Source organism: Puntigrus tetrazona, chromosome 12, assembly GCF_018831695.1.
Source record: "Puntigrus tetrazona isolate hp1 chromosome 12, ASM1883169v1, whole genome shotgun sequence".
Classification (NCBI taxonomy): domain Eukaryota; kingdom Metazoa; phylum Chordata; class Actinopteri; order Cypriniformes; family Cyprinidae; genus Puntigrus; species Puntigrus tetrazona.
Window position 1 is genome coordinate 10,968,483 of NC_056710.1, and position 133,351 is coordinate 11,101,833.

General features: G+C 37.6%; 9 protein-coding genes, 1 long non-coding RNA gene and 1 other non-coding gene across 21 annotated transcripts; 5 read left to right on the plus strand and 6 right to left on the minus strand.

Annotated features, from left to right (window-relative positions):
* Positions 1-16,559: 16,559 nt before the first annotated feature.
* socs5a (suppressor of cytokine signaling 5a) lies at positions 16,560-28,099 on the minus strand. 3 transcript variants are annotated; one of them, XM_043253850.1, is made up of 2 exons: positions 27,991-28,099; positions 16,560-19,237 (listed from the first exon to the last, which is right to left on the minus strand). In XM_043253850.1, the coding sequence occupies exon 2, from the start codon at positions 19,216-19,218 to the stop codon at positions 17,632-17,634; it is 1,587 nt and encodes a 528-aa protein (XP_043109785.1). In that variant the 5' UTR covers positions 19,219-19,237; positions 27,991-28,099; the 3' UTR covers positions 16,560-17,631. The 3 variants fall into 3 exon arrangements, with proteins under 3 accessions (XP_043109785.1, XP_043109783.1, XP_043109782.1); XM_043253848.1 differs by lacking the exon at positions 27,991-28,099 and adding an exon at positions 27,270-27,425; XM_043253847.1 differs by lacking the exon at positions 27,991-28,099 and adding an exon at positions 27,048-27,424.
* A 4,272-nt stretch (positions 28,100-32,371) lies between these two features.
* gch2 (GTP cyclohydrolase 2) lies at positions 32,372-36,460 on the plus strand. The gene is made up of 6 exons (XM_043253253.1): positions 32,372-33,336; positions 34,142-34,251; positions 34,490-34,545; positions 35,060-35,091; positions 35,393-35,477; positions 35,722-36,460. Exons 1-6 carry the CDS (start codon positions 33,030-33,032, stop codon positions 35,849-35,851), a joined length of 720 nt encoding a protein of 239 aa, XP_043109188.1. The 5' UTR covers positions 32,372-33,029; the 3' UTR covers positions 35,852-36,460.
* Positions 36,461-36,523: 63 nt separating this feature from the next.
* cript (cysteine-rich PDZ-binding protein) lies at positions 36,524-38,472 on the minus strand. The gene is made up of 5 exons (XM_043253701.1): positions 38,353-38,472; positions 38,006-38,071; positions 37,851-37,905; positions 37,658-37,761; positions 36,524-37,568 (listed from the first exon to the last, which is right to left on the minus strand). Exons 1-5 carry the CDS (start codon positions 38,366-38,368, stop codon positions 37,504-37,506), a joined length of 306 nt encoding a protein of 101 aa, XP_043109636.1. The 5' UTR covers positions 38,369-38,472; the 3' UTR covers positions 36,524-37,503.
* Positions 38,473-38,481: 9 nt separating this feature from the next.
* pigf (phosphatidylinositol glycan anchor biosynthesis, class F) lies at positions 38,482-45,177 on the plus strand. 3 transcript variants are annotated; one of them, XM_043253697.1, is made up of 6 exons: positions 38,482-38,533; positions 39,122-39,371; positions 39,460-39,551; positions 39,635-39,751; positions 41,174-41,282; positions 44,553-45,177. In XM_043253697.1, the coding sequence occupies exons 2-6, from the start codon at positions 39,144-39,146 to the stop codon at positions 44,664-44,666; spliced, it is 660 nt and encodes a 219-aa protein (XP_043109632.1). In that variant the 5' UTR covers positions 38,482-38,533; positions 39,122-39,143; the 3' UTR covers positions 44,667-45,177. The 3 variants fall into 3 exon arrangements, with proteins under 3 accessions (XP_043109632.1, XP_043109633.1, XP_043109631.1); XM_043253698.1 differs by lacking the exon at positions 38,482-38,533 and adding an exon at positions 38,638-38,866 and having other exon boundaries at positions 43,202-45,177; XM_043253696.1 differs by lacking the exon at positions 38,482-38,533 and adding an exon at positions 38,645-38,866.
* On the minus strand, positions 43,990-58,948 carry rhoq (ras homolog family member Q). Its single transcript, XM_043253699.1, has 5 exons — positions 58,434-58,948; positions 57,796-57,854; positions 48,259-48,423; positions 45,687-45,782; positions 43,990-45,517 (listed from the first exon to the last, which is right to left on the minus strand). The coding sequence occupies exons 1-5, from the start codon at positions 58,573-58,575 to the stop codon at positions 45,362-45,364; spliced, it is 618 nt and encodes a 205-aa protein (XP_043109634.1). The 5' UTR covers positions 58,576-58,948; the 3' UTR covers positions 43,990-45,361.
* A 16,845-nt stretch (positions 58,949-75,793) lies between these two features.
* Positions 75,794-77,407, minus strand: LOC122355648 (cytochrome c oxidase subunit 7A-related protein, mitochondrial). The gene is made up of 3 exons (XM_043254163.1): positions 77,252-77,407; positions 76,385-76,519; positions 75,794-75,990 (listed from the first exon to the last, which is right to left on the minus strand). Exons 1-3 carry the CDS (start codon positions 77,321-77,323, stop codon positions 75,850-75,852), a joined length of 348 nt encoding a protein of 115 aa, XP_043110098.1. The 5' UTR covers positions 77,324-77,407; the 3' UTR covers positions 75,794-75,849.
* A 3,789-nt stretch (positions 77,408-81,196) lies between these two features.
* On the minus strand, positions 81,197-86,324 carry kcng3 (potassium voltage-gated channel, subfamily G, member 3). Of its 2 annotated transcripts, XM_043254162.1 has the most exons (3): positions 85,047-86,324; positions 82,674-82,683; positions 81,197-82,029 (listed from the first exon to the last, which is right to left on the minus strand). In XM_043254162.1, exons 1-3 carry the CDS (start codon positions 85,690-85,692, stop codon positions 81,384-81,386), a joined length of 1,302 nt encoding a protein of 433 aa, XP_043110097.1. In that variant the 5' UTR covers positions 85,693-86,324; the 3' UTR covers positions 81,197-81,383. The 2 variants fall into 2 exon arrangements, with proteins under 2 accessions (XP_043110097.1, XP_043110096.1); XM_043254161.1 differs by lacking the exon at positions 82,674-82,683 and having other exon boundaries at positions 85,070-86,323.
* Positions 86,325-87,211: 887 nt separating this feature from the next.
* On the plus strand, positions 87,212-113,794 carry mta3 (metastasis associated 1 family, member 3). 6 transcript variants are annotated; one of them, XM_043253866.1, is made up of 20 exons: positions 87,213-87,475; positions 89,083-89,150; positions 91,507-91,600; positions 93,209-93,335; positions 95,122-95,185; positions 95,271-95,388; positions 97,552-97,654; positions 98,549-98,648; positions 98,748-98,936; positions 100,787-100,861; positions 100,987-101,045; positions 101,210-101,331; positions 102,222-102,379; positions 102,766-102,988; positions 106,692-106,784; positions 106,859-107,041; positions 107,689-107,720; positions 108,592-108,716; positions 110,150-110,169; positions 112,679-112,816. In XM_043253866.1, the coding sequence occupies exons 1-19, from the start codon at positions 87,448-87,450 to the stop codon at positions 110,154-110,156; spliced, it is 1,968 nt and encodes a 655-aa protein (XP_043109801.1). In that variant the 5' UTR covers positions 87,213-87,447; the 3' UTR covers positions 110,157-110,169; positions 112,679-112,816. The 6 variants fall into 6 exon arrangements, with proteins under 6 accessions (XP_043109798.1, XP_043109799.1, XP_043109801.1 ...); XM_043253868.1 differs by having other exon boundaries at positions 108,595-108,716; XM_043253867.1 differs by having other exon boundaries at positions 112,683-112,808.
* hcar1-4 (hydroxycarboxylic acid receptor 1-4) lies at positions 113,723-115,554 on the minus strand. Its single transcript, XM_043253869.1, has 2 exons — positions 115,259-115,554; positions 113,723-115,083 (listed from the first exon to the last, which is right to left on the minus strand). The coding sequence occupies exon 2, from the start codon at positions 115,068-115,070 to the stop codon at positions 114,132-114,134; it is 939 nt and encodes a 312-aa protein (XP_043109804.1). The 5' UTR covers positions 115,071-115,083; positions 115,259-115,554; the 3' UTR covers positions 113,723-114,131.
* Positions 114,916-120,676, plus strand: LOC122355479. The gene is made up of 2 exons (XR_006252223.1): positions 114,916-115,026; positions 120,292-120,676. It is a non-coding gene; the product is annotated as an uncharacterized LOC122355479 (long non-coding RNA).
* Positions 115,795-115,888, plus strand: trnai-uau. Its single transcript has 2 exons — positions 115,795-115,832; positions 115,853-115,888. It is a non-coding gene; the product is annotated as a tRNA-Ile (tRNA).
* Positions 120,677-133,351: the final 12,675 nt, after the last annotated feature.

Below are 133,351 nucleotides of genomic sequence, written 5' to 3' on the forward strand. Positions count from 1 at the left end.
CCATATCCGTCGTAAAACAAACCTTGGTCATCATATGTCCTCTGAAGCAGATCAATGGGTTTTTGTAACAAAATTTTTTGTTTTAAAATGATAATAAATAAGTGACTTATGTTATTTTCCGGCTTCTTGGCTGACTTCTGACTCGGCGTACGACGTAACTCAACACTCAGACAGTCAGTCAGTTATTTACATTATAATTTTCAAACTAGAACAAATGTTGTTGCAAAAAACCCATCGATCTGTTTCAGAGGACATGGGATAACCCCCCCGAAGGCGTATAGGTTAGTTTCACAAGGGATATATTCAATTTACGGAGCTTCAAAATAACGGCCACTATTCATGAGAATTACTAAGCTTGGAAGAGCCAGGATACATTTTTTAAAAAAAACTCAAACTGTGTTCGTCTGAAAGAAAGCCATATACACTTAGGATGGCTTATGAGTAGGTTATGGTGTAATTTTCATTTTGTTACGTTTTGGAACAGCAGAGTTTGTGTTATTATCGATTTACTGTTATTATGAATGTTATATATCATATGATCATCTTACTATGTTTTACAGGCTAAAATAATATAATATAATAATAAGTGCATACATTATTATTATTATTTACATATGTCAAATTTTTGAATGCTTTACAGGTTTATATAATATTTACATTACATCACAAATATTATTATTATTATAATTTATGATGCTTTAGGGGCTTAAATTAACATATAAATAACATATATAAATACTTAAAAAGTATTTTACATTTTTTTAGGAAAAAAATACACATATGTACAATACATAATATACATACAAATATACAAAAAATACATTTATTAAGAAGAATGAATGTAAGGGCTGCAACCAAGAGGTACAGAGAGTAAGCTGTTGTGCTGTTGATATGTAATGCTGTAAACAGAATATAAATAAGTACAATATGCACTTGGTCAGACTTTAAAGTGTTCCAGTAAACTGATGCAGCATCTATTAGTAGTATATTGGTGATGATTTTAAGAAGCAATCAAACCACTCCCATGGATGAGGGGAGGACAGCAGCCGGTCTTTTCCACTTGACAGTATGGACCTCACCTGCCCCAGTGACCCACTAACCAGGAATAGTCCAGAGTGACCGGCACAAGGGTGGCCATTTCCTCCCCTCATAACTACATCGCCATGAAGCATTCATAAATACACTAACAGACAGTTTTTTTTGCACGACCACATGTGCACGAGCTGCTATTCTTTCTCATGCTTTCACGTTGCTCAATATTTATCACGAAAACACCAGATGATGCATCTCAGTCATCTGTATTGCCATTATATTTTTCAAATACAAAATAACAGATGTAAAAGTTAGAACCTCGTGGAAATTCGGAGACAGGCGTACAGTCGCTGTCCAATCATGTGTCTCGTTATTTAAAGACAACCTAACAGCGGCACTCGTTTAGTGCAGTCAGCTAGACACAAGCAGTTGTGTCAGATGCAGAGAACATTGCTTAACCAACAGGAACAATGTCTCATATCCATGGCAAGATTTTCACCAGTTTTTACACACAGCTAGGGGCTTACATAACTGAGTTATTCAGCGCTTGGCAGTACTTCATTTTGGATGCAGTACTGTGCTGTTCTTATCACTGCTCCACCTTTACATGAAACAACACACTCGCGGGGCTCAGCAATAAGGAGGGCCTGGCAGAGCAGTTCGGTTTTCAGTGAGATCCGGTTGTGAATCCTGCTTGTCAGCTTAGCATTTATCTAAATTTACTGGGCAAGAGTTTCTTTTTCGAAGTTTGAAGAATGTGAGCGTCAATAAGAACACCTTGGAAACTGCAGTTATCGTAAACAACAAATTAACGTATGATTTCCGAAAAACAATGTGACACTGAAGATGAAGTAATGGTTTCTGAAATTTAGTTTAAGCTCATAGCAATAAATAAAACTAATCAAATATATTAAAATTAAATCTGTAATAATATTTCACAATTTTACCGCATTGTTTTCACCAAATAAATACAGGTTAGCGTAAGAATCTTCTTTAAAACAAATGAAAAACATGAAAAATACAAAGTTACAAAATGAAAAATGATAAATGCTAATCTAGAAAATATTCATTATGTTCATGAAATGAAATCATGAATGGTACAGTAAAATTTTAGAAACCTGAACAGAATAAAATTCAATTCTTTGAATTGGCGCATTCATTGCGTACTTGCAGTCATTTGAATTTCCAATGACCATCGCATGCTTTTGTCGTGCCATTTTAGTTTTCAGAATGGATTCATAATAAACAGTCTATGCAGCATTACATCATCAAACTGTGGACTTGGAGGAGGACTGTGAGGGCTCAGGCCAACGTTTGAGACTGGGCCAACAGTGTTCAGACAGTGTGCGCTTCTTCATATCCCTTATTGTCCATCTGCATCCCTGCTTTATGCAATACTTTTGTAAACCCCAATCTGTTTGAGCCGGCCCACTTGAGGATTGTGAGAGGAACAGAGAGTGAGGATGAATCTGCATGAAATGAGGCAGTAGAAGCTCATGAAGCAAACACAAAACAGCTGTGGCCCACAATCACATGCCGACGGCTGTTTACTTACTTCATAATCAACCCAAAATACCAGCGCGCGCGTACCAATGTTCTCCCGAAAGCGCACCAGCGCGACGGTTTAAAATAATAGTAACAAGGTAACAAAATAAAAGAATTCCTCGTGAGTCAGTGATAACATTCACACGAGCATAAATTGCCACATGCAAATTCGGTAACATCTTGTGTATTCTGTTTGTTGCGCTTTTGACCCAATTAGAGGCTCCTCTCGTTCTCCGAACCAATCGGATCCATGCATGAGTTAGGAATCCCCGTCGCCCTAGCAACTGTGAGGTCACTGAAACAGATGGGGGGGGGGGGTGTGCTTGGTCGTAAGGTTGTAAAATGCAGTTTCTCTCCCTTGACAGTACAGCTGCTGTGCAAGTGTTTGATGCATGCATGCATTCATTAGCGCACGCATACAGGAAGGAACAGAGGGAGACAGGAATCCATTGAGGCAGATGTGCTTTGAAAAGGAATATTTCCCTGCCATCATTCCAAAGCCAGTCCCTCGACACCGATGACCGAAATCAGGACAGATCTGATTGCTTATGATTAAACTTCTCCACCGTGAGTGATAACTGCAGCCTGAACACATCAGAAGAGAAAAGCAAAGCAAGGTGACGAAACTCCTCCATTCTCTCCTCCAGCCTGACCTATTATTATTCACTGAGAGAATTCGCTCTCATCCATGTTTTAAAGTCCCATCTCTCTCCCACAAAGAAAAGCACTCGCTCAAGCTGAAATGTTAATGACGACGCCAACAAATGAATCACAAAAACAGTCCTCGCACGTTTCTTGCGGTATGAAGTCGGGTGACCAAGCTGAATAAAGGAGGACTGGATTATAGAACGAGAGCAGATGAAAGGAAAGAGGAAGAAAGCCGAGCAGAAGTGGAGACCAGGGCAGCGGAGTTGAAAAGCGAGGGGAGTGGGGGCGTATAGAGCTGTCATTTCATCTTAGATTTTGCTCTCTCCTTGTCTCCACTCGTCTTGCTTGGTGAAATGTTAATCTGGCATGGAGTGGAAAACAGCACAGAAGATCAAAAATAGGTCAGAGGAAAAGAAAAGAGAGGGTGAAGAACGCTCTGTCCTGTGATTCCAAATGCACACCCAGAGAAAGAAAGAGGATGATCAAGCTTCAGAAGATGTTCAGAAGATATTTACTGAAGGCAGGCTGGCAGACACGAAAATTAACATTTCAGCTACTTTCTGTATAATAAAAAAAAAAAACATACCCAACTGGTATAAAATTGTGTGGTAGATTCTGATGGGTTTCAACTCGTAATGGGCCGCAGGTCTGTTCTGACAGGGTCAAGAAGAGCTAAATGCAAATAATAAATAGGTAGCTTAACGTATAGCAAGCTTTTCAACTTTTTAAATGTGAGGGGAAAACGCTTCACAGTGCAAATTTGCAAAAGACGCAAATTCATCTGTCAAACTAACCAAATTAGGCGAATGATTGCTGGACGTGGCCTTATCCTCAAAAACCATGAACAAAATAACACAAGGTGAAAGAAAACATTGCATGCTACATTAAATATGGTTATGCTTTTCTGTGCTGCTTTACTAATGTCAAACTGGGTACTGAAGCAAAACAGTTTTGCAATGTCTCTTTAAAAAAATGTGCTCTTTAGTAAAAATATAGCTTAAAAGAACACACGCAAAATATATATATATATATATATATATATATATATATATATATATATATATATATATATATATACACACACATGTTGGTATTTGTGGTTTATGAGGTTCTTATACTGTAAAAACTATAGGAATTATGTGGACATTGGCAGTGTCCTCATAAACCACCTTCAAATTGAAATACCTCTGTCATACTCATGTCAAATCTGTAAACAAATGTGTCCCCATAAACCACAAATACCAGCACACACACACACACACACACACACACACACACACACACACACACACACACACACACACACACACACAGGGAGACAACAATTCTCCTTATTCTGCTTTATCAGTATTTACAAACTGCTTTTCTTTTTTCTACTTGTTTTGTTCTAGCGTTCAGCCTGAGCATCTTAGGATGTGCTCATAATTTCTCCTCCTCTCACTCTCTGTCCCTGACTGCAGAGCCAGCAGGACAGCAGGGGGTTGGGAGGCAGTCCTTAGACTGCGTTGCTTACACATTGAGTGGAGGAGGGAAGCAAAAGAGGTTAAAGATAATAAGGAGTTACTTTGAACAACAAACCTGCTGAGAGAGGAAGTATGTTCACTCGTTACACGCATGCAGAAACATCTCGCACTACTTCCGTGAGGAGTTGCCTCCTTCACGGAGCTCTTTAGTGCCCTCTGCTGGGTGAGACGCAAACAGCTTCGACGCTCCAAGATCTGCACCTGACTGGAGACTGATGAACGACAGAATTCATGAAGCAGCACCAGCACCACTCAGCTAATGAAGGCAGAGGGTTTCATACATGCACTTGAACCCTAGGTGCATTCCATCTGCAGTCTGGTGAGGTAAATCACACCGAGCCTGATTTAAAGAGATAGCCCGCCCAAATATCACAATTTTGTCAACATTTAATCACCCTCTTGTCGTTCCAAAAGCGTATGACTTATTTTTGTCTGTTAAATATAACAGAAAGTATTTTTAAGAATGTTGAATTTTTATAAAAACACACTGTCTATATATTTTACAGCAGAAAAGAGGCAAAAGTATGTTTCTATTTTGTGCAGACTTAGTGGGAAGGCGTAGTAAGAATATAGTGGACGTCATAAGTGGATGTGAACGATGCTGAAAACTAAATGCTCAAACACATCTGTGCTGGCTGAGCGGGTCCCACTGAAATAAATGTAAAATGCTAATCAATACACAAAAACAGCTAGCTAAAAAATGCTTTTCTGGAATTCTAGCAAAAGCAAGGTGCAGAAATATTTTTGTGTGTGTAAAATTGATGCATTTTCCACATATTTCCATTGCCCATGCAGTATTTTCTGTGCACTCATTTTTTTTTTCCAATGTTCTCCATCCATCCATCAACATGCTATTTCATTAATATGAACACTAATACTAAGAAACATCAGATGTGCCCAAATGTTCTCTCCCCTGTGACATCATAATCACAAGTTGTACCATTTTATTATCTAAAAGCAATTTGCCATTCACCTATTTTTAATTTGTATTGCTCGCATGTACGTGTGCTGCAAAAGCCTGGCTCGTAATGCGGCGCTAATGTAATCCAACTCTTCTGCACTCACTGACCCCCATTATGAAACTAAAAATGTGTGAAGAGAAGCGTTTCCTTCAAAGGAGGCCAGTCTTCTCCCCTGTTTCTCTGCTCCTAAGCTTCTTGTCCATCCAGCTTTATCTCAATCTCCTTCCACAGCTTCTTTCTTCCCCGTCACCAGCTGCTCACGCAATCCCCGGCTCCGTAGGCCCACTCGGAGGGGTCATAATCTTCCATTTTCTTAATCACACCCATCCACCGCAACCTCCTGCAGGGAGAAAGATGGATATGTATTTTACTGTCACTCCGCTGTTCGCGCCGAAATGAGCAGCCGTGGCTTTCTCACCATTCCCGGAGGTAGAGAAAGCTGAGCCTTTTTCTAAGTTCAAGACAAAGTGACACGTCCAAGGCCACCTTTTCTCCCTCAACACTCGCTCACACACACACACACACACACACCTCTCTCTGGTTTTAGCTCTAATTATACTGAGAAGTAGGCTGCTGTTCTAGTTCAGAGCACCCAAGTGGGTGGCCTGATTCACCATCACTGGGCGTGGAGAGGACAGGAGGGGGTGAGAGAGAGAGAGAAAGGGAGAGCTCACGGCATAATGTGATGAGGGAGATGATAAGCATGGTCCTGCAGAGCAGCGGGGTTTGCTGGAAACCGTTCTGTCTGTTTGCTGCAGTGATCTTCTGAGATTTGTACAAATTTCTAAACTAAAAGGAACTTAAATTTTACCAGTGTAATATCACAAGTGCGGCCTCTTCTGAGAAGCAACCAGGACAGCCTGGTGTAGGCAGCTGGTGGGTGGATAAACCTCACTCCCCTGATTTCTAGCGACTGACGCTAGAGGCTTCTTGTTAGCACGTCCAGCTCCCGTGCCTGAAACGTCAGCTTGAATCCCGCTTGAAGCAAGTGAGGTGAGTAGAAGTGGATGGGGTTGTGTTGGTGCCGTGACCCAGATGGGAGTGAGGTTTAGAGGGTGAGTAGGCCAGCTGGTAAAATTAGTGTGGGCAAGCCTCACTCTCCTGATCTTAAATGGCACACTTGTGACTGATGAGAGCGACTGCAGTCCATGTCGGAAACACTGACGAATACAACACTAGCCAAGAAGGGGTTTCAATACCAAGTACTTTATGCACAAGCAACCACCCAGGACATCCTAACTACGTATTAACTCATCAACTAGGTCTGGAAAAGATCTAGAAAGTCATTCAGATCGGCGGCTGAAGGTCTGGAACACATCAACAGCAACCAATAAGAGTTTATTTTGTTTCAACGTCACATCTCAGGACGTGGAAATTTCGCCACAGTAACAATCTCCCGGAAATCCTGTATAATTTAGCCAATTCAATGTTGACTTTGAAATTCCTGAAGCTTTTCAAGATACGTGTGCCATATGTATCAGACATTCAGCCAACGCTCCACGGACATCTGTGGCTAAGACTAAATGTAGATATAGCATATAGCATATACAGACAGAATATAGCATATAGCATATACAGACAGAAGCATCTCAGTTCAAAAGTGGCTGCGAGTAAACTGCTCATCTCCTCCAATATATCCAGGTACAGCACAAAAAACACACATGAACGTTTGAAGCGTTTTGAAAACACGCACACAAAATTCTGCTCAATCAGCATTCCAACCGTGAAAAGACGTCAAAAGAACAGCTTGTAAATATTATACGGTAATGTTACATTTACATCAGAAAATCATTTTGGTGAGAAAGAAAAAATTCCATAGAGGAGCATTTCCCTAAATATATGCACCCTATAAGCAACATATAAAACTTTTACTGTTCTTCAATATTTAATTCATGTTTCATTCATAATTCATGTTTAAATAAATGCATGACTGCCAGCATTTAGATGTTTATATTTGGTGTAGAAATAGATTTTAAGTTAGTATTATAACTGCATTATTATAAAAACTGTAAGGTCCCGGTATTTGCTGCTACTGAAGTGGGATATGGGTAAGGTTTGGGACAGGTTTGGTGGTATGAGGAGGTTTAAGGGTGGGCTAAAATGTAATGGACTGGTCAACAGTGTAACTACAGATGTAATTACATGCAGATATTTTTTTTAAATATAAGTACATTTACAAATGTAAAAACATTTATGTACACAATAAGTGCATTGTACCAAATTATCAATGTAAGCAGTAGTAAAGACCACCTACAAAGTGGGAAAGAGAGTCATTTTAGTGTTTGTACACAAATCAGTTTATTTTAACCCCCAAATTAGAACGCAGTACCAGCAGACTTTCATGTGTATTTTGCAGCATTCATTTAAAACATTTTTCCTTGAGAAAATGTGCCTGTACCTGATATATCCTAAAAAAATGTACTGAACTGAATTTAATCAAACTGAATCACAAGAAAATTGTCAATACAGTCCTAACAAGTGTCCTAACCATCCTAGCAACCATCCAGATAACACTAGCAACCACCTAGAACACCCCAGCATAGCACTGGTAACTATCCAGGATAACTAAGCAATGCACTAGCAAGTAACTATAATATCCTAGGAGCCAACTAAAACATTTTTTAAAATGCCAGCCCAAATACATATGTACTATAAAATAGATAAAACTGAGATCGTTACTCAACGGACAGTCACTCCCATCAGATGGTGTCATGTCATGTACTGCCATGCACCCAGACAATATTTATGTCAGACCAACTGTAATCATCCAAATGAAAACATGGTGATCTGAAAAAAAGACCCAAATGAAAAGAGCCTAGTGTTAAAACAAATGAAGACGACTCAAGAAAGACAGACAGAAAGAAAGAGAGAAGACTTGCATAACCATGAGCAGCTTCTGGTGAAGCGCTGGTTGCTAAGCAACGGCATCCGAGCAGCAGCTGCATTGCGACATAGATGTTGAGAACACTTAGTCTGTAGATGACCACTCTCTCCCCATTTGCCATGCTTCCTACAAAGTCATGTCTTTGAACTGAACCCCTGTTACAGAGAAGGCCTGAAATGATATATTCCTACCACAATCATGAAAAACAACAGACTCTGATGCAGGCATACAGTGTGCAGATCGTGGACCAGTCTAGTGTGTGAGCCGTTATGCTGAGTCACACTGAGCCAATGATCGAAGAGTTGAACTCATCATGTATCATGTAGGAGAGAGAGGGAGAAGGAATGAAGAGAGGGTGGGAATGATATAATCAGCGCAGGAGAGAAAGAGTAAGAGATCTTAGTCATTTTATATTGTGTAAGCTTTTCATCCAAAGAAAATTCCAGCACACTCAAGTTCCAAATGGTTTGTTCCATATCAATCTGCCACACACATCAATAAACGAAATATAAGATAGAACATAGGTCAAAGAGTTGACTTTAGAAGTGAAGATGTGGCATCAGAGAAACCTGCAGCTCTTCACCTCGTAATTGCGACGGGGCAGTGGTCTTTTCCTATTAAACTGCAGCGACACCTGCTGGATGCAAAGGAAAGCACAGGAATAATTAAAACCTCAAGAACACAAATATGATAAGAGATAACTTTAAACGTGTCTTCGTGTCTTTTTAATCACGTATGAGTGGAATCTGACTCTTCAGAAAAGTCGCTAAACCCCTTAAAAGTATCATAAATGCAGTTCATATGACGTTATGCACTACAATCCTCTAATACAAGTATTTTTGTGCAAAGAACATGCCGAGATCGAACTATTGAAATATAAATTTCCTTCTAGTTAAATCAATGAGTTAAACCGGTCTGATTCAGAAATGAAGTGACAAAAACGGTTCATGAAAGGGGCCATGAACTAAGAAATATAAATTCCTTTGATCTTTTGGCATAAAAGAGGTAGCTGAGCGTCCTGAAAACATGCTAAATTTGAAACATTTTTCTCAAAACTTTTTAAGTAGTCTAAAAAAAGTTTATACAGAAGCCAAAAAAACTATTTATGATGTAAAAACACTATTTGGTGTAGTGTTGGTGTGCCAGGGTTGGGAAACGCTGCTTTAAAGAACGTCTTCTTTCTTACCTTTTTATAACCTTCTTTTGATATAAAGAACCATCTGAGAAACAGGAAGGTTCTTCAGAGCTGCGGCCCTCCAGCAACTGAGATCGAGACCAGTGTTCTATGGCATCATGAAGCACCCTTATTTTTAAGAGTGTACATTGGATCCGACAGTAATGTTGCACAAGTGTGAGTAATTGTTTTTATTACATAGCCACTAAAGCTTTGTCTGTTATTACAGATCGCTTGATACTGAGAATTTATGCGTTTTTAACCTTAAACACAGCAGCTACCATCTGTGAAAGATGTAAGCCGTCAAACACACACAACTGATAGCCGATCATAGCAGTGGGTGTTTTCTTCTAAGTCTGAGATCTGCCACGTCTATTAAAACAGAGCATTCCAATGAGGAGGAAGGGTCAAAAAAAAGGACAGAAATAACCTAACACTTCAAAATAGGTTTTTTTTGTGTAAAAGTTCATAATCGGACATGAGAGAACAGTTCAAAATAATAAAAATGGCGGTTCACGACCCCTTTAAAAAGATGTGGATGAAAAGAAGGATTTACTTGTTATTTCTTATGAAGTTGTCAAGTAAATAATAATGACTTTCATTGTGGTATGATATTGCATGCTTTTATATGATTTTAAATACAGTGAAAGAGTTGCAAAGGTTACTGTCACATACCTCTATGGTCCTTTTGTGTCCTTTGTGAAGCTTGAAATCGTCCATCTATACTCGCTGCATTACAAGTAGGACTACAGTCAGATTTTCTGATGGCACAAATTCTCTTTGGTGTACACACTTGGGGCCTCAATTATAAAGTTTGACATTGAAAAATGCTTATGGCATTACATCAGGGTCTGAGTAGACATACATACTTTTACATTTTGGAAACGTAAGCTGTTTTCTGTGTATACATTCTAGATCTTAACAAGACCTCCAAAAGAGACATGCTCCTGTCAGCGACTGTCTGTGCGAGTGTGAGTGTGTGTGTGTGTGTGTGTGTGTGTGTGAACAGTTGAACTACATCTCAGTGTTAGTAGGAGCTAATTCTTAGAACCCTTAAAGGAATAGTTCACCCAAAAATGAAAATTACACCATAGACTTCTCACCCCCAAGCCATCCTAGGTGTATATGACACAGTCAGGGTTAAAAAAGAAAATTATCCTGGCTCTTCCAAGCTTGGTAATGCTAGTGGATAGCGGCCATTATTTTAAAGCTCTGTGAATCGGATCTGAAGCAGAAAATAGCTGGTAGTCAGTTATTTACTCTATAATTTTAAAACTCCAAATATTTTGCTTAGAAAAACCCCTATTTCTAATTTACAGAGTTTATAATAGCCAAAATAATGGCCGCTATCCACCTGCAGTACCAAGCTTGGAAAAGCCAGGATACGTTTTTAAAAAGCCCTGTGTTTATCTGAAAAAAGAAAGCCATATCCAACTAGAATGGCTTGGAAGTGAGTAGTTAATTCCATTTTTGGGTGAACTATTTCTTTAATCAATAGCAAACCATAGACTTAGAAGTTGTTGTATTGAGTTTAATCCAGAAAAAAGTTGACAAAAAAACCTAAACTAAAAACATATTTAATTTCTAGAAGACAGCTTTGATGTGGATTGTTTTATGAATAGGTTTACTGCATGTTATTTGGAGGTCCACTGCCTATTACACGGGTGTCTTACAAACTCCAGTCAGACACGGTGTGCAGAGGAGAGAACGAAACCTGACCCTTACCCTCCCCATTTCTGTGAAAGAGACGGAGAGCCTTAATGATGAACTGACAACATATTATAGTATCACAGTCGAGGAGGAGGGAATCTCAACACTTGGTCCAGCAATAAGAGGTGAGTGACCTGGGACCTTTTCTACAAACTTGCCAACACAGAAAGGAATACAATTCATGAATATGATGGATTTTTCTTTTTCTAAATATCGAGAGTCACTAGCAGAAGAATGAAGAAGAATCTTTTAAAATTACAATCATTATGTGTCTTGGCCGAAAGTAACTAGATTAGTTATTTCTTTTCTTACCTTGTTTTTAAACTGGATGACCAGACCAGATTAACCAGATGTCACTTGAACAGATATTGCATTGTATCTTACACAAGACCATGAGAACCTTACTGTGAACTTCTAAACGTTGGCAAGGCCCAGATGTCTGGGTATATTTATAGCGCAGTACAGTGTCTTCAATGCAGACTCCAACCTCCCTACACATTTACCCACTGATCTGAAGCGTCCTGAACGGAGACATAAAAACACATAACATAGGTTACATACTGTTTAGTATGGCTAGTGCATCACTGAGAGAGTACATCATCTTTTTCCACCTACCTCTCATCTTTCATCTACTCTTCAATCAATAGAGCCTTTCATTTATTTCTTAAACATACGTGTTGTGGATAAACTGAACCCACTTACTAACATTACCTGATTTTAACAGAACTCAAAGCATTACAACCTGACAGCCTTCAGTCTTAAAATGTGCTGCAAGTTTTTGACTCTTTTAAAACTAAAAAAAAAAGATATTTAGGAAACATGTTATACTTAGCTTTGTTTCTCTGAAAAATAACGCTATCCACCTTTTTCTTGACGTAAAAATGGACGCGGCCATTTGTATCTTCCAGTCTCATCCGTATCTAGAAATTTTTAGCTGTATAAAACAGTTAGTTTTGATGCTTGATATTGAAAACAGGCGTATCCTATCATGTTATTTACATGTATTATCTTAATTATGAACACTCTGGTTTGTGGCGCACACAGTCTTATTCAACATATTCATTTTTTTTAAAAACACGATAGCACAAAGCTAAGTTAATACACAGCTTGGCAGGGGCTAACAAAAAAACGTTTTCAAACTGTCGCAACCCAAGATGTCACATATGCTAAAATAACGAAGGTGACCTCAAATATTTAAAATATATAAACATTTAAAATAATCTGATGGATTTTGTTTATTTATAAATCCTGGTAGAAGCAACCTGGAGTCGCCGTGTGCTAAATAGAAAGGAAACACGAGAAAGCAGATTTACACATACAACACTTTTATTTTTGAATATTAAGACAATGAAGCATAAGCCAAGAGCACCAAGAGTGACAGGTACTGGTGAAAGAGGGGTATGCGGAGCAGCAACCCTCTGCCCCCCAAAAAACAGCAAACTGTAACCCAAAGTCAAACGAAATAATACAACAGAGCAACTTAGTAACAGCCTGGGAGTAGGGACCATTAACTGTACTGTACATTAGAGAGAATGAAGGAAAGATAAGAGAAAGGACATCAAGTGCGAGTAATTACATCATACAGTACAAACCTCGGGCAGTGTATAAAAAAATAACTATTGAAACATAGAAGATGGTGAGAGACGGTGATAACCACGTCACTCCAGATAATCCATGGTGCATGTTTCAGCAAGTGTTTTGAGGGGCTAGTCCCAAGGCTCCAATCAGAAATGGGTGGCGCAAGTCATCCCAGTCCTAAACCTCACCTTCAACCCCTTTCTCCAAAACCAATGTGCATATAGATCTTTACAGTAACATAGTTACCATGATGATGCTTGTGATTTATTGAATCTGAAGCCGATTCAACAGAATATAATACAAGTCAGACAGCCAGTCAAGTCTTATTTCTGTCTAAACATTGTCGAATTTCCTTATAGTTTGTGTACGGAAACATATCGAAATCATGTATAGAAAACCTGTCCTGTTGATAATGTGCAAGGCTCTGCACACAAAATGATCTTCTCTCTAATATTAGAACGTAGTTGTTATTGTCTAAAGGAAAATCCAGCTACTCCAGTTTATTGATAGGTATACATCGTGTGAGGCCACATGCTACCAATCCAAGCCTTAGTATCATATCTAAGATCATGACCTTTCGATCTTGCTTTATGATCTGTGATACAGTCTCCATCCATGCTGACTGATCACTTGAGTCAATCATACACCTGATGGTCTATAAATATTGAACATTAATGTTTAACTCCATTGTTCTGGATGCTAAAATATGGGGGATTAAAAGCTTTGTGCATACTAATTTTCTGAGATATTTTCAACTTTCTTGTTGCAAACAACTACACTTGTATAAAAACAAATAAAACTAATGCATATGTTTTTGTTGCATTTTCTACAACGGGGGATTTTGTTTTAATTTGCTGCAACAGGCAAATTATTCAGATTAGGGACTTCGAAGAAATGGTAAGAAAATTTAAGAAAAGGCACTTCTGAAAGTTAATAAATCCATACAGTGAGCCAATTAGCACCTTTGGGGTCTTAAACAAGACCCTTTTTAACTTTGAAAATGTTTATCTTGGAACATTTGTGTAATCATTTTGTAAGGATGGTATCTAAAAGCTATCGCATTGACAATTTTTCACCAAACTTAAACCTTTGGTCACAATAATCTATAGTTTCTCTCTCATACCTTTATGACACATTGCACCATGTCCGTTTGTCTCATGTTGTGAACATAATGATCCTAACCTGAAGACAATTTCAAAGGAGACCGGCTTAGACAAATCACATCAGTTTTCACATGGGTCACCATTAGAGCTAAGCCCGAGAACATTATTGCATTTCTTTACAGTTACTAATATTAAAAATATTTCATTTTGAAATCTGTATCAATATATATATATATATATGTGTGTGTGTGTGTGTATATATATATAGGTAGATAGATATCTATTTCCATTACATCTTTAGTAAAACTAGGGAAAACTGGGGGAGAGAGAAGAGGCACGAGGACTCCATCTCTGCCCCCAATCTGACTGAGCAAATGTTCCACCCCTGATGAAAATTGGTACACACAGGTATAGGTAGGTACACGTCAAGTTTCATGAGTTAGTGCAGCGAGGAGTGTCTGGAGCGAAGCCAAGCATGACACTTTTACAGGTGAGCGGTAAGCAGGACAGCTGGCCCCTTCAGATGCCATGTCAACCTGAAACCTGCTTCACAACCTCCATCTAAGCCAAGGTTCTGTCTAAATTGCACTAATTTCACCCACACCTTACAGCAGAGAAAGGAGGTGAGGGAGAACAAACCACACAGTGGTGAGTCAGCGCCGCCCCCAAAGTTCCCTCCTCGGGTCTTTGAATGCTTCCTAAGATGACCCTGAATTCCTTTCTTGTGCAAGGAAAAATAAAATAATAATCAAGAGGAGAACGTGCAGGAAGACGACTTTAAATGCATCAGGATAGATTGTGGATTAGTGTTGCCTGGGAGGAACGGATAACACAAAACTTTTAATGTCAGCAGAAGTCTCTTGCAGTTGACAGGGAGGTCAGGGGCAGTGCAACACACTCACACAAGCACACAAAGCTGGTTATAGTCGCACGGTACCGCGCAGCTGTTTAGGTGTTGCGAGCCTGAGCTTAACATTTGGCAGTTCTACCTGATCTCATCAATTGAAAACAAGTCAAAAAGATGTGGGCATCGATAGTCATATCCCGATAGTCAGTACTCAAAATACATCACACATCAGCACCAGGCCCATGAAGAGGATGTCTCACAGCGCCATTGGCACTCAGTGCAGGAACAGACATTGGAAAGTCTTTTCCAATTGGACCACTGTTAGTAACATCCACTGAATGCACCATATGATGAACTAAAAGCTTTAGATGTATGAAGGCACAATGCTTAAAGGAATAGTTCACCAAAAAATGAAAATAGTGTCATTTACTCACCCTCAAGTAGTTCCAAACCATTGACTTCCATAGTAAGAAAACAAAATACTATGGTAACCCAAAACAGCCTGGTTACAAACCTTTTCCAAAATATATTCCTTTGTGTTCGGCAGAACAAAGAAATTCATACAGGTTTGGAACTACTTGAGGGTGAGTAAATGATGACACAATTTTCATTTTTGGGCAAACTATTCCTTTAAGTCATCCAGGACTTTTTTGAGACTAAACAGATGGGGCAAAAAGCATGAGAGTTAGAAATCTGTCTTATCCTTTTTCCAGCATTCATCAGAAACACCTGTGGCAGTTGAAATCCCTCATTTTAGTCAAATAAATTCAAGTGCGGATATGGCTGATTATAAAGTGATAAAGAAGCTGGTCTTGGCCTAAATCCTGAACTTTCTTCCTAGTTGCTTTCAAAAAAAGAATATGATAAATGTACTACAAATCATTAAAGAGATAGTTCAATGCAAAAAATAATAAAATTCTGTTTTTAATTAATCACTCTTATGTTGTTTTAAACCTCTAAAACCTTTGTTCATCTTCAGAACACAAATTATGATATTTTTGATTAAATCTGAGAGCTTTCCAACTCTGCATAGACAGCAAAACAAACACCATGTTCAAGACCTAGAAAGGCAATCTTTAAAATAATGCATGTGAGATCATCAACCTAAATTTTATGGAGCAACCACAAAGACCTACACAGAAGAGAAAAACAACTTGAGTAAAGCCGTGGTTTTTGTTTTCTTTGCGAATAAAAAGTATTCTCACAGTTTCGTAAGATTACAGTTGAAGCACTGATGTCACATGGACTATTTTAACAATGTCCAATGTCCATGAAAGTAGTAGTTTTGTTGCTGTCTGTGCAGGGCCAGAAAGCTCTTGGATTTCATTAAAAAAAGAAAATCATTCTGAAGATGAACAGAGGTCTTACAGTGTTGGAATGACATAAGGGTAAGTAATGGCAGAATTTTCATTTTTGTGTTAACTATCCTTTTAATCAATTATGAAATAATCCCAAAACCAAGCCAAACAAGCCAGCTTGACCCAAATCCAATGGCACTGATGGGGTCACCTCAAAATTTACTCTGTCCTCTTTAGAACATTGAGAATTGAGTGTTTATTCCTATATAGGAGGGTGTTTATGTCTAAAAGCAATGGTCCCAGTGTAGCAGGTTAATGTATTGCCTTTGCTTCACCCACTAACATAAGCACAGTTAAAGTTAAAGTGCTCTCAACCAGCGCCCAACCTCCAGGGCACTGATAGACCATTCAAATCAATACAAAAAAGACGATACAGAATTAGTCACCCCCCTGTGCAATTAGTGGTAGGAATTAATGATTACAAAACATTGACAGCAACAGAACGCAGAGTGTGAGTAACTATGTTTTTTGAAAACCGAGCACTCTCACATCACACCGTGCCACGTTGTGCACATCTTATCGCTTCCTGGAAGCAGAATGCCATAGAACCCTTCTCTCCACTGCAACGCATTCCCAAAAGCTGTCTGGACACATAGTTTAAAGTCAATCCATCTTTCATGATTTCTTCGTCTCGTTCTCTATGAGCAGGATGAAAGCCTTTCTATGTCCTGCTCTAGAATGCCTCCTCCTTTAACAACGGAATGAGCGCAGAATGTTACCATAGGAACCACTGACAGAGCACCATAAAAGCTAAGGATGATGAAAGAAGCTGGGAAAGCAATATTTGAACATCACCCTTCATTTCCCCTTCTCTCAAAATTTGTCCGCAATGTTACTTTGAACATTAACAATGCATATTTAACGTAAGGGATTTGAGAGCAGGTAAACGGTACAACAAAAATAAAGTGAAATGGCTATAAACCACAAAGTCAAGCAGTGAAAGAGTGGAGGGGTATGAAAATATCTGTATCTGCAGATTCCCCCATAGCCATGGAAACTGAGGGAGAAGGGAAAATGAGACCTCGGCTGCTGCTTTCTATTCCAGAAGCTGTAATGAAATGTGCACACTGGAGAGCCACTGTATATGTAATTTCTTTTGTTTGTTAAGAGTGATAAAAAAATGATAGGAGCTTATATAGTGTTCAGTTTCAGGTCCCTCCTTTCAACCCTGAACATCCCCCCACCCCAAAAAAAACTAATTCCTCCACCTCTGCAAAGTGCTGAATGGACTACTCCTGTTGGAGAGCTGAGAAGTATCTGCCCTGCCTCACTTGGCCTTGACTGGTTCTCTCTCAAGCCAGCGTACGCGGACCCTCTGCTTATAATGATACTCCCTGAGGTAGTCCTGCAGAGCAGGGGGCAGTGGCAGTGCCCCGATGCCATCGTAGGTGACCCCACCGCAAATGGCTGATCGAGCCAGGCTTTGCAGGCCAAATGGAAAAGTCCGGTGCAGAGGAACAGTGAGCAATGGCTCAAAGAACATGCAAGCGCTAGGGTCCTTGTAGTGTTCCAAGAGTGCCGTGACGGTGGCTGCATGGAACACGCAAGGGTCGTGTGCATCAAAACTGAAGTTGTGATTCCACTGCTCAATGCGAGCGTGCAACGAACGGCCATAGCGGCGGAAGCTAACAGAAAACAGGTAGTCTTCTTGAGCCGAGTCTCGCAGGAGAAAGGTTCCCTCAGGCCGACCATCCAGCAGTGCTTCAGCCTCATAACGGTCCATCACACCCCAGTAGCAGGGAAGTGCTGTGATCTGTAGCAGATCTGGAACCAAGCAGTGTATGTAGTCAATCTGAGTGTGTACTTTCCAAGGCCCCTGTTGCTTGCTGCTCAGGATGCCCTCCGCCGAAGCGTGCCGCTGCTTGGGCCTGCGAGCTTGCAAGCAAAGAGTGGTGGTATCGTCATCCTCAGAGTCACAGTTAGCTGCTGTTGCCCCCCGGCTATCTCCTGTGGCCTCACCCATTCCAGGGGCCAATTTAGGTCCCAGTTTATAAAGGGAAGCCAGAGGCGCTGTGATAGCCTCCACTGTGTGAATTTGGGCATCTGGAGGTGGGTCAACACCCTCCTCAATGCTGAGTCGTCTTCTCTCTCTCAAGCGCTCCTCTTCATCTTCCGGAGATGCACAGGTAGCACTGCAAGCATCTGTGGATGAATCTACTTGTGTCACTGTGACTGGTGCTGTGTGCTGTTTAATGAGGTGCCATTTTCGGGCAAGGTCTGATCCTGGAGCGAAGGGGCATGTCTCTAGCATCAGCTCTGTGATTTGTATCTTACGTTTGGGTGGTGGAAGGTGAGTGTTCCGAGAGGATGAACGCAGTGGCAGGCACAGGCCCACTGTATCATGAATCTGCTGCCGTAGGGAGCGTGCTCCCCCTGACTCCAGTTCCTCACGGCTGCTACCAGCCCCATGCCTGCGCCGAGACCGACCTGATCGTCGATCTGTGGTCTCCAGAGAGCTCTGAGCCTTAGTGGAACACGAGTGTCTCTTCTTTCCACTCCAAGGTGCATGACGTGAGTAAGAGTCTCTCCGAGCTCCCAAGGGAGCTCGAGCATCTTCAGTATCCTGCTCGACTGTGATCTCTAGTATCTGGGGTACATCCACTACACAGTTGTGGCCCTGTCGTGTCACACTCCCACTGGTCCTCCATGCCACTAGAGGGAGTGCTGCCACACTGCTAGAGGGACTAACAGCCTCCAGAGTGATGTCTGCCTGGGCCTTGTCCCCACTCTGGCAAACAGTGTCTGTTTGCGGTTGAAGCTGTGGTGGCCTTTCAATGCGAGAACCCCCATCTGTGTGGAGCAGAGATTGACATCCCTTCTTAAGGTTGCTCCACACCTTGCCAACTTTCTCCATGAGGTGGGGGCACCTGGATCTGAAACAAAAAGTCAGATTTTTATTAGTGCATGATAACAATTCCAAATGAGACGACAAACCATCTAGTTAGACGTACAAAAACAAACGACATACAGACATACGTCTTTCTTGGGTAAATCAATCAAGTTATTACTTCTAAATATAGGTTAAGGCCATTGCACAGAGTCTGAAATTTTTGCATGTTAAAAAAATAAATATGACCTCATGTTGTATCGATCATGTTTACACACTGCCTCAAACTTTTCTCCGTCATAAAACATTTGGTTAGATTTTTTTTGCCTTTTCACACCTGTATGCATTTTATATTAAGCACCAAAGGATGCAGAACACAAAAAAAAACTTTTAGACTCCATGTGCAATGTGCAAACCTTACATTTTCGAAAATGTTACTTTCACATTCAGAAGTCATCAGAAACAGATATTTTAGGCTTTGCTTTTTGTAGTAACTTAAGCTTTCCTATGAAAACTGATCAATCAATTTGTTAAACCAATTTACACACTTTCACACCTTGTCAACAAATACACACACACACACATACATACATATATATATATATATATATATATATATATATATATATATATATATATATATATATATATATATATATATATATATTTTACATACATATATGATAGTAAGACAGGATTAAACACTTAATTTTTTATTAAATCCAGAGATGGTTTTTGTAATCAAATCAATGATAATCGCTAGAAATTAAGTGTCGCTAACTAAGCAAGCCAGAGAAGGCAAGGACCCACAACCCCATCTGTGACAGAATGGAGACAGTTCTCTTCTGGTGTTTATATTTTTATGACTTATCCAAAGGGAGTGACAATTACCGAAGACATGATGCAATCATAAGTGGCCACAGGAGACTCATGTTAATTCCAGGTGTATACAGCAATCGTTCTCGGCTGATCGCTTAGGATTGGATCACCCAAGACGAATGTTAATACCAGGTGTAAACAGGGCCTAAGTGATTAAAGTGTTGCCAGGCAGACTCACTGAGACTCAAGGCCAGCGCTAAAAATGAACTCATGGAACTGCTCCCAGTTAACATGCTGCCGTGGGCTGAGTTACAATGCCGGTCTGGGCCTGTCTTTTTCTGACCCACCAGAGTAGAGCACTCAACAGCTAATGAAGAGATTTTGCATGCGCTCTGTAAATTCTATCTTCCTTAATAATTGTGTAAAATAACTTTCAATTTGGCTTTAACTTAAATAATCTATCACTGCCAGTTATTCACATGCATTTGGAAAAGCAACACCATGATAGACCAGACCAAAAAGTCAAAACAGGCCAATTGTGAGTCAGCAAAAAATAGAGTAGTGATCACCTCCAGGTGAAGCATGAGCTCAAGAACTGCATATGCTCAGGAAAAAAAAATAGCTTTTTTTATTGAGCACATGTACTCTGGCTAACCCATCCTTTCAGGATAAACTTTCCACCTATGAACACATAAAGCACGCTGTATAACCCAAGTGCACGTCTTTCTATGGAAAGCCAAGAGTTATAAAACCAATAACATAATACTAAAAGCAAAAAAATCCCCCACAAAATATCCATCAAAGCATGTCATTGCATTAATTTGCAATCAAAAACCAGGACTTTAAATTATTTAATGTAAAATATGTCACAACAAGAGAAGCCTGAACTAGAGAGAAAAACTGCCATAAATAATTAATGATAGTTCATCAAGTCTCCTGATAAAAAGAACAACAGAATGTAGGTCATGTGGGAGAAAGAGCTACAGTGCATTATTCACCTCCTCTCAGATAGTGGAGAGGAAAAGGATGGGTTTCATGTCTTTTAGGCTGCTGGGTGTCGTGCATATGTCCTACAAATTTCAGTTGGACAATCTTATGACTTGTGATACTGACAGAAAATCATCAACTAGTATCAGAATGGATTATATTGATTGGAGCGTGAGGTGCAGAAAATTCTGTAAAAGGGCCTATTTAAAATTACAGAATTTTCCAATGTGCAAAGGCATTTTTGCAGTGTTAACAATAACCGAGTCCATCTCAAGGATGAGTCCAAGACCGTATTTTCTACGATATGTCAAGACCAGCGGATTGCTGAGTGGGTCCAGTTCAAATACACCTGAAAATATAATATTGGACTTGGTTGTTAAAGACAACATGTTGCTTTGTTATCATGGTGGATTCATCCTTTGTGTTATTGGTCATCAGGTTAGTAACTTTTAAATGCAGTAAAATTAATGAATGTAGCTAAATGGCGTTGGATCTCAACTTTTAATTTTTAAGAAAAATTTTAATTTTCTTTCAACTGGAATCAAAAGCTAAATTTAAAAACAAACCCAGTCAAAAAAACCCCTTGTACTTTTTAACCCCTCACCTTCATTAATGTTTCTAAATATTGGACATAGTGACATTTTGGCAGAATCTCCTGCTCAATGTCAGTACGGCAAAGGAGTGCACATACAGCAAAATCCTATTAACTCATAATCTTCTTTCTGTCTTTTCTGCCCATCTTTCCTCTGGTTACCCTGTCTTTGTCCCTTTCACAGCCAGTCTGTGAGTATAAAGGATGACCATAAATCAAAGTTCAGATCTGGCAATGCAGCTATGGCGACAATGTGCATAGAGGCCAACAAGGCTGACCTTTCCCCCAAACTCAGAAACCTTGCTCCACTTCCAGAATGAACTTGCACTACATAACATTTGTAAAATTGTAGTGCAGGGTGGTCAAAAGGGTTCATGAAAAGGCTTCATTATTCTGTGAAACCGAGTATGAAATATGTAGTCAACGGTCACTTCTTTTTAGCTTAGATTCTCAATCAAAAAAAAAGTTGCATACATATTGAAATGACGATTGCGCAAAAGGTGTTGCGTGATCAGCGTTAGCACTACTGAAATGACAAAGACTGTGGTAAATTTATATTATATAACCTTGCCTTGGCAAATCTGATTTGGATGCACACCAGAATGAATGTACATTATCCTCCTAGTGCAGTCTGGTTTAAAGGCCAAGTCTATCGCCTAAAGTCAACCACTTCCCAAAACACACCAACAGTGAGATCTTCAACCAAATGGGCAAAAGACAGTAACTAAAGTACACTGCTCAATCGTGCAATGGTCATACTTGAGGGATTTTCATGTATAGAAATGGTAATTATGCCTTAAAAGGATGTGTATGTGTTCTATGCGACATTAATATTGGCAACAACCTATAACACATACATGACGTAATGAATCTGGCTGTTTTGTCCAATATTTCCATCCATAATGTTTTCTCTAACTGTGCATGTGACACAGGGGAGGCACATGTTTGGCTGTGGGGCTCCCTTGTGTGGCTAAGAGACAGAACCGCACCCCAAGAGCAAACAAACAAAACTATTTAAAAATGTTTAGCTTAAAAATGGTTTGAGACAGCATATTGGCAAAGCCAATGCCCCTTCCTCAACTAAGTGGAAATTATACCTAAACAGACAGTACAAATGACTTACATAGTTGATTCAATATAACTGTGTACTTGTGTATACACAATATATTATAATGTCGATGTTGTGATATCAAAACCGAGATAAAGAAGAAATGCCCAGGAGATAATAATACATTAAAAATGCTTATGTAAAAACAAAGGTTTTCACCGTTTATTGGAATAGAAATTTTCTAAATGTTTTAGAACTTGGCTTGTACACTTTTTACTTTTTACAGTCAAGCTGCATGAACATGAAGTCTCTCTCAGACCTGATGATCATGTTCCTCGGCACGATTTCCAAAGAGCATCTTGTGCTTCAGTGGAAGAACATCTATCTTTACAAAGGAGTCCACGTGATTTTATATAATGTAATGTCCTTACTGAAAATCTAACTTTTTAGAACTTTAGAACTTTTATAAAGTTTTATAAAATTTAGCACATTACTACCAGAAAATAAATGGCTACAAAAAAGATAGGAAAGAAATAAATAAAACAACCTATTCCACTCTCCATAACCAATTTTACTCATTCTATAGATACTGAACTAACGATCATATAGATTAGAATAAAAATATATCTTAAATTACATAAACAACATGAACAAAGTACATTTTCATTTAAGCATTTTACGAAAACGCGTATCAAATATAACACATATTTTACAACAAAAATCAAGTTATGTTGCATTAAAAGGCAAATTACTTTTACCCTAAATACTAATTACATTTTTTTCAGTTTGCCACTATACTAGGTTTTGCTTAATTTTTTGTACTAATTTAAAACAATAACACTTTATATGCTTTTTTTTGACATTTTATGTAAAAGAATAAGCATGTTGTTTGAATTTATACATAATAATTTAACATTAATTCAGCCAAACGTTGACATTTTATTCTCCAAAAACTTTTACTTTAAAGTGCTAATTCTTTGGTACTTCTGTACCGTGCACAAAATTCCACAACTTCAACCAGTAAGAGCATACGGATTAGTAGATCTGTTCTTGTGTTCCCCTTGTTCTATCATTGACGAGATGCAACAGAACTGTCTGTGGATGAACCCTGGCACCAGATCACAAAACACTAGCCCGTTAAATACTATGCTATTCTCTGCTCGGCTTGGGTTTCTGCTACCAAGAACGCTAACAAGCCTTGCCCAGAGCTCCAGCTTCCTGGTAGAGTGGGCCCAGCCCCCTCTGTCCCCCCAGGTCTCGCCCCCCTTCACCTGATACCGCAGCCAAATTCCACACCAGACATCTCTAGCACCCAAGCGCCAGAAGAGGAAGCAGTCCGGAGCAGTCCGCCCCGTTCTCACTCTGGACAGACAACTCACAAATCCACGCAGTCGTTTAAAACAAGCATTCACGCCAGAATTCAGCTTCTGTTCTGTGCGTGCCTGAGCTCTTTTGATAAAAGTCTGAGCACGACATGAGATTGAGAAAGAGCCCCTATCAACCACACGCACCTTCGGTAACTGCAAGAAACTACCGGATGCAAAACATGCCCTTCTCTGAAAACAAGAAACTATATTAAATGAAAAACATCTGTATTTATATGAAGTAAAATATGAGTACACTAAGTGGTACAGTAGAGTCGCACTGATGAGTTGATGATAACATCCATGCCCTGGATAGCAGATAGACAGGGTGGGTTGTACTTCCTTGCACAACAGATAAGGCAGACAGGGTCTCAGCAATGCTGTGTTTTACTTTAGCTGCTCTCTGAAAAAGAGCCATCTCTTTTCAACTCTACACTAGTTCTTTGAAATGCTAGAAATGAGCTTAGAGCCATAATTACTATGTGATCCCACAATTATGATCCATGTAATCATTTTTAAAATGTTTGTTTCGTTGTCACACTTAACAGTATAATTTACACTACTGTTTAAAGGATTGGAATTAAATGTTCCTTTTTTTATTCATATTTTTGATCACTTGAATCCACGTCTACCAAAAAAAACTAACAGTAGAGACATTAAGAAAAAAAAGTCACGGAATATTCATATTTCAAAAACATGCTGTTATTTCGAGCCAAAGCATCGCGTTGGAATGATTTCTGAAGACTAAAGTAATGGCTGCTAAAATTTAAATACCTTTGATTTTAGAATTACAGAATTGTAATAAATGTATGATTATATAATTAGGACAACAGAAGAATAGAGTTATTGTAAATTATATTATTTCACAAAACTGCTTTTTTAAATGTATACCTGTAATACATTCTTGGGGAGCATAAAATTTTACATAACCCAAACCTTTGAATACAATATGCTTAAATTATGTTTCTTTATTGGCATTTATGGTTACATGAAGAGGTTTCCATCCTTTGCAAAAAAAAATTGTTATTTTAAGAATCACTGCAAAACCATTTTTTAAAGAGTACATTGTAGACCCATGAAACATCCTAATTTCTTTAATAAATTAAATCTATAAAATAAATCAACCAGAAAACCTGTCCACAGAGTAGTTAAGACCATGTTTAATTTATTAAAATTAACTACATTAGTTCAGCATTTATTAATTATATGTTAATGTCAAGATTTACTTAACATTGAAAATTCACTATAGATTCATTATTTTTTTTTAAACAACTAACAATTAATAAATGCTGCTAAATAAAACAAAATAAATAAAAATAAAAACCAAACACTGCTCATTGTTGGTTCACGTTAGCTAATGAGGACTTGCAGTACTGATGTACTTAGTGTAGTGAAGCAGATTTCTAGGAAACGTCTGTTGCAATGTCTAAGCCCCGCTCAAGACAACTAAAATATCTGGACAGGCCTTAACCTCTGCACATGGAAATAAGCCAGCAGGAGTTCAGAGCTTCTCACTCTTTGCTAATTGTCTTGCTCGTCAAAAGAACGTATGTGTGCCACCCTGATCTAGCAGGTGATATTTCAAAAGCTAATATGTTTTCTGAACAAACCCACAATCTTCAGCACTGCTGCAGGTCTGCAGAAACGGAACATTTGCCCAGTCATCCTCAAACCACGCTTTTTAGGCAAGAGACTAAAGAGGGTTTACGGGCACACTGAAGTTACACCACTGTATATCTTATGCAACAATGGGACACAACCCCCCCTATTTAGGACATATAGATAGGCATTAAGCCTATATTGAGTAACATTTCCCATCTGATACCACTTGGATCAGTGCACTTTTTGCAAATTCAAACATACAAGGTTCTAGGCAAACTGCCTCTTAGAAGTTACAAAAAACATCCCTAATATTTAAAACGTGCAGTGAATTTCTATTTTATCTAACATTTGACATATTTCAGAACATAGGACTTTCTATTAACCGATTCAGAATGGGTTTTGTTTCTCCAGACACTCACAGCCGTCACATATCCGTCTCAAAAACAAATTTCAGATGCGACTATGTTATGATATCTTGTTATTATGTACAGCTTCTTTCACATTTCATGAATTCATTTTTTCAGAATTGCTTAAATTCAGAATGAAGAGTTAACAGATACAATAGAGTATCTATCCAACTTGGACTAATTTTTTGGTTTTATATGGCATCCATATATATATATATATATATATATATATATATATATATATATATATATATATATATATATATATATATATATGCATAAAATTAAAGCTGGCAAAATATTGCCATTAAAGAGTTCATTTGTGACAATAACTATTAAAAAAATTACGTTCTCATCTTAATATGAATATATATTTTTAATAAGCTATTCTGGTGTGCGATTTTTTATTTATGAAAATATGTAAAAATTTAAAGAAACGTAGAAAAAAAAAAGATGAAAAGGTTTATCTTCTTACAGAAATTAATACCACGGAGCCGAATTCAGGTTGGATTTACTCCATTGCAAAGCATTTCTATTGTTTGACATGTTATGTCATTTTATAAGCCGTCATGTGTATACTCCTAATAAACCTCAGATAAACACATTACCATGTGCCTACATTTATGTCAGATAAAAGAATGAATATAATGATTTATTTTCTGACAAAACGTAAAGTTTGGTGTTAAACAGACTAGTGTAGGCCTTAGCTTTAACAGTGCAGCAGGTATATCAGTCAATGCAGGCACAGAAATAGCGGTATTTCTGGGGCTCTTCATGCTTCTCACCACACATTACTTGCTGTTAGAACCACTGAACTGCATAAACCATATGTGTATCATCAATATAAGTCTGTGCCGAGCAACTCAAAGTACGTCGTTTTTAAGCGTATCTATGCATTTCTCTCGCTTTAGTTGAACCGGCTTCGGACAATCGGAAAGGGGGCCGACTGAAAAAAAAACTAGTTAAAAGACATCGAACATTCGCCATAACATGAAATAATCGATGCGCATTCACAACACACGGAGAGATAAACTCACCGATCCTTCTGTCGCGCTCTTTTATTGTTTTTTCGGGTGTCTTCTTTTGTTTGCGAAAAAAATGCTATCAAGAACAGTCGGGTGCGTTTTCCCGAGGCTACAGACGGTGGTGGATAAAACACACGGACGGGATACGATCGGGACCATAACTGCGATCATCGAAAAGCAAACTGCGCGTCAATGTGTCGATGAACTCGTAAACGTTTAACATTTTGTATTTACATGGCCTACGATCCCCTCATCCCGTTGGCATTTCTTTCCCTGACGGCCGATATGGTCGCCAAGTGCAGCAGAGAAGAGAATCAGGAGAGGTGGTGGCAAAGCTGCTGTTGACTGACATCGAGGGACTCCAATTGCGCGAAGTTCTGTGTTCCGGCGGATGCGGATGGGGAAAGGCTTTGGAAGAAAGCGTCACTTCCCCGCTCGAATTCCAGCTAGCGATGGGATGTTTGAATCGATTTCGAGAGTCGGCTCCTCTGAACAGTTGGTTTCTGAGAATCGGTTCAAAAATGGTTCAGACGTTCTTTTACGTAATTACGACTGTACGTGGTCCCCTACATCCCGGGTTTGTATATTACTGAAACTTTCCGAACAAAAAGGCCACATTTAGACACGTTTTCAGTTAAAAAAATATTTTAAATACTTGAAGTAGAAAACAATTATATTTTGTTTTCTTTATCGCAATATCATATCTCGGTTCAGTTTGTTCAGCCTTTAAAGCACTTTACTAATAATAATTTGCTTCGAAATTAGGCCTATATGTACTAAAACTATTTTACATTTCTTGGCTAGAAAGTTTTCCACGTGTTATATTTATTAAAAACAAAAACTCACTTCGTATGTTGATAAAACAACAAAAACATACAATGTTTTACAACGTTGTAAATATGTTTCTAATTCGTTTCGCATTAATTGTAGTATTTCCAAATAAAAAGTAACTTACTTTTCGCCTCATTAAATTCTCAATTCACTTAGGAAAAATCTTCTCTTTCTGATTATCTTCTCCTTTCGGTTCACTACCACAAAGCAGACATGTCCAAACACTTTTCCCCCCCGCACCTATTCAGATAAACGAATCGTTAAGGAACCGGTTCAGCTTAAGCGATCCGATTCAAAAGAACGCCTCGTTTACAAATCGGGCTTCACTCAAATCTAGCCCGACTGTAGTATTGGACGACAGCCTTCGGACTCGACTGGTTGCTCAAGTGACAAGATATAAACGCAAATTAAGACGTTAAGTAGCTGTGCAGAAAACACAAAAGACAACTCGCGAATGGGTCGTAACTTGCATAAATTTGATCTGTATGTAATGTAGGGTATATTATGTAACTAAACACGAGCAAGCAGTGACGCCGGGAAACTGCATGGAGATTTTTTTTCCCGACTGAAAGAAATAATAATATGAAAAAAAATAAAGCTTGTTATTTCTAAAAGGTTTTTTTAGCTTACACGTCGAGAAATTGCCGTCAAACACTTTTATATATATTTTAATTTATTGTATTTTGTGCAGTTGTGTTATGTAGTTTATCCGATGTTTCATAACGGATATGTGTGTGTAATGAAAAATAATAATAATAAAAACGCTCTAACATTATATTTAGCTAGGCGTGTATGCGTGAAAAAGCGAAATGGCTTACAAAAGAGTTTCTCTATAAATAGTTTATAAGAAAAGGAGTGGACTATCATGCGAGTGAGTCCTCTTTTATCCAGTGTCCCCTTCATGCAGCCTAGTCAGGTGACTAGTGAACGTCGTGTGACAAAGGCTGGCTGTTGTTTAAAATCCCCCTGTAAGCCACAGTGTCAACTACTGACCTTTACAATCAGTGAAGCTCATGTGTGCTTGGACTCTAATAACATATGTTTTTCATCCCCTTACAGTACTTTGATATCCATAGGGCTCCCTGTGGATTACTTAAGTCAACAAAGTTCACATGAGTAAGATTAGGCAAAAAATGTGTCCAACCTCACTAATTGCAGGAAGGGAAGTCTTCTGCAGCGTTTGTTTCTTGATTTTTGGATGGATCTGACAAAATATCCTTAAAACGTTTGCACTTAGCATTGCTGTTGAATGGAGGTATATTAAAATGCTATCAAATTTCCTGCATCAGTTTTAATGTTATAGGTCGTTTGCTATGATAAGTTGTTTCGGTTAACGCATATGGAATAATTAAAAGTGATATACTGCCCTCTGCTGATTAAAACAGTTTTAAACGTAAAAAAAATGCAGCTTTCAACCAAAACATAAATTTGATTGATTTATTTATGCAATTGCATTTGTTAAGTTGGCACATTTTTAGCGCGAGATTAATGATTGTTGATCTTTGTTGTTGTTTTTTTTGTGTGATTTGTACAGATACAACACATTTGTATGACTGTTGTTTTTGCAGGGAGGTTTCTTGAATCATTTTGGAGGCATTGCCGTAGTTGTTCTGGATGTAGTCCGTCTCAGTTCGTCCTGTTTCTTCATGTCATTCCGGACACTGGATGATGACCAGATCAGCTCCTTGTGCTAACAAAAATCTCACTGGATTATCATAACTATGGGCAAATTTAAAATGCGTCCAAATGTAAACCGATATTTCCTACAGACGCACTAAAGCAAAAGAGAAGTGACTGGTTTAAAACCATTTTAGCTGTGAAAATACTGGCGTGCTAATAATTTTGGCCACCACCGTTCCAGTGAGAGCAAAACTGAATTTTCAGCATCATTGCTCCCGACTTTAATGTCACATGATCCTTAAAAAGTCATTCCAGTATGCTGATTTGCTAATGTAAAATGTAACAGTCTAAAGGTCTTTAATGTCGCTTTTGATTAAGTTTATACGTCCTTGCCGAATAAAAGTAAATAAGTTCTAACTGGCTTCAATCTAATCTTAAACTTATACTATAGTGACCATTCATATATTTCTAGTCAATAGAAAAAAGCCCTTTAAATTCAGAAAGAAATAGACCATAACATAATTACATTTTGTATGAACGTTTTGCTAAATCTGACAAGGTCTCCTCAGTTTAATTCTTGACTTGCATCGCCACGTGCTGAATGCGGCTGCCGCTGTATATAATACATTTTCTTGTGAAGGGAAGCTTCTGTCTGAGAACACGTGGTTTCTCATATGGCCTGTATCTCAAGCGTGATCGACACAGCTTTCGTTCCTCACATCATCAGCAAATACAAAAATCCTGTGCTTGAAGAGCTTCTCCACACTGATTTGCACAGATATCTTTTCTTGTTTTAACATCTCTGTTGTGGCCTTACATGTGTCTGTAGATTGCAATTCATTTGTACATCACGGTCATGTTTCAAAGACCCATTCTTCTTAATAAAAATGAAATATGTGGCCATCCATGCGGTGCGTTCTTTTCAACCCTTACCTTTAAAATAGTTTTTAGGTGATCCTTGGCTTAATCTGTTCAGTGTTATTATCGTTAACTAAAATTAAACTCTTAAATACAGTTAAAATGTAAATAATACATCGTTTTGACCGTAATTTTACAAAGCTACAAGAATAAACTTTATTCAAAACAAAAATAACTTTATTCAACAATTTCTTCTCTCCCAGAACAATCTTCCGCCATTATTGATAAATGCACATTGCTTTTTGCAAATTGTTGAATAAAGTTGTTTATCTGTTCACAAAAAGTTTTCTTTTAGCTTTGTAAAGTTACAGTTGAACCACTGATGTCACATGGTCCATTTTAACAATGTCCTTACTATGCATCTGTGCCTTGTCCGTGGTAGTACTCTTGCTGTCTATAGAGGGTCAGAAAGCTATCGGATCTCATCAGAAACATCTTCACATGCGTTGTGAAAATTAACAACTGTCTCACGGGTTTGAAACGACACGAGGATGCGTAATTGATGCCAGAACTTTTATTTTATGGGTGAACGGAACCATGTTTGGTTCTTCCAGGTTTTTCAACGAGTTAGAAACCCTTCGTCCGTGTATGCACATGGGTCATGAACAGTGCAAAGCCTGAGGGGCAAGCATTTCGTTCGCCTGGTCTCCACGGTAACATGGCTTATTTGATCTGCTTGCATGGATGCTGTGATTCATGCCATGCTCCGATATCCTGATCTTGTCATACACTGGTGACGTCAGGCCTGTTAACGGCAGAACAGCATCACCCTTGTTTAATGTCAAAACAGGTCTACATTAAGCAGAGCACGCAGCAGGTCTTGTCACTTGTGATGGGAATTCTGGCTTTTTATTGAGACTGAGCCTTTGGATCAGCTCAGCTATATATTTTGCTTCCCTAATGGTTTTTAATGTCAAGCTAAAACGGTTCGACCTGTGATTGGTGTATGTGCTTAAATATATCACTCAAAGTGTTTCAGTATAACAGGATAACATCATTTTACATTATGTTTGGTGCAAAAACCTTAAATAATGTAAAACCGCTAAACATTATTCACATTATCGCTAAACATTTTATTTATTGCCTATTATCTATCAAAAAAAACAACCCAGTGCAAACGCTCACACACTCAAAGCTGCATCCAAAAATTCTAAAACAGATATAACTCATCTTTTAAATTCCATTGCGATGTTTTGCCAAGGAATAAATAATAATAATTGAGGTCAGTCAGCCAGCTTTCTATTTCACCTCTCAAAGGCCAGCCGTACCAGAACCTTCCTCATCGTCAAAAAACAAAAAAGCCAGGTGACGCAATATACTGATCCAATGGAGCCACTGAGTTATTTTTGTACATTGCATAAAAGAGTAATCTGCTTTTGGTTATGATCTTGGATTCTGTGTTCTTTTGTGCTTTCTGAGCAAATGCCTTAGAGTATACTGGAACATTGTAAGTAACAATTGCATAATTTCAAAACATTTAAATTTATCAATACATACAGTTTGTTCCTTGATAATACATTCAATCACTCATTCGTTACTATTTTGTGAGCTGGATACAGTCATTACAAATCCCACTGTGTCTATCTCAACATCAATTCATGATTAATCAAGCAAAAATCCCAAGAAAAGTTAAATTTTTGGGGAAAACGAGCTTTGTCACAGAAAACAGTCTTGGATATGCTGCTATGTGAAATGACCCTAATGTTAATATTTTCAGTCATATGATTGCGATAAATAAGAAAAAAAATAATAGGCCTACAACTTTAAAAAAGTCCCTCAATAAATCATTTTTTGACTTTGATCAGGTTTTGATAATATAATGTCAACTAAATATGCCTGCAAAGACAGTAACTAAATCATTAGGATATATAAGGAAAATATGACTTATTAATAATGCAAAATAAGCATTTAATGTTACATTAAAATGGAAACTTTTTTTGTCCCGTGGTTATATTTTGAATAAGAGGATATAAAAGACATAAGCTCAGCACATGCATAAATGAGAAGTCATATGCAGTGGTTATATGTATAGGCTACACCTTTCAAATAAACAGAATTCTTCGCTTTTTATTTCACAAAAACAACACTGATAACAACATTGAGTTTAGTTACTACGCTATTATTATTGTTATTATTATTATAAGGCTTTGATTTAAAATTTTAAAAGAATCTAAAGTGTCTTAATACAGCTTATGGGGGTCAAGCTTATGTGTGAGCACGTGAGGTCATATGCTCAGAAGTTTGACGCTCATTTATGCCTTTACATTAAGACTAGCAAATCACGAATCAGTTTTGCATGACTGTAACGCATTATTCAATTACACCGCATAAAAAGGGTGTGACATGTGTAAGACACAATAGAGCGCGTGCTCACACTAAATACCGACGTGTTCAATTGGACACAGTGATAGCGGAGGGCTCCTATAAATGCCACGCAGAGTTGGAGAGAAGTACACTGCAGCTGAACCTCAACTCCGAAGCACCACGGCGATCAATAGCCTACCTGGCAACCGGCTGCAGTCGTGAAATAATATAGACTAAATCCGTTTGGTTAACGACCGTACGTTTTAAATAAACGACAATAATATCTTATTCTCTTTTAATTAGCCATTTAAGGTACATTCGATGGAATACCAAAAGGCGGCAGAATTGAACGGTTTGTGCAATGGCAAAATTGTCACAGAGTATCTCTGCCGTAACGGCTTTAGCGAGCTGACGGTCGACTCGAAAAAAGTCGCTGTCCAGCACAAGAACGAGACGTCCCGGAAAGAGGCGGAGGACGAGTCGCGGTTACCTGCTCTGGAGGCGGCGTACACAACCATCCTGCGAGGTCTGGGAGAAAACACCGACCGGCAGGGGCTCCTCAAAACACCGCTCCGCGCAGCGAAGGCCATGCAGTTCCTGACCAAGGGCTACCACGAGACCATTTACGGTAAGTATTAGGCATTGAATAATTACATTATACATTTCCCCCCTCGTTTCTGATATTTCGTTTAGAAAATATGATTTTCAAAGTAAGTTTTAGTCGACAGAAATCATTTTCGCCTGAGGAGGTTACTATGGCAACAGCAGCTACGCACGTAAGCCGCTCGAGCACTTTAAGCTAAGATAGGCTGCTTTGTAATTTCTCTCCTCTTTTTATTTCTCTTACAAATATACCACAGAATATGAAATATACTACTTTTGTGCTCTGTTTAAGAAAGTCTTTTAAGATAGCGGACTGGGTCAGCAGATCAGCAGATTGCGCTCCCAGAGAGAACGAGAAATAAAAATCGTTGGATTTTTAATAGTTTTTAATATGTTGTTTAACAGTTCGTTTTATTAACCCCTTCAGACATGATTTTGCCCACTGAGCATTTTTGGTTCTCAATAGTTCTTCCCTAAACTGTGTTTTACATTTGGTTACATTTATTACAGTCACACGTACTAGTGTTTTTTTCATTGGGCTGTTTTGGGCAGTCATATAATACAAACGAAAAATTTACCCACGGTGTGTTTGACATTTCCACTTTGAAGATGTTATGTATAAAACACTTATACGTCATTCTGGAATTGCAACAGATGCTGAAAGCACCAGCTTCAGTAGCCTGTTCGGTATGAAGGACTACTTAAACTAATCACACTTTCTCCTGAACTGACCTGATTTATGAGTCTCTATAAACCCTTTCACTTTGTGTGAACCCCGTCGGCATTATCTGTTAAGTAATTAACTTTGGTGTATTTTTCTTATTCCACAGATGTCCTCAATGACGCCATCTTTGATGAAGACCACGAGGAGCTAGTTATTGTGAAAGATATTGACATGTTTTCACTTTGCGAACATCATCTAGTACCATTTTTTGGGAAGGTATGTCTAAGTATCTCCTGATAAAGTCAATAAAAGATGATTTTAGCCACTCATTGTATGCTATGCTTGATGTTGCTTTGCTAGGCAAGGCAGTTTCATAAGTTGTAAGGGAATCATCGATGCATACTTTTGTCTGGGCACGGGATGGGAGAGTGTTGCTTGCTGGGAGGTCAATGGGTTCTTTTTAATGAGCTGTAGTGCATAAAAAATAAATGTTTTTATGTGAATTGATCTGTAGGTTCACATAGGATATCTCCCAAGTAAAAAGGTTGTTGGCCTCAGTAAGCTTGCGAGGTGAGTATACAACTTGCAAACAAACATAGAGACAAAATTTAGCGTGCCAGTCTCAGATGGACGGTAAAGGGCCTTGTTCTCACATCAGAGTGGGTCTGAAAAAGAGAATGTATTAGTTACAAGTGGCTGAGTTCTTCTGTTATCACAGTCCATTCACTTGAGGCTTAGATCCAAAGCCTGGCACAGTATCCTGCCCCATCTGAAAAACGCCAGACTAGCTGACTTCTGGCGCTGAGGAAATCCCCCTCAACTCCCACCTCCACCACGGGGTGGTTGTGGGAACCATTAACATCGGAATCCTCACAAAATATCACGCGCAGCCTGGTGCTTTCTTTGCCTGAGTAAAATAAACCAGACTTTATTAAAACACTCAGTCCCATTGATATCTATTACTGAATATATCACAACATTGCTTTAAATGTTTAACACTCACACATATTTAAAAACATTTATTGTCACGTTTATTTATTCCTTTGTCTTAAACTTACGTTCGATGAATTTTTGCCACTTTTAGGATTGTTGAAATCTACAGTCGCAGACTCCAAGGTAACTATGACAACAGTCTTATTATTTAGATATCTAAAAAGGGAGATTTATTAAAATAGAATTTGTTTATATTGAATTTGAATATTTCATAATTTTACTACTTTTTATATTTCTGAACAAAAAATGCAGCCGTGCTTAGTTTGTTTTTTAACAAAAAAATACTCTTAACTCTTTGAACAACAGAATTGCTAATGTAATATAGTATATATATATATATATATATATATATATATATATATATATATATATATATATATATATATATATAAACAACAGTATTTTACTGTTAATTTTATCACAGTCCAAGAGCGCCTAACAAAGCAAATAGCAATGGCGATCTCTGAAGCCCTGCAGCCTGTCGGAGTGGCAGTTGTCATCGAGGCAGCGTGAGTATTTTTAAGATAAAACATAATAATTTCATTAGATTATATTTTTTTCATGAACCCATGCTTTTAACACAGTTCAGAGCGATTCGATTTTACCTAACTTTAAAGCTCAGAACACAGTGCAGTCATTTTAGCTGCTTCTTACTATGGCTGTCATGGTTGATGAATTAATTCTAAAACAAAATACATGAAGATCTGCATTTCAAATGTCGTTTGTGGTCTGACTGGATGTTTGTTGTTGTAGTCACATGTGCATGGTCATGCGCGGAGTGCAGAAGATGAACAGTCGTACTGTGACCAGCGCCATGCTGGGTGTGTTCAGAGAGGATCCAAAAGCTCGAGAGGAGTTCCTGGCCTTGACCAAAGGCGCATAGTGACCACGCTTCCTTCCCCGCTCCGACTGCATCAGTGTGTTTACAGCCAAACAGGTCAATGAATATTCTCTACATTTAAAACCCTCCATGGTGCTAAGAGAATCTCACTGAGCCAGAGCTGTAAGATCCTTCCACCAGCTACTGAGACTCAGGGGTCTTAGAGAAAATGTGAATAGTGAAAGATCAGTGTTACATGTACTACTGGTTTTGTGAATCTAACACTGAATGGCCAAAAATTCACACAGCTGCCTTAAATATATTTCTATTATTTTACTACTGTTATTAACAATTACTAAATTAACATATTGCCTTATATACTTGTCTAATCTTATGACTTTTTACAAAATGAAGATACTAGAACTAATTTGTATATAAATTTAAAAGAAATGCATTTTGCATCATATCTCTCTGACTGATAATATTTAAGCTGTCGTAAGTAAACACGATGATTAATTTATAGTTATACAAGTCAATGAAATGTTTCTGGTGGCATAATTTATAAATGTTTAGAAATAAACAACATTGCCATTAGGATATTGTCACTTTTTTTTTTTAACCAAATTGTATGAGAAATCAAAACAAATGTCAACTGTGCCAAATGAAACAATAAAGCACCATTATGAGATGTATTTGTTTTTGCTTTTTTTGTGCAAATAACTGATTTCTGCAAAATGTTGTCACAATTTTATTTGTCAATAAATATTTACAGATGTAAAAACAGTCTCACGTTGTAATAGGTGTCCCAGATCATTCTTAATTTAACTGATATTAGGGAAATTATGTTATACAGAATCTATGTATTGCTATGCTGTGAATTGTCAAAAAAAAAAATACGTAAGAGCATCCACAACAGTTAATTTCTACAAACCCTAATATCATACAATTATGTGGATCCAAAAGAAATTTAATTCTAAATTATGACTAAAAAGGAAACAACAAATATCTGGATCAGTGTTGACAAAAAGAACCAATGGGAGAACAATACAAAGTGGGAACAGACCATAAACATCACTGTACACTGAACGTAGCTGTCCTATATTGGTATGTCACTGTCTATTTGTTTCATATTTACACTTTATTTTATTTAATTTACACAGATGCAGGATAGTGAAAACAGTAGAGGATATATCGCTTTAAACAAGATAGATGTATTCATATTTCCGTCATTGAGGGAAGAGATAACATTAAAAAGTCAAAGTCTAGGTAAGGTCAAACGGCAAAAAAAGAAAAGAAAAAAAAAGCCAATAGATTATCACTAAGAAAAGTCGTTTAAACTAAATGGCATAATCACTGTCATCTTGTTTGGTAGCATTAAAACGAATAAATCATTTGCTTTAAAAGAAAAGGTTACAAATGAATAAGAACATGTTCAAAGAATGTTCCCCAGCAAATGTACTCAAAGGCATCTACATTGTCCAAACAGTACAAGCCAATATATTGCTCTAAGTTTGTTTAGTGAGAGAAAAAATACAACCGACATATTATATAAATACAGTCATGAACTAGTGCACTCCTTTTGCACCACAAAACGCTTCAATCAAAACTCTTTTGTGAACTCAAGTGATCATTCTCAACACTCGGAAGAGTCAACACATACATCCACAAACATCCCCTTCTTAGCTAAAGATGAATCTCCATCAAGCAATAACGAATCAAACCGAAGTCTGTTTGTAGTTCTTTGTGTCGAGAACCTTCTTCCCACACATAGCACAAATTCCTGTAAAACAGAAAAAGGTGATGTGAGAACATATAGACGTGTGACAGAAACAAAGAAGCACCTGAGCCTTCCCTTGCTACCCATCTCACCTTTTTTGTAAGCGCATCCCTGACAGTAATGCGAACCAGACTGATGTACAGAGCTTTTGCATATTCTGCATGTGGCAAAGCCAGATTTCCCATACGGATCAAACCTGGCAAAATAGTACACAAATCGTTATTACATTCTCATAACTTTATTACAAGACTGTGACTGTAAAGCATAAAATTCCATACAACGAACCTGGCTTTTTTTGACGTGAGCATTTTATTTTCATTGAGCTTTCGACCACCGCTTTCTGTAATATGACGGTTTGCGGGTTAATATTCAGTCATGACGAAACACAAACTTAACGGGGTAATTTCCATAAAGCGTTATTTAATCTTCAAAACGATTACCTGTTGTGTTTCTAGCCCCATCTTTCCAGGTGTCAGGCGTAATGACTCGCCCCAGCTTCTTCTCGCCTGCGGAGGCCATCAAAAACAAGCGTAATTCACAGAAGTCGTTTCATGTTTGATTAACGTCCGAATACACGGCATATTAATGTTTAACATCGTCGACGCAAAGCAAAGAGCTGCAAGCGATGTTTGTATTTACAGCACACTGTTTGTTGTTTCTTTCGCTGATCTTGCTAGCTAGCCAAAGCTATTGAATTATTTCATACTGAATACAATATTAATGACGTACATTTATTTGCGTAAAACAAACAGCTCTGTTGATATACGGTATAGATGTAATTACTTACACTTCTCGCAAACCATCTTCAAATTAGTCCGAAAATCTTAGCTAACACGTCTAGATAGTTCTCAGTTGTTGTAAAAACGAAGCTAGAAACACTGCTTAGTCTAGTGACGTAACATTGTCAAAATAAAAGTCCTAACAAATGCCACTCAATATACTTGTATCAACGTCTGTAGTCTTTGCAGGTATTTTTTTATTATATTTAATTAAAACGTATGTGCAGTAACAGTGAGTATTACTACTGCAGTTGATAATAATGATGTTTAAATAATTTTATTAGCACGCTCGTATATTATGCTTTGTTTAGTTGGTTCCATCTACCGGAAGCACACGGCAGTCATGTTTTGTAAATAAACTGTTCGATTTTTAAATTTGTAGTCTTATGGCATTCGGTTTAGAAGGGGTACGATCGTAATTTGTACATATTTAAGTGCTCGATGAATCTGTTAATGTAACGTTATTAGTTTAGGAATTTATATTGGTGGATATAAACTTTAACCAGGCACCTCACTCCATTGGTAAGTCTTTACTTCAAAATAAATGGGATTGATCGTTAAATTAATTACCTATTTCAGCTGTGTACAATATAGTGTCCTTTGCCTTTATTTTCACAACCGGAGATCCCCAGTCTCATCATTACGTTGGGTTCTTTTCTTTTTCGGTGTTTTGTGTCCTTTCTTTGACCTATATGATTTTTCTTTTATATAACACACGCGCCGTTTCTTAAGGAATTTATTGATCCTACTCATTTTACTCTCATTGTTCTTTATCAGGTACCGCCATTTAACCTCCATAATGTGGGATGTTGAGATCAGGGGCATGGCATCGGCTCATGCCATTATTGCCTCCTCCATCTTCATGGCAACCGTGATGCCTGCTGTCTTCGTGGAAAACTTCTCTGTTTATGGGACCCACATGATTTGGCTGTATTGTGTAGCTGGATCTATTGCTGTGGTCAACATCGCAGTTTTTTGGCTTCTTGGCATCAGCCCGCCAGCAAAGAAGAACACACTGACCTACAAGGTAGACACGGGCAGCACACTCTCCAGTGAATGCGAACACAATGACTGACTTTCAGAATGTAACGGGTTTCATGTTATTTCTTTGACAGATCAACAGATTGTTAAAATCATGTCTGCACTTTCTTCTGTCATGCCTTTTTTTTCACACCGTGGTGGTACTCTACGGAGCACCTTTGCTTGAGTGAGTGTGTGTTCTTTGTTTTGTTCGTTTTATTGCAAGAAAAGTGTCAAATGCCAACGTGTAAGTCGTACCTCACATTGCAGGTCAGCTCTGGAGACGTTTTCTCTGGCCGTGCTGCTGTCCACGCTCACCACATTGAGATGTCTCTGTATCCTGGGTCCTAATGTACAGGCATGGATCCGAGTTTTCAGCAGAGATGGGTAAGCGTAGGATAAACACTAAGTTAACCACTTGAACAAGGAGTTTGTGTGGAATTGGTTCACAGATACCTTCCTCACTGGCTGTGATCCACTAGATGGAGACCTTGTTCAACTTTGAATGGAAGCACCAGAATTTCACATATGTGGGATTATCGCGGGATGAGCACTGTATATCTAGAATAGATAAAGCAAAACCATTTTGAAATGACAATTGCAATGCTCAAATCCCCACATATGAGCAAATGAAGTTAAGTGTGGCTCTCGGATCAAAAACTTTTTATGGCTAGATGGGTCTTAGCATCAATATAATTACTAAAGGGTCTCTCTCTAACTGAAGTGTTTAGAAAGAAGAGCACAGAATGTTTGGACTATCATTTAGTGACGTTCCAATGGTATGAGAATCAGAGGTTCTGTGTGTTGTTTATACAGCTGCAGTATCTCTGCTTAAGCGCTGCAGGAAATTTCTCTCAAGTGTAAATACGTAGCTGTTTTCATCAAACATTCACAGTCCCCTTGTATACTACACCATTGCTCTCTATACCAGCCTCATGTTTAATACCCTACACACACTGTTGTTTTTACTAATAGAATTTAGTGTAGTGTAGGACGGTAAGATTTATGTTTTTGAAAGAAGTCTCATATGTTCACCAAGGCTGCGTATGTTTTGGAAAAAAAGAAAAGTGGTCCCGTTATTCAATATTGTTTCTATTCAAAATAACTTTTTCTATTTAGATATATTTTACAATGTAACGTATCTCTGTAATGAAAATAAAATGACACAATGATCAAAAACATTTCTTATTATTGAAATAGTGTTAAAACCAGCTGTGCTGCTTAATATTTTTGTGGAAACCGTGAATAAAAAGTTCAAAAGAAATATGTATATGTAATAATTAGTGCCGTCAACAGATTAATCGCATCCAAAATAAGTTTTGTTTACATTATATGCGTGTGTGTACTGTGTATATTTATTATGCATATATCAAACGCACAGTGTGTATATATATATATATATATATATATATATATATATATATATATATATAATATTCATTTATTCAAATATAGAAATCTGCATTTATATACATATATATATATATATATATATATATATATATATATATATATATATATATATATATATATATATATATATATATATATATATATACACACTTATATTATGTAAACAAAAACATTTATTTTGCATGCAATTAATCACGATTAATTGTTTGACAGAACTAGTAATAATAAAAATTTTGGTCAGTTAAAAGCATCCTTGCTGAATAAAAACATAGATTTATTTTTTAAAAATCTCACCGACCCCAAATGTTTGAATGGTAGTTTGTTTATGTGAACACTTGTTGTATTTTGTTCCTGATAATTAGCAATGTTATGATGTTAAGCGTGTGTGATTTCCAGGGCGATGTCAGTGTGGGACACGTCTCTTCAGATTACCACAGGCTGTAGTGTGATTGGGGCCTGGCTGGGAGCTTTCCCTATTCCTCTCGACTGGGACAGACCCTGGCAGGTTAGTGTCATTAAACTATTGCAACATTGGCTTGCACTTTATTTTAAGGTGTCTTTTTGTTACAGCATAATTATACGTTAAGTACCTCATACTGTTCATTAACTAAATGCACTTACTATATTGTTAGGGTTAGGCTTCGATTTAGGGTTACTTGCATTTCTTTTTGCATAATTTATCAAATGCAGTTAACACACATGCTTCTAGCTCATTGATATGCGGCGTTCAGTTGGGTGATGCAGGTTTGAGTTGGGCCTGTAGCATATCCCAATGCATTTCTGTGACTCTCTATTATATCTGTTTAGTAAATCAAAATAAGCCTCTCAAACCTATGTTGCTTAATGAGAGTACCAGTTCCATTGTTCTACTCAGTAAAGAGCAGATTTCTGCAGTAGCAGCAGATTTTCAGTAGAAGGTTCCTTGTTTCAGAGCTCTTGCTCCTATGCTGCAGTAAACCTCAGAAAGGAGGAACGTGGCAAAGAAACTGCTTCATATAAATATTTTAGTTTTTTCTTTTAACTTTTGGTTTTTTATTTGTGCTTTCTGTTTATAACGTTTTGTATGTATTTATTCAAAATCATTCTTCTGTGTTTGAAAGTTTTTGTTCACCGCACCTAGCTATTATGCTTCTTAAAAGGGGACAGTTTACCAAAAAATTAAAATTAGTTATTCTCATTGAAAAACCTGTGACTTTTCTAATGCACAAAAGATTTTAATACTATTTATGGCCATTTAAATAAAAGACTGTGTGTAAAAAATATATATATATATATATATATATATATATATATATATATATATATATATATATATATATATATATATAGAGAGAGAGAGAGAGATGTGATTTATGATATAAAAATGTGCTTAACGTATATAAATATATATATTCTTTCCTCCACTCAAACAAATAAAATCATAAGCATATCTACACTAACATATAAATGCATTGTATCAAAATACAGTAAAACTAACATTCTGAAATATAATTACAATTTTAAATAATGTTTTTAAAAATCTATTTTGAAATGCAATTTGTTCCTGTAATGCCATTACTCTAGACCAGTGGTTCCCAACCGGTGTGCGCGGCACTAAGGGGGTGCCGTGAGATCTTTTGAGGGTGCCGCCAAAATTTCGGGGAAAAATTCCAAGGGTGCCTCAAACAAGAAAAGGTTGGGAACCACTGGTGTAAACAGTATTCTCATATCATCTAGGACTAGGTATAAGGTGTTGTTGCATGCAAACTCTCGAAATGAAACAAATAAATAAATAAATAATAATAAAAAAGCTACGGAGATTTTAAATATCTATTTCCTTATAAGAGTGCCGGGAACTTTTGAAAGGCTTTCCAAGGGTGCCTCAAACAAGAAAAGGTTGGGAACCACTGCTCTAGACAGTGTCACATGGTCAATCACAAATCATATTAAACCATAGATTTCCATTACACGTGTATTCAGTTAATTTTGTTCATCGGAATTCTGATGAAAGATATCACCGTTTCCACAAAAATATTAAGCAAAATTAGTTTTAAATAATAAACGGAACCGGTTTTGTGGTCAAATAAATGCAGGCTTGATCAGCATAGGAGACTTCTAATCAAAATATATGAACAAATAGAAAGACGTCATTATATCAGGGATCACTGTCAAATAGAAAACAAATGCCGTGTAGTTAACACTAAAAACCCTTTTAGACAATATACACATCCTGCAGGATAGTCACAGACAGGTTTTGTTGGGAACGAACCAATCTTCATGAAAAATGTAATGTTCTCAAAGCATAGAAAGACTGCACTGGTACTTCAATTATTCATGTGCTGTACAGAGACATTGATCAGAGGCCAGTGTTTGCCCTCGTTTTGCCCTCAAAATGTCACACTGAAGTCTCCCATGTGTGCTTTTTGACACTCTGTCTACACACAGATGTCTAGACGAGACCGATTCATTACTGGAGAGAGGGGAAGCTGTAGGGAGGCAGTGATTCCTCCACACGTGATGATGGGAGCGTGAACTCTGGGGTGGTTCAATCCTGATGTCTAGCTTTAGAGAGTGGACGAGCCGTGTGACTCACACACAGATTCTCTCCTCCTCATTGCCATGACACTCTTGTAATATTGCAGCCCGTATTATGGTCTTGAGATAACTGGATAATCAATTCTGAGACCCAAATCAAGTATGAAGCGAAGAAATCTTATTCTCTGTATAAAACAAACAGAAATGAGTGCTGATCGTTATGTATTAGCCTATATTCAAAAATTTAGGGTCATTAATAGTTTTTTTTTATTTAAAAAATGATAATTTTATTTAGAAAGGTTGCATGGCATTGATCAAATCCGGTAAGTACATAATATTGAACCTTCTTTACATCAAATAATCTACACACAAAAAGCAATGATAAGAAATCAGCATTTTAGTATTGTCACCACAGGAATAAATTAAATTTCAGATACAAAATCTTTAAATTACTGCAGTAATATTAGTGTTTTACCGTATTTTTTATTAAATAAAATTTTATGCGCTTGCTTGGTAAGCACATAACATTTCTATCAAAACATTCTTTAAGACCCCAAAATTTTGAATGGTAGCCTTATTTTTTTTTGTGTGTCTGTCATATTTCTTAATATATAAAAAGAATTTAATATGTATGTGCAACACTGAAATAAGGCATTCAAATCTATATAAAGAAGCAACGCGACTAAAAAAAGGCAACATTTTTGAAAAACCTGTTTTATACTCATTAAAGATCTTGAGGCAAGTCATTAAAATTTACATTTTTGTTTATCTACTGCGGATTGGGCATCATCAGCAAGTTTTCATATTAATTATGTTCTTCCACAAAACCATTGTGCCTTTCAATTTTTAGATTTGCATTCCATATATTTACTATTTATAAAGGCTTTTTTTTTTTTTTTGTAGTTGTTGCTCACAATGTGCTGGAAGCTTTAAAAGACCACTCAGACCACTCCACATATTTGCATGGACTGCGAGAAATTCATAAAAAAAATAAAAATAAAAATTGAATAAAATTTTAAAATCACCTTGATATGAAGCAAAAATTCAAAATGCAAAGCAGTCGGCACACACCTGAGAGGCAAGGCCACCAATACATAACACTCAAAACTCTACGTTAAAAAAAGAAAGAGGAATAAAGCAGTCTCAAATAGAAAATTTGGTTGGTAAAACACCACAGTGAGTCAGTCAGCAGTAAGTCACTTGTGCTCCTGCAAAATGACAGTTTCGATCTTCATTTTTTTTTTTTGGCTCTTGTATCCAGGTTTGGCCCATCTCCTGTACGCTTGGGGCAACTACTGGATTTCTGACCGGCCTCCTCGCTGCTCCTGTCTGGATCCACTGGCATCGCAAACAACTCACCTACAAGCTCAAGTGAGGAAGAGAAGGACACGATCACAGGCCACCAGGAACTGAGAGAGAAAGAGATCCAGGCTGGAGTCCACCCATTACGTGCTCTAAAAAATCTCAGAGGTCCCATTTACAACAATAAAAAAACCTTTTGTTTCTTTGTTTTTCTTTTTTTTTTTTTGTAGAGTAGATATTCGATTTGTTGTATGCTCCTAATGGCAGTATATTTATTCGATCGTTCCTCTCGTTCTTCCTGTAAATAAAGCCAGCGCTGACTTGAGACATTTTGTAAAAGGCAAATGTTTTGCAACCCAAACTGAGATTCTGAGTTTCCCTTTTTGAAGAAAGTCTTACTTCTGTAAATGGCCGACGGGTTTGGTTGTGCTGTTTAGGCTTGTCTACATCTCTCAGACGAACTCATGCATGCTGAGCCAGACATGGAAATACAGTTCGAATTTTTTGTTTTTAGTCACTGGAAAGGTTGTCCGTTCTCTGTGCTTGTATGTTCAATAAATCATCGTTGTCGGGTTTTCTTTGTATTCCATTCCCAATATTAATTTCTCCCTCAACAATATGTCTTTTTTGTCAGTTCCTCTTGTCGTTCGCCCATAACTTGGACTTGTAGGTGCCTGGGCCCATTGCTTTAGTTCAGAAGTCAGATTGAAATCTGGTTGTTTGTCAGTTGGTCACCGTTGGTTCACTGGATGCCCTTGAGCTGGTGTATCATGTGATGAGGCAGCAGTTGATGCAGCGTGGGCCCAGTCTTCGCTTGAGCGCACCTTTCTTAGGAGCCAGAATGGCTATAATAGCCTCATCGAACACAGTCTTCAGGCCTTTCTGTGTCAGTGCTGAACATTCAACATAACAGCAGGCACCAATCTGGAAAGGCATTGAAAATAAGACTTTTTTTTTTTTTTTTTTTTTTAGGTCAAACCAGTAAGTCACGACAATCTTTTTTGCTTTCCTTTTGACTCACTTCTGAGTTTTTCTTAGTACAAAGTTTCAGTTTTATTTTGTTCTTGAGAAAAAGGAACTATCCATTTCTCACCTCCTTTGCTAGCTTTTGGCCTTGTTCTGTCGCAATGGGCTTCTCCTTCACGTCGTTCAGCTTGGCAATAGTCTTGGGGTCGTCCCGCAGGTCAATCTACGGCAAAAAAAAAAAAAAAAAAAAAATGAAGAGAAACTTACAGTTAAGCAAGCACAACATGAGGGGTTAACTGTACATGTGCATTTCTTTTGAGGACGGTGGATGAGATTCCATACGATGGGGTTTGTTTTTAGAGCAGAAGGCTCCAGGAAATTCAACCCAAGACCAGATGGTGGCATGCGTCTGCGGACTCCCCTTTCACCTAAAAAGTATCACCACAGTTGTCTAGGAGGGTCTCCGTCTTCACTGTTTCCAATTAAAATTCCACTTCATCTAAGTTTGAGTTTTTGCCAGCTCCTCTCCACAAAAAGCCGCTCTCCATACATCCAGTGACGTATTACCGAAACCACCACACAGAGCAGTGCTTCCTTCACATCTCTCAATTAGGCTTGTGGAGCACAAATTGAAAAGGTTTGCTTTAAATATGTCCCCAGCAGAAGTGAAGCTTTGTGGGGTTCAGTGTAGGGCACGATCAATCAAACACCAAAAAGTTTTTGATTAAGATGAGGACTAAAAAATTTGTTGCAAAACTGTGCTTGTATCTCATTATGGCTATAAAACGATCAATTATTATTTTGTGGAATAATTATCACTGCTACTAATAATTAGGAAATTATTAAAAAACAAAAAGAAATAATACTTTGATATACATACTAATATTTCAATGAGGTCAATTTTACATTTAATATCCTAAACCCTTCCGTACTCAATACTAGATTCTAAAAAAAATATTGCATTTCATTGCTGCTGTAGAATTACTAATATTAATAGGCATCTTAATTTCTCAACATTAAATTATTAAACTTATTTTGAGGGAAATCACAGGAAGCCTTTAAAGGAATAGTTCACCCAAAAATGAAAATTCTGTGATCATTTACGTCATTTCAAGTAGTTCCAAGTATGTATGAATTTCTTTGTTCTGCCGAACACCAGGCCGTTTTTGGTCACCATTGACTTCCATAGTAGGAAACAAAAATACTATAGAAGTCAATGGTGACCCAAAACAGTCTGGTTACAAACTTTCTTCAAAATATCTTCCTCTGTGTTCAGCAGAACAAAGAAATTCATACAGATTTGGAACTACTCGAAAAGATGTAAATGATGACAGAATTTTCATTTTTGGGACAATTATTCCTTGAAAAACGTCTCTTGTTGAGAAGCGATTCAGAAATATGGGGAGTATTTTGCATTCCCAAATGCCCATTAAAGTGGCCCAAACCTACAAACACAGATGAACACATGAGTTTGCATGGATCAGATTTGATAAATCGCACCAAGCCAGAGTTCAGGGTCCTTTTCCTGTGACTCTCTCTGGCTCCCTCTCGTATTGATTTCACTGCATCTGTATTCATCTCCTTCTGTGGTCTGATAAAGACAGGAGGCACGCACACACCAATAAACATGACCTGACTAGACTGGGGCTGACGACTAACCCTCACTCTTAACACACATACACAGATTATAGTAATTGCCAAACCACAGTCATAAGCTTTTTGGACAATTTCATCAATGATATCATGCTATGAACACTGTATGACTGGACCGTTCAGGATGGCTCACAAATCAATATATTCAATCTATAATATTACCACAGTTTAACCACACATTAATTACAACCACAACAGAAAACCCCAAGAAAATAAATACAAGAATTATCAGTCACCACAGAATGAACAAAACAGAAATATATATATAGATATAGATTATTGGCTGGTATTAGATATTTTTTACTTATCAGCCTTGGTTGATATTGGAGATATACTATACATATATACTATACGTAGAGCAATACTGCAAAAAAAACCCCACAACAAATAATTTAATAACACTATTAATGACATTTTTCTCAAAATGAATATCCATATGAAGTCGTACATTATAATATTGTGCTGCCAAAATTCACTTGTAGTATTTAAAACAACTGATTAGTGTGTGTGTGCGTGGGTCATTCCAAAAAATTTGTACCTAAAATTATTTTAACTTCAAATAAGTATGCGATCTAAAAACATAATACTACGCATTTATTCTTTCATCAATATTAAATCAATAAAAATATATATAAATATATTTTATATATATAAAATATAAATAATTTTATTAGTGTCCTATAATTCCTGTCATACCCTCATCAAAAAACTGTAAAATAACAGAACATTGAAGTGTTATAATTCTAGGAGGTTACGCCTAGAATCCCAACACTTAAAACAAAAGCATGTTTCTCTCACTCCTCTATTTTTAATTTAAAGGGGACATCATGCCATCTCAATACTCTTACCATTTTTTTTTTATTTGAAAATTATTTTTTACATTTATTATCATCAAAATCTACAAGTAACATCATTTCAAAGTGTACATGCTGCTTTTGTGAATTTGACTTTAAGCTAACAATTAGTTTGCAATCGACAAACCTGTTACTGTCAGCTCTGTTACATTTCAGAGCATATATGGAATAAAACGCCGTTTAAAACTGTACCTGAGTGCCAATGAGCAAGTAAGGGACGTTGGGTGCGTACTCCTGCAGCTCAGGGACCCACTCCTCTCTCACGTTCTGGAAGCTGGCCGGATTCACCACGGAGAAGCAAATGAGGAAGACATCTGTCATGGGGTAGGACAGGGGTCGCAGGCGATCGTAGTCCTCCTGTCAGAACAGAGGACACTGGGTAAAAACAAGTACTGAGCCTTTTTTTTTTTTTCTACTGTTCATCAGGTCAACAATGGTCAAAAACGCTTTAGGAATGCACTCAAAATTTGCTAACGGCAAACATTTACTTTAGTCAGTTACCCTAATATAAAAGTTTGCTTTGAATACAAAGTGTAATTTTATTCTCTCAAAATCATAACTAATAGCACCCACTGTTGTACTGAATCGCTGTCCACAAACGCACTGCAATGGAACATTATCAGCAATCACTTAAGCGGCAACCAAAAAATTACGCTGACCCCAATGATCGAGCAGAGATTAATACGATTTAGATTAAGGCTCATGGCCCATAAGTCCATATTTCATTCAATAGCGTTTCCTCTATCTCTCCATTCGTCCTCTAAAGCAGCACTGAGGCAGAGACATGTCCTCTGGAAACCAGAAACCCCAGACGCTATAACAGATAAGCCTGGATTTACAGGGGACATGTGACTGATATTTTTGGGAACTTGTTTTTTCCCTGTCATGTGTGTGTGTGTGTGTGTGTGTGTGTCTCCACAGGCAGCATGTGTGTTGGTATGCAATCATCCATGGTTATTCTTCCTAATGAGAGTGTGTCTAAACTATAACAGCATGTGCCTCTGGCCATGCGTTGCAGTGTAAACATTTCGTTTGCGACAGGGAATCATCCTGGGCTTCCAGAAATGAAACCTCAGAAATGTGGAGCCAGAGTTTCTAAGCTTCAGAGTTTAATTTACCGTGACGTCTCTCATCTTGGAACACCTCTGCATCTGAACCGCGAGGGACGTTGCTAACAACTGCCGACTGAAGATTGGGAGTGAAAAAGTACTGCTGCCAGTTTCCAGTAATTTGGAGCCCTTCAGGATTTCTGAAGCCTTAAGGTGCAGTCAGATTAAAACATCAAAAAAAAAAAAAAATAAAAAAAAAAAAAAAATACACTGTCTATAGCACAGAGATGTAGACACTGTCAAAACAAGCAGCTTTCTGTTAACACGTTGAACTTGTGTGAAACTTTGCAGAGCAACGTTAAATGTGATCTCACCTTTAAAAGTTTACCCCAAAACGAAAATACTGTCATTAATCTCACCCTTGTGTCGTTCCAAACCTGTAAGACCTTTGTTAATCTTCGGAATACAAATTAAGACATTTTTGATGAAATCCAAGCGCTTTCTGTCAGCAATGCAACTGACATGTTCAAGGCCCAGAAAGGTAATAGGTAGGGATGAATCGAATGTTTACCAAAAATGTTGTGCCGAAAATAGCAAAAAAAATGCTTTTTCGGCAACCGTAACAACCAAAAAGACAAAATAAATGACGTGATGTGATCAAATATAGACATAATATATGGGGAAAATGCGGAAAAACGTTTTTTGGTATTTGGCCTCGATGCAGTTTTTAATTTTGTTTGGCTTCGACCAAGAATTTTCATCCTGGTGCATTCCTAGTAGTAAGGATCTCATTAAAGGGTTATTCCACCCCAAAATGAAGATTTTGTCATTAAATACTTAATAAACCCTGTCAAGGTCCTTAAAGTTTGTTAAAATAAAACAATGCTATTTTCATCCAGCAGATGCTTTCCAAAATGGCACTACAGTGACAACGACTTTGTTCAATGATTTATGTTAGTTTTCTTTTCATACAAGCAGTATTCTCACAAGCCTTATTTAAGGAATTAAGCTTTTACAGGTTAGGGTTAATGACAAACTTTTCATTTTGGGGTGGAGTAACATTTTAAAATAGTCTTTGTGGCATCATTTTATGCAGCTCCGAGAATAATTTTTGAACAAAGAAAACATAACGACTCTTCTCGAATTAACTAAATAAATCTGAGCCTTTAGGAATGGTCGTGGGACAGTTAAGGAATGTCAAGTGCGCACACATTCATTACACACAACACACCCAGACAGTCACTCATCCATCAAGAAGATTGGCGAGTGATATAAACCTTCTGTTTTTACTTGCAACTGTCAATGTTTCAAGGCCAAATCTGTCTCGCAGATATGAACTTCCAATATGTAACCTTAAGAATTACAGCCCGAAATGGTTTGCTTTTGCTGTCTGGAGACCGACCTGTTCCTGCCACATGATAAATCAAGATTTGTTGCAACATAACCTGACAAAACAAAGTTGAGCAGGTGCATCTGTGGTGTAAGTGAGAGTGTTGTGTGAGTTTGTGTTGGCCCTGCGGGGCGGCTGCGTTATAAATACACTTGCTGCCCATCCTCTGGTCTGTTCAAACATTCTACAGGGGGCAGGGTGGGAGGGAAGGTATTATTTACAGCTGCCCTTTGCCAAAACTGAAAGTAGAATAAGCCAACACATCATCCACCCACGTCTCCAGCATATCTCCTGCTTTCTCCAGAGAACAAACATTTAAGTTAAGTTAGCGATGCAGTAAAACGGAAAATGATCGTTTTAAATCGTAATGCTATTTGGCAATAATATTGACTTCACAGTACCTTTGCCCCAAAAAAAAAAAAAATAAATAAATAAATAAATAAATAAAAATACAGCCTTGTAAAATACCAGGTTAAATTTAATATACACCTAAGCTTGTATCAAAATATATAAATTAATCAACTTACAATTTTAAGTCGTTTCCAGAACATTGATTTCTATTGTAGCATAAAAATTGAGCTGAGCTGAAATGGGCTGCTTTGCTGGCTTGTAATTCTAAATTAATACATTTTGATTGTGGCTTGTGAAAACCAGTTGATTAAATGGGTTTTTATATTAGTGCTTCATTCCCTTGAAAACGCCCTGTGACGGCTTATCACGATCCAGAGCTTGTTAATAATGAAATATCTGACATTTCTGTGGAAACGGTATGTGTGTGTGCGCGCGTGTGTACCTGTGTGTGTGTACCTGTGTGTGTGTGTGTGTGTGAGCTCCCTGCTCTTTTGAGAGCTGAGGGAAATGGATTGAAAAAAGCGAGACAGCAGTCTAATGCAGTGAACCTGGAAACACCCTTCTCTGCTGCCTGCTGCCGTCATTACCATACAGCTCTCCCTCCAGCTGATACCACTGACAACAGATAGCCTCTGAAAGCACGCATTTCTCCTGGAGTATGAACACAGTGACAATACAGTCGATTGTACACAGTTTCTGCTCCACACATAGTACTGTATAACACAACTCCTGACTCTGTCCTTCTCCTCTTCTTTGTTTCTTACAAAAGCAAATATCTGATATGGGATAGTGGAGGACTATCAGGCGTTTGTTATCTGTACTGACATGCCTAGTCACTGTCCTTTACTTGCTACAGACATCAGACATTCCTTCATTCTCCCAAACAACACACACACACACACACTCAGATTAAAATATATTTGTGTGCTCGCAGCTCAGCGGTTACCACAGATGACATGAGTCTGAATTCAATTTGAATCATTTCGAAATACCGTACCTCTCCTCCCCATCACTTCCTGCTCTCGATTCTGTCCTTCGATTAAATGTAAAAGACTATAGAAAATAAAAATACAATTTTATACTGAAATATATGGCCAGTGTGTAAATGCTTTTTAAATAGATTTGAAAAACAGTCTCTTATTCTCAGCGAGTCTGCATTTATTTGATCACAAATACAGTAAAATAATCACATTGTAAAAAATTATAACAATTTAAAATAAACGTTGCAGTTCATTCCTGTTCTGGCAAATCTGAATTTTCAGCAAACATTAGTCCAGTCTTCAGAAATCATTCTAATATATTGATTTGGTGATCAAGAAACTTTTTTTCTAATTAATATTGAAAACAGTGGTGCTGCTTACTATTCTTGTGCATACAGTGATATGTATTTTTGTTCAAAATTTTTTGATTAAAAGAAACACAGATTCATTTATTTTTTAATTTATTTTAGTTCATCCTTGTTGAATAAAAGCCTTAACCTCTACCAGAAAAAAATGTATCGGGTAGGGTGTGTGTAAATGTATGCATGTATGCATGCATGTATTTTATATATTGTGTATTATACATTTCATATCTGCATCAGTCAGCAGCTATTGAAATTTATGCTAAACTGTTCTGCGTTTCAGTCATACATTGTTGACTGTGTATGGCTTTTATTGCAGCATAATTTACAACACTGGGCTAATAAAGCAGCCATCTATCCATCCATCACTCAGAGTGCAATTGCCTTGCCCTTTCCTCATCCCTTGTCTTTTAGATCAGATTCCAATCGGTCTGTCTGTACAGTCTCCTGTAAGATTCCCCACAGTCACAGAGATGAGCTGAGAGAGTGAGAGAGAAAGAAAGTGTTTTTACACTGCTGTTCCTATGAAACATTTATCTCCAGAGCCCCCTGCTCTCCATTTACTGCATGTATGCATGTCTTCCTGTACTCTCAATTCAATCAGATTTTAAAACAGTACGTGTGTGTGCGTTTAACTATACATTCTGAAATCTGTCTTTGTTTGCCAATCTTCTGTATAATGACAAAATGACAGGAATATGTGTTAGGTTATCTGTATGGATTCGCTGTAGTGAAATAAGTGGGTCAATCTGCGGTTGATAGTCTCTTTGCTGTTAGCACCTCATCTCTTACATAAGACAACAGGAATCAGAGGGAGAGACTGAAATACAGCAAACTAAAATTACCACAAGGCCCAGTTATGCAAGTTGAAAAAGAAAGAAATGGTTGGGTGATTTTCTACGGAAAGTTTTATATTCAGAATGTATTCAGCAAGAAGGGGGAGGCGAGGGAAAGAGAAGAAGGAAGAAAGTGGCTCCTGTGCCTTTATCCAAAGAGAATAATTCATGGCTGTGTTTACTCAGACGATGCAGATTAATTGAAGCTTGCTGTGCGGTACACTGAATAAACACACACACCCGATGAAGATAAAGCTCAGCCAGGTCTTTCCTCTCACTCCTTCTCCAGGAGCTCAATCGGACAGGGACTACATGTTCTTAACCGAACAAAACAAACAATGACACCTGAGGTGGGAGCAAATGTGTTCGGTAAGAATCTACGATATTTCAGTTACGTCAGTCTGCTGCCGAGATGCAGAACGCTGGAACTGCAAGCATAAAATTCAATGCTCTGATCTGGCATTCGTGACTGACTCTGGAACAGCATCCTCCTACATTACCGCCTATAGGTCTCTGCCGTCCCGAGGTCAGTGAGTGAGCTGTGCCCGGTGCTGCCATCACATTTACACGAACCTTCACTCTCTCCGTTTCACTGTGATGGAACAGTGCTTTGTACCCCACCTGTTCTGCTGAGACCATAACGTCCTTCAAGAAACAGACAGTTCTGCGAGTAAATAATTCATAGCAATGAGAAAGTAACTTTTTCTCGTTGTCTCTTTTCTGTAGTTACAGCTGAAGTTGCTTTTAGCTCTGGTTAACTGTTTAGTATACCTAGTGCTGTTACTGTTAACTAAAACTATTTTTCAAGTCAAATAAAGATTTAATTTGAAATTTCTTAAGTATTTATTAAAAAAAAAATACAAATTAGAGAATTATATATTATGAAAACATTACATTAACATGTAAAACAAAAAAGAAAGGGGGAAAAAGAAACTGTCTTGGCAAACAAGTTTACTACTAAAAGTAATAAAATAAAAATACTAAATTTTTAACAGATGTGTATATAACTTCTCTAACAAATGTAGCTATTGCTCATTGTTAATATTACTGCATTAATTACCACTGTGTGTACATTGGATGTGAGTGGCATGGTGCAACAATTATAACCAATTACAATAAGAGATGCTGGACGTGGCACAACACAATAAATATGTTGTGTGTGTGTGTGTGTGTGTATATTACACAGCATTTCGAATTTAAATGTTCAATTCATTTTGTTTTAAGAAAAAAAGTTAACCTGTTATGCTGCATTTATGATGGCACTTTTTTGCAACATTTCTACAAATTGTGAGCGTTTTCAGTCTTGTTTTCACTAATAAAAGACAGTGTGTGTGTGTGTGTGTGTGTGTGTGTGTCTGGCTCAAACTCCATGTCCTTTTTTTATTACAGAAATAGACTCCAGTAAGAATTCAAAGCAGTTGAGAATAAAAGGAACATATTATGTGAGGCCTTTCAAAACACAAGCATTCTTAGGTTCAAAATCCCTTCTAGTTATCTGCCTGATCACGAGGCAGCCTGAGCCCCAGAAGGGGCAAAAAGCAGTAGGGTATTCCAGGGTGGGAGGGATTCCTGGATTGAAAAAGAAACGCAAACTGCAGCTGTACTTCACATCTGGGGCCCAGTTCCCTCTCTGAGGCTCATTAAGGCCCGTCAACTCAAAGCCATGTTAAAAAAAAAAAAAAAAAAAAAAATCACCTCAGTGAAGAAAAAAAAAGTTGAAGGACTGAGAGTAAAGGATGAAAGGTCAGGATTAGATGGTTTTGATGGAGCTGAGACAGATGCCAACATCTGAGAGGTTGCCCCTTTACTGACACTAGCCAGCTAACTCTGACTCCTCCTGAGGCAATTAGCATGTCAGGACCAATCAGAAGAAAGAGCCAGTGAAGGCATCCAACAGACATGCATCTGCTTATAAGCCAAGTGACGCCCTCCTTCTTAGCAACCACAGGCTTGAAACTATTTATAACATACTAAAATAGAACGAACACCTGCCTATTTTTCCAATATTGATACTCTTTATTCGCTGCACAAAGTGCGCCAGAAAACTGTCGTTCCTTTCTCTCCTACCAGTGAGATTTGAAACACATGACTATGGAGGACACACTCATTAACACACATATCTGAGAAGGGCAAGTCACCCTTTGTCATACAAAGGGAATTCTGATGAGGTCCTTTATCTAGTCAACACAGAAGAGAATGTACATGGAATATATAAACCGCAATATTGCAGTCAAATGCACAATAGTTTGGCTGGAAAAATTTCATTATAGATGTGAGATGAGCGCAAATAGCTGATAAATTTGGTCTTTAAAATTATCTGGTCTTTCAAAGCCTGGTCTAAAAGGCATTTTGTTACTAGATAACGCTTTGTGTTCAAAGAATTCAAATGTTTGAGAACCGAAACACAAACTTTCAAGTTTAAGTCCTTGGTAATAGGGTTGTGTATCATCTGAATTGTATCTTTTTTTTGTTCTGATTCTTATTGGATTCCCAGTTTGAATTCCAGTGTGGTTAATTAAATGTCAAACATATTTATTCTGTGCCTCTTTTTGCAAAACATTTAATTGCAAAAGCAAAAATCAGCAGGCTGCATAAAAACTTTGACTCAATTAAGAGATGTTTGTGTGCAAAATAGAGCTGCACGACTGGATAAATTAGAATTTTTTGCATTTATTTATTTGATTTTTGTAAATGGAGGTTGCAGTTCTCTTACAATTCAAGACAAATATTAAACGACTAAATAAAATTTATGAACGGAATATACCATGAGCCCGCTCAAGATTTACTTGCTTCATTATTACTGGATGAATCATGTTTTTAAAGAGTCTCTTGAATTAATGATTCAAAGACCAGGGGCTGCTCAAGCTCCAAAAATGTCCATAACAGCACCATAAATCATCATAAAGGTGGTCCATATGACTCTGCACTGCATTCATATTAATTTGATAGCTTTTGTGAGGGACGAATTGATATATTCTGGAAAAATCCTGCTTTGGTTACCATTAACTTTCACTGGAAGGAGAAAATCTGCTTGGGCGTTGCAGTATAAACAACTTTTGTGTTCAGTCATGCAGGTTTCTAAAACGTTTTTTGGGTAAACTGCTTTAAGTCTATCTTATACCACAGTGAACATCAGCTTTGAATTTGTCTCTCTTTCCAGGTCTTCGGCTAAATGAATCCTCTTGATCAAGAGATCGGTCATGGTTTCTGTATGGTACTAAATGGTGCCAGCTGTGGAGAGAAGGTGAACTTTTGAGTGTTTTGTGTGTTTGAACTGCCTCGAAACCAAACCCCACCGCTTGGCCCTTAGTGACGCTTCCACACATCTGGCCCACTACTCACATTCTTTGTCTTTTTTGAAGGATGCTGCTCAATGGAAAAAGCCCACCATGTCAGATGCACTATTATGTTTAAGAACTAAGAACTGGATTTGGTAGGTTCTAAGGTCCCGGCAATCGTTTGTTGTGTGTTTCATGATCATCATTCAAACAGCATTGAAAATCGGAGGATACAGTCTTCTTTATCATTCATCTAAATTTAACTTACGCACACTGATCCTATTGCACAAAAGCTACGATGTCTTCAATGGAACTGCGTGGAATGTTAATTGAAATCAGCCATCCGTTTAAACGAAAGGGCAAAGAAAGTTTCACTAGACATTAAATCCATAGTATAAATAAATCATCAGAGATCAAACACTTTGAGCGCTGACAGATATTTCGGCTTTCAGACTTTTTTTAACAGTTCCACCTGAACTGTTGAATTATTGGCCTTGGGCGAGAAAGCATCAAGCTCAGAGCTCAGCCTACATAGTTAAAGTCTAGTCATACTACGTAGCAGGCGAAAAACTGTATGTGAAAAAAGTAGTGCGTTCAAATTAAAATTATTCATAAAAGGTGACCTTACCACTTCTGAAAATATCCTCAAACATACAACCAATGGACTTTACCATCCACTAATGCCATGGGAGAGGATTTGTGAATAGCAATGAAGCAACACAACTGACGCAGTAGGTCACAAGACAACATGACAAATCTGGTACATCCAGATTAGTACATTCAGATACATCAAAGTAGTACCAATTCACACAGCATGAGACTTTGCGCACAGCTTTTGCCTTTCTGGTCACAAGTTTTAAACCTCCGGATACTAACTCTTCAAGACTAGACTACCTCTGGGAAGAAGTGTTCAGGAGATGCATGGCAACTTAAGATTTTCTTTCACGATCACTTTCAACAACATGGTTAAAAGGGAGTAAGGAAAAATTTCAGATTGCCGTTGCATTCCTATCTGCTTCGCATGTTTAGCTTTCCTATGAGAGACGCTAATGTGTACTCACCTGTTGAGTTTGGCAGTGGCTTAGTGATTAATGAGAAAAATCTGCAATCTATCACTCACACTCATGCTTATATTGACTTTCTTCGTTCTGTGGAACGTTAAAGAGGATTAAAGAGAATTTGGGGACAGACAGCTTTTCACTGCATCTTTTTTTTTTTTTTTTTGATACAAATCACACTATGAACCTGCCAACATATTTTGCATTCCGCAGAAGGACGTAGGCAAATACAGGGGAACTGAAGTAAATGAATGATGACAAATTACATTTCTGGATGAACTCTGGCGTTAAATCACATGCATATAATGGCAAAAAGTCTCAGAACGCATCTGAACAGGCCACCGTGTACTTTGCCTGAATCGATCGAGTTACTATTGCTAATGAAAAGGCCTCAGGCCAATAAGAGAGGAATGAGTTAACCCTACCTGACCCGCAGTGTCATACAGCCCCAGCAGGTACTGTTTTCCCCCAACCGTCACACTCACTGAAAAAAAAAAAAAAAAAAAAAAAAAAAAAAAAAAAAAAAAAAAAAAAAAAATCACACATAATTAAATTATTACAGATAATAGTACAGGTATTATCCTACACGATTAAACACATTAGGATTTAGATTAAGAAAGGCTGTTGGTCACGTTTTAGTCATTTCTGAAAATGGGAAATAATGCAAATTTGTATTTATGATCAAGCAAAACAGCCTATGCGGGTAGGCTACTCAATTTAGTTTTATTTACTCCCGTGACAGAGAGATGCAGATGCGTTTATTTCTGATCAAAGTTCTCGACCAGATTTTATTTACTTTCGATCGGGAAAGCGAATGAATGGGGTTTCGTTCTGACCAGGCGAAAGGGAGACGAATCGTGCCACAAGGATGCTGATGTGCACCAGTTGCATCCTCAGCCCACAGGTGGTTTCCATTATAGAAACACGAGCGCGATACAATGCAAGTCACTCCGAGGTCTCGCAAAAACCGCTAAACGAATGTTAAATACGTTTATACGTCAAAACAGACAGAGAAATATCGATTCGTACTCATTATGTCGCAGCATCACGCCGGCATATTTACCTGCATAATGATCAAAGACAGTGGGCACATATTCCTCTGGAAACGCGTCGTTGGCATAGCTCATCAACAGACAAGTTTTTCCAACGGCGCCGTCGCCGACGACCACGCATTTCAACATGATGCTGCCGGTTCCGTTTGCCATGACGATAATAAAACACTTGAATTCACCATCTTCAGCTATCAGAGATATATCCCTCGTTAGTAAAGCTCCCTTCAGGCGTCACCTCCACCAGCAGCAGCAGCGCCGCGCTCGGGCAGCAAAAACAGCTGAAATGCCATTTCCTCCACCCCGTTTCCCAAATTTGCCACTGACTGAGGTTTTCCCCTCTCAACACTGGCACACGCCGAGCGCGTGCCGCTTCTGACGAGACGGGAGCGAGCGACAAACTTTGCGTCGTCAAGACGACAACCTAAAAGCCGCGTGCTCAACACCCTACGCCCTCACCGCTGTCCCACTTTCCCTACTTTCCAACCCCGGTATCACCTCCTCTGACTCTTGAGCCCAACACGGATTGACTTGCGACATAGGCGGGGTAATAACTCCGGATCAAGGGATCGAGTATAAAGATTGCCTGTCGTTGTTTTTGTGTATGAATCAACCGACCATTGAACGAACACCAGCTAGTATCTTGTGGATATGAGTCAGACAAAGACTAATTAACCATTAAAAGAGCGTGAACAGAAAAGCACATCGGAGCAATGTATTCTTACTATTTTGTTAAATAACATAACATGTATAAAACGTATATTGGCTCAGATAATACATTTGCAGTAATAAAAGATTCGCTTTTTAATAGTGATTATCAGAAATTAGGTCCAATCACTCACAGTTTATTCCAATGTCTGTCTTTTACTATGCAAACTCGTTTAAGGCTTATATGATTGCGTTTTAGATTAAATATGATATAAACTGTTTTTATTATCCGCTGTAATAACCTTACAGTTGTTTTGATGCATTATGTTATAACAATAGATTCACATGACAGCAGTTCTTTAACGAAACCAGGACTGTCTGACCATAATTTGCTTCGGCACACCGAGCTTTATTAGCTGGAAGTTAGTATTCCTCTTTATAAGTTCATAACGTGTTGGTATCACTGGAGTCATATTGTTCGTTTGCGCACTTTGTAGACGATCCCTAACACCTGATCGCAGTCCAATCAGCTGGAAGCGGGCAGGCTGGTCAAGGATGCGCTGCTGTATCACTTTTGACAGCTACTGCAGGAGTCACGTGACCAAACAATTACCTCATACCTTGCGAGCGCGTGTGTGCGTCCGTGCTCTGTGTGTATGGATTCGTGTGGGCGCGCACCAATAAAACGGTGTGGTGCAGGCGCGCCCATTCGCTTTGACATCACTGTGTCTGTGCAGATTTTCCTGTCAGATTACTTAGTAACATTTACATTTTGTGTGTGTGTTGAAAATGCATGGAGGATAAATGAAAGAAAATAGTCTACCATAAAAATCTGGTAATATTTACAATTTCTTTAGCAATTAAAGAACAAGATTTTGCAATGGTTCCCTGGTAATAAAGGATTTGGTCACCAAAAAAAAAAAACTTCATAATTTCCTCACCCTCAAGCAAGCCAGAAGTAAGCTATGTGAATTTCTTCTTTCATACAAATGCAATCAGATGTATATGTAAACATGTTTTAGCTCTCCCAAGCATTATAATGACAGTAAATGGTGATCAATATTTTGAAGCAAAATTAATTGCGTCCATCCAGGGCCATAGCTGGTATTTGTGAGGCCCTGGTGCTGGTTGAAACTGGGTAAATAACACAAATAAATAAATAAATATGTTTACTTTTTTTTCAAGTTTGCAGGTATCTGATTCCAGATACAGAATTAAAATAATCAAATAATCAAAATATCATTGCATAGTCTTCACTGTATAAATGAACTATAAATTAATTCTTGTTAAAATTGGAGAAAGATGAGCTTTGTAAAAATTTCAGAAAGGCAGGGCAAAGAGAAGCAACAAAAATGTACAGCATGTGGAAAATAGTGTTGTTTAACCATTGCATTACATCAAACACTCAAAATAATGTTCTTTTCAGCAACGTCATATGACCCCTTTATTTCCTTCATCATAACACAGACAGCAGCTATTAAGACAATTAAACAATACATATCCGGTATAATGATACACATTCGAATGTCCCTTCAGAAGTGAATCGATGGGTATATGAAAGAAAAATATCCACATGTAAAACTGAAGTATCTGTAATCTCTTCTGCTAACTGTTGTACACACGTTTATTAAAGAATGGCTTTCCAGGAGCACGGCGAGAAAGCGGAAAAAAAATTAGATGAACAAAATGAGGATTTAAAAAATAGTAATGGTTATGTCCGACGTCATCCACTGGAACACTGCTCTCTCACGAACAACAGTTAGCAAAATCTAATATGGTTTATAAAGTTTTAAATATATTTTTGTTATACAAATGCATCAGTTAAACTCAGAAGGCCTTTATTAACCCCACAAAACCATGTGGACTAATTTTTACGATGGATGAATGGACTTTATTTTGCTTAAATATCAACTACTATTCACTGCCATAATATGTCTTGGAAGAGACAGGACTTTTTCTTTTTTTCTTTTCTTTTCTTTTCTTTTCTTTTCTTTTAATAAATATAAGTCTGATTGTATTTATCTGAAGGAAGAGTTATGGGGTAATTTTAATTTTTGGGTGGACTACCCTTTTTTAGCTATTTGTTCCATGTCGGTCAAAACTGGAAGTTTAATGATTCGTGTCACAATAATTGTTTAGTTCATACTTTTTAAACACAATTTTCAGGAAGACCTTACACTTATGTTTTTCGATGACATGATTAAAACGCCTTAATAGTTGTACATACGTCAAGATGCAAATATAATTTTGTAATAACTTAATTTTCTGATAAAAAGTTAAACCTTTCTGAATGTGTATAATAGCATTACTTCTGACCGAAGTCATTTTAAAGTCATGATAAAGGTTTGACTGACTGGTTCACTGAGTCATTCCTTTGAAGCTCCACTGTTTTTTTTTTGTTTTTTTTTTGGCAGAGTTTAGCTTTAGCCAGTTCAAACAAACTTGCCTGGAGGTCTCTAGTGAGTCTGAAGACCTCGATTAAAGGATTCGGTTGTGTTTAGTAAGGGTTGGAGCTAAAATCCGCAGGACAGCGGCCACCTAGGAACAGGTTTGGACTGGCTATGTATACATAGATGCCGCATTTTACTGCTCCAGACATGTCTGGTGTCTTGGAACGGTCAACATGTTGCCGCTTACATTACAAAATCAATGATTTATTTCAAGATGTCATAACACTGAGCAGTCTCCGGTTGTAAAAAAGTCTGAGATTTAAATTAGATCATCTTTTACAGCTGAAAATATAAGAGAATATAAACTCAATATAACAGGTTATTAAACTACTGTTTACTTTTTGATGTCAGCCAAAGACTTCTTCTTGATTCACTGTGTTACAAAATCATTTACTTGCCAATTGCATATCTGAATATCCGTACATGTATATAATAACTACGCCTTCAGATGTAAGCTACAGTCAACTCGCATTGACTTGTGATTTCAGACCACCTTTGGTCGTTCCAATATGGCGGATAGCTGCCCATTGAAATAGTCACTAATGAAGAATCTACATATTCGGGCACCCCCATGTTTATCGTTAGATATTTTGCGAATAAAAATAGAAGCAATAAAACTCTGTTTACAATAATATATATTTATATTACGTATAGAATACGCCACCTGTGTGTACCTTTAAATATCTACAACTGACTGACTGAAAAGTAAAAAAGGAGAGACAGTAGGAAAAATTGTGTTCTATCTCCCTCTAGCGGAGTGTTCAGGTTTTTCAGCATCTGACATTTAACATTGATTATACAAATTAGTTTGTCTGTAATTTTTCTGCTGCTTGGCAGATATGTAGGTGCAGACGTGGTCTATGCTTCCCAATCGCTGTTCCATCAGAAACTACAAAAGTACGGAAATTATCACTAATCAAAATTGGTAGGCCTACCGAATGATTTATTACGACGTATATCGGCAATGAAAAGTGCATGAAGACATACCACACTTACACTAATAAAGGTGAAGGATTTACGCTGAACGTTAAAAGGCCGTTGTCTTAAAATACTGTTTACTTGTGCTTATAATTTGTGCCGTTAAATATTTCCAAGACCTATTCTTGATCTCAAACGGACCAACAGATCAAACCAACAGATGGCGCACGTGGCTTATTCACCGCGAATCAACGGTTTCATCAACGAATAATAACGAATCGCAGCACGATATTAAACTAATCCCTGACGGCAATTTTGAGAACTTTATAGGATATACGCTGGTGTGAAATGAGAGGAATCCTCGGTGACTCAACTGCAGTAAAAGTCAGAGAAAGAAAGAAATGCAGTGCTGTGGCTCACGCAAAAAGGTGCAGTGAGTATTAAGGCTAATAAATAATGTATGGCTCCGTGAAACATTGCCTTTCCAGCAATGTGGAGTGTAATTGGTCGCCTGCGGCCTAGTAGTTCCATGGCAGGCCAAAGTAATCTGGAATTCACGAATCCTTACCTCCATTCATCTCAACCCTCTTCACACGTCTGTCGTTGACTCTCTCTTCATTTTTTCCACTGCGTTTGTTTATTTTCCCCCATCCTCTTCAGTTTTATGAGGCATCTTTTTTTCTGTCACTTGTTGAGATCTCAGAGTACAAAGAAGTCTGTCGACAATGGGTGGGAGGGAGAATTTTGCATTAATGCTTTTGCAAGTGCCTCTTACCCTTTAAACAAGAGCTGCAGCCGCCCTATCTGTTTATCAATTCATTTCTCCCATGCCGGTCATAAAATTCAGGGCTATAATTTCCACTCTCCTGGATACTGATGAAAATGAGATGTATAGTAAGAGAAAGACAAACGGCAAGAATGAGGAGGTTTTGTCTGACTGTAGGCTGTAATATATCTCTTTTTGTGTTGTATGAAGCTCAGTCGAGCGAATTGTGTGAGCGCTATGATATACTACTACTTGTTATGCTGGATCAAATCCACAGAGTCCGCAATAATATATCAGCTTGACTGATGAGCATTTTGGGGAGTCACGTTTGAGAAGTTCCCCTACAGCTGCGAGAATGAGAAGGAAACAAGAGCCATTTTAATATTAGAGCAGCTCGACACACTTGACAGATCTTCTGAAGGAATGGACATGAATTTTTAATTTCATTCTGAAATATGAAGTTATATTTTATTGAGGGCATTAAGTTTAGCCTGAGAACATCGTTCACATCCAGGGAGAAGAAAGACATACTCGATGTTTCAATCAGCTAAGGGAAGGAAATGCGTTGTGCGACCGGCCAGGCTGCTACAGAATCTATTAAAAGAGCGTAAATATTTGCATCGCCTTTCATTTCTTTTAACTAGAAGAGTTGTAAATAGTTTATTACATAATCAATAATTTCCTCTCTGGAGAGCAGCTTGCAGTTAGAGCGACATTCACAAATGAGGATTTTAAAAGAACTCTGACAAAAAATCGGTGGCAGTATTTCTGTACTTCTTCATCTTCCACATTGCATTGCTTAGGTGATTTTTTTCTGTTGCGTGTTGTGTGAAACGAGCTTTACTGGCAGAGTTCATTTTGTTAGAGCGGCTGGCCCCTCGAGATGGGTTTGTGGGTTCATGGGCCATTACTGGACCATTTAGTCTTTCCAATGCTCTGGTTTCTACGGTAATCCTGCTTGATTGAACACACTTTCTATTACATTGTAATCATCTTCTGCTGGGCCTGTATCAAAGTAGAGGAAATTGCTCTCGTGTTGCCTTGTGTCAATATAAATAATGCTTCATTTTATCAGGATGTCTGATGCTCAGAGAACATGTTTTTTAGGGTCAGCTGAAAGAGAAAGCGATATTTAATATAAGAAATTCAAGTTGAACTGGAGCACGCAATGGGTTATTGATTTTTGCAGACCGGACATTTTATTAGTGATTTGTAGCCTCAGATTACTTCATTGAGCAAAGGTATTAAGTCAGCTTTGTAATACATATAAATCCGCTCACAGCATTTTAACAGTATGTCTATTTTCTTCTCAAGATGTTCCACCTGACAACATCGATAAAAGACATAATATTGCAATAAACTGTCACGAAACCATTCCTTTTGCCCGGAGACGCGTGTACACCACACTGAGCATCTATCAAAGGTCTGGCACTACAGTTGTAAGACATGGACTTTAACATCAAGGGATTCAGCACCATGGGTGTCCCGAGTCAAATTTGGAAATAAATGAGGTCAGATCCTGCTCTTGCTTTTACTGGTGAGGCACAACTCTTTCTGCATGTCATTAAGCATAGAGACAAATCACTTTCTTTATGAGTGAGTCATGGAATCCGTTATTCAACCGACACTGATTCATTATGGAAGTAAGTGAGTCATTGAATCTTTCACTCCAATTTGTTCAAAACACTAAGGATCCATCCACACAGCCTTTTAAAGCCCCAAGCTGTCATAAATGTCTGTTGTTACACTTGAAGGTTCATATTGTGGTGTTGGGGCTTTATTTTTACCTTATTTGTTCAACGACTCCCAAACGATTCGTTCAACGATTCATTTTTCCAAACCTCAACAGCATTTTCATTCAGACTAATGTGAAAACGCCAACAAGAGGGTGGGCGATATGCTGATGTTTCATTTTGACATCGCAATGAAACGGCTTGGGACTTGTTTCAAAAACGACTCGTTTCAATGATTCAGAGTCGACTCTTAATTTTGAGACGTAATAACTACGGCGAACCTTTACAGGATGTTTTGATTCACTTAGAGCTGTGTTATAGTCTGTGCAGCAAAAAGGAAAAGTAATTTTTATTTTTTTAATCAGTCTAATTCAAATACTTTTTGTACAATCTGGGTGAATTTTCATGCTTATTTTTTTCTAAATATCATACATTTTCATGCAATTGACATCATACTAATGCACATAAAACTTTTGCGCAAAATTGATCAGGCTAATTATTTCATCAGCTCCTCTGAACTCTTATTTTAGGCAGGGTGAATACAGGTAAACAGCATATAGTTAAATCATTAGTAAAATGTTTCTCTTTCTAACAGAATGGTCTGGGTTACTGGCGCTGGTCTTCAGTGCCACAGGACTTGATTGAGTCCAGCTGCAGCTATTTTCTCAGAGCATGTACTGCATTTCACACTGTGGAGCTCGACTATGACCAGGTCACGTAGGAAACATGAAGCAGCAGAGCTAATCAGAGCTGCGATCACGGCCCTCCTGCCTCTCTCTCTCAGCTCTAATGACCATATTCACTCCCTTTGGCAAAACCAGTTACAAAAGCCCTCGCTCCATCTCCAAGACTGCTTTTCTTCTTCAGAATAACCAAGTGCTTTGTTAAAAGCCCTTATTACTCGTTGTCTGAATGAATCCGATGAGAAATGTGCTGATAAGTGGGTCACAGGTACACTGGAATAGTCGGAAAGATAATCTGCATAATTGAATTGATTCCCTGGGGATTCAGGAGTGGAAAATACAAACAAAGAGAAAACACGAAGGGGTTTTCTTTCATACTCAGGGTAATTTCAGAGGCAGGCGACGTCTCTATTATCGCTGTGATAAAAGGCCACAAGAATTCTCCCTCTAAATGTATGTTTTTCGGAGGGTCTTGGCAACTTTGTTGCGGTTCATTTTGCTTCGGAACAACCAAAGAGTTTTTTGGCAGCAGCATGCCCACCCTGATAAACACAAACAGCAGCACTCTTGCATGAGAGGAATACTAATGAAATGAGTACAAACCTATCACAGAATCATCCAGTGTAATCTAAAAATTGCTCTCTTCATTCTTCATTTCACTTCCACAACCTCTCGAGCTAGCATCGATTACACATCCTTCGCTCGAGAGAAATTTCGTCTAGGCTGTGGCTATAATACTTCATCAAGCTGTAAAGAAAAGGCAGCCCAGGCAATATTTATTTTATATATATATATATATATATATATATATATATATATATATATATATATATATATATATATATATATATATATATATAATATATAGTGACCTTACCCCATGGCCAAAACAGTAAGGCGTGTGTGTGTGTGTGTGTTTGTGTGTATAGTTGACATATGGTGGTGGACTCACATAACAGAACCCACTCCTGAAAGCAGGAGGGCTACAATTACACTCTAAGCACCCTGAAGAGCCTGCAGACTCAGGAACAATCAGAGAATACTGCACTCTATATGGCTCTTCAGAAAAAACACAATATACACGCTTTCACCGAAGATCACAGTGAAGGAAGATGACTGTGGAAAACATGAAGGGATGAAGGCATATTAGGATGATGAGATTACCTGGAGGGAACATGCTGGAGATCCTAGATATATAAGACTAATTTTAAGATAAGATTCAGACAGTTCCTAAGCACTGGCTCATGAGCTGCAATGGAAAGTGACTACTATGAAGTATGTTTAATTCTGACATATAGGATATAAATTACAAGACACAGTGGAATGATTGTGATTTATTGTAATTTGCTTGACATGGTTTGCTTGACTTCATCCCTCCGGACACTGCATCCATCGAAATGGACATTAAATGAGGTAACACTTTATTTTGATAGTTCACATTCTACTAACCGTAAGTAATTTTTCAACTACATGTCAACTAGCAGTCATTAGAGTATTAGTAGACTGTCTGTTTAATAACTTCTAACACTTTATTGATGGGTCCACAATATAACACATAATGACTATGAGAAACTTTGCAAGTATAGGCCTATGTCAACTTATTCTACTACCCCTAAACCTACTCCGAGCCTACTCTGATAGTAAGCAGACATGTAGTTGTAAAATAATGAGAACTAGTTGACATGTAATTACAAAGTTACTTATAGTTAGTAGAATGTCCAAAGTGGACTATCAAAATGAAGCGTAATCTTAAATGTTTTTTGGTTTAAAGCAATAAAATGTTATGTTTTTGTAATATGAGTAACCGTTACTGATGTCGTTGTTACATTGTTAAATACGAATCGTTGTTTCATTCTTAAACAACATCGCAAAGTTTTGCTGTAGGATCTAAAGCTCTGGAGCTGTGGTTTGAAACTTATGTTTCTATAGTTATGACATATGGGTTTTGATCATGCACATTTAATGTAATCTGTATTTTGTTTCATACATATACAAATTTCTTTTTTCAGAAAAGTACATGTGTGCATGAGGTGGGGTGATAATATTCAGAGTAAATTTGAAGAGTTTTCATTTTTGAACATTCATGATTATTTTTTGCTTCTTTTGTATTATTTTATTTGTCTTTAAAGTTACCATAAACAATTCTTTTGTTCCCAAAATTGTCCCCACAAGTTTAAACTTTACTGGCATTACTATCCTTATGGGCACATTTGTTGCACATAACAGGAAATACCACACACACACACACACATTGTTTTTTATTATATATTACTGGATATGTGTATTTCATATTTAAAATATGTATTGTATCAAATATGAGCATCCACTGTAGTGGACATTTCGAAGAAGAGCAATTTTCAAATAGGTCAAATTATTTTGCTGAGTAATAAAAAAACATATATTTTAAAGGTTTAGCAAAATGTGAAATTTTAACCCAAAGGACATTTTAATAGATCAAAAGCATACTTAACATTTAAGTATCAGCTTGATTCGTCATGACGTTTTCTAATCTTGTGAAGACTGATTATAAACAAAATGTCAACGTGATAACAAGCTTCAAACGTTCTCTATATAAAAAAAATGCAATAAATAGTTTAAAAAGTTGTACAAATATTTATTTTTTCTAAGCAAATTGTTTAATAATAATTATCATTTTCAAATTGTGAATCTATTGTAGAAAAGTCACATTTCTGAAAAGGGCATGCTTTATTTGAGCTTCAGCCTACTGGGTCTCAGATATTACATAGAGTCAGAGGAAAGAATTTATACAGAAGAATTCACATAAAAACAGCTGTTGTTGCTGACGTTTTAAAAATATTATTATTTTAACATGCGGCATTGTGTGCCAGAACAAGACATAATGTTTAAAAAGTATGTTTTAAAAAAAGACTACTTATTTCCTATCGGTGAAAACCGTGGGCTTGCATTCAGATCGCTGATTACCCCGAGGACATAAGAACAGATCATTATTCCCTTTCATCGTTGTTTATGATTACTCACAGTCTGCCAAAGCCAGACGCAAATCATTGCGGTACGTCATTGAAATATTTGTTGTGTTAATTCAGAGTGAGATGGAAATTGATTCATGTTGTGAATTGTATTGTAAATCATGCTTATTTTTTTTCTCTAGGAATGAAGGAAAGGCTTATTTCAGTAGCTGTTATTTGCTCAATGCACACTGTTGATAGAGATGTAAAAGAACAAAAACAAAGTGCATTCAGAAAATCAATAGTATTGTCCTCTAGTTCACCTTCAGTGCTTTTCCTGACAGATTAACACTTTACACAGAGCAAAAACACACAGTGCACAAAGTTTTGAACCTAATATTTTGAACTTTTGCTTTTGTATTGTATCATAATGACATGATGCAGTGTCACTTTTAAACGCAGCGCTCTCTTTGATTAATATTAATGATCTTTTATTATTTTTTGGTAAGGTGTTGCTATAAAGAATGCAGCGCTAAAGGAGGCAAAAATCTATGTGTGCTCTAGGACTGGTGGGATTGAAAGCGTTGTTTTGTTAAATCAATTTCTTTTGGAAAATCAAAGACTAGAACAACACACACTTTTTTTTTAAATGTTGTCTAACAACGTTATCATACTGGAATACGATGAAAAAAAAATTCAAATCATTTTTGAAAGAGATTTGCTTTATTGCACCTGCAAGCACTCCAAAGCTTTGGCAATATTTCAGGCCTTTACAGTCATTCCAATAAAGCTGTATTGACTTTGAGAGAGATAGCACAAAAGCATAATCAGAGTGAAAAATGTAAGCAGACAAGGAAAGGTCAGAGCGGCAGCTGAATAGAAAATCACGAATATGTTTCATCACAGTGTAATTGCTCGGCACATTCACATTCAGTTTTTAAACCAGTTGCTATCTTGTGCAGTGACCACAGGAAATATAGAGATTTTCTAAAAGACATTGTGCTCTTACTTACTTACGAAATCCACCAACATCAATAGCTGCGAACTCAAAATGCTTTGGCTTTGGAAATACGCTTTCTCCATTTATTTGAACCTGGTCTCATAAAAATATTTACTTCTGTGCACTTTTTGTAGTAGTTTTCAAATCTCCCATATTAATATTGTTTTGAAGTCATAACATGATATTCTTCAAGTAATTGTGCGAAAAGTACACTTTTATGTACTTGTTGGTACATATCTTGTGTGCACCCAGGTACGTTTTATGCCATGAGAGCAGGTAGGTAAAAAACAGTAATATTTTCAAATATGATTCTTCTAACACTTCTTCCCTAGCCAAAATTTAGCAATGACCCCTGACTTTTGCGGTATTAGCACAGGTTCAAAGTCCCATTGATTTCTCTCGATATGAGGGCAAACAGCTCAGAAGTGTGCAGCGGTCTGATATTTCAGAGGATTATGGCATGAGGTACTGATCCTGTACAGGTTGATTTTGCCACTGTTGTCTTGTGCCTGACGTGGACTGTACAATTCAGATCGTACAATTGTGTCTTGAGCAGGCTTTAGTGTGTTGTATGGTTGTGGGTGTCTGTCCTACGAACAGTTGGTGTGGCTCAAGGCCAGCACAAATGCTGTAGACTCCAGTCCCATCCTCCCCTTCCTCTGAGAGCACTATCAGCATGAGTTAATGGATTCTAGTAGTCAAGGGTTTTAAATTGTTCTCCACATTTTCAGGGACTGTGATGGTGGGAATGAAAATAACCAATATCCAGAACAGAAAGACTTTCTCTAATAGTCTCAGTATGGTTCTTGGGTTTAGTAAGATTTTTTTTTTCCTGAAAGACTTCATAAATCTAAATGTTCCTACATTATTCAGTGATTTATACTGTTGGTCATTTTATTCAAATTTATTACATTTTTTGCCGCAACAGTAACACCATAAAACAAGACATGAAATAACTAAACAACGTAATGTGAAAATATGGCATACAGCACAAGATCTAAAAGTCTAAAAGTGTATGCTCAAACACACCTTTGCTTAAAAGATGAGGCTATAAAGTATGAAGTATTTCTGATTTTATACTATAATTTCAAAAAGACAAATATGATAGTGGAAACAATCTCCCATCAAAGCATACTGCATTTATTTAATTAAACACACAGTAAAAACAAGAAACATTTTATGAATTTAAGGCTTTATTAAACCCTATAAGGTTTAATAATTTATAGTTTGTAAGGTTTTTATTTATTTAAAATATTTATTTTTATTATTAGTGTTGTTAACAGCTTAATTTTTGTTTCAGGATTCTTTGATTAATAGAATGGGGTCTAAACATAACATTAGTAATGTTGAGACAACAATAAATGAAAATGAAACTCAAAGTACTTTAAAGTACAGTTTTCTTACTGTGCTATACAGGTTGTATATTAGTTCGAATGCGCTCTATTTTCGCCGCGGGCCATCTGGACCCACCACTACATCAAGGGAGGAGGAGCTGGAGCTCTAGCTCCTCCCATTTGGCTTTGCAGCGAGCAGCCTCTCAAATTTCAAATTTAATTTAATTGTAATTTAACAATCTTGTCGTTTGGGTAACCGACTGTCTCTCGTTAATGATAAATAAAATAACCAAAATTAGCATTCCTATTTTCAATTCGATCTAATAAAAGTTAATCAGAAAAAAATAGGCTACAACTGCACCTGCTTATGAATAGCTGTGCATGAAAAGCAGAGGAAAATAAAACTGATAAACTGATAAATTGGAAGAAAAGAGAAAGCCAAGGCTAATTAAACATCTTTTAAACTCTTTTCATGTGTTTCTCTAAACAGGTCTGTAATTAGCAAGAATCTATTTGTCTGTAAATCCCTTCTTCTTTTTCATTACATTAATCCATTGTATTTGGTTGACTGAGCTGCCCTTTTCTTTTTTTGTTCTTTTTTTTTTTAACATCTAGAAAGCTAGATGTTGCCAAGAATTCAATAATGTATCAGGGCTATCAAGAAAACCTCATGAACCCTGTGAACTCCAATGACACATGTAAAAGATAACCTACACATATTCCCAGGGAAGAGCGAGATCTTTGCCTATAGCCAAGTGAGCAGCAGGGCTACAGATGGAGATCTCTCTCACTGTCGGCTCCACAGACTGAGGTCTTACATCCGTCAACACACTGTTCCCACCACTGCACCCGTGATGTCTGCTTTACCCTTGTTCATTTTTCCCTGTGGACTTTGTTTGTTCATGAAGGAGTCATAAAGAACGACTTCCTTACAAGTATGTTCTAACAACATATTACCAACATTCAGTTTAAAGGGACAGTTTGCGTAAACATGAAAATTGACTCATTACGCTCATGTTGTTGCAAACCCATAAGTTCATCTTCAGAACACAATTTGTTTTGGTTAAATACGAGAGCTTTCTGACCCTGTATATTAAACACTTTTAACAATACATATTGTATCAAAGCACTGAACAGTATCGAATAGGATAATAGAGACATAGCGATGCATACTGACGAGATTAACACTTTGTTTTTTTATTAAATGCAGAGTTGGTTTCTGTAATCAAATCAACAAAATTGACAATCGCTAGAAATTAAGTGTACCCAACTAAGCAAACCAGAGGCGACAGCGGAGGGGTTGAGCAGACAATTTCTCCTCTGGCTGGACGCCCAGCACTTCATTTCCAGTTCAATTTTAAGATCATCAATTTGTGCAAAGGACTTTTTTTGTGTGCGTGTGTGTGTGTGTGTGTGTGTCTGGTTCCGGTGATCTGTCCACAGGGCTCATCTAGGTGTTCTGGTCTCCGATGAAGGTCATCTCTTGGTGCTAATCCATAATCTGATCTGGATACGAACTGAGAAACAGAATAAAAAAGAAACAGACTAATATTAGCCTAGATGCTGTTCTATTTTTACGATGTAACAAGTACAATGTGTGTTATGGGGAGTGTTCCTGGTTCCAGCTGATCTAATGAAACGAAGCCTAACAGTCCTTTAACAGAGTTGAATAATAGAAGCGTATTAGTATGTTATGTGTAAGACAGGATATAGAGATGTGTCTTTAATCGAAATTTAAACTGACAAGTGTGTCTGCTTCCCGAACAGTGTTAGGGAGACTGCATAGACACAATGAAATGTTCAAGGTCCAGAAGCCAGGGCATCATTAAAATAGTTAATGTAACATCGGTGGTTCAAACGTGAAGTTTTGAGAATGCTTTTTGTATGCTAATGCAGCAGTCAAATCAACCTGGCCTGAATGTAAAATCTAAATATTAATGACATGTGACCACCTGGAGCACTGATTTAAATGCCTGTCTCACTTTACATAATTTATCGGTGGAAAAATCAGAATTTTAAAATTCAGAACAGAGATACAAAACAAATACTGTGGAGGATCAAATCCATTCTTCATTCACCCATTCAGGTCTAATTAGGCAAACAAGAGAGATCAAGAGAAAGGGGAGCAAGTGAATTAAAGAAGAGCAGTGTGCTCCATTACAGGTAGTAGACACAAATCAATCACTACTCTCGACATTTGCTAGCGGTCATGTTTATGGTTAAACAAAAGCAGGTTATGTATTCATTTAGATATGAAATGCACGTCATGGAGAGGTGAATAATGTAAACAGAATTAACCACATCCGAGGAAATCTGTGCACCCCTGGAAAGAGTCTTGATGTTGCCATGACTGTGTGTGTTCGCGCGTCACAGGTCCAGAGAACAAAAGATTAATATTGATTGTCTTGGAAAAAAAAGTCTTAACCACAAGGCTATTACTAGAACAGCCATACTTGGCAAGGAGATTACTGACCTCTTTAAAATGCTCTGTGTGGCCGATCGTTTAGTTGCCAGAGTCTGTGATAGTAAGCATAATGGCTCAGAGATGATGCCGGGTGAATCACAGCCTCTCATTGTCATAGATTGTTTCGCTTTGCTTTGTGTTCTGACAGCTTATCAAGCACCAGTGCGCAGTTAGACAGTCTGTCAGCTTCATGTTGCTATTACCTCTGACTAGAAAGAAATGTGGAAAAATAGCATCTAGGAACAATGGAAATCCTTTCTTTGCAGTTCTACAGTGCTTTGGCCATAAAAGAGACAGATTCAAAGGGATTTTCTGGAGGTCCTTTTGTGTACAGTGTCTCCTATATCCTGGTTACCATGTGAACAGCCTGGGCTCGAAATCCAGAGAGCTTTTTTAAAAGGGTCTCACATACTGTACACACTATTCAAACTGATGATATGAAATGGAGGATAAACAAGCATGTAATCAATTAAACTTTAAAGGAATAATTTACTCAGCCCCAGGTTACTCAAAATAGATAAGTTTGATTCTTTTTTCAAACAAATCACCAACGGATGCTCTGCAGTGAATGGGTGCCGTCAGAAGAAGAGGCCTAACGTATTATAAAAACATCACAATAATCTACAAGTAATCTGCATGACTTCAGTGCATAAGTAAAACTCTTGCTTGCAGCATTGCTTATTCAAAGTATCTGAACATGGAGAGGTAAGATATGGTTTACAAGCAAAAACGGTCCAAAACAGTTCTACACAAATACGTTGGTGGATTTTGATGTAAAAGATTATGGATTATTATTAGAGATTATGGGATTAAATTTCGGTTTTGAAGATAATCTTCTTGATGGATTTGCTTATTATAAGCACGCAGGTTTTCATTTAACAAAACATTATTTGATGCAATGGACTATCATGCTGGCGGCACCCATTCACTGCAATCATCCAATGAAGAAACAAACCCATCTGCATCTTGGATGGCCTTAGGGTGAGTATATTTGTAAATGTAAAATACAACAAATGTCAGACAGTAAAAAATAAAGGCAAACCAAAGCAACACAAGTGTCTAAAGGTCATAATCTTTAATTTGGATGTTTTACATTAATATGTACATATGAAACTTACAGTTTTTCTTTGCTTTAGACATACATTGCTTGGCAGCAGCATTTTATGTCATTAAATGCATTAAATATATCCAAAATTGTGCAATTACCTTAAAGAATAGAAATATTGCATTTAATGGCAGAAGGGTGCACAGCATGAAATGCATTCATCTCATCCATGACTCTCTTCAATACGGACATTTCTGGAATATTCTGCACATCCTCTAAAAATGTTACAGGTCTTTAGATTTCTCATAATTGGGCTTCCTAGAGGCACACTTAACATGCCCGAGTGTGTATCAAACACTCCAATCAACACTACTGAAAAGTGTGAAATCTCAACCTATTTTCCTTTCTTTTCCTCTTCTCAGCAACATCTGCCAATCATTACCAAAACATGATTATCTCTCATCCATCGTACATCTGGTTTAAACCATCCTGTGCTGGTGAGGTATAAATGGGGCTGAATGTGAGAGTGTTTGTTAGGACTACAGTGGTTCTCACTCAAGGGTTCTGAGTAAACTCCAAAATTGTCTAATTTAACTATTTAAATATATTATATAGCAAAATTATTAATGTTATATAACTTTGTTTGCATCATATTTATTACACTTTTAGGAACTTTAACATTCATGTATTTTAAAGTGAAACAATGCTCTTCACACTAAAGAAAAAACAATTTTTTAAGAAATGTTCTTTGTGAAACCAATAATGGCTTTTTTTTTACACTGTAAAAAATTGATTAATGATGAAATTAAAATGAAAATTTAAAAGGGAAAAAACGCAAAACTGATATTCCCAGAATTCCCTGCATTTCATTTCAAATTTTGTTTGAATTTCATGTTTTTTCTTTGAAATAACTGTTTCTTCATAGTTTTTTCTTATCGGTTATGTTTATTAGGGTTGTCTGTTACATGTAATTTTAAAAAAAAATTTATATTTATTGCATATTTCAGTTTAATCATCACGATGCCATGGCTGTAGTTTTACTGCAAATTTTACGTAATTCTTTCACAGTGTATGGCATTTTTGTGAAAACCCTCCTATTGGAACCGAGTATGTTCTAGACAAAAAAATATGGACATTTACACAATATTATAACATTAAAATTCATAATTATCACTTTTTTTAAATGTTTCTTTGTTTTTGCTATTATTTCATCCCAAGAAAAATGACAAACTGTATATGTTTGTATATGGCATGAAATATCGACTTTGGAGCCTTGGAACTACAAAAATTGAGAACCACTGTTCTAATAAACAACATCCCAGATCTGATATTCTTCATCAGTGTCTGTTCATGGTGATTCATGCTGGGAGGCATATTGCTAATGTTTATAATAAATACGACAAATGTACACACCCCAAATGTTATTTTAATGCTGAGTCGATGAAAATAGGCTGGGTAGAGTTCATTTGTTTTTGGGCTGCGCTGCTATGTAAAGAGCTACGAGACAGTAGAGAGCTCCCCCGACTGTCAATGCCATGGTGGTCCTGTACAAGAGTCTGTCTGAAACACCTCGTTTCAGATGAACAGGAATCTCGTCAGAGACCTGGATAGAAAAAACAAGTTGAGGAGAAAAGAGAGGGAAGAATTATAATGTATGCTTCATATTCAATGTTTTTAAAATTCATTAGTTCACCTTAAAATTCATTAATTCATGACATTACAAATTTGCCTGACTTATTTCCTTCTACGCGACACAAAAAAAATTATATTCTGAAGAATGCTGTTAGCCAAAACCTACCTACAATTTACTTCCCTTGCATTTTTAATCTACACAGCAGAAGTCAATGGGAACTGAATCTGGTATCTTCTTTTGCGTTCAATAGAAGAAAATAAGTCATGCAGGTTTAGTAAGATCATGTAAGGAGTAAATGATGATAGTTTTCATGTACATCCCTTTATCTCAGTTAGCCTAATATCCTAATACATTATATACACACCTGAAATATCCTCTGGAGATCTGGAACCTTGTTGGCACCCATATACTCCACTGCAGCATTCGACTGAGACACCAGTTTAGTTGGGGTGGCAAAGATGATGGCAGGGGATTCAGATGGTATATTTGACCTCAAGCCCTGAAGAAAGTTTACCAGCAAGTTAAAATAATATTAATTTTACCAAATACGACTACATAATGTTTTTGCTCGAAGCACCATCTATCACAGCGGATTTCAACCTTTTTGACCCCATCGTTCTCTACTGCCCACAAAATGATTAAATATCAATATTTGTTAAAAAAAAAAAAAAACATGTATCCACAATTTCTAACTGACATATTAAAGCTATAAAAAAATAAATCATGATGCATGTAATTTAAATATTTTATACATTTTCATTACTCTTCCAGGTTTAGAAATCACACATTTTTTTAATTACCTAAAAAGGCATGTAAGTCACCTTGAGGCCCTACCGTTTGCTGAGGTCCCCATAGGGTCCATTTATAACCACCTACCATTGATTTATCGACTACCTTTTGTTGTGAAATCAGTTTAGGACTGAGCAATGCTCACTTTACAACTAATAAAACGTAAAGATGGAGTGTTTAAACAACGGACCTAACGACAATCATGCACATTACATATAACTAAATGTAACTGAAGTTCGTAGCCTTGCTGTATCCACGTTTTTGATTAGCCTATTTAATCGCGCAATAATTCGCCTGCTTTATCATGTCGGTGAAAATGGTGAGATAAAAACGTATTTTATATAGCTAAAGACCGTTTAGACACCTCTTTGGGTCACATAAAGCAGGCAGCAGATCAAGGTTACCGAATTAGCGCATTAGACACGACATCGCTCGCACATACCTGCGGACTGTATGCGGAGGATGACACAGCTCCCGTCAGTCTTTGGGTAAATCCGCTAAATTTGTAATACATTTTGTTAATAAACGGACACCGGCGAGGTGAAAGTGACCGGGAAGACGGAACTCAACCGGCTTTTTTCCTTGTGTAGGAAGTTGTCGCCGGAATATGACGTCATAAGAAACAAACTATACTAGCAGATATTAGAGACGCTGTGCAGCAGTTATATTAAAGCCTTAAAATAAAATATATAAAGCTGCAAACACGAGCACACACGCACACATGTATAGGCTTTTATATATTGCTAGCAACTGTGATAATTTTTAGCCATGCGTTATGTATGTGTATATTCATATTTTTGAGTTTGTGAAGAAATTGCCTGCTATTTAAAATATTTACATTTAATGTAAGTTTATTCTCATTGTCATTCTAATATTTCACATATATTCAAACATCATTCTAGCTTTCTTTAAGATAAATTGTGTGTTTTGTTCAGTTATAAAACATCTTGTTTGTTTTGACTAGCAGAAATTCAAATGGATAGTTTGTATACAGTAATGACAGATAAAACAAGTCAGAACTTGCCCCCAAAATGTATATACTTGAGCTGAGAAAGAATAAGCTTATCCTAAGAACAGAAAGAGTTCAATGGCAGATTTTCAATGTCTAACTGATATCATGTCCTGCTATTGTCACAAAAGGTCATCATGCTTTCAGTGAACTCTAGGCTATCTTATCTCCTGGCCACATTTCTTTCTGTTAATATAGCCTCATTACAAAATGAAGTCTTGAATCCATAAACATTTCTTTATTGTCTTCATACACATAAATAACTTTGTCTTAACCAATTATAATACATTTTCAGTTACAGAATAGAGCTACATTAGATTTCATTTGCATCATTATGACCATTCCAAAATAGCCACAAATACATAGCTACAAAAAATGATACAGATATGAAGGCATTTAAATAAACTCATCTCCTTTAAATAAACATTGTGTGGCGTGCCATCAACCAAGCAATGTTTTTGCAATTATTCAAATAAGATCCCTACGCTGACATGACGATTTAGACTAAAGACAAATTATGTAATTAGAGGATAACCGGAATTAAACAATGCCCTCTATCTTGATTTTGACATTGTCATCAATTTAACTAAATAATCTGTAATTATAACCTCAAGTCCATATATTTGCAAAGTATTCTTAATGATGCTTCTATATCATGAAATACTATTATAAAATTTTAGCTATGAATCATATCTTACTAAATGCAGCATATCTTTCTAAATACGATCTAAAATCAGTTTTTTATTCCAAGAGACACGTAAACCCAGAAAAGTCCCTTTATTGAAGAAAAGAGGTTTGATTTTGTGCTTGTATTCAAAGAGGAAGAAGGAAACGAGTGACAGCCCTCCTACTGGTGAGCGTGTGGGTGAGGTGTTTGCTAATCAATTAGTTAACGCCTCTTGATTCACACAGTCGTGTATGGACAGGTTGCAGATTTGTCGCTGTCTGGATGAACAGCTGATGTTTGTTTTTTGTGACTTATTAATGTAATGCCAATCTATGAGCAAGACCTTTAACTTTATTTTGAAATGGCACAGTCGACAGTGACTGTAATCTCAAAACAATAAGTGTTTAGGCCAGTTCAAACCAAGAACTGTAACTATAAAGATAACTATGATATTGGCATCCACGCAATGCATAACTACAATCTTTTTATTAGAAGTTTGTCTTGTCTTATTAATATGCTAAAAGTCGAAGCATGTGCAAATGCATCGGTCAACACCCTCGCTGAGCATTTTGTCTTCAAATCTATGGTGTACCAAAGACACTAAAAATGCAGTTTGAAACAGCCCCTACTGTCACTAAAATGTATAAAATGTTTTTCGTATCATTAGCTATCTGAGATTGAACAAAAACATGGTTTGTGTAACATTGATAATGTATTCAGACCAAACCCTGATATCAATTACAGTTAAGTGTCAGACACTGTAGACAGCCTAATGATGCATAAAGTGCTTTTCTTCCACTTCAGAATCAGTTTCTGATTCAAACATATATCGTTAAAGTGCCCCTATTAAGGTTTATGAAAGATTCATATTTTGGCTTTAGGATTCCCAAACAGGCTGACATGCGTGGAAGGTCAAAAAACACTTTCATTTTCTTATAATTTGCATTAATTTATTACCTTACTTGTTTAACAACTACCAAAGGATTCGTTCAATGATTCGTTTTTCCAAACCATTCCCGTGATTGGTCAATTGTTTGTGAGCTTTTAACACCTGTGGTACAGAATGAATTTGCATTTCCATTCAGACCAATGAGAAAAGTCCAACAAGTGGGCGGGCAATATGCTAACATTTCATGTTTACATCAACATGAAACGGCTTGGGATTCGTTTTAAAAATGATTCATTTCAACGATTCAGAGTCGACTCGTTCTTTTAAGAGACAATAATTGTGCACTTTCAGAATTTTACTTAAAAGCTGTGTTACGAACTGCATAAAGGGTAATTTTCAAAATTCCATAAAATTCACTTTAAATTAATCCAGTGTTTGCAGAGGTTCTCAACCCTGGTCCTGGAGGGCCACTGTCCTGAAAAGTTTTTTTCCAACCTTGATCAAACTCACCTGCCTGTAGTTTACCAGCAATCCTGAACAGCTTAATTAGCTGGTTCAGGTGTGTTTGTTTAGGGTTGAATCTTAAATTTGCAGGAGAGTGGCCTTCAAAGACCAGGGTTAAGAAAGCCTGGTGTTGTGTACTTTAGTTAACTGACTGGACGTGAAGCAGGTAGTCTGAGCTCATGTTATTAAATTGGGGCTTGGGCTTATTTGCATATTGTATACGTGACCCTGGACCACAAAACCAAGCAGCGCCGGTTTGTACTGTATTGGTCAAAATGTTCTTTTATGCCAAAAAAATCATTATATTATTAAGTAAAGATCATATTTTATGAAGGTATTTTATATATATTTAAACTTGATTTGTGATTTGTAATGTGCATTGCTAAGGATTTCATATGGACGCCTTTAAAGGGAATTAAAATAAATGTAAATCTTCCAAATATTGTCGTATCCTAACAAACCATACATCAATGGAAAGCGTATATTTCTCCAGCTTTCAGATGGTATATATAAATCTCAGTTTTGAAAAATTGACCCATATGACTAGTTTTGTGGTTCAGGGTCAAATATGCTAGATTGCTTTCAGATATTGCATGAACCTCAATTCTTAAAAAAATTGACCCTTATGACTGGCTTTGTGGTCCAAATGTACTAAACTGCTTTCAGATGATATAATGATATATATCTCAATTCTGAAAAATTGACCCTTATCGTTGTTTTTTTTGGTCCAGGGTCACGCATACGAAATGAGGTAAGTCAAATTCAAGCCAAGGGGAAAATTATTATTTTGCTATTAAAAAAATGTATCATTGTTATCATTACGGTTACTATCCTTAGTGTGAGCAGGCCATTTCACAGTATTTGAACTCAAACGCTTCTATTTGACCACTCTAAAACCTTTCACTTAAGTTCTCCTTGCTTTACCAGTTTATTGGGAGCTGAATTAATGACTTAACGAGTCGAAGGAACCTCTCCATGGAAACATGAGAATTCGTGTAAACTCCTCCTAGGCTGGAGCACTGTCAGGACACAAGGTCCCGCCAGATGCCCGTTCCAAGCAGCCTGGCCATCTGTAGTCATCAAATGTCACAGTTGTCCATTTCATACAAGAGAAATGCTGTTGGATCGGTTTTCTTCGTTCACACAGGAAGGGGTTTACAACACAAACATTGGCTAATGTATTTGCTTTGGATTGTAACGCTTTATTGTGCACTTTCCAGCTTCGAGCCAGGGGTTTGTCTCATTCTGTAGGGCAGAAATGGCTCCAGATGCCTGTATTGTCCAAAATCAATATTCCGTAATGTGTCCTTGAGTACAGAGGTACTTGTGTTATTATTTGGATGTAATAGATTTGCAAAGAGAGTCTAAATGCTGATTTCATTCCCATCTGAAGTAGAACGTTCCTTCTCTATATTCCAGAGCTCGGTTCAGTTTAAAGGCACAGAAGAGCGGGTGGTGTTACTACGCTGAAGACCAGCAGGTTCCCAGGATGATCTATGCTACAGCTAGTTGAGAAACTCAGAAGAGAGACTTCGCACGCAGCGTGCTGAGCGGAATTTGAGTTCGTGGTAGCACTGCACAAAGCTGTGGTAGATAAAGGTAATGGGCAGAGCCAAAAGCACAATGCCACTCACAACGCACACGCCACCCAGCACGCGTCCCGGTATGGTGATGGGGTACATGTCTCCATAGCCGACGGTCGTCATGGAGATAATAACCCACCAGCAGGCTGCCGGGATGCTGGCGTAGTCCTCATTGCTAGTCTCCAGGTCGAGGCCGTGCTCTAACAGCTGCGCGAGGGCGCTGAATATGGCCATGGCGACGCAGACGAACACCAGCAGCATGACCATCTCGCGGTAGCACCTGCGCAGCGTCAGCCCGAGCGTCTGCAGCCCGAGGAAGTGACGTGCCAACTTGATTAGCCAAAAGATGCGCATCATTCGCAGTACACGCAGGGTGACTCCCGCGCGCTGTAGCTGAGGGTTTTCTCCTGTCAGCGCTGTCACCGCGACAGACACGTAGTAAGGAGTGATCGCCAGGAGGTCAATAATGTTAAGGGGGCGGCGCACAAACTCACATTTGTCTCTTGAGACAATGAAGCGCACTATGCATTCGGCAGTGAACCAGCCAATGCATACTGCCTCAATGATCCTATGACAACAGAGAGAAAGAGATATGGAAAGAAAATTAGAAAAGAGAGAGTTAGAGGGCATAAGAGAAATATGATTACAATTATTATTTCTGGGTGCAGTACAAGTTAAGCTCAACTGACTGTATTTGTGGCATTATGTTGATTACTACAAAAAATAACTTTCACTTGTTTCTCGTTTTCTACACTTTTTAATTGGCGTAACGGTTAATGAAGGGTCACGTGACAATGAAGGATGAAGCATTGGCTTAAAAAATCAGCTTTGCAATCACAGGAATAAAGTATTAAAGTGAAATATCGCAATATTAATGTTTTTACTGTATTTTGATTAAAGTCTTAATGAGGTTTCTTTCAAAATAATCAAAAATAAATTTTTTTCCCTGTTTAGGCTCCTTCTAAAGCTCACTTTTAAAAATTACGTGAAAAAATTAAGTTATTAAAAGCAACAATATGCATTTTTCTTATTAATCTTTTAAGTGTAAAGTTAAGTCAGTTTTAACAACAACTTAACATAATCCTTTAGACCTTTAAAATGACTTTTTTGAATATGTCTTTTTTAATTAAAACAATGGACAAATAAAAATTATTTAATGTGATGATAAACATTGTCACAAGCGCTTTCAATTCAGCTTAACTTCTACTAAACCCAGAATAATCTTGTACCAATGAATGAATGTTACAGCGAATATAATAATAAAAATATGCTTAAGTTGCCTTCTGTTTTAAGGAAAAATTAAGTTTACATTTTGTTATTTTAAGTAAACAAATCATGCAAAGTATTTAGATCAGATTCCATGCAGTCATGCAGTTAATGTGCTTTATATGGAAAATGTCCTCTCATTCAGATCGTGTAAACAGCTCCAGTGTGTTGTTGACAGTAAAGTGTCAGTGTCTATGGAAGCTGAAAGGCATGGACGATACACTTGCTCAGTAGTCCTTGAACTTCTGGTGCAATTACATTTGATTTTTTTTTTTCATATAATTTTATTCAATACAATATTTGAACTAAGAAAATGTTTTCAGGGGCTGCAACTACAAAGATTTTCCCCTGAAATTTGCTCTTTCGTTCTGAATGGTTTTACTGTACTATTCAAATCTAATTTATGAAGAGCCATGACAGACTTAGAATTACAGTGAGGACAGCTGTTTCGGCAGGAAGGCATGCAAATAGGGCCAAGAATTACTGTTAAGTGAAGATGTGATAATATATGTACATGTGCCCACGAATGCTGGGTTAACGTCGAATACATATATGCTACAATGATCCTCAGAAGGCATGATGAACATAAAATCTATGCATTTAAACTTCCGGACCTTTACAGGCAACGAATGAACAGACATTTAAAGATGAATACAAAACGAATGAATGAGATCCGTTTTTTGGGGAATTTAGGACTGCATGCATGAAAAACCTCACTAGGTTTTATTTCCATTTCTTACCGGTTCGTCATACACGTATGAGAACACATACCTGAACCCTGAGACAAACAGTGGCCACTGTGGGAAATGGAATCAAGACTGCACTGGATACATAAAGAAAAACCTACTCACAAATACTTCCAGACAGAGAGAGACGGGGACAAGGGAATACCCAAAAACGACACTGTGACTCATAACAGGGAACATGAAAACATGACTGGAATTTTTAATCTCTGACGGAGAGCAGGCGACCGGAAAGATGTCACAATTGCTTTGGATGTCAATAAAATGCCTGATCTGAATATGCAAATCTTATTGTAATAATTTCTTCTCAGGTCTACATCCGGGAGAGAAAGGGACAAGAAAGAGTGTTTCTACATTAGTGAAATCATCAACCTCCTGAGCTAACAGAACACGTTTTGAGCGTGTCTGTAAAAATACAACGTGCCAAAGGCCCAGGAAACAATTTTGAGATAATAAAATTATATGATAATGTTAATGTTATAAGTTAATGAACGTGAAACGCCACGATGTGTACGCTCGGTAGGTTCTATTGTTTAATCTGATGTACATCCACACAAGCTTTTCATGAAAAAGAAAGAAAAAATAGAAACGTGTTGTCCGAAGAGATAAAAGTGGTTGAAGCGTTACTTTTCGCCCACAAAGATCGCACAGTTGGCTAATTTAAATCAAGCAAACGATTTATCCACTTTGAGCCTATTTTATACATGTTTCTCTTATATATTTTAAACAAGTTAATATGTGTATGGACATTTCTGTAGTGAGGTAGATTGTAAAGTCAACCTTTATATCTACATACAACATTAACTTGAACAGGTGAGGGTGTGTAGCAGACTTCTGCATCTACTTTAGATTTTGCAGCAGGCGGAAAAAAAAATATTGCTTCAAAGGTTAAGCCACACTGCGCAAAAAAACCTTTTACGGGTCCAGACGTTGATACGAAACGTGTTACAACACTCCCGGGTCTCCCCTGCTCGTGCTGACGGTAGATTGTTTTAGCGCCGTCTACCGGCCGGACGAAGTAAGTCAGCTAGGAAACAATCACCGTCGTAATACTTCTTATTGCATTACCACCATGCGGACATCGCTGAAATGTCGGTTTCCCCCAATGCCGATACCGTTTTTGCTTTGCTACAATACATTTTAATAGCAAACAAGCTCGCATTGTTAATATAACTGCGGATTGTATATGCATTCGATTCTTACTGTCTTGATGTTCATACAATTTCATTTGAAATGTTTGGGGAATTCGTTTAGCTAAGCGATAAAACGTGCCATCGCGGCGCAACGCCCCAATTTAGATCTCGGATGAACTTTGGTGTTAGTTTTACTTGCTGTTTTCCTTAAGAAAAGGTAGTTGGGATGGAGCACGCAAAGCAACTGGATACCAAACACGGAAAGAATTATACAAACAGACCAGTTTAGGTGAACAAGCCAGCACCAGCACAGGCTTTCTGACGCACTATACGTGGAGAAGAGAGCGATTCCTTCTGGCACATATGGAGGGTTTAGGCATGCTCATAAAGCTGAGCTGTCATGTGAGAGATGCAGCTAATTTTGCATTTACACCACAGACCACAGAAGTTGAATTCGTGCGTGTACCTGTGCTCTTCCACTGTGTTGTTTTTCGCTGTGTCCCAGTCCGGCAGAGTGCTCGCGCAGAGGATGACCATAGACATAATGACAAAAACCACTGACACCGATGCCAGGATCTGCGCGGCGACAGAGGAAGCCGGTTCCTCGAAAGTCCTCCGCATCCTCTCCAGCCACCGCGCGTTTCCTCTCTCGGGGGCGAACCTGGCGACCTGATCCTCCTCACCTCTGGACTCCACCTCGGCCTTGATGTCCTCCTCTGAAAAGTACGTGTAAGTGTCGGACATCCTATCCTCCAGTCGTCGCTGGCAGCAAAACTCCAAATGCGAGCTCTCCAAACCCCAGTAGATCATCTCGTTGTAAAAGGAGAGCTCGCACATCTGCGGGACGAACCTGAGCTTTCCAGATCGCACATAAAGCATAATGAAGACAAAAGCCTCGGAGTGCCTGTCGAAGAAAAACTCGTTCCTCTCTCGGTCGTAATCATCACATACCTCCAGGACCTCTTTTTCGGAGGAACAGCTGTGGAGCCTGCTCACTCTTCGGAGGGGAAAATCCTTTATAACTTCTCTTGTGAAGGCGTACTTGGTGCCACCGACGTTCAGGATGCATATATTCTTCCCAAACTTCATTTCGGATCAGATTTGCATCACCGATTCGAGGGAAAACGAGAGAAACGACGCACAGTATGGCTCAATGATAGCCATAGTTAAAATCCGAGCACGAGAAGAACAAGAAAAAACCCAAAACAAAAACAACAACAGCTCCAAAGTCGCGAGTCCAACTCAGTGTGTCAGATTTTAAAATATTTTTTTCCCCAGGTTGAGCGCGTGTCAGTTAGGAGAACCGTGGAAAAGTGACTTCTGGCTTTGTGCATCATCTAAACTCCAGCCTTCGGTGGGCTGTTTCATGCAGTGATGTCACACGTCGACAAGCCTATTGCGCTCGGTCGCGCGCTCCAGAAGAACGGGCGTTCCCGAAGTCGACGCGAGTCTTTCACGACGCATGTCTGGGATTAATAAGTGAACTTGCTTGACTTCACGTCTCTGTTGTTGGGAGTGGAGTGGAGCAGAAGGACGTCACATCGGACTGAAATGTTCAATATTAAAATCAATGACGCTTTTTCCCCTTAACTAAAATTAGACATTGATCCAGGCTAGCGGTGTTGTGTAAAACATTAGGCTTGGTAATTAGGTTAGTATTCAAACAGCTAAACTAACTTATTGCTTTTTATCATTTTCTCTGTGATTTTTTTTAGCAATAAAGTTGTGAGTTTTGTGTTTTCAGTCGACTGACCTAAATTACTATTTTGATCCGAACCATTCTAACAGTTTGAATCGGTTCGCGATTCAGACTGAATGATTCGAGCAGCTAACTGATTCGAATCATTATTCTAATTATTTATTTCTGATTACAATAATACACACACACACACACACACACACACACACACACACACACACATATATATATATATATATATATATATATATATATATATATATATATATATATATATATATATTAGTATTTTATCTCAATATGTCTACGAATCTCCTAAACACCTTTTTATAAGGGCGCTTATAAGTAAATATAAGCATGTATGGTACAAATATTAACATCAGCAAATAGCCTGTTATTAGGATAAACTTTCATTATGTTAAATATTATGCCTGTAGTGTTAACAATGCAAAGCAATGCTTTAAAGAAAAATGTAAAAAAATAAACAAAGTTTAATTTTCATTTCTGAATTTTCAATCAATGAATTGGGATGCAGTTATTTAATCGGTCTTTTGAACCGAATCGTTCCAACAGGTTATCAGAATCGGTTTATGAATCAATTCTTGATTCGAGCAACTGATTCGTTACTGAAGTTACCTACATTTGCGTTTTATTATCTTAAATGTTGTATCAAGAATGTACCCAGAGTAAACGCTTTTAAATATCTATTGTCATAGCAGAAATATTTACACTGCAGCCTAAATGTTCATTTTAAATATATAATAAGAAATGCGTTAACCGAGTTGAATTCGGAGCTCTGTGTAAAACAGGCATGAGTGTCAAGTTGAGGGTGCAGTGTGTAGACTTGATTCACCCTCCTCCTTCCCTCCCTCTTTTTCTCTCCTCCTCTCTCATCATCAGGAAGCCGCTGCGCTCGAGCCTTTTCTAGCGCGTGAGTGAGTTACTGTATTGTACTGTGAATCTCGGGAGGGGGGCTGCAAAAAATCTCCTATTCTTACAGAGGTCCATCCCCCATATTTAAAACCTCCTAAGCCAGATTGCTTTTTAACAGGTCACGGGACGTAGATGTCGTTTTGATTCGCATATTTATTTTGTTTTTATTTTAGTTTATGGTTTGGTTTTTTTAACACTCCGGGAGGGCAGAAATGGCGGCCAACATGTACCGGGTCGGAGGTATGTCCGTCTATATTCTGAATTAACGCAAGTCAAAACACAGGCACCACCGCAAGACCTGTCTGGGAGGCAGGGGCTCGTTTCAGCGGAATTGTCGTAACCGGTCGCTCACTTTTAAACTCTTAACACGTGCAGTGTCTTTGCAAAAGAAAGCGATAACGTGGATGGAGAATATTTTGGGTTCTGATGTGGGTCAGGCCTCTTAAACTATCATAGCCGCACTAGCATTTTAGCAAGCAGGCTATATTGCTAGCTAGCCACATCATAAACAAATAATCATTACTATATGTAAAACACACGGAAACGCGTATAACAGAGCGTGTTTCTTTCGGCTTTGATCTTACAGGAGAAAAGCGAGCTGTGCTTGCGACATAGCCAAGCCGATTTTTGACGCCGATGCTTTTCTTTGTGATCATTTGTCTCATTTTTTGGCACGTATCCATTAGTTACGGGTCCTCAATCGGCATGCAAGGTAGCAAAGCGAGCTAGCATTTAACAAAAACCCCTCACTCGGTTTTCCACAGAGAAACCACAGTGAACTCTAGTCCACTTGCTAGCTGAAACATTGCGAATGTTCACTATTTTGAAGGTTATTTGTTGTCACGTCTCTAATCATAAACACGTTTTAACGCAAAACCGTCGTGTCGTTTGTTTGTGCAATTAGCCGGCTACGCGCCGCGGAATTTGACATTGTTTCATGGCGCCGTTAATGCCGTGCCATTTAAATAGATTTTACAGCTCGAGCAGACTTTTAGCGAAATTACAGACGTTTGAATGAAGCGTCTATTTGACAAATGATTACATCGCACGGTTTAATGCGACCATTCCCTTGTGTGTGCTCGGCTATTCCGTAGATGTATCGGAATGTGAGTCGTGTGGCCATAAACAGAATACACTTGTTTGCATGAATTATTTGCAAGCATGCAACTACACATTGTTCATCTTCACCATCAGAAAAAGTCCATATCTCTACTGCACATAAGCAGTTTATTACTTCTACTCAGTCCAAGGCCAAATCTAAAAACTCATAGTTTCTGCAAGTTGTGGGGTATTTTTTATAAACCAGACCCATTAGTACTCTTAGAATTTCTTTCATTATGTAAACATAAGTATTGGAGGTATTACTTGATTCAAAAAGTACATTTAATACCTTGCACTTTATGTATACTTTTATTTATTACCAATTATAGAATTACCAGTCTGTGAGAGAGAAACCATTTACCTAAAAATATTTTATGGTGAGTTTTTTTTTTTTATTTTATTTTAAATGCCCAGCTGTCATTATGAAAATGTTCATTTTACCGCTACGGTAAACCAATGCTAACAGATAATCCCTGGCCCCAGTAGGCTGTATTGTTTTGAACTGCATCTACACCGAATTTCGCATCATGAATGGTTCTGTACTTTGTATAATAAAAATGCTCTATTACACATGCAATCCATCACCATAACATTTCATACATGTGGAATTTTTAAAAAGTAAATAGAGATTTATTTTTTTTATGCCACTTGAATCTATTAAGACTTAACTGTTATCCAAGCCTTAAAATGTGTTTTTTTTTATATTGATAAGAAAATAATTACGTGCTTTTTGTCTTCTTCTGCAGATTATGTCTTCTTTGAGAATTCTTCAAGCAACCCTTATCTGATCAGGCGAATAGAGGAACTGAATAAGGTACATTTCCCTCAGGGCTGGGAGGGAGAGGTCTGGATTGGTGGACACTGGGTGCACTGGTAGGGTGTCGACAAAGCATTGTCATGACACCCGACAAGCTCAGCCACCTCGCCCAAAGCCAAATTACTTGCATTTCTTGATCTGTCATATCTCCAGCACTTGTTTGCTGAGAAACTGTATCAGTGTGAGATCATAAAGCAGCAGACTTTTTTTTTGCCAAAAGAGAGGGTTCAGTTGTCCGGCAAATTCAGTTCCCCTGCAGGTTGTTATTCTACTTGGTGTCTGAACAATCAACCTGTGGCAGTCGAGATGCATTCAGTCTACATTATCCTTCTCCCATGGCCACTTCTAGAAATTGATAGTCCTTTACGAGAATAGAAAGTGGCCTTTTAGGATACTGATTGCATACTTTAAAAAGAAGTAGTGTAAAGATGTAAAGAAAAGTAAGTAACTTTTTTAAGTAGCCTTTTTTTATGGGAAAGATGCAAATGCTGTCCAAATGTATGTCTGGTCAGTTTTATTATACTTGGGTCAGAGCTGTCAGTTTAATATTTTTAATTTAGTAAAATGATCAAATTATCTTCACAGGGATTTTGCTAGCAAAGATTGATTTATGTGAATAATTGAAAGTAGATTTAATTAATTTAACATGCATGTCTTATTTCACTATATGAGTTATTTTTAAAATTTTAATTGATGATAATGATATTTTTTAATGTTCTTTTGTTGTAATAAATAAGATCTAAGCTGTACAATAACAAACAATAATAAAAATGCAATAAGACAAAAACTGAAATATAAAGAGAAAACATCTCATCTTCACTAGAAAAATTAAATATAAATTTGTTCTTTAAACTAAAGAAGTCATTCTTTTGAGCGGTTGAGTTTTTTTTCATAGTTTTATTTTCTTGTATGCATGTTTTTTTTTATTGCTGTAATGTGTCAATAACTGAAAACAGTCCTTTGCTTTGTTGATATAAAATTCATACAGATGAAGCAAAGTTTACATTGCCTACACCTTGCAGAATCTGCTAAATATTATTTTTACCATGATAAGAGGCATCATACAAAATGCTTGTTATTGTTTGTTTAGGACCGACATGAGTAAGATATTTCACATAAATTAAGTTTACATATAATCTGCAAACGAAAATAATAGTTACATTTATAAAAATGACCCCATTCAAAAGTGTACTTACACTTGATTCTTAATACTGTGTTGTTAGCGGAATGATCCACAGCTGTGTTTTTGTTTAGTGATAGTTGTTCATGAGTCCCTTGTTTGTCCTGAACAGTTAAACTGACCGCTGTTCTTCGGAAAAGTCCTTCAGGTCTCACAAATTCTTTGGTTTTCCAGCATTTTTGTGTAGTTGAACCCTTTCCAACAATGACTATGATTTTGAGATCCAACTTTTCAGGATAACCGAGGACACCTGACAACTCATGCAACTCTAACAGAAGGTTCAAATGCTCACTGATGCTCCAAAAAAAACCCTGATGCTTTAAAAGGCATTTAAATTTAAAAGTTAAAGATCAGGGTAAATTGAACTTATTTTGTTTGCTGGGAAACATGTAGGTAACTACTGTAGCTTCAGAAGGGCTGATATGATATTTAGGCAAAAATAGAGAAATGTACACGCGTGTCCCAACCCCCGAGCCTCGATACACGTTTCGCTGGTGTTTCAAAGAGAAGATGCAACCAAGCCATTTTTAACTTCCTTCTACACAGATTTGAACTGTTTTATGTCTAACTAAGTTACAAAGGATTCGAACCGGATCTCCTTGCCTCTTAAGTATGTCTCCATACTCCATAGCTGCTCAGCAAACCTACAGTCAGTGAAAACACATAGATAAGATGCCGGATATGTGTGATGCTAACATTCAGAAGCATGAGTTAACATACAATTGTGTAATATTCTTTAAGTAATTGTATGAAAATGACGCTTTATTAATCAAAACTGTAAATTTGTGTGAAATGGAATAAATGGTGTACTGTTTTTTGGAAACTGCAATGATATGTACTCTTTGGTACATATTTCGTATCTTGCTAAAAAGTGCACCCAGGTACATTTATGTCATGAGACATAAAAAAAAAAAAAAAAAAAACATTTATTAGGTGTATATTGTTTCTTGCTCATTTTAACCTCGTCTACAGTTGTAGTTATTACTCCTAAGAGGAGTGCAGACACGGCAGGTGTTGATACATTCAACACTGCACTGCTGATTAAACATAATAGACTGCAACCTCAGGTTCAAGCTTTTTCAGTATTGATTAACAGAGGTGTTAGGTTCCCTGTCCCCAGATACTGTATGAAGCTCCCTCAAGGTGACCCTGTTTGTCGCTCCTTTTTTTCAGACCGCAAGCGGCAATGTGGAGGCAAAGGTGGTCTGTTTCTACAGGAGAAGGGACATCTCACAGAGCCTCATCCAGTTGGCTGACAAACACGCAAGTGAGTGAACTTGAGTGTTTTTCAGGGCAACGCGAATGTATTGTCAAGGAAACGAAGGGCGGATTGTGACGTAGCATGCGTGAGTGGTCATTAGCATGATAATGAGAAGTCATTTCAAATTGCTCATGTAAATGCATATTCGTCTGTCTTCTGGTGCCTGTGTAAGTTAGCAGGGGAGCTGTAATCACTGGAGTACCAGAACCAGATGCCTGTAATTGGACAGCAGGGCTTTCTGATTTCTTAATGTTTCAGGGGCCCTCGACGAATTTGTCTAGATGAACTGGTCGCAATATAACCAATTTTTCTTGATTCTATGCGTTTCAGTGCTGACTAAATGAAAGGCCGTAGGAGAAGGATTAGTAAAATAAATTCATGGGTTTTGATGTGTAAGACCAGACCAACACTAGATTTGATGAGTAGTAGCACAGAATGTGGTAGTCATCACGTGCTTGCATGTTACTGAATTGTACAGTAAACAGTTGAAAAGTAAAAAGTTAACCTGAACAATTTTTGTTTGTAGTTTCATTTAACGACTGTTTAATATGACACACTTTTAAGCTAAAGCAGTCTAGACAATAATGGCTACCTCACTGTTCATACACCTGCCATAATCAATTGTGGTCAAATCAAATCAGTTACTGTTATAAGACTAATAGTTCTAGCTGTATTTTGATCTGTTGGAGCCATGTTCAAATCTGTCGTGAAACAGCTGATATATGCGTTTCTGTGTCATTTCTTGGTAACATTAAAAAGGCATACAATTAAGCCATGTTATTTAATTGGCATTCAATTTAGTGTTTAAGCAATATACACTACCATTCAAAAATTTGGGGTCAACAAATTTAACATTTTCCTTTTTACATTTCTTAAATCTCTTGACGTCTATAAGGCTGGTTTTAAAATCTGATCTATTTCTGTGATGCAAAGCTGAATTGTCAGTAGCCATACTTCAGTGTCACATGATCCTTCAGAAATATTTAGTATGATGATTTGCTGCTCAAGAACCAGTTCTTTACAATTTAATATTGTCATAGTTGAAAACAGGTGTATTACCTAATATTGTTTAAAGTTAGCAGGTGCTACTGTTTTTATTACTCAAGTAGGTAATGTAATTGGAATAGTTTTTACAGTATTTTATTATCATATTACTCTTGTTGGGTTTATTTTTCTCAGATTGTGTGTGTGTGTATATATATATATATATATATATATATATATATATATATATATATATATATATATATATATATATATAACAGCTTTCCAAAAACTCAAGTTTGCTTTAAATGTGCATCCACTCGTCTAACCAACTGGGGAAAAAATGTAGTTATGGTACTTCAAAGTCTACAATTAGCAGTAAATGACACTTTAATAATTTATGTTGGCCACAACAAAGCACAATAAACATCAACTGAAAATAAGAAGGCTGTGATCTTTAACATCTGCTTTGTTTATGCAAAACGTATTTGCAATTGGCTGATTTGGTTGGTGTCCTCTTTTAATGTGGTCGCCAATGCAAACTGTCCGTAAGGTAAATATGTGTTTTTCCCATTTATATACCTGTATGTGTGGCCAGGCCTTTAATTATTATTAATTCCCTGCCTGCAGAGGACCTGGAAGAAGAGAAGGAAAGCCCCTCGGAGCCCGAACTCAGTGAAAAACAGAAGCATCAGCTGCGCCACAGAGAGCTTTTCCTTTCCCGTCAGTACGAATCCCTCCCCGCCACACACATCAGGTAAACCCACCCACACATCCATATGTTTTTACGTATCTGATAAAGGCCAAAACTCTCTATTGAATTTTCACTTCACATTTTCTGAGGGCAGTTAAGGTAAGATAACAGCACAGCGCAACACCCAGCCTTTGAGTCACAGTTCCGCATCCATTCTTTAGCTGGCCGGTGGCACCCCAGGGCTTTTGTAGCACCCGCTGTGATTCAGGTGATAAATGCATTAGCAGCCTGGAGCCGGGTGGCAGTGGTTCTAATCAAAGGGAAGCTTCCTATGAGAAACATTAGTGGTGGTGCCGGGGTTTGGAGAGGCCTGCTGTGCTCACTGAAATTGATATTGGCCTCCAAATAAAGGAAATGTCACTCCCTTTCTTCTTTCTTTGTTTCATTTTTTTTTTCTTTTGGCTTCTGTGATCCATAAATATTGAGCAGTCATTGTAGGAGGCTAGCTGGCCTTTACATGGGATAATGTATTATGTGTGGAACTGGACACATGTCATGATGGAGTTCAGTTTTATACATTTATTTTAGCTCTGTCTCCCAATAAAGAGGAACAATTAATGCGTCCACTTAAATTCTGCATATATAATAGTATAGTCTTAATAGTTATTTATGCAGCGACTGAATTTGAGTGTATGGGTTTGCTTTTATAGTCGCCAATTATAATTTTTTTTGTTAAAATATTGTCTCCTAAACGGGTCTATCTGTTTATTTAAAATTATTCAAATGCTTGTTGATGCACTGCATTTTTCAAGTATTTAGTAATAAATACTACATTTGCCAAATATTGTCTGATGCTTGGGCTTGCAATTTAAAAAAAGATATTGTCATTCAGTGTGGTTAATTACATTTTAATGTCTCATAGGGTGGATAATATATTTTAATCACCTGAAGTAATGGCTGGCCCAAAAAAATGCAAATGCTATTTACTCTGCATACCATTTGCTTAAATTGCATGGTCTAAAAATCGCAGAATTAATAATATTTGAATCATCACCACAATGTCTGCTTCTCCTGATTTACTAAGCATAGTCATTTCCCAAATTTGCCTGCTGACTATTTATCCTAAAAATGTTTATTTTACATTTGCCTTTTGCGTTAACAAACTTCCATACGGTTTGCTTAAGCATTCCATCCCTGCAACCATGCGTTTACTTTATCTACATTAATGGGAAAAATGCAGAAATGCAGTTGAAAACGTCAGTAAATATGCAAGCTGTAGCGATTTCTTCTGAGATATTCTGTCCGTATAAAAGTGTAATAAATCTAGTCTGTCACACAGTTGTTTGTGCTGTTTGCTGGCACTGCCCCTTTAAATTAGTACCTTGGCGAGCTCCAGTTTCAAAGGCGCTTCCCTAACAGTGCAGGTTGGATGTAGACGTGGCAGCGTTCATGGTTAAATGCTCATTCGGAGGAGCACAGAGTGATTAGCATCAGTTTTCCTTTCTTCAATAGCTCTATAATGTTTTTTGTTCAGCACTTTCTCATTGTCTGTGTCTGTCCCTTATCTGTTTCCTGTCTGTGCCCTTTCTCCTTTTTAATTTCCTGAATTTTATTATAGTCCTCTCGCCCATCTGCTCTTTTCTCACCTTTTCATCTTTGCTCATGTCACCATCACACACTCACACGTTCTTCTGTAATCTTGCACCTTGTGTCTCCCCCTTCCTCCCCCGTTTAACTGTGGATTAGAGGATCTGTGGAGACAGCTGGATGCAGAACATAACACATGGGGCTGCGTGTTTAATCATTGATTTATCTTATTTTTTCTTTTCTTTTGGGGTTGTGAAAATAGGGGGAAGTGCAGTGTGGCCCTCCTGAACGAGACAGAAGCCGTGCTCTCCTACCTGGAGAAAGAGGTACGCAAGTTTTACTGTTTTAAATTTGAAGTCGAATAGATGTCTAATTGAAGTCTGCTGCATTCACTCTCTCTTTCTCTCTCAGGACACGTTTTTTTATTCATTGGTGTACGATCCCACACAGAAGACGCTATTGGCCGACAAGGGGGAGATTCGTGTTGGTCCACGCTTTCAGGCTGATGTCCCTGAAATGCTACAGGAAGGTTAGTGTATTTTATTTATTATGGGTGTTAAAATAATTAAGATATTAGTATTTAGATGCACTGTTTTTGTGTCTGTGACAAAGCTCAAGCTGCAAGTACAAGTCAATAAGTCAGAGTGGAGTTTGCTTGGCTGGTGAAGCAAATATGAAAAGTTCAGTTCAGTCTATTTGAAGATGTTTTTGGGACAGGGTCAGAAAATTAAAAAAAAAAAAACACAACCAAAAAGACCTTAAAGGGATAGTTCCCCCAGAGATGAAAAATCTGTCAGTGGTTTAATCGTAATTTTACAAAGAAGCAACTTAATTTTAGACGAAAAGAGCACAGACAAAAAGTTAGTTTGTTTATATGAAGAGATTTGTTACTTTTTTTTATTTAAAATTTTCAATTAGTTATGTTTCAATTTTAATTGCACAAAGAGATGTGCATCATTTTATCCAAGCAATAATAAAAGGACAAACTGTAAAAACTGTATAAATTTCATATTGTTAGAAATAAAAAGTGTTAGGAAAATCAAATTGTGAAATCAAATTAGTAAACCGAATTGATGTGAATTGTTACATCCCGAATTATGAAATAATTTCTTTACGGTTTGTGATGTAGTTGCGCTCTCCATGACACTCTGCTTCGTTGACCAAACAAAATCCTCAGACGTGATCCAGGATGCTATTAACATTAAACTCTCCACTTGTTCCTGTCACTGGGATTCAGCTGTGACTGTACAAAGACATGAATGAGCTGTTTAAACCAAACTACATTGAGTCTGAAAGTGAACTCGGATCTGTACGCTATATCTAACGTAGACAAAATAGCGGCAGTGATTGTAATTTCTATTTTCATTTGACACAACACCCGTGATCAAGTGTCAAGCTTTTAAGTGACTGAACACAAGTGACCGTTGCCTTTGGTGAGAAGATGAGTATTCGTCGATGTACATAAACCTCTTTAGAGGCAGTGTTTGTGGCCCCATGACATCATGTGGCACCATGTAAAAAAATTGCTTTGTTCATAACGAGGAGAATGTTTTGAGTCATGACCCCTTTAACTAGTTTTGTCTCTTTAGCCTAAAAGAATAAGATGTTTCTTTAATCTACAACGTTTACCATATCTTGGTCTAGTTTTTGCGGTTTAATCTGCGCTAGTGGTGCTGGGGTGTGGAAAGTGTTTTTTTTTTTTGTTTTTTGCGTGTGTCACACATAGATTGAGAATGCACATGCTAGTTGGTGTGCTCAAGCTCAACTTTTTGGCTTGTATGCAGGAGGAAGCTTTCGACACCACTTGTTGTTTGATGTTGGTTTTGGTGTGTTAGGGTTTTTACACCAGATCAGAGTTCAGATGTGTTAAAAAGTTAAAATAAGACTCGTAAGGTTTATGTTTATGTTTGGGGGCAGGGAGGTGATTGATTTTGTGTTTGAGCTGTAAAGTCCGTTTGCTCTGGAAATAGCAGTCTCATGGGGGTTGGCTGGCAGAGTTGCAGTGTCTCAATTTTACTTTGAGCTAGGATCGTGAGCACTGGTGCATCACAAGGAAAACTGTGCATTTACAGTATCGCCTCGTTCACCAGTCAAGTGTGAAATTGCTCTTCTGTCAGTCAGTGACCCCAATATGACTGTAAGTCTGTGACCCTGCTGCTCTCTCACAAACTTAGAAAAATGTCCAGTCAACAGCTCCCATTATCTATAATGACAGGCCAGTGACAGTCTGTGAGGGAAGCGTTTTTTCAATCCAGCTTTTAGAAGATGGAAAACCTTTCCATCCAAACAAGATGGATACAAAGTACTAACTTTTTAAATGATTGCTCTACGGTAAGGAAGGAGATTTGATCTGAACCTGTGCATTCTGACCTTCTCATTTAGCATACTTTTTTCATCCAAAAGCAACCGATAGTTCAGCATTTACACAATGTGGGATTAAGTGCCTTGCTCTTCATTCGAATGACAGGCTGGTTGGCTGATGATGATAATACCTGTCATCATCATCGTTCTTCATGATCTTGCTAAGCAGGCTGTCTTCCGTCATTACCTAACGGCAGGTTTGATTTACGTGTTAATTCACATGGTTGCCACGGGAACAAGTTGCCTGGGTTGTCTTGACAGAATTGTCGATAGGAGATTTTACCCTCTGGTTTGACACAGCCAGCTCTGATGAAAGAAATTTTCTCTTTAGGAGAGCCTGACGACAGAGACCAGTCCAAACTGGAGATGAAGATGTGGGACCCAGAGTGTCCGCTGACCAACAAACAGATTGACCAGTTTCTTGTGGTTGCCCGGTATGTTTTTGATGCTTTCAAGATTTCAGCTACGCCTTACTAAATTGCATGATTGATTTTTTTTTTTTTTTTTTTTTTTTTTTTTTTTTTTTTTTTAAATCCTTTAAAACTGTAATTTTTAACTGTTATGCTTCAGGGAGAAGATTGGACAGTTCTACAGAAGTAAATGCAAGTGTCAAACACTGAAATTTGATTAATATGGATTTTGTTGTTTTCTTAAAAAAATAACTCTACAGTTTGTTTGGTTTCTGAATATCTTTTGATTTTCAATGGTTTCATGTCTTTGTCTGCCAATAAGTCTATGCCCAAAATACATTGTGATCTAAATATTGATTCTTTATAGCAAATATTTTGCTATATATTGGGTATGTTATATTTTAAATGTACTCCAATTTAATTGACTTGAGAACTTGAATTGAAATCAAATCAATAAATCTACTTTATATGAATATCTAGCTGTTACAGATAAATTTGCACTCAACAATTGAGTTTTTCCTCACTCAACATTTTTTTCCTCCTGCTCTCAGTGACCCCATTTGACTTTTTTGATCTGTTTTTTGGTTGGGACCTGTTAGTTGAGAACCACTGCTGTAGAACAGTGGTTTTTAATTCCAGTCCTGGGGACCCCCTGCTCTGCACGGTTTGCATGTCTCACTTATTTGACACACCTGAATGAGATCATCAGCTCGTTAGGAGAGAGATCCGTAAACTGAACAAATGAGCTGATGATCTCATTTATTGTTAAATAAGGTAGACATGCAAAAAGTGCAGATCAGGGGGTCCCCAGGACGGGATTTTAGAACCGCTGCTGTAGAAGACACTGGAAACTGTGTCAACAAGGAAACTGATGTGCATAATTAAATCTGCATGATGAATTTGGTGATCTGTGTGCAGAGCGGTTGGTACTTTTGCTCGAGCGTTGGACTGCAGCAGCTCCGTCAGACAGCCCAGCTTACACATGAGCGCCGCGGCAGCCTCACGAGACATCACACTGGTACTCATCCCATCAGCACCATCTGTCTCGCTCCATATATCCTCTGGAGAAAGACCCTGATTAATTCTCTGCCTATCTTATCTGTTTCCCGCTCTTAAGTTCCATGCCATGGACACCCTGCACCGGCACGGCTATGACCTCTCCAGTGCTTTGAGTGTACTCGTTCCTCAAGGAGGGCCAGTGCTGTGCCGGGATGAGATGGAGGAGTGGAGCTCGTCAGAGGCAAACCTGTTTGAGGAGGCTCTGGAGAAGTACGGCAAAGACTTCAATGATATCCGGCAAGACTTTGTGAGTATGCACAGAAAGCAGAGGTGGGGGAATAATTGATTTGATGCATTTTTTATTTATTTTTTTAACACTATACAACACTATTGTTTAAAAGTTTGGGGTTAAGATTTTTTTTTGTTTACCAAGGCTGCACTTATTTGATTAAAACAACAGTTTATATTGTGAAATATTATTTACAATGTATTTTAAAATGTATTCCTGTGCGAGGCTGAATTTTCAGCAGCCGTTACTGCAGTCTTCAGTGACACATGCCAAATTGGTGCTCAAGGTTCATATCATCAGTGATGGAAACATTTTGTATTTTTGTGGAAACAGTTTTTTTCGGATTCTTTTAAATAATTAAAAGAACAGCATTTCTTAGAAATAGACATTTTTTTGTAACAATGTAAATTCCTTTTCTTTCACTGTTAATCGATTTATTCTTCTGTTTAAGAAAAAAAATCTAACTTACCCAAACTTTTGTACAAAAGTGTACTCTAAAATAAAACATTGTCTTGAGCTACTTGCTTGCTAAAGATTCGCTGAAAGATCAAGGTGCATCGAAAATCATTTCGAAGTCAGTCACGAGATACTTAAAGATTCTCAAGAATCTTAAAGATTGGTGCTGTTGCAAAAACAGAAATGATCCAGTTTAGAGGAGCTTCAAATGAAGGGAAGGAAGAGTAGCAGCAGAGAAACGATGAGGCGATGGGAAGGTTGGATCTATTGAGAGGGTTTGATTTGGAGCGTGTTGTTTCTTGACCTAACTTGAGCACATTTGATCTGTTCATTCAGAGACAAGGGTACTTATTTGTATGGTGGCTGGAGTGAGAGCTTTGGTGTTAGGGTGTGAACACAAGGAAAAGCTGTTTTTCTATTGCTCTGAGAAATGGGATTTCTTTACTCTCTGGCTTTATTTCTCAAAATGGAATGAAAAATAACTGCTTCTAGCAGTGCACTGGTTTCCTCTTACACCATGATTCCCTTGCTGTCTTTAAAGCAGTCATCGATAGTGAATGATTTGTGCTGTGATTAATAGATAGAAGAGGAGGATTCAAAACGTTTAAAACCTCATCGACCATTGCAGGGGTTGAATATCTAATTCGGCTTGTCTGGCTGATTCTGCATTCATTCTGTGCAGGTAGTTTTATGGACGTACAAAGTATTGAAATGTTGAGTGGTCTAGGTGTTTTATAATTAAATAAAATTGTCAAATGTCCAAAGTGCATGTTGCTAGATAACTATCTACAGAATGAGGACATACAGATAAAAATCTGAAAGTGCAGATAATGGAAAAGAAAGTCTACATTTCTTACATTGTGATTAAACGCAGTATTTCTCATTGTTTTATTACGCATATTTGTTTTAAATAAAATGGTTAAAACAACTCAGTTTAACATTTTTTTTTTTAAACACAAGCATAAGTTAAGAAGATCTGTAATCTAAAGATTGTCAGTTTGATCTTCAGTTTCCTCGACGCGTTCAAAGAGAAACCAGCCACTAAAAATACAGAGCAGCACCACAGGATGTTAATCTAAATGTTCTTCATAACACCAGCTGTCAGCCCAGAAACACCTCTGTGTTCATTTTTATACTCTACTCACCCTCGCATAGATGCGGGCCAAAAGTGGGGGCTCGGCCAGCTTTAAATTAAGATATCTTAAATTCTTTGCACCCGTTTCATGCACGTTTCCTTGTGCTCAGCAGGTGCTCATGAATAATCATGCGTGCCTGCATGCGATTCTAGACATACCTTCTTCAGAATAAATATTCCATAGATTCCAACCATTTAAAGAATTAGGACAAGACCTGTATCTTCAGTTTGATGCCTCCCTATGGTTTTTGACGTCTTAACCTGTGTTTTGTTTCAGCTTCCTTGGAAGTCGCTGACCAGCATCATTGAATATTATTACATGTGGAAAACCACAGACAGATATGTTCAGCAGGTGAGCAGCATTTTTAGCTTAAAGCCGTACTTAGATTATCTTTCAGTTATCTGTGAATCTCTTTCTCTGTTTGCTCTGACTGTCTTTGTTCTGGCTTTAAGTTTAATATTTATAATTTTGTACAGAAACGACTGAAGGCAGCTGAAGCAGAGAGCAAACTGAAGCAAGTCTACATCCCTACATAGTGAGTTTTAGGATTTCTAAAATACCAGCTCTACGCCATGATCTCAGTGGTCCTTTATATTAGGATCAGTCTCAACTGCAGTGGCTGCTTTTTTTTTTTTGCATGTTTATAAACCTTTTGTAAAAGATTATAGTGTGAAATGTAATTTGCTTTTTGCCTCACAGCAACAAACCCAATCCCAACCAGATCTCCGTCAGTAATGGCAAAATGGCTACTGTGAATGGTGCAGCAGGCACAGGCAGTTTCCACACAGCCGGAGGCGGCCGTGCATGTGAGAGCTGTTTTGGTGAGTAAAGACCCTCTTCGCCTAATTACAGTCAACACAGCCATCCAATCAATTCCCTGCCTCTCCTGGAAGGCATGTCACACCTCCTGTAATCAATGGGGCTGGATACTGCATTTTCACCCTTTTATCTTTCAATCAGATCAATCAAAGCTGCTACATCACAATCTATGTGATCTGCAATGATTAGTCTGGATCAATTTAACCTTTAGTAATGAACAGTGAGGAGCATAAAGTGAATTTCATCCCATCAAAATTCAATTCAAAGATTTTTTTTTTTTTTTGCGAATTCCTTGAATTCCTTGAAGTTTTCCATTTTTAAACCAAGAATCTTAATCTTATTAAACACCAATTTATTAAAAGTTTAACATTTTAATTTTAAGCCCCTATATTATCTTTCTGCTAAATACTGGTAGATATTTCTGTTAAATATTAATTATTAAAATAATGTGTTAATTTAATTAATGTGTAATAGTACTATCATTATATTGAATAATAGCTCTGTCACGCTTTCTTCGTTTTACGCAAAAGAAAGTCAAATGCTCATGACTCTCAGAGCAGTTCTAGAGATGTTCATGTACTCGTATATTGAGGCGGTACAGACTAAAAAGCCTGGAAAATAACATAATTCATTCACATGTAGAATTCATAATTAAATGGTATTTTAATGGCTTAATATTTCACAAATATTTGTCCCTAATGCATCTCGATTTAAGTAATATCTCCTTAGTTTTCAGTTCCGTTTTTACGGAGGCTGCACGTTCATTTAGACGAACTGAAGTATGCAGAATTAATTGAATACAAATGAGATTTTCTTGAACATGAAATACACATCAGTCATTAAACCTATTAGTGCATTTCTGAGTTATTAATTTATTCCTCTCTGATTACAGCCGTACAGTCTGCTCAGTGGTACTCGTGGGGTCCTCCTAACATGCAGTGTCGCCTTTGTGTGTCCTGTTGGATGTACTGGAAAAAGTATGGTGGCCTGAAGATGCCAAGCAGAGCTGAGGGGGAAGAGGAAAAAACACCTCCAAGCCCTGCACCAAATGTAAGTACCATTCTGACGGTGTAGATTTGAGCTATTGGATTAGCTAATATATAGAACTACATTGAAAAAGTGCTACTGTAGTATCAGTATCACTTGTAAATAATTACATCATCCTGATTTTGGGAAGCAAAATTTCAGCAAAAACACATTGGCGCAAACCATTAATCCTGGTTGCCAATTAAGAGAGCTGTCAGTATCAGGAGTCTTCTCAAAACTTTAAACAAAGTTCCCCTTTCATTTTTTGCATTGTCAAGTTGAAATACTGTCCCTATCAGGAAGTTTTAGGAAATGGATTTTTTTTTCTGAACTGCCTCTGGATACAAACAGTTTTATCAATGATTGTACCAATCAATCCCCAACTTCCCTCATTGTCTGTCTCTACATAGGAGATGCGTTCTCGTGGCCATGGCGCCCGTCAGTCTTCCCACATGGTTCCGATAAGGAACAGCGGCAGCCCCAAATCCTCCATGAAGACTAAGCAGGCGTTCCTCCTGCAGGCCACGCGCCTCACCAAGCTGGCGCGTCACATGTGCCGTGATCTCATCAGGCTGCGCCGGGCCGCGCGCCGCCCCTTTGTGCCCATTAACTGTGGTGCCATAAAGGCGGAGTGTAAGAGCTCTTTAAATTCCTAACTTCAGCCTCGCGTGCAAACACACACACACACACACACACACACACACACACACACACATAAACAAACAAACACACACACACACACATCCACACTGTCCCACCCGCTTTGTTCCCCGACCACACCTGTCCACATCTCGCTGTCATTCCTCCCCTCCATCTTCTGTCTCGTACTGTTTTTATTATTATTATAATTATAATTATTGTTATTATATTTTATTTTGGTTTTTGTATTCTCCCCACCCCATTTCCAATAAAGACTGCCTGTCCTCCATATTTTGCGTTTCAATCATCTTTTCACTTCAAATTCACTCCCCCCCACACTTGTTGACTTGGGTTAAGGGTTTTATGACATTGTTTAAATTGAACATAAGCACATTTTTTAGCACTTCTCTGAGTTTGTTGAAGAGAGTTTTGTATGCACACATCACAAACACAAAGACTTAATGGATGCCCTACTATGCCTGCTTCATCGTACATTGTAATTTTACTTGAAAATGCGTATCATAATCGGAGCCTTATATTTATTAAAAGCTCAATGAGAGACTTGAAAGACTTTGCCTAAAGAAAGCTATATTTTGCACACTGATGTACTAAAATAACTAGGTGTATTGTTTGGTTCAAAGTTATGTGGGTTTTTTTTTTTTTTTTTTTTTTTTTTTTGCTGTTACTTAGTCTCTCCATATTTGTTCTTTAAAAAGGATAAGCTATTTTGGTTTTGCGTCTTTTAGCCCTAAACAAGTTTATAGTGTTTTAATGCAATTGGCATTTACAATTTAAGGATGGGAAATATTTTTGTGTATTCTAGGTTTATTGTGGGAGGATTTTAGAGCTATAAGAGTTGGATTTGCAGGATTTAAGTGCGTGAAGTCCAAAACTGATGCGTATGTTACTTGTAAATATTGTACATTTGTGAATAGCTGCTCTTAGACTTGCTAAAAAGCCTTTATGGCTATTAAAGTCAAGAGTGAATGACACTAGGTTGGGATGTTTGGATGCTCAGTACAGTTGGTTCAGGTAGAAGGATCTCTATGATTTTGCACAGAACAAACACCCTCTAATCTGGGATCTTTCTTAAAATATGTAGCGTATTTTCAGAAGATTATACCCATAGCTGCTTTATCAAATCTAAACGCAGTACAATTAGTCCTAGGAAGTACACTCATTCAACATATTTTAACATTTTGCATTTTAAATTTTTTTTTTTTTTTTTACCCTTTATAAAATGTGCGATTTAAGATTTTACTTTTTGACTGAGATCAAATAAATTATTATAGGAAAACTTGTTACATAAATAGAAAAAAAGTACAAAAATTTATAATTGTGTGTGCCAAGATTTGTAGTTGAAATACTGTCCCTAATATGAAATACTGTCGGGAAGGTTTATGGAAATATGTACCTCTAAAGTGTGAATTATCATTTAGTGTATGTGCGTTAATGCCTCAGCTTTAATTTGATGCTTTCACTGAACTGCCTCTGAATACAAACAGTTTTATCAATGATTGTACCCAAGAGAACATTAATGTCTCTGAAGGGAAGAATGGGTCTTATTTTATTGTAGCAGACTGCTATACAAAACAGTATTTCATGTGGAATAGCTAATTGAATTGCTATTACCTTCGCAATCAGTCAATCATTCGGTAGCTAACATTGACAGGCTTTTCAGAGGCATGCATGTATGTAATGAGATGATTAACAAGCAACTCTTCTATTATGCTTTTCAGTAATGCAAGAATGATGGACTATCAGTCTAATTTTGGTGCAGTTTATGATGTAATTAATTAGATGTTCAATAAGTCGGAAGGAGTTATTTACAAAACATTGAGTCATGCAGTTGGGAAAAATTCCCAGATGTATTTGTTATATTGATATTTAAAATCTGAAGTTTGTTCTCCCGAAGGGTTTGCACGCTAGTCTGCAATTTGTCAAAAGGCCAATTTAAAATGCTGAGGAAGTTGGTCAATGGCGGTAATTGATCAAGAGGACTTTGTGTGTTGGGAAGTGTTACGTTAGCACAGAAAAGAGAAATGATCTTAGGCCAGAACTTTTAAAGAGATGGTTCTGCGACGTTGGCAATAATTTAAGATTTTGGGGTTCTTAAATGGTTACTGATTTATTAGTTGTCATAAAGAGCAGTTGATTAATGTAAATAGAGTCGGGATGAAAGGAAAAGGGCATACTTTTCCATAACTTTTTAAGTACATCACAAACTAAAAACCCACAAATATGCAACTCGCTTTTAAACAAGCCCAAAGATGAAGCTCATGGTAGCCAGGCTTTGCTCTAAAGGCAGCTGTTTCCTCTTGACAGGCACTTGTAAATAGGTCACTTTTACAGAGAGAGCTCATATCAACAGAGAAAGAGAGCCAATCACCTGCTCTGCGTCTGTCCAATCAGAAGTTTTTCCACTCAGTTTTGCATCTCCCATCATCATTTTCCCCCTCATCTCCCATAATGCGAAACCTTCATTCTATGCTTCCATTCCACCTCTGTCTCCACCCCAAACACGTCTGTATGTATCCCCAGCCATAAAAAAGTTCTGACATCTGTGTCCTGAAGCACGAGGGACCCGGGTGGGGGCAGCATGCTCTTTGGTTTGTCTCTCTCTTTTATTTTTCTTTGTGTGAATGTCTTGTGGGCAACCAAAACACCAATAAAACCATGGCTGAAACCATCCTATCTGAGTCCTTGTAGTTTCATGTGTCTCGTGTACCTGTCCATCACTCTGTTGCACGCACACCGACAGGCCGAGCAGAGCGGCAATCATGTGGTATCTCCGACAGCATGAGCTCCATCGGCTCCTGCCTTGCCTTCATGACTTGTTTACATACACACACTCATAAGAAGCCGCTGTGAATGCAACATCGCATTTGTTTTCTTCGTTCCAACCTCATTCAACATGCTGGCTAACTAGGTTATGTTCAACATCTTGCCTGCCCATCAGAGATTGTGCATGAAAATCATGGAATAATCGGGTTTAGAGCGTCGAAATGCGGCGCGCAAATGGCGCTATGAATCACGGGAGTTTAATAAAACACATTTGCAACCATGAGGATTCAAAGGTGAAGAAAACAGTTTGTTACACACATAAAAGTCAAAGATCCGCTACTTCAGCACTTCCCCGAAGGCACAGGTTCATTCAATTTAAAGAATGGATTTTGTGTCGCTAGATAATGCATCACCTGGCAATGTTTTTTTTTTTTTCTCCACATTCAATATATGGTTGAAAGGGTAATGAATTGAAGTTACATCGGTACATCTTCAAGACAGCTTCTCTCCAGGTTTGCCAAGTCAACAAGAAGAACAGCCTGAAGAGAACGACTTTAAACAACTTCTGACTCCTCTGGAGTTTTAATGAATTTTAAAACCAACCAAAGAAAGTTGGAGTGATTTTAATGGGTTCACTGTGGTCAGATCAATGTTCCGGAGTTCACCGGGAAGAAATATGTTCAGTAGGCCCTAAAGAACGAACCGAGCAGCAAATGAGATTCGACTCTGCTAGCTGCTCCCATGAAAATCGTTGTCTGGTCAGAAAGATTAGTCACCGCAGGCTTGGTGTATTGCCTCGACATCCATCAAGCTGGCCTGTTCGTGTTGGTGTCTAAGTGTGAATGTCTCTTTCTCGCTCTTTGACTTGCTTCTATCTCCGTTTGTGTGTTCTGTACTGCCGGTCGATGAATAGATATGATCCGGGTGTCAGAGGGCATGACAGGGCGACCTATGAAGCCCAAATCTTCCCCGAGGAGCACCCTGACCAGCGTCTTGCAGTATCTCGGTGAGCCACGCGACATTATAAATGTCTCTTTTGAGTTGTAACTAACAGATGACAGTGAATATTCTGTCTTTCAGAGACTCGTCCAGTAACGCACGTTCAACGGCCTCATCGCACCCCTGGCCTTCAGGTGCAGCCCCCACGGCGCCTGCTTTCTTCTCTTCCCAGTCATGGCCCGCATGGCATGCTGGGAAAACGGAGCTACCATCACCACAGCAGGGTTGAATCTGCTGAGAGGAGAGCCAGTGCTCCAGGACAAGGTGGGTTTACAGTAAACAATACATATTACTCTTAAAAATGAAGGTTCCAGAAAAGGGTTTGCAGTGGTGCCATTAAAAAAAACTAAAAAACATTTGCGGTTCTCTAAAGAACATGTCGAAAGGTTCTTCAAAGAACAATCAATGCCAATAAAGAACAAAGAACTATAGAAATAAATGTTACCTGACATCTTTTATTAAGTGTAAATAATATTTTAAACAACTCCTAAACATCAAAAGATCAATTTATTTATACACAAAGAAAGCAAAAATTATAACTACATAAACTACATTTTATCTCCTCTGCGTCGTCCTAGCGGCATTTTGGAGATACCCACTAAATAGAGCATGCTGTTCTGTGTCAGATGTGCCATGGGAATTGTTAATAAAGTTATTTCTATGTGTACAAAAATTATTCTCGTAGCTCAAAATTACGGTTTTATCTTCTTTTTATGTTTTTTGACCTTTATCATGTTCAGGGTGAGTAATTGATGACAGACTTTTCACTTTTGGGTGAACCATCCCTTTAAAGGTTCTTCATCAAAACCTAGATGCCCATAAGGAACCTTTATTTTTAGGAGTATAAATGTCTAAGAAGGATATGGCATGGCATTATATGCTTATTTCATACTACTTTTTTTTTGTCATAGAAAATCCAGCCCATATTGTGGGACCCATTCTGGTAAGTAACAATGACTTGATTCACTGGTATCACTGGTTTAGACTAAAGCAGGAAGGTCTTGTATGTTATCAGTGCCGTTTCATCAGACTGGAAGACAATAACGTGCTAGTATTTGCTGAGAGAGCGAGATTCCATCTTATAACGTATTCGGATGCAGATACTGTTGATGCCGTGAATTAGTTCAGGTGACAGCTTCAATCTCCAGCCTCGGAGGTTTCCCACAGATTATTGCGGCCCGGGTGAAATGGAAATGAGATGTGAGAGACAGCAAAACAAACACAAAGGCACTCACTGTTCATCCATGAGATGAATAATGTAAATATAGCGGATGGACCTTCACCTCATTTTTGGCCTGTCGCTTCTAAAACTGAAGAAGATTAAAAGTTGCTTTACTGTTTCAGTTGTTTATCTCTGTGGATATTATTTGCATCTTGTGGGACAAAACTAATTTATAAATCCCAGGTTGAGTTTCAACCTAGGAAAACAATAGAAGGAAATTGCTTTGCTAATAAGGCTTTTTTTGTGCATCTTGTTTATTGAGAAACACCAACATATAATATAATAACGAGATTATTCTGTTTATTACGTGACTACTTAAAATGCAAGCACAATATTAATCAAAATATTTACTATTATATTTAATTTTGAATTAATTGTTTTATCTTTCTCAGAAAACAGCAACACAGTATTTTTTTTTTTTGCCAAATCATTTTCTATTTATTGCTTTTGGGACTCTTGAGCTTCTAGGCATCTACCAAATGTTTTATGCTAACTATAAAAATGAATACCGAAGTCCTCTGAGGGCATATAGTCAGTAACCTTTTTGCAAGAGGGAAATATTTCAAGAAGCCCATCTCCTTCCCTATTTCAGCAGCATAATGGAAGCAGCACCGGTGCCTCCAACGCTCGCGGCAGTGGCCTGATGCTCCGCAAGAGACGACCTAACTGGATCGATGCTCCCGATGACAGCTTCTTCCTGGTTTCCCGAGAGACGAGGTGTGCAAACCAACCTCGCTGTCCATTTTGGCAGCATTTCCCATGGCATCGCACTCCTCTAGAACCTAAACTTGTCGTGCCTTGTTCACGAAGGGACATTGAAATCCACTTTTGTGTGCTCTCATTTGGTTAGCCCGTATGTAGAGCCTAGAGACAAATTTAATAGAAAACAGCAGGGCAGACGCACTCCATGTCGAAAAAAAAACAGCCCTTACCTTGTTCTTCCATGATTGGCACCTGCAGAGATTATCCCCTGAGATGGCATGACACATCTGATTAAGTTTCCATCATTTTGATTCAACCTTCACCTAAGAGTGACTGATCTTGGTGACAGGATTGGCACATGTGTAATTACTGCATTGGTCATACCCAGTGACAGTGGCGGGTAAGAGGGTCTAAGCCAGAGTTGTCAGTGTAGAAATGGGCGAGTCAATCTCAGATGTCAGGGACAATTTTTCAATAACAAAGATCCTATAATTAACAATACCCATGATCCCATTAATTTGTGGTGGCATGGAGAGACAACTGAAATAAATGATTTTTGATGCAGATTGAGGTTAGGTTTAATCCAGAGAGATGAGACTCCACAGGTAACTTAATGCTTCACAAACACACATACACTACCAGTCAAAAGTATGAACACACAACTTTTTTTTTTTTATTGTTTAGGATTATCATGATCCTAAAACTTTATGCTTAAATGCTTGTAAATAGCATTGTAAATAATTGTCGCTTTTTTATAAATTAATTTGATAAATATAGCATTTTTTATGTATTTATGTACATTATATAAATATATCATTTATTTGTTTATTTTTTGTTACATAAATCCCATATGTTCAGAAGTTATTTCAGTTTTGCTAACTGACAGTTTTTTTTTTTTTGTCTTATTTATTTACTTATTTTATTCATGTTTGATTAGTTGTGTCCAGACTTTTGATTGCCAGTGTACTTGTCTCACTACATTTGTGAATGTGTTTTTTTTATTTCCTTATAACAATGTAGAGTCATATCAACATTTCTCAGTAGAATTGTTCGGCAGTGTTATTTAGACTGGAGATGGTCTCCACAAGCCATCCTCCGTCATTTTGCAGTAATACGATGAAAAGATTAACTTGTTATTTGCTGTTAAATCTCAGTCAACTGAAATGAAATATGAAAGGATTAAGAGCTGCAGACATTAATAGCTTACTTTTTACCAACTCTGCATGAATCGAACACATCCACAATGCTAATGACATCCCTGTTTGCGCTGAGTTTAAAGTACAAACTGGATGTGAAATGTTTCTGAAGTTCTAGTTAGAGTCGAATTAAACAAACGGAGATGTTATTTTGAGCAGGGGGAATTGGACACATGATTTGCCCTGTTGTTTCATGACTACTTTTTGACTACTTTTTAGTGACTGTTTGCTTGTCTCGTTTTGTTGCTGCAGCTGTTAGACACCTGAACATGGTAAGATCGCACGCACCGTACACAAAACCCAAAACCACATTACCTGTGGAGTCTTGCAAAATGTATGAAATGTATGACCAAAAGAGACACTCGATTAACCTATACACTCAATGCGAACTGCCTTTCCGGTGGCTTTTGACACCTCAACCTGCAAAATGTCTTTTTATGCTTAATGTAGATCAGACAGAAGTCAGATAGTCATAATAGTTCACCCACAGCAGCAAGGGCTTTGGTTTTAATATCTTTGGCATTGAGAAGTAGATGTGAGCTGGAGCTTGAAGAAAAATGCCTCTCCATTACAGCCACATCCATATGAGCCATGACTTGCACGGCTCCCTATGGCCTCCAGCGCTGGAGCGGATGCTAGGCTAAATTTAGCGCTTCTGCTTTGAAAGATTAGCCTTTAACTAGGCAAGAGACCCAGAGACAAATGGTATCTGGTCTGGGACTCGGCCTGGTTCTCTAACAGGTTTACACCAGACTGTCACGACTCTCTCTTGCTAAAATTGCACTCTGATGTTTGAGCTGATGTTAAAATAGATAGTAAATATATGTTTCTCATTCTATAATATATGTAGCGTTTAAGGTTTGCTTTGCAAAAGTCCATCCTAATCGAATCCATTAGTGCAAAAGCATGCAACCTAATCATAGTTCTATTACGCCTCTGTGCTGGTAATGAATGAATATGTGTATTTGTGCTAACGTAGTGTGATTTATAAAGCAAACACATATGCTATAAATGCAAGCGCACGTACACAGCACATTCTAGAATATCATCATGCATTTATTGTTCCAGACCCAGTTAACAGTTCTTTCATTACGGCCAATCTAATCTAAGGGCTGTCCCCTGTGGATGCCTGTCGGCCTCATTCATTTTGCATGAACGTTAGACCCAGGCGATTCATTCATTCATTCATTTCTTTGCTGTATGGACCTGATTATGAATAGAACATTATTTATGTGACTAAGCCATGTTGATTTATGCTATTTCGCTTAATAATTGCAACCTCTTATATCTGCAATGTGCCAAGGTAAACGCAGGAAAACCCAAACTTGACAGTTTTCAATGTAGTTCTTTTAAATAGTAAGCAAGCGTACAAAGCTTGCAAAATACGACAAAGCATGTTAGTTCTTGTGTATTTCCTGTCACAGTGCTTTAGAAATATCCCCTTGCACTAAATTATTGCACAACACAGAATTCCATGATAGTCAAATATTATAAATATATATTATAAAATGTGTGTGTATGTATATATATATATATATATATATATATATATATATATATATATATATATATATATATATATATATATATATATATATACACACACATTTGGTGTCCAACGTCCAATAGCAATATAATAATATATTTAAAAAGTGTCTTAAATATCTGAAAATCATGATTTCTTCTTGTCTGCATTAATCAGTGTATTTTTTCCATCATGTTTGTGCAGTCAAAATATTTTATAGTATTTTTTCTTTTGGCAACATTTTGTTCATTTTATTTATAAAAGTTCAAATTAGTTAGTTCATTCTACAAGATTAAATGATTTCAATTTTATTTATTTTTTTTAGAAAAATGTGTGTCCACAAATCTTGCGTCAAGTCTGTTACCATACCATATTTTGCCTTTAAATAGGTGGAATTATCTCTCAGAATTGTGTAAATTACAGGAAATTATGTCACAATATTAATCTAATAACTTCTTACACTGATTTATTTTGTAGAACATCAACTCTGTTACCACAATATCAAAAAGGAAAACAGAATTCATTACTGATCGCACAGTGGGATATTTAAAGGTCTTTTAATCATGTTTTCATTAGTGTCGTGGAAAGCTGTCAGCTCTGTTACATTATTGTCAGCATTGTAATCTTCCTTGGTAACAGATTGATGGTAACAGACTTCAGACACCAAATGTACCTTCAATTAGAGAATCACATATATATATATATATATATATATATATATATATATATATATATATATATATATATATATATATATGTGTGTGTGTTGGGAGTTTTTGAAAGGATTCTGTTATGCTCACTAAGGCTGCATTTAATCAAAAGTACAGTAATATTGTTAAATATTACTACAATTTCAAACAACTGTTTACTATTTTTTTTTTTATAAAATATAATTTATTTCTGAGATGGCAAAAAGCCAGAAGCTAAATTAGCAGCATCATTACACCAGTTTTCATTGTCACATGTAATCATTCTAATATGCTGCTCATGAAACATTATTAAGAAGTCAATGCTAAACTGCACAATTTTTTTTTGTGGAAACCATTTTTTGTTTTGTTTTGTTCAATATAAAGTTGAAAGGAACGGCATTTATTTGAAACAGATTTGTTTGGAACATTTTAAATGTCTTCACTTTCACTTGCGATCAGTTTAACGCATAGCTAAAGAGGACCTATTGTGTATTGTTAAATGCAAGCTTTCAAAATGACATTCTTAAAGACAATGATATGTTGTGTTTTATCTCCCTGTTCCCTCAGAAAGGCCAGACGGCTGCTCTCCCGCTCACAGTTAAGAAGAGCGTGCAGACAACCGTGTGAGCAGATCAGCCTGCGCAGGGTCCCCCAGGGGCCAGCGCAGGTACCTGTCCTGGCACCCCCTCACCCCAGTTTACGGATGCGAGGCCCAATCGTCATCCACGACTGACCCTCGCCTGCATCGTTCCCTCAGCCTCCTGTTGTGTCACTTTCTCATTTGCTGCCTAACTCTGCACCGCACAGGCCGCAGGCCACTAAAACACTTCTTAATCCTCTTTAGTCTACTTCTGCTAAAACGTTCGCTTCCTATTCAGAACAAAAGGCTCACAGTAATCAAGCATTTAGCTGATACCCCCCAATAAAAGTGATACTTGTATATTCAGAACCTTCTTGGACGGCGGCCTGAAGCTCTTGTCTCGATATCTTTCTAAGTACTGAATGCTCATTACGTTTCAATACAAAACACTTTTACCTTGCAGCAACTTGTAACATTAGCTCTAAGCACTTGTTTGATGAGAATCTATGGCTTTGGGAACTAAACTTACAGGGTTCCACGAGTGGCCATGCCACAAATGTCTATCATGTACAGATCAATGCTGACCACTCAACAGACTCTTTTGAGAAGTGTTAGTGTACTTTGTAAATTCAATTAGCTCTGCATTGAATGGTTTCCTTTATTTCTCTGTATCTTCTGTGTGTATCATGACAAGTACAAGTCTGTGAGCTGTTTTTCTATCGTATTCAAGCGAGGACTGGATTTTATGTTGAGTTGCTGGCTATTAGGTGGTCTTAACTGAGAGCATGTTCAATAGATTCTTTTAACTGGAGATGTTGTAATGATTTGTGGAAGTCAAAGCAGTCTTTGCAACTCTTAAATATTCATTCAGGACACTATGGTTCTGTTCCCCTGGACATTAAAGACTTTCAGATGCCAGTAATACCCTTTGGATGTTTTTAAAGGAGAAAATCATTGGCTTTTTAACTTCAAAGGGCAATGTGACAGCATGTGAGTGTGAAACAATAAGCTATTTTGTTTTCTATGCCTCATACATTTCTGCTGTATTTTATTGTGTGTCACACATTTACTGAAAAATGCTAAATAAAAAAAGGCGCGGTACAGATTGTACGTCTGTGTAATAATACAAAAAAAAGCAATTATTGATGCATGTTACAGGCAGAAAACATGACAACAAACTATAGAAAGGTGTACCGTATCATAAAGAATATATTGTGCAACATAATATTTTCGTTTCACGCAATCACGTTGTTCTAAAAACCTGTATGACTGTTGTAGAACACGAAAAAGATATTAAGAAAACTTTATCTTAAGTGTAAGAACGTCATACTGGTATGCAACAACATGTGAAGGTAAGTAATAAATAAATTTGGATTTTAATGTGAACTATAGCTTTAAGACATGTTTTGAAACCCCCCAGTGCACCGTTTCCCAGGTTGATTAACGTTTTCTGTTCGTTTTCGCACTCATCTTGAACTTCGTGAGCCCTAATGAGTTGGTTTTGCCCTTTAGGGTGTCACGAAACCAAGCATTGACATGGCAGTAGATGATTGGATCCAGTGCACTGTTCATGTAGGTTAAAGCTGAAGAAGCATGAAAACACGCCGTGAGGAATTCCGAACAGGAAAACACTTGAAGGATGATGCCAAAAGTGACTGTAGGCAGGAAACACAAAACAAATATGATTACGAGAAACAGAAGCAGTCTTGCTGCCCGCTTCACCCTGCGGTGTGCCCCCTTAGACAGGCGACCGTGGACGTGAAAGTAAACCCTTGCAAAACAGAAGACCACCAGTGTGAACGCTAACAGGACCTCTATCAGCTGAACTGAAGTATAAATCCTCATTTGAACCGACGGCAATGTCCATAAGAGAAAACTGTGGCACGTGAACTTTGAAGAGTTTTCCTGTGGTGTGAGAACCAGGTCCAGAGCGGTTGGAAGGCGAAGTGCTAGAACAACCATCCAAACCGTGCTAGCCAACATCAAAGCTTGTCTCACATTCATTCGACAAATGCGATGGTGTGGGTGAAGGATCCTGAAGAAGCGGTCCACAGCTAAAATTGACATGAAAGCCATGCTTGCTGAGTAGTTTACTGATATGATATATAAAATTAGGCGGCAAAAGGACTCGCCAAATATCCAGTCCTCACCACGAAAGAGATAATCTATGCGGAAAGGCAGCCCGGTGAGGAGTAGGAGGTCAGATATCACCAGGCAAAATAGATACACATTGCAGGCTTTCCATGGAGACTTGAAGAACAGAATCCACAGAGCAAACACATTTCCAGGCAACCCAAAGATGAACTCCAAAATGAGAACAGGCTTTAAAATTGAGGTAACAAGGGTCTGGGGTTCTGTGCAGGAGGTGATGTTACTCATGGTGAAAAGTAACCTAAAAGTAAATTAATATCGCGTTAACACAATGTAAATACAAAAATGCTCAGCTAATGGTGAACTGTGGCGGAATAAACCCCCGAAGTTATTTTTTGAATCACCATCTTAATCCTTATGACATCTTTGGCAAAATAAATGTAATGAACTTAAATTAAATGTGTTTTTAGACTTACCAAAATGATCAAGGCAGGAGTTCCTGTCGTTAGCGAGGCGGTTAGAGAACGATTTTGTAAGTTGCGGTGATCTCGTGGGAAACGAAACCACTGAGGGCGGAGTAAAGGAAAATCAAATGATCTCTGCGTTTGCTATCTGTTATTATTAGATTATTTAGATCGCAAATAAGCAACTTTAATCATATCACATCTTCAGCTGCGTTTAGAAACAAACAAACAAACGAAACATTGTCGAGATGAATTCTTAAAATGTGACGTCAATTCAGGGCAGTGATGTACTCTTAAAAAGTATTGGGAAATACATCAATAACGTTACCCAACTAGGATACAACTGGGATGAGAAGGTGTTTTTACCTAAAAGTGTAAAAACTCACAATAAATGTAAAGCACTACACGTGCCTCTAGGCTATATATTAGTTTGTTTGTTTTTTGTTTTTGAAGGAACGGTTAAAAAAATGATGCGTCAGAGCACGTATGCCCAGAAATACTTCTTCGTTGTACGCTCTTGAGCTCTGTTATTGCGCTTTGGCGCCGAAGCTCCAGTGGCGCAATCGGTTAGCGCGCGGTACTTATACAGCAGTACAAAGCAGAGCAATGCCGAGGTTGTGAGTTCGAGCCTCACCTGGAGCAGAGTTTTGCATGAATAAAAAAATAGGGAGGTCTCCGCAAATTCACGTTAGGATAGCAGTCGGTAGACGGTCTCAAGTTAGCATGCGCTGGAGAAACACTTAATAATTCACGCTGCTGCGCAAAGGCGAGTGCAATGTTGTTGAGCGGTAAGCGTGTGGACAAACAGGAAGTTCGTTGTGTGAAGGAACAACAGGGTTGGATACCAACAATGTGAAGCCGCGTCTATGGCGGCCAGGAGCCTGTAGGGGGCAGCATTGCATTAGGAACGCAACCTTAAGACTTTCGCCACGTGTTAAAACCTCAGCGCTCTGGAACGTTATTTACTCGGGGCTGCTTGATTTGAGGGATAAAATACATCCAGAACGAATACGCTCCGAAATGCCGTTATGTCATTTCTGTTTTGTTATTTTTCTTTTTTTTCGGGGTTTGACCGTATGTTTTCTTCACGGTGAAGATTTCCGTGCGTTCGAAACACTTTTGTCGGTGTCATCCGTGATTATTTAGCTACATGGACGTCTTAAAAGTCACCGCTGTCTGTTTTTCTTCACACGGTTTAGAGGTCTGTGTTGGATGCAGAGTTACGGCCTGTTAGTCATCCAGAAACATCTCATCACAGCAATGATTTCATGTGTTTCGTTTTAAAAATTTATGTTCTTGGCGCGCACGTACATGTAAACATCGCATTTACATATAAACAGCGCGGCCTTGTCAAATCTTCTGGTCTGATCAGATTTCATCTAAGCTCTGCCACTGCCAGAAGTGTCATGTCAAAATCCCACAAAACAACCAAGGTTGATTCTTGACTGGGAAATAGACCTAGAGCTGAGGTCTGGAATAAATTAATCCGTGTGTTTTTTTATAATTACAGTCTCTAAAAATCGAATTATGTTTCAAATGCACAGTAAACAGGTTTATGTATTTGTCCTAATTCAATTCCCATTTGTTTCCATCTCACAGAATATCAAACAACTATATATTGTCTGCTAACCCTATCTATCTATCTATCTATCTATCTATCTATCTATCTATCTATCTATCTATCTATCTATCTATCTATCTATCTATCTATCTGTCTGTCTGTCCAGAAAACAAACCACATAAAGCAACATCAAATGAAACCTTTATTTTTATTCATTTATATTTCTGAGCACATTTAATGGCCAAAACACAATGTATCTATCTATCTATGACTTTGTGCACGGGTTTAAAACGTATTTCACTCGTAAAAGCCCTGAACACAACAGGGAAGATTAAAAAAAAGAAAATCTCCCTCCTCTGCCTTCATGCGCGGAATGAATGACCATCTTTAACTTCTCAAGTTTTATTTTATTGCCTTGTCACGGCTCATGGATTACCATTAAAACGCAATCAGCGTGAGTGCTTGTGTATGAGTGTGAACCTGTGCTTGTAAAGCGTGTGTGTGTGTTAGTGTGTGTGTGTGTGTGTGAGGGTGCGTTTGAGTGAACGCGTTGAGTAATCAGCCTTTAAAGAAAGGAGAACTTTGTGGGAACCAAATTTGAAAAATAGGTTTAGGCACATTTTTGGGAAAGAAGGAGAGAAAGAAAGTAGATAGAGGAAGCAAGATAATAGAGAGAAGAACACACGCACACACAATGAAGGAGGCTGAGTGGATTGTCTGGATCAGATTTCTGTGGTAATGGTTGGGTGGGTCAGTGGTTAAACTGCTCTCACAAACACATTCCAGAGCTGAGGCAGAGCGCATCTGGTGTGCAAGTGCAGACAAGTAGAGCCAAGAGCTTCCTCACAGTACCTCTCTCCTGTTTCTCTCTCTCTCCCCTCTCGGGCTCCCTTTCCACATCTTTCTTTTTTCTTGAATTTTTTAACACCACGGTTAACCCCCACGCTCCTTTTGAGGTCTCAAAGACCCCCAGGGCCATTTTAATAGCTGAAAAAGTATCGGTTTGATGGTCCCTAATATTATTAGAATCGATCGACACAGATTTAATAACTTGCTCTAAACGGCCTCCATTGAAAAGCACGATCAATATCGCAGGAACCGGTGCCAGGTTTTCGCTTTGCAGTAAAACCAAAAATAAAATAATATTTTTTTAAACAAAATAATTTAAAAAAAGTCATTTTTAAAAACATTTCCATGCATTTTTTATTTAATTAAAAAGTTGTTTGTTGAAGCACCGTGTTAGTTCTATGTAGTTTTACAACATTGGCAACTGAACCGGTGTGTTTCAAGTGTACTTTCGGTAACAGAAATGCAATTTTCTGAGATGTGTGTCATCCGAATATTTTTGATTTGGTCACCGTTCTCCATCAGAGCAGCTCCCATTATTGCTAAAATTCCTGTAGTGTGAGCAGGGCCTTTATGGGAGCCTAGGCAGAATTTTTTTTTTTTTTTTTTGAGGGGGTCCCTCAGTGCTGCCAGTATTATCAAAGCTTGCTTATTCACACAAATCACACCCATGATCAGTTTTGTTTGCTGTAGTGTTGCTTACACCATACTATTGTTTTCCTGTATGTTTCTGTGATTTGTCATTGGTCAGGTGTTAATTTGCACCTATAACATTCAAAGTCTTTAAGTCTTAAATGGCACCCTTAATGAGGGGTAGCCAAGAGTAGCTAAATAAACCAGCAGGCAATGCATTTACAGAAAATAAACGTTAAGTAAAGTTGTAATTTTATATGTTTATATAATAAATATTAAACAGCAGAGAGCATCTGTAAAACAACAACTTGTTTGGCCACAACTTGTTTGGCCACAGAATTATATTTTTCCCCTTCACCCTAGAAAACGTCATCAATTTAACACGGTAAGAATTTATCACTTTCATATATTACCATATTATATTACATATATTATATATTGCATATATTAAATATTACCATTGTCCATCAACATAAAATATCACTAATTAAATGAATAAAATAAAATGTGATTTCATATAGGCTATTCTTGGGGCCCACGGGGCCCTCAGCAGCTGCTTAGTTAACGGTGCTTGTCAATCCCAAAAACTGACGTAGCCCTTTTTGTGGGGAGCGTTGCTCTCTTATATAAATATGCTTTACAATGCCATAAGAACCCTATCGGTGTAACATCCGAAGAACATTTCTCTTTGACAAACGGTTCTTTTTTTCAAGGCAAAAGCATACAGTTATTTTAAATGTTCAAAATAATCTAAAATAGTTTGACTAAAATTAATTAAAGTAATGATAACAGCACACACAAAAAAGCCGCTATGCTCTAGTTGCCCATCTGTGATTCATAAAAGCAGTCATCATAAATCTTCACTTGGGATTTAGTGCTAGTTAACCAGTTTTATACATCTGTTACTCATATGTGTCCTTCAGCAGTTTGTCTGTAAAATACGAACCATTTACACAATGGATAACATCAGCTTTAGCTCCTTTACACAAACACACATGTAACTTTACCCATCACAGGCTGCTGGAGTTCTCCTCTGGGGAATTAATGACTTAGATCAGGGAATTGATGCTTGGGCCTGAATGGCCATTACCAGCCATACTTCAGTTTTAAAACATTGCTTTGAACTACTCATTTGATCACTAACGTACAGCGCAGTTACCAGTTGCTCAATCTTACTCATCTCGGTCCATGCGGCAGCCTTCTGCACATTTAACTGATCTTTCGATATGACTTGTGTCAAGATGTTTTTGTCAGGTACGGCGCTTTCATTTGGCCGGAGGAGATCACAGTACATTTTGCACTTTCTTGTTTACATTGCTTATGTTGTGTTTTCACTGGGTAATAAGACCCTTGGAACATTTCGGTTCTGTTTTTTCTCACTTTGGCGGAGTCTCTAACAGCTGCTTGGGTGATTTGCACATACAACATTCTGTTCCTCCCCTTCTCCACTGAGACATCATTTGGTGCTTCTTCGTATTCAGCTTCACGCTTTTTTAAACTGTCATCGCTGCAAAAATTAAGTTCTATTTCTTCACTTTCATATCTTTAATAGGGGGCATCTGGTTTTCATTTTTGGTTTGACTCAGAACTATGCAGTGAAATTCCTGATTAAAACCCTGGCAGCATTTTTAATTCTCTCAGAGTCATGAATCTTGGAAAAAAATCTAGAATTTTCACTTTTAACCCTCAAAGTTGAGCGTTTCAACCGCTGATTCATATTGTCTAGGCCTTCAAAAATGCAGAATTCTTGCCACGACATGACTTGCATTGTATCAGTTTTATATCAAGATTTTTGGGAAGCTCATAATGTTTCGACATTGTCTCTTAAAACCGCCTTGCGAAAAAGAATGTTAGAAGTAATTTAATATTTATACAAAGTAGTGAAAACCGACACTCCAAGCTGGCTGGATTAAACTTGGAGATGTACCTAATGCTGCTTTCTGCATGATGGAACTGACATGTTATCATAATCGCTCTCTTCTTATCTGTTTTTTTTTTTTTCCAGTGACTGAACCTCATTCCCTCTCGCCCTTATTTGAGCCAAGATAACCTGCGTCAAACATATCACTGAGGAATGCTTCACAGAGGCCTTTTAATCACAAAAGGCACACATTTTTCTTCTGGAAGCGCATGACTGAAAGTAATAGGACTTCTAATCGAATGGAAGTTTTGGACATCTATTTCTTTAAAAATCAAGACTTTTGCTTCTTAAAAGCTTGGTCAAGAAAACATCTTCATGAGATGACAGCGCCTAATAGTACCTTTGAGTACTATTGATTGTTACCTTGACATAACCGTTATCATAATCATTATGCCATGTCACCTTCAGTGTCTCACAGGGCTCTGTATGAGTTGTAGAGATGAAATAATAAATGGCCGTGAGGTTTCCAGTCAGTTTCCGTTCTTGTCAATTCCTGTGGATGATATGTGTGTGAACGAGGATGATGTTCCTGGAGAATGTGGTTTCTGTGGCCAGTGAATCAGGGTCTTCACTAGCAGTCCCTGAGATGTAATGATTCCAGAGAAGGACATGACGTTCCTGTCCCTCTAAATGCTTCGGGAATATGAAGCCACCAGGCTGTGGCTCCAACAAACCATATATTCTGCCTTTTTCACCCTTCAGACTGCAATTATGACTAATTTTAGATCCGCTGAGTAACAGACAGAGAGGTCAAATGTCCATGGTTCATATTTTGAGCTCTGAATAAATGTTGGCCATATGAGAAACCACAGTTGCCCGAATCTCCCTCTCTCTCACTACGCTGCCATCTCTTCCACAAGCACAGAGAATATGAATGGACCATTTTAGGTTGCACATTTCATACAGTGCACGGCAAAGGTAAACGAGGCTATATAACACAATTAGCGACAATGAAACAGCTTAATATGTATCCGCTTCATCCATTCGAAAAGGAAAAGTATAATCTCGGCCCGGATGCTCAGTTGTGCCCAACTGCGCATATCTTGGATGAACAAAGATTCCCATGGTTGTGGTTTATTTTTATAGGAAGTGGAATTATTTCCACAGAAAATGGAGCTGTAAAAAATGTGTAATGCAGACCACTTGGACAATGCAGTGGCAGGATATTCTTTTCTGTCATTTCCTGTCAATGGGATGTTTTTGATTTTCTGGCATGCATTGTGTCAGATGAGTCTGGTGCCAATATGACAGTGGGGATGGTGAATATGAATATTTCTTTGATCTCTAGCCTCTATGAGGTGTTTATAATCACGGATTTATTTTTATTTTTCAATGTTCATGAATATTGAGTAACTTTTCAGTCAGACTAGGCAGCATAATGTCATGATCTAGAATAGTTTTCAATGTTTTCTTTTTTTTATGCCACAAATCACCGTGCAATTGTCTTTCTATATATAATTTTAATTATTTTTAATGCACTGACAATTACTAAAAATAGTTGTGGAAAAAATATACATTTATAAAACCAATTTAATTAAATTGACTTTAACCAAGTAAATATTAAGTATCTAAGACCTATGCAAACAAACAAACAAACAAACAAAATGACAGCATTTTCAGGTTTCAGACAGAGCCCATGTGTTTCTTGTATGAGATCTATATCCTCAAAGACAAGATCTGCACTGTCAAAACTCCTTTAGTAAATCCTGCCATAGACTTTATTTAAAGAACTTCAAACAACTACATTGAAAGTGTTTTGAAACATGGACTGACTTATGGTAATGCGTTGGTGCAAACCTTTGTACATTACATTGCATGTCAATCCTAAAAACCATGAACATGTCTTGGGATCAACAGGCTTTTAAGATGAACTCATTTGAGGTTTTTTTGTACCATCATCTGGTTCAGCTTGTAGCGCAGCCTGCCTCCTTCCCACCTCCCCCGGTCCCATATGATACTCCCTGTACTCGTGGGTCTACTAATGACATCACAGCAGACATCTCGGTAGACGTCAAACATTTTTCACCACAAGCAGGCTCAGATGGCACAACTAATGGTCTCCATATGAAACATGTACAAAAAAAACTTACTGGGGGAAGGGAAAAGGAATGGGGCTTTGATGAGAAAAACCAAACCGTGTGAACCTGTGTGACATATAACACATGTTCCAGTGTAATCCAAGGACCGATGTGTAGCATTTCTGATTTTATAATTTGGTATTTATATGCAAATAGTTTTAAATGAAACCTTAAAAGGTGATCTCATTAGAGAAATAATAATAAAAAATCAGCAGTTAACCAATAATACAATGCTAATATTATGACTTCACACTGAATCACTTGTTGTAGGAATTTCTAATCCGCAATATCCAACTGTGCCTTGGTGATTCATTTGGCACTTTCACACATACAACTTTTTATGACATTTTTCTGTTTAAAAGGCATGTGGTCATATAATTCTGGCTAAGCACAAAGATATATTTATTTTGGACTTGACTATAGCACAGCACTGACTTTGTTTGCTTTTGTCCTAATTTCCCCTTTAGCTGCTTATACCGTTATAATGGCTCTTACTGTGCATAAAAACTGACAAAAAAGGCAGAGTTGTGCTTATTGTCAAGCTTTATGGTCGATTGCTATGTTCCCTCACACACCACGCCTATCAAGTAAAGGTACAAGATGGATTAGGGTGTCCAGTACCGAATTGTACCGTACCATACCATATCGTACTGACCCGTACCATTCAGGGAAACGAGCCAAAAGGTTCTTCACTTCACTCTTAGAGTGCCGCATTGACAATGTACGAAAAAACCAATGAGATTTTGTCTGTCGTTTCGTCTTCTTGTATGCTTTTGTAAACAGATATTCTTGCGGATGCAGCAAATTCAAATTTGTGGACATTTTGTTTGAGTAACGTGTTAAATTAACATATTTCATATTTCATCAAGCTATCACATTAACTAAGAACACTTGCAATGTAGTGCATTACTCATATTGATGTTTTACTAATTACTCATTTAAATTCGTTTTTAGTTTTTTTAACTTTTGGAATTTGTGAGTTAACCTACAATCGTTCCATATTCTTCAAGTCCACCCTTATAAAAACTTTTTATGATTTGTTTTACAATATCATAGCATTTTTAAGTAACATTTTCCTGTTATGTATGCTCACTGCTCATTCTGGTTTTCAGCTCAATTCCTCCCTGGTTTCCCATTTCTGCCTAAATCTTTCCAGAGTTCCAGGAAGAGTGTATGAAAATCTCTCTTCTCTGTTTCCCTCCTTTTTTCTTTTCTTTTCTTTTCTTTTCTTTTCTTTTCTTTTCTTTTCTTTTCTTTTCTTTTCTTTTCTTTTCTTTTCTTTTCCCATTTATCCTGTTTACTCATCCATATGCCACAATTTCCCAAAGTTTGTTGGTTTGATTCAAGTGTTTGGTTAAATAAATTACATAATCATTGCTTTAGAAACCAGTGAACTCTGTCTTGTTGGAACACGTTTTTATAAGGCAATTTATTTTTATTATAATTTTTTTTTTAATTGCAATAAGTTCTCACATAACTGGTAGTTTTGGTATAGCGTCCAATACAAATTTCCCTTAGGTTACAACACATCTCAACAAATACATGATTATGCACCATACATAAGGTCTGCTGTTTTAGGGGCATAAGTGTATAAAATTATTGCCGTTGATAGTCAAAAGTCGCATACATACAGTGTTTTCAATAATTTAGTTGTCTGAATGTCATGTACCCATTAGCTAAATGTGTGTGGGTGTTTGCTTTTATGCATATTATCATTTATGTTTGATAACACAAGCCCGAGGCCTGGATGCCATGTACCTCATTCATCATCAGCAGCATTCATAGACAGCAGATGCTGGAAAAAAGGATTGTAAAATATTGATACCATATTCCTTTCTTGGGTTTAGCAAATACATGTTACTAACAGTTGCCATAAGTTTGTCAATTTATACCTAAAAAAGATGTGCATTCTCCACAGATATAATATTTTCAATATTTTTTATGAAACCTATCAGTACATGTCTTTTTATTATTTATATGTTTGTCCTTTTGCTTTAAGCCAGATGCCACCTATTTATTGTTCACAGTATTCCTCCATTTCTTGTCTCACAATAATGATGATGTTATTTTAATGTAAAATAACCAGTACTCTAACTATAGAATTTGCTTTTAAGAAGGTGTGTGTTCACACTTGACACAAAACATGGCATAAGGGCATAAGGATAAGTTCACAAACTGATTGGACAGAGTTTATGACATGCTTAAGTTATATTATATATTTTGTGATTTGCCACACACAAAAACAATGCTGGGTGCTGGAACCAGTTCACTTGCTGTATGTGCATACTCATAAAATAGCTTTTTTACCTTTTCTACTTTTTTATCTTTTTTAATAATTCAAAAAGCCCAAACAAGAATGCTGACACCTCCACAGATCTCTGTAACATTATTCTGCATCTTTATAACAAAAATAGGTGTGTTAACTCATTTTCAGATTGTGGCAGGAGACTGACCTTCTTCTCCAGAACATGAAAACACTTTTATCTCCAGTTGTTTAACTTTAGAGTGCTTGAGGAGGTTAAATGTAGGAAAAAATGGAGGTAGGAAGGAAGGGATGTAGATGAGGGTTTAGCGCGAACAGCTGGAAAGCTCTGCAGCAGAAGCCAAATGAGTTAATTGTATACTACCCTTGGCAATCTGGTACATTGTAATCATTGCACTGGGAACTCCCCGTGCTTCTGCAACAGAACATTTGTTTCCTCTGGGACAAATATGAGATCTGTTGAGGCTGCTGTGGCATGTGTGTAGCTGGGTTGACCCTACACCGAAATATATTCCTTCATCAATACTATTTTTAGTTAGCGGTAGTCGTCTAATGTCTAACTGACTGCGTATGGTTGGATCTCGATTGTAAACCGAAAAAAAGCTCCATATCAGTCAACACTTTTTAAATGAATTTTATTGCTGTCTGTTTTATCTGGAGACCCTCCAGTTCCTGGAGGAGCTGAGATGTTTGAAAGTGCTGTTGAATGCAGATGCAGCCGATCTGTCAACAGATACAGCTTGGTCTACTTTTGATGATCTTTTTAGAAATGTAATACCACCTGATTGTGTGCACACACATGCACATAAGTATCTTTCTACAGTATACATCTGCCTTGATCACGTCTCATAAGTGCTTCAAAAATAGCTGCAGTCTAATAAAGGCAAATGAACTGGTGGGTCAGGGAGGTGAGGCGAGGTGAAGAGAGGAGCGCAGGGTGGGCTAAACAAGGGGTCACTGGCTCAAGAAAACATGAGCTCGCTTAATGTTTTGTTTTTTTAGAATTACTCAAGAGAAGAGAGATATGATTAGATTTCCAGCTCATCCCTGGGTGGTTCATCAAGTTCAAGTTCTCGTTTATAGGCTGTTTACTCTAGAGATGCATCCAGACTTTGTAAGGGTTAGTTGATATTTAGGCACAGTTGAAATCTACAGACTATTTAGCACTGCAGAGTACTGCTCTTTTATAGATTGCTAAACACATTAGTTAGCCAAATATTGAAAAAACTAACTTCTTGAGGAGAAGATGGCACATGTGCAGTTGAAGTTTAGCTCCATGCCAAATTAGTTAGTAATCTGTAAAGCATGAACTGTGAACATGAAAGTGTTAGCTTTTCAAATAGAACTTTTTACAGTGTTTCAGAACATTTAAAAGCTTATATGAGAAATGGGAATGACACACTTTCAAAGTATGCTGAGGAGAATGCATTCAGATTTCACTGAGTTTAATGTGTCATTTTTTTTCTCGATAACTTCCTGTTACAAACATGATTTGATATGACAACAGTGTACTAATGTATAAAAGTCTGGTGTCAGTAAAATTTGTTTTTGAAAGAAATCCTGTTATTCATTAAGGATACATTAAATGTATTACTATTAAGGTTACAAAATATTTTTTTTCCCCAATAAATACTGAACTCTCTATTAATCAAGAATGTTTAAATAAATGTATCACGATTTTTACAAAAATAGTCCCTAGTCATCCTAGGTAAGCATAAGAAAAGAGACTTATTTAAAAAAAAAGAAAGAAAAATCCAACCCTAAACATTTGACTGGTATATTGTAGATACTATACGAGTATCTCAGAATGAGAACATTTGATTCATGACAGATCGCGAGAGATACATAGTTGCTCTGTGAGCTAAAGTTAAGGCAGAGCCGATCTCGCTGGCTAGCTGCTGGACAGCAGATAAATATTTGAAGAGAAATGAAAGAAGGTGGTCTAAGCCAAGTCCAGGGTAAAGTAAGCTTTCCAAATATTTAAGGAGTTCTACAGTGAAAACACTCCTCTCACTTCAAATAAAATGCCCGGAGAGCTTGCTCTAATAAAAGCTCAGGAGGACTATTTATTTTTTAACAGAGGGGTTGGATTAATGAGAAATAGGGCAATGAATGTGATTATGTGTTATTCATTAACCCTCAATAACTGAGCTCAGGTATCTGCCCTCAGTAAGATAGCAACCTTCACTAATATCAGCACAGCACCTGCATCCACTAGGGGGTGGTCTCATGTCACAGGACTTACAGGCAAAGAAAACAGAAGTTGTTTTTCAGTAAGTTGTGCCATCTGGCATGTAAATTATTATTATTTTTTGATGTGAAGATGTTTTTTTAAACCCTACTGTATGCGCAAGACTTTTTTTGCTCTGTGCCTTTTGAGAAATCTGTCCAATCTGTGCATCAGCGTGAGGGCCTGGCTGTGATTGCTGTCTGCTGCTGCGTGCTGGTGGGGCGAGGTAGATCTGCCTCTCCAACTGAACATAATAAAGCAACCAAAGGCCCTTCAGAGCCTCACGTTCTGTGTCCACTGCCCACAGGGGTCTTCTAATCGTCCCAGTAATCACTATAAACTCAACAAAGCAGGCGTCCTACTGTGGAACGTTCCGGAGTCGTGTGTTATCTGAGAGCGTGGTGCTGGACGGCCAGCTGACTCTGACAAACACGGCAGCGATCTCCTGCCAATTCAGGGTCAGAGTATCACCCAGCACAGGAAAAGCAGTGCAGAAACGTATTCTCTGCTCCTTATGGATACCATAAGGATCAGCAGCTGCATTGCTTTTTTATATCTAAGTTATCAAGTTTAATTTTTAAGTGGACTGGACAAAACCACCATAATGAACTCGCTCTGTTGTTGCTATTTTTTTTATTCTATTCTATTTAGCCTATATTTAAATGCATTGTTAGTCATTTGAAAACATCTGCCAAACGCAGAATTGTAAATATCATGAGCTGTGTTGTTGTTCATGGTAAAGTAGGCATTTACAAGGTAGAGATCCGAAACCACTCAGCTGCACACAATTTCAAGACCTTTTGTGATTCATAGATTGGAGCTAGAAAAAAGGCACGCACGCTTTTTATTTGTACGTTCATTTCTCTGAATCACACATATACGGAGAAAAGATCAAATATAGAATATTTTCTATGCAGCATTTTATAAATGAGGCCCCAGGAGATCAGATGGAGAACACTGAAAAAGAAAAATGAAAGAAAAACAAGTGGATTTGGTTTGATTTTGATTGAATCTGATCTGTATAGTGACTGATTTGATAGAGCTTTCTACCACCACCCCCATAAAACACTAATTGTGTGAGCAATGCCAGCCCTGCACTACTTTTAAAAAGCCACCTACATCTGGAAATGATTGGTACTTCACACATTTCTGGCTTTACAATAAATGCCTTAGACAAAACCACTTACATTATTATAACCTTTGAAATTAACAGATTGCTGCTTTCATAAAACCAAAAGGTAGAACTTTTTTTTTTACTCAAACATGTGTACAAATGTACTTACAAATGTGTGTTTTTGTTCATTCTTTAGTCATTCCAAATCTTTTTAACTTTCTTTCTTCGGTGGAATGTAAAATGAGATATTTAAAGGAATTTGAGAAAATTCCAAAAAGGAGTTATTTTGTGCGTGTTCCAGGGAAGAAAGAAAGCAAGTCGTACGCGTTTGGACACATTTAAGTGTGTTTAAAAGATGACAGAATTTTTACTTTGGGGTGAACTATTTCTTTAAGACTTATAGCTGTGCTCCTTGGCAAAGCCGCATATGTTGAACCCATCTGTTAAATGTTACAGATGCCACAAGAGCTAAAGAGGAAACTGTTTATTGGCTGTAAAATGCAGGTGATAGAAGCTCAGTGGAGAAGTTGACGTGGGATATAACAGCACCCTCAAATACCTTCAACCTAATGCAGCATAATGCTGCCTGTTAGTGAATGTCTAGTATGGCTATATTATTTTTTCTTGAATCAAAGCTGACCTCTTCTCAATATCTTGCCTCACTGTGAGAACACTCAGATAACCTGAGCACAGTTACATTGAAAACTTAAAGGGTGTTCTGGATGATAGCATTGTTTATCAATCACATCCTTTTTTACTGAGATTAACTAGGCATGCATGATATATAAATACCATATCTGTTAGGCTTGTCGGTTGAAATATTTTTATTATATTGTAGAATTTATTGTATTGTTTTGCATGATTTGGTCTCCTAAAAAAGTTTAAAAAGGTTATACAGGTTTAATTTTCTGAAAATGATTTCCAAACAATATTTTATGCAAAATATACATTTTCTGAAACATGAACTCTAAAGCTGCTATATAATGAAAGCCATAAATCTAAAGAATTTGTGTTGCAAATCTGAGATTGATTTCTCAGGAAAGAGCTTTCAGGAAAGGGTGCAGTACCAAATTTTCATCATTAAATGCATACAGATGATTTGTAATGTATTACAAGAATATTCTAATATTACAAGAACTCTCATGCACAAATTTTATGACACACATACAAACCGTACTCTGACATCCATACAACACACCCAAACACTTTTAGCGCATTATATAACCAAGTGGCTCTATAATACCCAGAAGCAGAAAACAGGAATAAAGCAAGTATTTGCTTTATAGACCAAACCTGCAAAAATGGCACCATCTGGTAAAAATTAGTAGTTGCCAACAGAATGAAAGCCTGTTAATAAAAATTGCATAATTTTACAGTTAAACAGCACTACGATTAAAAATAGTATATTTAATGGGTTTCAATGTGAACATTTTTGTCCAAAGGTCATGAGAGGAACTATATTTTGTACCCGGTGTAAAAATGTACACCTGAGCCAAAATTTATGCAGTTAGTATTAATTAGCATTAACACAAACAAAACAAAACAAAAGAAACCCCATAATGGTTAGAAAAAGAAATGTCCAAAAGGTTGCACAAGGGTCAATTTAACTCTTCATTCTTAATCAAACTAATTTACAAAACATTTGTTAATTTTAAACAAAATACACTACTGATGAACTAGAAAAAACAAAAACAAACAAAACATCACATTATGCCATATCATTGTTTCTGTTTTATTTTGACTAAATGCGCATCTCTCTTGAGTCTTTCTCTCCATGCTCCTTCCTGAAATCTTATCTCAATGACCACTCCTGGACCCCCCACTGTTCATCTCCTTCAGAAACAGGAAGGACCCTTCTCCTCAGCTCCAAGCTCTCGTCTTACATCTATATCTCTGCCATCTTTCCACAACTTTGTCAAAATATGAACGTCACCTCTTTGGCAGGCTAACATAAAAAGTTCTGGAGTGGGGGAGGGTGTTCATCTGTGTTGATGGTCTTACACCAGTGCTTTGCTATGGCTAGTTTCCTACGTCCTTTCCAGCGTTGAGGGATGAGTCCTGGGAGGGGAAGTGACCCGGTTGCCGTCGGCTATGCTAGTGCTGGTTGCTCAGCAGGACTCTAGGTCTGTCCACCTGGAGAGTGCAGGGGGCACTGGGGAAAGGGTCAATGACAGCGCTCTCAGAGCAGTTTCCTGTGTTCTTCAACATCTGCAGCCCACTGGGGTTACATCACTCAGCGTCATCTGCAGCTGTCAACCCCAGCACACCAGCATCCCCAATGTGCCCTGACCCCCTTCCTGCCTGCCCCACACCGTTCTGTGTGCCTGTGAACCCCCCCCCTCCACTTGAGAGATAAACAGCAGCGAGTCAGATTACCCAGAGTCCCCACTCCTCTGAAGCAGCCCATTCACAGGCCTCTGGGTAGCGATAAGAAGATGAATCACGGCACTGTTCTGAGCGCTTTGTGGATGCCGCGCCTCTCCATCTCAGAGGCTCTCTTTGTGTGTTGATGCTTCAGCTGTGTGTGTGTGTGTGTGTGTGTATCTGTGTTCATGTGTTTCAGGAGTTTGTATGCGTGTTCACTGGCGGTTTGACTATTTCTTGTGCATCAGATGCCAAGAGGAGCGACTCTCAAAACTGTAACAAATGACCTGGGACAGAATGATCTGAGTGGTCTGTACAAGTACATACTGAGCAGGGCTCAATGACAAGGATGTCTGCAGAACCTGATTTTGCTGAGATCTACGTGTTCCTAGGTCAGCGTATTTGTTGACCCTGGAACGACATTGTTGTTAGCCAATCAGATTTGAAGAACCAGTTTTTAGTTTTAGTTCAGGCTATAGTGTTTGGTGCTTATACTGTACATCAGTGTCATCCATCCATCATTAAATCTGATTTTAGACATTACTCACGTGTAGTTTTAGGTGTAGAGATATGGTCAAGGCTAAATTTTTGGATTACAATGTTGTTCCAGGGTCAACAAAACACGTTTTAAATGAAAGAAACTTGCACTGACTGACCTTAAAATATACCAGTGTCTTTGTTTTGTCTCAGGATGCACACCAGTAGGTTTAATGTTTTTTTCTAAGGCTTGTAAATAAAAATTAATTAAATGTATTAATTGAGCTATGGTTTAATGATGGCTTAGTCTAAACCCTGTCTGTGAAACCAGGCCTTAGTCAATTTACATTGCTGTTGCAGATTTTGCTTGAAGTAGTCTTGAAGGCATGAGTAAGAATGCACTGAAAATGGCTAACCAGACAGCAAAGTTTTTGCATTGTATACATTGTATTAATTGTATACCAATTAAGTTATCATTTGTGAGTCATGCAGCTTTTTGCATATTTTGTTGATTTTGTAAAGACTAAAATACTTAAATACGTACTTCAAAGAAGAACATCTGTTTTCTATATATAAACATTTCACAAATAAAATTTAGAATATAAAATGCAATGGAGGACCAAAGGATCAGTTCTCAACACTGAGTTTGCTTATTAACATGCAAATTACTAGCATATTGGCTGTATATTATTACTTATAAAGCATTAAAATTAAATCTCTTAATCCTGCCACAACATACTTAAATCCAACAACTACCTTTCTAATTATTAGAAAACAGCAAATGAGGAGTTTATTGAGGCAAAAATCATAATAATAGTTAATATAATACAAATTGATAGCCTAAATTGTGAACCAAATTATTTTGTGGTGAGGCCAGTGAAAATGTATTAAAGTATTAGAGCTACTCCAAAAAATCCATGTTGAGTCCTACATTGTCTGTCAAGGTGCAGAAAACTGTAATTTGCGTTGCTCGTAGCTATATGTTACCCACAAAACTGAATGCAAAGACTGCCAAAGACTCATCTTTTGAGGTATTTCAGTTGCACAATATGGTCTTCCCTGATCCAAGCCAGATGACTAATGTTCATATGTGGTTAAAAAAGCCCTATAGGGCCACAAGTCATTACCAACACCCAGGGGGTTGACTAGTGCCTCAACCAAAACAAGTGTAATTTTACCATTTGCTTATGTAATTGCATTAGATCACACTCCATAGGACAAAATATCTGCACAAATAGTATAACAAAACTTCATTGTGTCCCCATATTGTGTAGCGTTGCTTGTCATGATGATGCAGAACACACAACCAACTGTGGTGAGTTAAATAAAGGTCAGGGTAGGTGCAGGGTCTAGACAGACATTAGGTTTACCCTGTCACTCCATCTTTAACGTGTTTTATGGGCCTCTGTTGGGACCGCAGGCTTTTGCAGCCATAAACTAGCAACCTGCGTGTCACTCTCGAATGTGCACTTGGAAGAGATGGACCGTTTGTGGCCGGATGGGAACTCTATTTACAGATGCTCTGTCAGCCCAAACCATATTCAGAATGTTGGATTTCCCCTCTTGCACTGGATTGCTATGTTTGTAATCAAGTTACTCATCCCAACGGCTGGAGTCATTGGAATTTGGTCATAACGGTTCCATTCAAGTCATCATTTTCAGTTTGTTGGACTTATAGTTTAATACATCGGAATAGAAAAATCATGATGGTGTGAACTTTGACTCGATCGTGTTAATCTTTTCCTCAGTCTCTCTATAGGAAATTGACTATTGAAATTTGAAGCCTAGTCTTTGTACTGAAAGGGTGGTGAATTTGTACCATAATCAACAGGACTCAGCAGGTAATTATGAGTCATTTGTCATGAGTGGCAGGATGGCAGGATGAGCTTAATTGTAACTTGCAGTAAATCTCTGACTTAGCTGAGATTCCACACCCTGTCACACCTGATTTTGATTCTCATGGGTACGTTAGCTCTGGGTAACCCCACTCACTCATTTTTTGTTTGAATAACATGAAGGGTTAAGCTAATCGTTCAACCTGACACATATAGGCCAATAAGAAAAAAATGCCTGTGCTCAAGTCTTAAGTGTAAGAAAACAGCTATTGTAGCCATTGAGTGGGTGTGGTGTGTGAACTCTTTGGAAGTTGTTGTTATCACACTGAGGTTGGTTTTTCATGGTTATGTTTGATGTTATATTCAGTTGATGTTTCAATAATTTTCCAGTTTTGTCTCTAATACACTGCCAAAACTAATTCAATTGATCTCAGATGTTTCTACTAATCCCATTTTTAGAAAGATGACGGAAATCTCGGTAACACTTTATTTTGATGGTCTCCGTTGAGCACCTAAATGTCAACTAAGTCTCATTAGAGCATAAGTAGACTATCTGATTAATATCTGCTAACTCTTTATTGTGATAGTCTCACAAAACATATTCTACTGACTATATGAACTTTGCAAGTACTTATTCAAACTCTGAACCTACCAGTCTACTACTCTACCAATACTCCAATGAATGTTACTCATAGTCAACAAAATGTGTTAAAGGGACCATCAAAATAAAGTGAAACCAAAATCTCAGGTTTCGGATTTTACAATTTTTATGAATCCAAATCC

Excerpts from the sequence above, each read along its gene's own strand:
- socs5a (XM_043253850.1), bottom strand. The coding sequence starts at position 19,218 with ATGGAGAAAGTTGGCAAGGTGTGGAGCAACCTTAAGAAGGGATGTCAA.
- gch2 (XM_043253253.1), top strand. The coding sequence starts at position 33,030 with ATGGAATACCAAAAGGCGGCAGAATTGAACGGTTTGTGCAATGGCAAA. Across the intron at positions 35,092-35,392 it reads CTACAGTCGCAGACTCCAAG|TCCAAGAGCGCCTAACAAAG; the intron begins GTAACTATGACA and ends ATTTTATCACAG. Across the intron at positions 35,478-35,721 it reads GCAGTTGTCATCGAGGCAGC|TCACATGTGCATGGTCATGC; the intron begins GTGAGTATTTTT and ends TTGTTGTTGTAG.
- cript (XM_043253701.1), bottom strand. Across the intron at positions 37,906-38,005 it reads TGGGGCTAGAAACACAACAG|AAAGCGGTGGTCGAAAGCTC; the intron begins GTAATCGTTTTG and ends GTCATATTACAG. Across the intron at positions 37,762-37,850 it reads CTCACGTCAAAAAAAGCCAG|GTTTGATCCGTATGGGAAAT; the intron begins GTTCGTTGTATG and ends CTATTTTGCCAG.
- pigf (XM_043253697.1), top strand. The coding sequence starts at position 39,144 with ATGTGGGATGTTGAGATCAGGGGCATGGCATCGGCTCATGCCATTATT. Across the intron at positions 39,372-39,459 it reads AGAACACACTGACCTACAAG|ATCAACAGATTGTTAAAATC; the intron begins GTAGACACGGGC and ends TTTCTTTGACAG. Across the intron at positions 39,752-41,173 it reads CGAGTTTTCAGCAGAGATGG|GGCGATGTCAGTGTGGGACA; the intron begins GTAAGCGTAGGA and ends TGTGATTTCCAG.
- rhoq (XM_043253699.1), bottom strand. The coding sequence starts at position 58,575 with ATGGCAAACGGAACCGGCAGCATCATGTTGAAATGCGTGGTCGTCGGC. Across the intron at positions 57,855-58,433 it reads TGTCTTTGATCATTATGCAG|TGAGTGTGACGGTTGGGGGA; the intron begins GTAAATATGCCG and ends TTTTTTTTTCAG. Across the intron at positions 48,424-57,795 it reads TGTATGACACTGCGGGTCAG|GAGGACTACGATCGCCTGCG; the intron begins GTAGGGTTAACT and ends CTGTTCTGACAG.
- LOC122355648 (XM_043254163.1), bottom strand. The coding sequence starts at position 77,323 with ATGTATTACAAATTTAGCGGATTTACCCAAAGACTGACGGGAGCTGTG. Across the intron at positions 76,520-77,251 it reads CCTCCGCATACAGTCCGCAG|GGCTTGAGGTCAAATATACC; the intron begins GTATGTGCGAGC and ends AACTTTCTTCAG. Across the intron at positions 75,991-76,384 it reads ATCTCCAGAGGATATTTCAG|GTCTCTGACGAGATTCCTGT; the intron begins GTGTGTATATAA and ends TTTTCTATCCAG.
- kcng3 (XM_043254162.1), bottom strand. The coding sequence starts at position 85,692 with ATGAAGTTTGGGAAGAATATATGCATCCTGAACGTCGGTGGCACCAAG.
- mta3 (XM_043253863.1), top strand. The coding sequence starts at position 87,448 with ATGGCGGCCAACATGTACCGGGTCGGAG. Across the intron at positions 95,186-95,270 it reads TCTCCTACCTGGAGAAAGAG|GACACGTTTTTTTATTCATT; the intron begins GTACGCAAGTTT and ends TTTCTCTCTCAG. Across the intron at positions 107,721-108,591 it reads ATATTGTGGGACCCATTCTG|CAGCATAATGGAAGCAGCAC; the intron begins GTAAGTAACAAT and ends TCCCTATTTCAG.
- hcar1-4 (XM_043253869.1), bottom strand. The coding sequence starts at position 115,070 with ATGAGTAACATCACCTCCTGCACAGAACCCCAGACCCTTGTTACCTCA.